We start from the raw sequence: 121,896 nt of genomic DNA, 5'->3' as shown, positions 1-121,896 counted from the left end.
AGTGGAAAACAATCTTATGGTTGGATGTCATTGTAAGGGAGGGCGGCCCCCTCGGACCTGGTACAGGAGGTACGCAAAGGAGATTTGTTACCCCCGAGGGGCAAACAGGGATGTGGGGATGGGGTTGGGGGTTGCAAACACAGACAGCAAGCAGCAGTAGCAGCAAACTGGTGCAGATTTTTAAGGAGAAAAGGTGAATCTGTGCCAGAGTGAGTTGGTCAGTCCTGATTGGACATGTTAGACAAATAATGAATTTTGATTTTTGGACCTTGCTATTTAGTCTCAGGAATGAGTGAGTCAGTGTCCAAATAAGGAAATGTACCATGGGGGCTAACTTTAGAAATGTAATCTAAGGGCTTTCAGCAAGGAAGAGGGAAAGAGATAAGGGCAAAGCCTGTCAGTGCCACATTTGCCATGCTCCAGCCGTTAGAGCCTTCTGTTCGCCGTGGCATGAGGAACTGTACCAAAGGGTCCCAGCATGGGGAAGGCTGGGGACCACTGCGCCAGGACAGTTTTGCCCTCCTGCCTCAGGCTAAGCTCAGAAAGGAAACCATGGGTAGGTTCCTGACAGCTTCTCTTGCTGCCTGCAGCCTGGCGTCCTGTCATTGTTGCTGGACGCTAATGTTTCTCCAACCTGTTTTCTGACCATCTCTGATTACTGATTCCCCTTTCAGCCCAGCCTTCAGATCAAAGCCAGAAGGCAGTGCAGAGGAAGGAACAAACCAAACAAAAAAACAGGAATCTCATGGCCCCACACTGGTGTCTCTTCAACTTTTGAGCTCCCTGTCCAGTCTGCCTGATCTCCTTTACTTCATTGCTGTGTGTTTTGCCAGATGTTTACATGCTGTAGCAAATGGGCTTCCTCTCGTTTGGTCAGAAATGAAATCTATCAATTCAATTAAGGGTTTTAAGGGTTGAGGGGATGGCCTAGCTGGCAGTGCTTGCCACACGAGCAAGAGGACCTGAATTCAATCCCTTTGCCCACATGAAAAGGTAGGAGTGGCTGTGCATGCAGGTAATCTCCGCACAGCAGAGGCAGACCTGGTGCTTGCTAGCAGCTAATCTAGCCAAACCAGGAAATCTCAGTTTTACTAAGAGATTGTTTCAAAATATAAGATGGAGAGTGAGTAACATTGAAATCTGGCCTCCACAAGCATATACACCAATACAAGTGCACAGACAGGGACAATACACACACACAGACACACACAGACACACACACACACACACATCTGGCCTCCACAAGCATATACACCAATACAAGTGCATAGACAGGGACACACACACACACACACACACATGTGCTCATAAATACATATGAATAAAAAATTTAAACAGTGTTTTAAGTTGCCTTTCTTTTATTCCAGGTTAATAACATCTCCTAATGTTATTTGTATTTCATTTTTTAATGAATTTTCTGTACAGTGTGCCCAGTTTTCTTCTTAATTATGTAAGTTCTTATAGGAGAGTAAAAAGTCCTCTTTCCTAAATACGGGTTTCAGTCTTAGCTCCCGTCTTCTGAGTTTCCCTGTGCTGGTTGAGCATTTGGCTTTGGTTTCTTCTGTGTACAGATGCTCTTCATTTCTAACTAGCCAATCTTACCACTTCACTTTCACCTCCTCCTACTGCTACACGTACAAAGCCTTTGCCTCGTGTGTGTGTGTGTGTGTGTGTCTGTTAGAGTGCTTATGTGTGCATGTGTGTGTGCATGTGTATGTCTGTGTGCGTGTGTGCATGCGTGCATGCATGTGTTATTGTGGTTGGGACATGAAGTGTGCCCTACCAGGCTCACATGTTGAAGGCCTGGTCCCCAGTGCAACAGTATTGAGGGGAAGAACTTTAGGGAAGCCACTGTGTTGTGAGATTCTGACCTACTGCATGAATGAATCCAACAGTGGATCACAATCTGGTGGCAGTATTGGGAGAGGGACAAAGGAGGAGATGGAGACTAGTTGGAGGACATAGGTCACTGGGGTCACACTATTGAAAATTCCACGGTGTCTCTGGCCCGTTCCTGTCTTCCCCATTTCCCCTGTTCTCCCCCCTCTCACACAAATTGGGATTTGGGTGGTGAATTGCCTGAGCTTTCACCATCTGGTAGTGATATTTCATTGCATTTTAATAAATAAAGCTTACCTGAATATCAGAGAGTAAAACAGCCAAGCCACCCTGGCCAGCCTTACAGACCAGGCAGTGGTGACACACACCTTTAATTCCAGTAGCCACACTAGTTTGCCAGAGAGGTGCACACCCTTAATCCCAGCCCTAGAGAGGAATATAAAATGGGAGAGACAGCTCTCAGTCTCATTCTGAGATTCCTGGAGGCAGGATCGCCATTTCGGACTGAGGTAGAGGTAAGAGCCAGTGGCTAGCTGATTTGCTTTTCTGACCTTCAGGTTGAACCCGTTTCTGTCTGTGGGTTTTTATTAGTCATGCTGCACTACCTAAAGCCAAAATCTAGGCTACACAGTGGTTTTCTTGCTGGCAGACTGAGATCAACCTACAGATGTGCGCTTTCCTGAACTTTTGTTAAGCCTTGTCCACACGCCTCCCACCTCCAGTCTCTGCAGACTGCCCTCTGCCCTCTCCTCCAGGCTCTTTACCATGGCATATCTGTCCATCAGCCTTATCTGAAATCAGCAACTGTGAGCACACCCTTCACTGCCAGCCTGCCCACTGAGACCCACGCCCTCTGCAGCTTGTGTGGCTTGAGTTTCACCTCACAATTCCAAAAGTGGTACTTGCCCTTCTGTTTCACGGTGTGCTTATCCCTTCTGGATGATTCCTGAGAAAAAAATGAAAAAAAAATTGTCTAATATCCATCCTTCTCAAGTTGCCGCTTCCAGTTCTATAAGTTCGGGGTTTTCTAGCAAAGATTGAGGCAGGAATTCTGACTCTTTAAAAGGTTTTGTACTTGGCATACCCATCGTAGTACATTTTTCCCCGAGAGTTATTTTATAATATTCTCATCGTAAAAGAATGACTCACTAAATAACCTCTGGTTGTCTTCAGCATGGCGACTCATATTCTACATGACTTCCAGCTTGCCTCAGTCCTTATAGGGAGTATTAAGCTTTTTTTTTTTTTTCTGCCTGATAAACCTCTCCACTGATGCAACAATCCAAATCAGACCAAATCAGACCAAATTAAAAGAAACCCAGGTATAATGGATGTCAGCGCTCCCTGGTGGCCCTCCGGAAAAACACACAGAGGGGTACGAAAACCGAGGGGGACCATGTGTTCTTTCTCTGGGGGGGTAGTTTAAATAGCCTATGGGAGTGGTCTTGACCCTCCCTGGGGAGGGGTCACCATTTTGGTGGGCGTTCTTGGAGGTCGAGTCTGGACTGAGGCAACTCCCAGGGGATGGGGGCTTGGAACTTTCCACCAAACATTCCAGACTTCTTGTATATATGGATGCCAGGGGGCTGAAATGATGCTTCCAACCAAACAGGGAGCCCTTGATTTCTTTCAACAACAGAAAATGTCTCTTAAAGAAATTTGCAAAATTGAGACTACCCATTCCTTGTGTGTGTCACTCATAGCTACAAATTAAACAGGTTCTTTGTTTTTCTTCCTTTTTTTCTATGTCCCAAGAAGCTGACTCAGTCGCTGAACTACAGTGGAGATTTCCTTGTCCTCTGCCTCTGGTTGGGTTTGGCTGCTGAGGCCTGGGCAGGAGGTCAGTTGGAAGGAAGCACAAGCTTAGCTGTTTGGCTCTCTCTGTGCTGAGTCACTGTAGGTTGGCGAGTTGATTTTGTCATCCTCTGAAGCCTTCCCTATGGTTGAGTGACTCTCCTGCTCCTTGGCTCTAGACCTAGCATGGGGGTGTCCCCGCGTCCCAGCCATCGCTATTGTCTTAGTCACTGTTCTATTGCTGTGAACAGACACCACGGCCGCTGTAACTCTCTTAAAAGAAAGCACCTAACTGGGGCTGGCTCACAGCTTTATAAGTTCAGTCCATTGTCATCACGGTGGGGAGCATGGTGGCCGACACATACGGTCCTAGAGAAGTAGCTGAGAGTTCTAATCTGATCTGGACTCCGTGAGAAGAGAAAGCGATACTGGGCCTGACTTGAGCATTTAGCCCACACCTAGTGACATACTTCTTCCTCTAATAAGGCCACACCTTCTAATTCTTTTAATTCTTTCAGATGGTGCCAATCTCTGGGGACTAAGCATTCAAATACATGAGCCTATGAAGGCCGTTCTTACCCAAGCCACTACAACTAGACTCAGAGTGCCAACCATCTTCTATGTTCTCCCTGCACTCTACCTATGCCTCTGGAACAGTGTCTTTAAAACTCTGCTTAAAGGGAACATACTCCTGTGTGCTCGTTCTGGGACCGGTCATATTTGCTGCCCTGAACATCCTCCGGCCTCTCCAAGTAGTTCTGTGTTTTTTACAGATTTGCCTGAGGAGCTGAACTCTTCCCAACATGACTAAGATACAACATAAAATTCCACTGGAGTATTTGTGTTTGGAAATCTTGGCATGGCATCAAGAAAACATTTTTAAAAGTGGAAATTGGTGCTGGAGCAATGGCTCAGTGATTAAGGCACCTGACGCTCTGCAGAGGCGTTTGGTTCCCAATCACACATCACGTAGCTCACAATAGCTTGTGACTCCAGCTCCAGGGAACCCAATTTCCGCCTCTGGCACACCCACACACAAACACACACACACATGCTTAAGAATCAATACTCTTTAAAGTGAGGATTTAGGAATTCGGGCTGGGACACAGTCCAGTCAATAAAGTACATGACTGTCGAGAGTGAGGAACCGGTTGATTACCACAATTCACACTGGAAAGAAAAGAAAGAACTGGGCCTGTTGTTGTGGGTTTGTAATCCCAGCACCAACGAAACAGAGAAAGGCAGATGCACACATACACATGTGTATCTGTGTACACATGAACATGAACAGGCACATAACACGCAATGTAAAAAAAAGTGTTCTAGAGAGCGAAGGACAAAAAGTCTATATAAATAGCAATGTTGGTAGAGATTTTCCATTCTGATTATACAAATTTACATTTAAAATGTAACTTCTCACGGTAACCTTTAAACCAAATCAATTATAGTCAAATATTTTGCACAATGTTTAAAATGTCTCAACAGATCAAATAGAAATAAGTGGAAAAGAAAATGACCTTTAAATTTTCATTAAGTTTTTTGTGATGTTTTGCATGTTGATGTTGAGGAATGAAAAGCATAAGCTTATATTTTCATATTTTAAAGATCTCTTCCATCTGTCTGGAAAGGAAGAATGTAAATTTCTTGCATCCTCCTGTAGTGTGGAAGGCACTCTTTGTTAGGATGGGGTTGTATCATGTAGGTGTCTCTACTGTCTGCAGTGTGGAAGGCAAAACCCACTTTGCTAGGATGGGGTTGTATCATGTTGGTGTCTCTACCGTCTGCAGTGTCGAAGGCAAAGCCCTCTTTGTTAGGATGGGGTTGTATCATGTAGGTGTCTCTAACATCTGCAGTGTGGAAGGCAAAGCCCTCTTTGTTAGGATGGGGTTGTATCATGTTGGTGTCTCTACCGTCTGCAGTGTGGAAGGCAAAGCCCTCTTTGTTAGGATGGGGTTGTGTCATGTAGGTGTCTCTACCGTCTGCAGTGTGGAAGGCAAAGCTCTCTTTGCTAGGATGGGTTGTATCATGTAGGTGTCTCTACTGTCTGGCTAAATTTGCTTCTTCAGTTCTGCTGTGTTTTGACTAAAAGCCTTTAACGTAGAGTGAAGACTGTTTCTCATCTGTGGAATAACAAGAGACACAGCTTGGTACCAGTTGCCTTTTCAATTTCTTATCTTAGCAGGGAGCAGGCTAAATGGCTCTTGGGTCTTTCTCATCTTCACTGTGTCTAACACATTGCTGGGACCGTGCCACTCAAGTGATAGAATCCGCTGGAATAGCTCACCTGAGAAGAAACACACACGGTCGATGCTAGATTTCCATTCAGTGGCTCACTTAACTAGCAGAGTCTGCTGTCAGTAGGGCTAAGAACCACACAACGTTTGAAATTTTATCCACTTGTGAGCTAGGAAGTTGGTCTGTCTCACGTTCATGGATGCTGCCCAAAAGCACGAACAGACAGCTGGGTCAGAGACTAAGAACACTGTCTCACTTTGTGATGGTGGGCCCTGCATTGCCCGCAGGGTCCCAAGAGCATCTAGGCAGCCTCTGATATTCATCCTGTTGACTGTGACATGGACAGAGGCACAGTTCCGTGCTGTCATCCTCGGCATGAATGCAAAATGGGGTTTGTGGCTTTGAAGCAGAAAAGAATTGCAGAATTAGCCAGTGGGAAGCAGAGTTGAAGTTTTATTAAAGTTAGAAAAGGCTCAAGAAATGACTGACAGGTTCTAGAGTCCTACAGAAGACAACCCTTGAGTGTGTCTGTGAAGGTTTATTTAGGGCCGATTAATTGAGGTGGGGAGACCCACCCGAATCGGGGACAGCACTATCCCAAGACTGAGGTCCTTCCCTGAATAAAAAGGAGGAATAAAGAGGATCATCATTCACATCTCCCAACTCCCACAACTCCCAACGTGCCTTCCTAACTGTGAATACAATGTGACCTGCACCTCACATTCCTGTCACCATAACTTCCCACCATGATGGACTGTACCCTTGACTGAGCTCCAAAGTTTCTTAAGTTGTTTTAATTTTTTTTAATTATATAGTTTTTATCCATAGAGCAATGTTCAGTAGCAGGAACTATGATTGGCTGAGGCTGGTGCTGGGGTTTGACAGATGGCAGTTTAAGTTATCTTTGTGGGGGGGATTTTATCCCAGGGACAGGAAAAGTAGCTGTCAGACTGTCACCTTAGGTTTTCTGTTCTGTTTTTAAACTAAAGGACATGAAGGGCAATCTGTCACCGTTTTCCTCTTGTGGTCTACCCATTCCATTCAGAGACTTTCAATTTCCTTCATTCCCTTCTGATGACCCCCCAATGAGAAGAGTTACACCACACAGTCACACAGACTGTCTGGTCTAGGGATCTGGGGCGTATACAGCCATTCTAGGAAGAGGAAGGGCATGTGCAGGGGAGAGTCCGGAGGGTGGTGAGGAAGGGAGGACCTCAAAGTGGGTGCTGGGGCCAGGGATTCTCTCCCGGGCATGTAAGCAGCAGCCTGATCATCCATACCCCTACAGAGAGCAGAGAGCCTGTGGCGAGTTACACAGCCTTTGGGCAACCTTCTCTGTGCGAAAGAGCCAGGGAGCCTGTGGTGAGCTTCTCAGAGTTTGGGCAACATTCTCACTGCAGGAGAGCAGAGAGCAGGGGGTCTTTGAGGCAAGCCATAGCCTTTGGGCAACGTTCTCATTGCAAGTGAGCAGGGAGCCTTGGCAAGCTAATGTTCGGATAACATTCTCACCGCAAGAGAGCAGGGAGCTGGAGCATGTGGTGAGCTACTCAGTCTTTGGGCAACCTTCTCACTGGAACTACCTTCCTTGCCTCCCTGAACCTCCCTGAGCATCTGAAGCACTCAGGGAACACCTGAGCTTTTTCTAACCCTGTGTTCTCGGCTTCCTCTCCCTCCCCTGCTATCAGAAGCCCCCAAACTGAAAACAACTGGTTTATATCTGAGTTGAGAAGGCCCCCACCCCGGCCCCTGCCCAGAAGAGCAGGCAGAGAATCAGGGCTGAGGGCAGCTCTGCGGTGAGAGGTCCAGCATTTTATTCTCATTGGGAGCCTGGGTGGAGTGGCACCTTCCAGTATGAAGCACACTTTATCAGTGGTAAGAGATTGACTCTCAGATGCCCCATTTTATGGGACTAAACCAGCTTGGCTGCCCCCTGCATCTACTGATTTTTATCCTTTGTGTCAACAAAAATGGCAGAACAAAAGATGAACTAAAATCAGCATCATTGGCTGGTAAGCCTGGAGTTGCTACTTGTTCCAATTACATTATACATTTAAAGTTATTAATGAGGTTACTTTTGGAACTCAAGCTCAAATTATGCTTGGTGAGAATGGTTTCTTTTCTAACATGAAACATTTAAGTAATCCTTAGCTAACCGGACTACAAAGTATTCGTTCATAACCTTCTAGTTCTCACCACAACATTCATTTTCACCAGCAAGAAAGTGGTGTGTGCTGAAACCATATTTTTTTATGTGTGTGTAAATCTTTGTTGATCGCAATTGAGGAGAAAGTTAAGGGAAAAGCTTGCTTGTGATATTTTAATACCATGCTAATAAGAAGGACTAAAATCGGAAATTTTGAATCATAAGTACTCATTTGAAAGCATATGTCACTGTGGTGTGATTTTGTAGCTGTCAAAAATCAAAGCAATTAACACATGTCGTGGGATACTCAATCTGCTCGATGGGATGTGAATGGGATATTGTGACAAACCTTACTATTCATGAAAATTGAATTGTATATTTACAAGGTAAAAGGACTTAACTCACAAGTGTCCAGTGACAATTTGATGGTTTGTGGGCGTGAGTCCCATGGAGTTATTTCTCAGCCCAGTGAGGAGGCATTCATAGGTTGTACTGCTGTACGACAGCGCCCCCAAGTGGAAAGGTGAGCACAGTGTCGCTCCAAACAGTTACTGGGGCTTTACAAAGCCCTCCTAGGTAAAGCAACTAAACAGTACATCTATGCTTGCTTTATAGAGTTTGAGAATCAGGGCAGGGTGGTTCAGCCTGGTGCCTCGGGCTGGGTTTTTCCCATTCAGATTGTCACTTGAGGCTGCAGTCGCAGAAGGCTGTGTGGTCTGATTGCACATTGGCGGAGGTCTCAGTGGCCACTGGGCGCCCATGATATAGCAGCTGCCTGCCTGCAGAGGGAGAGAGAGGAGAGAGAAGGGAGCAGCTCTGGCAGTGGTAATGCTTTTGAATCAGCTAATTCTCAGTCACCTGCTAATCCTGTTCCTACAGGCAGCCCTGTTCCTACAGAGGACGGTTATGTTATTATCATTGACACAATGACTGAACTCATGGAGGTGTCGTTGGCCTAAACAAACCTTGTGCTGAGAACTGGGCTTCAGAAATGTGTAGTAGGACAGAGTGAGATCAAGAGGAGAGGATTTACAGGAGTCTACAAGCATCTCCGGACTGCCCCTCACGGTAAGCCACCGGGTGAAGCTTCACCAACACCCAAGGCTGTCCTTTGATCTTCACACATTCCCTGTGGCCTGTGGGCGTGATGGCTAATCTTGGTCATCACTGTGGCCTACCTGAGAAGAAGGAACCTCAACTGCCCCCATCAGATTGGCTTGTGAGCTGTCTGTGGAGCATTTTCTTAATTGCTAATTGATATGGGAGTGCCTCCCATCACTAGGCAGGTGGGTGTGGGCTTTATAGAAAGCTGCCTAAGTAAACAAGAAGAACTAAACCATTAAGCAGAGTTCCTCCACAGTCTCTACTTTCGGTTCCTGCCTCAGTTTCCCTTGAGGATGTAAATTGAAATAAACTCATTTGAAAATTCCCTTTGATCATGTTATCTATTACAGTAACAAAAAACAAACTAGAACACACACATACACACACACAGAGAGAGAGAGGGAGACACACACACACACATATACATACATACACACACACATACACATACATACACACACACACACACACAGAGAGAGAGAGAGAGAGGGAGAGAGAGAGAGAGAGAGAGAGAGAGAGAGAAACTAAATGTAAGATAAAAGTGTACCCTAGCTTTTATTGTGGGAAGAATTTAATGCTCCCCCACTGCCTCGGTAACTCTCCTGTGGTGTTTCCAAACCAGCATGGAACACGGCACAGACAGAGGCATCTGGTCACTGTTGACTGAATCAGAAAATCCCTTGGAAGGGGGCGGAGTACTTTCTGCAATGACTTCAGCTTATTCCACTTGCTGCATCAGCACCCAGTGCACCAGGTTATTTTCCTTTAGACCACCAACCAACTCCCAAGTCATGACACTGAGACTTATTAGTTATGAATGCTTGGCCTAGCTTAGGCTTATTTCTGGCTAGCTCTTTTTAACTCAAGTTAACCTGTTTATCTACCTTTTACCTTGGGACTTCTCTCTCTCTCTCTCTCTCTCTCTCTCTCTCTCTCTTTCTCTCTCTCTCTCTCTCTCCCTTCCTTCCTTTCTTTTCTTTCTCTCTTTTCTTCCTTCCTCTCCCCCTTCCTTCCTCTCCCCCTTCCTCCCTTCCTTCCTTTTCTTCCTTCTTTCTGTATGTCTTACTTTCCTGCTTCCTCCAATGTCTGACTGACTTGTGGCTGCCTGGGATCTGGTTCTGTGTGCATCCCTCTCTTTCTCCCTCATTCTTTTCTCCTTCTTCTCTTGAGCCTAGATTTCTCTTCCTATTTATTTCCTCTGACCGCCAGCCCTGCCTATCTCTCTCCTGCCTAGCCATTCAGCTTTTTATTAGACCAATCAGGTGCCTTGGGCAGGCAAGGTGAAACAAATGTAACACATCTTTATAAAGTTAAAAGTAATATTTCGCAGCATAAACAAATGTAACACATTTTTACACAGTTAAAACCATGTTCTGTAACAACCCAGTCAGCAGGCACCTCTCCCTCCAGGTCTCTGCACAGGAATTCTTGCAGGCTGGCATAGTTCCCAAGTGCCAAAAAGACTCTATAAGGTTTGTTTCCCATTTTTTTTTTCAGTTTGTAGTAAAACATAAATTCACAGTCACTCAATAAAGACATGAATTCTTTTACCAGCAGCATTCTACCAAATCAGAACTTTTCCAAACTATGCTTCCCGATTCGATTGCTACATTGCAATGATAATGTCCAAGTGATGACCTTGAAGGTCTGTCCAACTCGAGAAACCTAATGAATGATTAAGAGAATGAAACGGTTCTCAATGAGATTTCATGCTTACTGAGTTGTGGATGCTAAGGTTTTTGATGGATGGTCATGGATGGTTGTCTAATTCCCCAGTCATGCAAGTAAACAGATTTGCTGTATTTTAGAGGCACAGCTATAGTGTCATCTGAGATGTAATACAAGTCCAGCCAGTTCTAGCATGGCTATGCCACCGTGTCCAGTATCAGGCACAGGGAGATGGGAATGGCTGAAGCCACCCAGAACCATCTCCGCCCTTGTAGATCGGAGAACAAATAATTATTTACAAGGCATAATCAAAAGTACAATATTTTAATAGTAGCTGAAATAACTTAGTGATTGAAATTAAGAATGGTTATAAATACATACCAAAATATTGTTCTTTAAAAAATTATTTCTATTTATTTGTACATGTGTGCTTGTGTCTATGTGCCATACAAGTGCAGGTGCCTTGGAGTAGAAGAAGGGGCGTTGCATCCACTGGAACTGGAGTTAAGGAGGTCGTAAGCAACACAATGTGGGGGCTGGGAGCTGAACTCAGGTCCTCTACAAAAGCAGCGATTATTAACCACCGAGCCATCTCTCCAGCACCGTTCTTCCCTCCATACTGTCCTTGGAATCAAGGAGCCGTGTGTTGAGCTTACCTGGACCGTAGGGCTCCTTTCGTCCTGCAGACACAATCTCATAGTCTCTCTTGCTGCTCCTGTTCCTAGCAGACATGTTGCCCTACTTAGAGAAAATTTCAAATCATCATTTACAGAGGCAGAAAATCAACTCTCACACCTGTGTTTGATAGACTGCTGTGGGACAATGGTCTGTACCCTGTCACTTGTATTTTAAATAAATGCCGATTGACCAGTAACCAGGCAGGAAGTATAGGTGGGGTGAAACCCTGTCTCAAAAAGCCAAAAATTAAAAATAAAAATAGAGTTTAAAATAAAGCCACATAAAGATGAAAAATACACAGAGAGTCTGGATACTGTATATTATTGTGTTGTTGTTAAACTGTTTGATGGCTGAGGAAGGAGCAAAAGCTGCTAAAAGACATTTGATTATAAATGCTGCTGGATTAATTCAATATATATAAAATTTAAAATTTAAGTCAAAAGATATGTTACTTTGAAGAAGAGATTTTGCTTTTGTTTCAACAGGAAATGAGAGGCTGTGGATTCATTCTGGGCTGAGAAAAAACTGGTTTGATCAAGGAAGACCCCCTGAAGAATCTCTGACAGGAACCAATGGCCCAGATGCTGAGTTCTACATCCAGAACATATTCCAAGACTGCTGGCTGAGAAGATCCAGCCTCCAAGAATACTCCAGTCAGTACATGATCATAATTCTAAATTTTCTTTAGGTCCATGCCCCCAGTCAGCCAGGAAGTAGCCTGGAAAACTATGCCCACATTCCCAAAACATGGATTATGGATGTTTGCCTTTGTTTAGAATGTTGGCTACAAGTTGTTATGGATAATGGTCAGGAGAAAAGCTAAACAAAGGAAATTCAATTCAGAATTTTTTTTTTTTAAAGAAAGTGGTGGTGGGGGGGTGCTGTGGGACAATGGTCTGTATCCTGTCACTTGTATTTTAAATAAATGCTGATTGGCCAGTAGCCAGGCAGGAAGTAGAGATGGGACAATGAGAATTCTGGGAAGAGGAAAGAGTCTGTGTACAGTCCTCACCCAGACAGAGAGGAAGCCAGACACAGAGCAAGCAAAATGTGACTGCCTTGCCAAAAAAAGGTACCAAACCACATGGCTAACACAGACAAGAATTATGGGTTAATGTAAGTTATAAGAATTAGTTAATAAGAATCCTGCGCTAATGGGCCAATCAGTTTATAATTAATGTAGAACTCTATGTTATTCTTTGGAACTTAACGGCTGCAGGACCAGGTGGGAAAGAAACCTCAGTCAACACTAGATAAAAACTAAGATCCAAAAAAGGTGGTGAGACTTTCCCTAAATCTACAGAACGAGCCTGTCACAGGGCCCTGTGACACCCGTGTTTCCCAATTCCCAAGCAGAGGCTTTTATGTAAAGTTCATTGTCACTGCAAAGCTAATGCAAAGCTCTCTACTCATCGTAGCCAGAGAAACAAAAGGAAAAATTTAAAATGCTGAGAAATGTTATTTTGATGAAGCATTCAGCTGACAAGGCTGAAGTGCCACTGGTTTTTTAAAAATAACTCATTTGGAAGGATGCTAATAGTCCTTAGCAGATCAGCACATGCCTGGAGTTGTGCACCTTGGTGGTCTCTGCATTTCAGGGCTGATGAGGAGGCTCAGTGGTTAAGAGCAATGGCTGCTCTTAACAGGACTTGGGTTTGATCCACTGCCCCTACACAGCAGCTCACAACCACATGTAACTCCAGTTCCAGGGGATCTGGTGCCCTCTCTGATCTCTGTGGAAACTGGGCATGCATTGGTGTGCAGACATACATGCAGGCAAAGCAATACTAACAAAATAAAAATACAATTTGATTAAAAAGATCTCTATATCTTAAGGAGTGGGAACACAGCCATTTAGATCTCATAGTGTTCTCTTGGCTTTACCTTCAGGAGGCGCCCGTGTGTGTAAGGGAGTGTGTGCAGCTTAGGTCACACCAAGCACAGGTCATGGGCTGGTTAGATTGCCCCTTGTCTACACCCACAGTGCAGCTGAACCACTGGGAAACTGGTCCCAACGGGCTCAGCACACATCTCTTACAGGCAGGGACATGTTCCTTGTTGGCGAGGAATGACACTTTGATAGTAAGATCTGGAATGAGGTGTGTTGTCGATGTGTTGTGTTTGCTGTACTGTTTATTCTTTTGAGGGACCCACCATCCAGCTCCCAAATAAACACACAGAGGCTCATCTTAGTTACAAATGTTCGGCCTTAGCCTGGCTTGTTTCTAGACAGCTTTTCTTAACTTAAACTACACCAACTGCCTTTTGCCTCTGGACTTTTATCTTTCTCATTTCTATATAACTTTCTTCTTTCTCCATGGCTTCCTGTGTAGCTGGGTGGCCCCTGATGTCCTCCTCTCCCTGTTCTCTTGCTCCCCTCATCCCCATTCTCCTTCTATTTATCCTCTCTGCCTGCCAGCCCTGCCTGTCCTTGCTCCTACCTTGCTATTGTCGGTTCAACGCTTTATTAGACCATTGGGTTTTTAGACAGGCAAAGAATCACAGCTTCACGGAGTTAAACAAATGCAGCATAAACAAAAGGAACACATCTTAAAACAATATTCCCCCACAATGGTGTCATTCTTGTAGATTCTCAGATCTTCCAGTGGACAGATCTGAGAAGAGCAAACAGCCTTTAGAGATGGTTTGTATAGAATGATTCCATTCAAATTTCATCGAATAATGGTTTATTTTATGTTTGCTTATTTAGGTCAGAAGACAGCCTGAGGAGATCATCTCATGTGGGTTCCCTTAATTGAACTCGGGCTTCAGGCTTGGCCCCAAGTGCCTTTACCTGCCAAGCCCTCTCACGAGTCCCAATATTTCTTTTTGGCATTTGTTTCCTCTTACACTGATAATCTGGGTTTATGATTATCTAACATTTCTTCCATTTCTGAATTACATATTTCCCTACGAGTTTAGAACTTGAATGCTGTGTTAATAATAAGCAACAGAAACACCATGACTTTCGTTGCTCCTTAGACCATCCCCTCCCGAGGTACGTAACGAGACTTCTGAAACAACGCTTGTCGGTTAACTGCCACGTTTGAGATGAAGCTAGGCTCATTCGGACCAGTTTGCTTTCCATTTTAGGATTTTATTTTTATCTTTTTAAGTTGTGAATATGTGAAATGTTTACACGGTGCCAATATTAAACACTGAGCAGAAAGGTAACCAGATTCAGAGGTGTCCCTTTCAACCCTCCCCCTTCTCATCCCACCCCCCACCCCCATCTCCACAGAGAACTGTTTTCAGTGGGAATACTTAATTCCTCCCTTTCTCCCCTAGGCCCTGCTGTGTGCTCACATCTTAAATCTAAAAACGAGTTCTGGGAACGATGTGGTTCAGACAGACATTTTCCTATATGTGTGTCCTACGGTATGGCTGGTGCCTCCCTCGTGGGGGACTCCATGTGTCTTCACCTTGCCCACACTTCTGTAAAGAGGCCTCTCAAGGTTGGGTGGGGGTGGGAGGATACACAGATGTAGCTAGAGGGGGAAAATGAGGTCACTACTGCTCCTAGGTGTGGTTGAGGAGGTTTATTGTGGGTAGGAGGGAGAGCACAGTCAGGGACATCTGGTGGGGTCCAGAGAGAACAAGGCCAGCAGACTGAACCAGGCCATGGAGGGGGGCGGTGGCTAGCAGACCAGGAGAGATCCAGGAGTGGAGCCAGACAGGATTAAAGACCAAGAGACTGCTAGCCGACAAATGTGACTTGGTGAGCTCCAGGTCAATGAGAAACCCTGTCTCAAACAAAGCGGGCAGTCTCTTAGGAATGAGACCCCGTCTGTGGAGAACACCCCCTCACTCACCATGGTTGCTCCTCTGGCTTCCACATCCATGCACACGCATGCACAACCACATGTATATGTGCACCACCCAAGTGGTGCTCCCAAACCTCTCTCGGGTACGCCTGCCTGAGTTTGACCCCAGGGGTCACAAGCACACGCTGTGTATCAGAATAGTCTGTGGGCTCTTCCCTGCCATCTTCAAAAGATGTTTACAGAGCAAAGGAAAGGGGGTGGGGAGGGCATGTCAATGAGGAGAGAGAGAGTCCGTGTAGGCACATTCATCTCGGAAAGTTGGGATTACTGATTACCTATCCGTGATTATAGCCTTGGCTACTTATTCGCTTTCTCTGATTATCCTCCCAGTGTACTCGCTGTGCACAGCTCTGGGTGATTTACAGCTGACTCTGGAACTCAGGCCCTTCCTCGGAGGTGCCAGCTAGAACTCCTAGGATGTCAGAGGTGCTGTTTTCTGCCTTGAGAACAATTCCATCATCAGCATTCAAGGTCTTCACCTGGTGTAGTTCAGAGTGTGGGATCCCATGTGTTTGCAAACAGACATAACCCACAAGCCCTGCATTTCATTCCCAGTACGCAGCAGTACATGGAACCTTTCTGGGGACACCAGCTGCCTCCTCCTGCCCCTGTCTCTGTCGGAATAGAGGCATCTCCGAAAGACACTACATCCTGACCACGAGGCTGAAATCTGAGCAGCCCCTCTCATCTAGTGTGTGCCTTCCAGTTCAGCCTGCCAGAACCTCAGTTCTACATCATCAGATCTGCTTTGTACATTGTTGAAGTTGTCCCAGTTATTGATAGAGTACGAATCCTCAATATTAAACAAGAATAAATTAAAATTAAATTCTCCTTCACTACGACTCTCCTAGATGAACAAAAACCTCGAGACTTGATCAGGAGCAGACCTGCCTTAAAAAAACAAAACACTCAAAGTCCCTGAGCCAGGATGAAGCACTCACTGTCCATCAGACTGAATCCAGATGAAGTACAGAGCAAGGCCAAGATGAATCCACTCAGACATAAGGCACAGTATAAATCTATTTTTGGCTTCTTACTCTTCCCTGATTGTGGTGGCTTAGATAAGAATGGTCCCCATAAGCTCATATATCCGAATGCATGGTCACCAGGAAGTGGCACCATTTGATACGGATTAGGAGGCGTGGACTTCTTGGAGGAAGAGTGTCACTGGGGATGGGGTTTGAAGTTTCAAAAGCCGGTGCTAGACCTAGTTTTCTCTTTTGATCTGTTGTCGAGGACCAGCCTCGAAAAAAATACTTCTTACCAAGGTAGGGGTGTCGGAATTGAAGAAATGTAAGTGAAGAATATGAAGACACATAAAAATAATAAGAAAGAAAATAAAGTATCGGGAGGGCCTTCCAGTGACTGAAATCCTGAAATTCGCCCATGTTTATTTTCCACAGCTTTTGTACCCAATGTAAACTGGGGGAGAAGGTAACAAAAGACTTTTTTTTTTTTTTAACATGATACAAAAGGATAACTCACACAGTCAACTCTGAGACATCAAATCATTAGCATTCTGTCGTCTAGGAAACTAAAGTGCTCTAAGTCCTGTAGCCGAAGACCGTCCTTCCCTAGGTGACCTCATAGCTACAAAAGAAGGGAGCAGACGTACATTTGCATATCCTGACCACCCCTCAGGATGGCACCTAGCTATCTTAACTTCAAAAGAGCCAGGCAACCACCCCCTGTTAGGAGGTGCAATTAAGCCTGTTAGTCTCCAAACTCTCTGACCTGCAGACAAGGTAGAAAGGGGCCTGCACTTCTCATCCTCCACAATCTGTGGACCAGGATGTAGCCCCTCAGCTACTGCTCTAGCACAAGTATGCCGCCACGATGAGAAATGGAATAAACCTCTGAGACTGTGAGCAAGCCCCCGATTACGCTTTTGTAGGAGTTGCCTTGGTCAAGGTGTCTCTAATAATAAAATAATGAATAAGACATTGACTTAAAAAGACAAAATTATTTTTAAAGTAGAGGTTGGAGGGATGGTTCGGGGTTTAAGAGCACTGGCTGCTTTTGCAAAGGACTCAGTTTCAGTTCCCAACACTCACAACTGTCGTGACTCCAGCTCCAGATGAGCCGATGCCGCCTTTTGGCCTCTGGAGGGCACCAGCATGCACACGGTGCAGAGACATTCATGCCAGCACTGTCAACTGAGTATCTTCCTTGTTCAACATGCTGGAAAACCAGTCTGACATTATGAGCCAAAACAAACCTACCCCTCTGTAATGATCTAAGGGGTAATTTAAAAATAGCATCACAAGTTTCTCGCTCACATAGATAAACATTATCCTGGGATGTAAACATCCCAGGAAGACTGCAAATGCCCTGCCCTGCCTAGGTGGGAGGGTGCAGAACCTGGTACAATGGGACCTGGATGAGGGTGGGAGGCACTAGAAACATTTTGAGAACCTGAATGGGTTTATGTGTGCAACGTGGGGGAAAGAGCGACTGAAAAGAAACACTTAGGAACCCAGGAAACTCACAAAGTTACTTAAAGAGAGAAATCAAAGACACCAAGCCTGGTGCCTTTGTGGGTATCAGAAGAGAGAGATGGTAAGAAACTTAAAAACAATATGCAGTAACTTGACAGGGATGGGACAAAATTGTAAAGAATCACCTTTGTAGACGTTTTAAAACAACTGATTGACAGTAAGCCTATTATCAAAAGGCTTGGGACAGGGACTAAAATGGGCTCCAGGAAACGTTCCCAGCCAAGAATTGAATCCCTGGACCATTCTTCTTAGGGTCTGAGGCTGTTCTGAGCTTCTCCCAGCAGCACTCAGGATGCAGCTTAATCCGGCTGCTGGCTTCCTGCTGGTTCGGGTTCTCCCCTTTGTTATCTGGTCGGTTGTGTGTTGGTTGTCTCAGCACTGATGTAATATGTGAGCAATTTACTGTGTCTGAAGAAGTCACCTGCCCCGCACACACTCTCATCCCGCTGTCTCCTTCCACAGCCTTACCCTCCTTTGAGGAGAAGGAATCACGAAGTGTGCCTCACACTCTTGTCTGTCCTTGATGGGCCATCAAGCACGAGTTCTTCTATTATTGTCTGTTTCCCAGTGATTGCACTTTGGGGAGGACAGTGATACTAGACATGACGGACGAGAAATCAGAGGAAATTTAGGGTGAAGTGATGATTCATGATGTCTTTCAAATGAGTTCATTCTTTGTGCCCAACCTGAGCCTACAAATAATAAATGTCCATAAAGTGACAGGCTTTAATACTGTCCACAAGAAACCTAAAACGGAGTTATTAATTTGGCATGCTGGCATGCAGGTTCCTGTGTCTTAACTTGGTTTCTATTGCTGAGATGAAACACCATGACCAGAAAGCAAAGTTGGGGAGGAAAGGGTTGTAATAAACCTAATGGCTTACACTTCAGCATTGCTGCTCATCACTGAAGGAAGTCAGGACAGGAACTTAAACAGGGTAGGGTCCTGGAGGCAGAAGATGATGCTGAGGCCAGGGAGGGGAGCTCTTACTGGTTTGCTTCTCCTGGCTTGCTCAGCTCACCTTATAGAACCCAGGACCAGCAGCCCAAGGATGGCACCACTTACCACGGGCTGGACCCTCCCCCATTGATCACTATTGATAAAATGCCTTACAGCTGGACCTTATCGAGGCATTTCCTCATCTGATGACTCTACCTTGTGTTGACACACAAAACCAACCGGTTCATCATGCAAAGTCCACAGCATCAGGAGATGACATCATACAGCATGCTTCCTCTAAGAAGAGTACTGCAGCTTGTGCACAGCCAGCACCACTCTGAAGGGAACAGGGTTTGTGTGGCACATGCAATAGAGTCGATCTTGTAAAAGATGTGTGTAAAATATCTAGGACAAGAGGTTTCTTCTGCCTGTATCATTAAATACAGAGGGGTGCAGGGTCGCACCAGGTGTAGGTTTCAGCGATGCTGAAATTCACAGGAGGAAAGCATCACTATCAGCAAGCAGGTTTGTGGATGTCTTGGCCCGCTGAGTTGCACACACGAAACCATTACAAAAGTTCTAATCTCCCTTCCAGCCATTCTATGAGAGCCTCCTGCCAGGCACTCAGTAACACCCAGGACACTCCATCCTGCACCCCTGCTTTTGTGCAGTAAGCCCCCCCAAACCCAGTGTCCTACCTGACCAGTCACTTCCTGCCTTTCTCATTGGCTCCTTGGGGGCTGAGAGGGAACTGGAAAGGGGGATAAATGGGGAAGGTGAACTGCTTTAGACAGTGTTCCTTTTAAGGAAGGTCTTGGTTAAAGAAAGGATACCCCACTTCCATGAGTCGGGAAACTTAGCAATGCCAAGATGTTAATAACTTCAAATTGATCTATAGATTGATGCACTATCTGTCGAACCCCAGTCACCTGTTTTATAGAAACTGAGAAACAGATTGAAAGACTCATATGAAAAATGGGAGAGGGGGACCTTGGAGAGGCAACCCCCTTTTTCGTTTGTTTGTTTGTTTGTTTTTCAAGACAGGGTTTCTCTGTAGCTTTGGAGCCTGTCTTGGAACTTACTCTATAGACTATATAGACTCTATAGACTCACTGGCCTCAAACTCACAGAGATTCACCTGTCTCTACCTCTTGAGTGCCGGGATTAAAAGCGTGTACCATCAACACCTGGCTCATGCGTCTCCACCACCGGGCTCGGGCTCAACTTCCTTTCTTACTGAGCCTGAATTTACATCTGTATGAGGTATAAATGCTGCTCAAACAGTTGGCAAGGATTTCCACATAAAACCTGAGGAAGCTTAAAAAAAAAAAAAAAAAGACTTTTAGACAGACAAGAACAGAGTCGAGCGCAGCTGGCTTCTTGGTAACCGTCTTTTCTCTGGTAGGCTCTCTTTACTGGCAGCAAGCAGAGGTGCGGCCCCTTTAAGAGAGACTTCCTGACTCTGTGTTGGTGGCAGAAACCTCTCAGCTCTTTTAAGAGGCTCTGCCACCAGAAAGTTAAATGGTGTTTATGGGCAGCCGGCATCAGGCTTCTTAGTGGTGGCATGGACCAAATGTTGTCCCTGCCAGTACCTTTTCCATGAAGCTAGACTCTCAAAAAATTAAGGAATGGGGTAGATCCAGCCATCAAAGCTGCAGCTTTAATCCTAGCCATATTGCTTAGTATATTAAAGAAAAAAATAGAGATATACAGAAAAGAAAGATTAAGATGAAAAAAACCTCTAATCAGTTTACAGTATGTTTAAAAATATGTGTATACTTGGGATAAAAAATAAAAATAATAGAAAAAAATCCCCTTAAAAATAAAAAAAGAAATAGAGTAGTCGGGTGTGGTGGTACACGCCTTTAATCCCAGCACTTGGGAGGCAGAGGCAGGAGAATCTCTGTGAGTTGGAGGCCAGCCTGGTCTACAGAGTGATTTTCAGGACAGCCAAAAATACACAGAGAAACCTTGTCTCAAAAAACCAAAAATTAAAAACTAAAAATAAAATAAAGTTAAAAAAAAGTCACCTAAAGATGGAAAATACACAGAGAATCTGGATATTGTATGTTATTGTGTGGTCTTTGAATTTTTTGACTGTTGAAAAAGGAGCAATAACTGCTAAAAGACATTCGATTTTAAATGCTGCTGGCTTAATCTAACATATATATTTTGAAAATGCCTTGACTTCAAAAATTTAAGTCAAAATATACGTTACTTTAGAGAAGAGGGTTTGCTTTTGTTTCCACAGGAAATGAGAGGCTGTGGATTTATTCTGGGTTAAGAAAATCAGGTTTGATCAAGGAAGACCAACTGCAAAATCTCTGATAGGAGCAGATGGCCCAGATGATCCAATATTTTCAGAGTATTTCTGTTGTGATTTCTTCTGAGTTCTGCATCCAGAGCACCTTCAAGGTTGCTGGCTGAGATGATTCAACCTCACAGAATATTCCACTCAGGATTTGACCAAAACCTTACATCTTCTTTGGGTCCTCATAAGACTACCAGCACCCCCAATCAGCAGGAAGTAGCCTAGAAAACTATACCCATATTCCCCAAAAAATGGATTATAGATGCTTATCTTTGTTTAGTGTGTTGTTTATAAGTTGTTATGGATAATAGCCAGGAAAAAAGCTAAACAAAAGACGATTAGATTCAGAGTATTATTTTGAAAAGAAAAAAGGGGAAATGCTGTGGGATAATGCTCTTGTACACTGTGAAGATCTGTCACTGATAAAACCCTGATTGGCCAGTAGCCAGGCAGGAAGTATAGGTAGGGTGACAAGACTAGAGAATTCTGGGAAGAGGAAAGGCAGAGATGTAGTCACCACTCTGATGCAGAGGAAGCAAGGTGAGAATGTCTCAATGAGAAACAGTACCAAACTACATGGCTAAACATAGACAAGAATTATGAGTTAAGTCGTAAAAGCGAGTTAATAATAAGCCTGAGCTAATAGGCCAAACAGCTTATAATTAATATAAGCCTCTGTGTGCTTCTTTGGGGCTGAATGGCTGGACTGGATGGGACAGAGACTTTTGTCTACAGGTTTGGTGATCTGATACCTGCACACAGTGTGTAATTGTTAACCCTAGGGAACAAGCCCTTCTACCCTTTTAGACATATGTTGTTCTGTGTCAGAAATTTTGTACATTTCCCTGTCACTCTGAAGATATCACAGAGGGTTTGAACTGATGTTACTCTGCTGTGCTTCAGAAAAACCAAAAGTCATTCTTCACCTCAAGGTCTTAGAACCCCTTACTGAGCCTCCTCTGCTCCTCACTGCCCTTCCAGGGGCCGGTCATCACTGTTCCATTCCATTCTTGGATTAACACTATGCACAAGTGAGCGAGATGTGGTACTTACCATTCTGGGGCTTGCTTGTTTCATGGAACCTTTTGCTCCATCTAAGTGAGTGCTGCTGACAGGATTTCATTCTTCTTCTTCAGATGAATGGTATTTCATGTGTGCATTACCACACTTCAGCTGTATGTACACTGGTAGGCATATAGGCTGACGCTGTGTATCGGCTGTGTGTTAGTGCTGTAATAAACATGTACTGCACAGATATGTTTGATAAGTGATATATTCCCACTGGTAGAACTGAATCTCATGGTAATTCTTGTAGTTTGTTTTTTGTTTAGTTTCTCTCTTTGGGGGACTGCCACCCAGCTCCCATATAAATATACCGAAACTTATTCTCTTCAACTACATTTTTTTCCTCTGGGCTTTTAATGTTTATATATATATATATATATATATATATATCTTTCCTTCTTACTCCATGGCTGGTCGTGTGTCCGTGTGGTTGACCCCTGATGTCATCCTCTCCTTCTCACTCCTTGATCTTCTTCTCTTCTCCTTCTATTTATTCTCTTTGTTTGCCAGCTTCACCTACTTTCTCTCCCACCTACCTATTGGCTGTTCAGCTCTTTACTAGACCAATCAGGTGTTTTAGGCCGGCAAAGTAACACAGCTTTATAGAGTTAAACAAATGCAACATAAAAGAATTCAACACATCTTTGCATCATTAAAAAATTCCCCACAGCATAAACAGACCTAACGCATCTTAAACTGACATTTCATAACAAATTTTATAAGCTCTTTGAGTTGTTTTTCATAATGGCTGGACTAGTTTACACTCTCATCAACAAGACAAAGATGTCCTTATCTCTGCCTCTTCACCAGGACACAACAGCCAACCATATTTCAAAAGAAAGCCAAAGGTAGATGGTTCGCAGCTCCTGGTTTCTAACTTTTAAGTAGCAAACAGTGGCCTACAGGGAGACATAGAGAGCAGGGACATAGAAGTGAGGCTCCTGAGGAATCCTGTGAGCTTGGCAGCATCTGGCTGTCAACAAGAATGCCCACACAATCTAATAAAGGAAAGTGGGCATTTCAACAAGTGATATTCAAACAATAGATATCTGTAAGCAAAAGGATGGAAATGAACCACTTTCAAACATCCTAAATACAAAATCGAAAATGAACCAAAGATTTAAATGTATCATTTGTGGTGATGAAATTGTTATTGACACAGCTTAGAAGCACCTGAAAAACTTACTCAGGCTGGTCTGTGGGTATGTCTGTGAGGCCATTGTCTTGATTGTTAATGTAAGAGGATCTGGTCCTCTGTGGGCAGCACCATTCCCTGGCCAGGTGGTCCTGGGCTGCATAGGAAGCTGCACAGAACATTCCTCTATGGCTTCCTTTTCTGTGCTCCTTTGTCTGTGAGTGCGTTTCCCGGTCAGCGACACTGCTGTGTGCAATAGCAAGCACACCTGATTTCAGGTTCCTGCCTTGACTTGCTTCAATGCTGGACTGTGACCTGGAAGTATAAGTCAAATAAGCTGCTGGATTTGCTTTGTTTTTATTGCAGCAGCAGAACAAAAGTATTCTAGGGCAGTGGTTCTCAACCTCCCAAATGCTGCAACCTTTTAATACAGCTCCTCATGTTGTGGTGACCCCCCAACCATAAAATTATTTTTGTTCCTGCTTCATAACTAATTTTATTACTGTTATGAATCATAATGTAAATATTTGTGTATTTCCAATGGTCTTAGGTGACCCCTGTGAAAAGGTCATTTGAGAATCACTGTTCTAGGGCCCAGAAAAAATATATACATATAACCTAGGGTTGGATCACCAGCAGCAGTAATACACACAAATCTAAAAATGAGGTGAAGTTGACATTTGTGTAACTCCATGGGTAATCAAAACCACTGTGTATAGTACATTATGGGGAGATTTTGTAGTTTATAAATTATAATTCCATAAAGATTAGAAGGGATTTGGGAATTTACCATAGCTCCTAGAAAGAAGGAACAGTTGAATATTTATATTATCTAGCATCAAAGGCTTTTCTAAACAAATCACTACAGAAAAAAAAGTGTTACAAAGAATATCAGTAAACCTGGTTATAAATTATGCCCATAATTTCCATATTAAAAATCATTTGAAAGGCCTGCAAAACATGTGAAAGACTGTTCAAATATTGCCTTAGCTCAGCCTTCATTGTTACAACAAAATTGGTGCGGGAGAATTATCTGTATTCTATCAAGCATGTATTTTAATAAAACGCTGATTGGCCAGGCGGGAAGTATAGGTGGGAATACCAGACAGGAAGTAGAGGTGATGTAATGAGAACAGGAGAATTCTGGGAGGCAGTAAGCTTCCTCTGCCATTCCTGCCCAGACCACCAAAGACACCATGGAGCCAGCCACCAGGTCAGACATGCTGAATCTTTCCTGGTAAGCTACCATCTCGTGGTGCTACACAGATTACTAGAAATGGGTTAATCAAGATGTGAGAGTTAGCCAGTAACTAACTCTCTAGAGATAATGGGCCAGGCAGTGTTTAAATGAATACAATTTGTGTGTTGTTATTTCTGGGGCTAAGTTAGCTGTGTGGGAGCCAGGTGGGACGAAACCACCAAAGGAGCAACATGTGAGCTGACAGCTGAAAAAGGTACCAAGCCATATGGCTAACATAGATCAGAATAATGGGTTAAAATAAGTCATAAGAACTAATAAGTAGCCTGACCTAATGGGCCAATCAGCTTTATAACTTATAGAGATCTCTGTGTGATTGATTTTCTCTGGGACTTGCTGGTTGTGGGGTAACAGATACCCCAACAAGCCCACCTTCATGCTACACAAAATGAGGCTGGACAAGTTAGGAAAGAAAGAGATTCATTTTGGTCTACAGTTCTAGAAGTGGGGAAGCCTTGTGTTAGCCTTTCTCAGCATCTAGGGAACGTAGATAGAGAGAAGGGTAATAAGTGGAAGCAACAAAAAGGCAGCAACTTTGTAACAACACGTTTCAATGAGTCGAGGAACCTGGCTACTTTGTAACAACACACCTGGAAACTAAATCTATTAGTTACTTTTCTTTCTGTTGTGATCAAGAACCTACCTAGGATTAGCTAATGGGAGGGTGGGTTTATTTTGGCGTGGAGTCTGGGGATACAGTCCATCTGAGAAGGTGAGGCACAGCTTCCAGGAGAGCTAGCCTGCCTCCAAGGTACCTTTTATATTCCCTATTGAAAATATTGGAAGCCCCTAACAGTGTCAATCTCCTTATGGATTTCAGCTACTCCCTGCATACCAGCTCTGTCCTCTGCTGTAGCCAGCTTTAGCTCCTATCCTGAATATTTTTTCCCTAACAGTTTTAACTGAGTCACAGTCCAAAAGCTACAAACATGGGACATGACTAGTGCCAGGTTTCAGCACCAGACGAATGAAAAACAAACAAACAAACAAATAAATGGAAAGGACATGATTGGTTCCTAGAGATGGTGGAGGGGGGAGGTTTATTGTAGCTAAAAGGGAGACCATAGCCAGAGGCAGAGTCATCTGGGAGAGTTCAGAGCAGACATAACCAAACCGAACTGGGTCATATGAGGAGAGGGGAGGGGGAGGGATGAGCCAGACCAAGAGGCCAGGAAGTTACAGGGTAGACAAAAGGTCCAGGTAACCAAAATGGTTGTTGGATTATATAGGAAAGGGCATCTGGGGGAAGGAAAAGTTCAGTCTAATACCTGGTGTCTTAGTTGGGGTTTCTATTGCTGTGAAGAGACATCATGACCATAGCAACTCTTATAGAGAGAACATTTAATTGAGGGGACAGTTTACAGTTTCAGGGGATTAGTCCATTATCATCATGGCAAGGAGAACGGCGGCATGCAGGCAGATGTGGTGCTGGAGGAGAAGTCAAGGGTCCTACATCTTGTAGGCAACAGGAATCAACTGAGACACTGAGTGCTATCCTGAGCATGGGATACCTCAAAGCCCGCCCCCACAATAAGACTTCCTCCAACAAGACCACACCCACTCTAACAAAGCCACACCTCCTAACAGTGCTACTCCTTATGAGATTATGGGGACCAATTCCATTCAAATTACCATACCTGGGATGGAGATGCTTTGGGCAGGTGATAGAGTATGCCATCCAGGAGGACCCTGTAACAGGTAGAGACTGAGGGATGCTGGGAGACCCTGGCAGCCATGTCTGCTTTGACATGCTAAGCAGACACTTCAGTCATTTGTCCCAGGTTTGAGACCTACTAGTCAGGTGTTAGGTTTCCATTGCCCAAGGTTGGGGGGGTCTTCATTCCACAACTGTATGCGATTATAGTGTTGGCTACTTTTTGTTCAGACAAGGTCTCACATGGTCCCGGCTGTCCTGAAACTCACTGTAGTGTAAGATGACCTTGAATTCCCTCCCCCCTCTGCCTCCACATCTTGAGGGCTAGGATGATGGATGGGCATGACCACACTGTGCCATGCTTGCAATGCTGGATAGGAATTTGTTTAGGCACCAGTATCACAGAAGACAGAAGGGAGATGAATGTGGGTGTAAGTAATTTACATGCTAAGGAAGGCTCCCATTTGAAATAATAGCATATTTCCATCACACAATTAGGAACTTTAATTCAAACCCTGATTTGTATGCTCACCAACATGCAGACTTTGGCTTCAGAATTCAAGCTGTATTTCAAAGATTGACAATCATTCAAAAGGGAGCACTGAATGTCCCTCCATTTCTCCCTCTTCTCTTAAGAGCTAAACTGTAGAGATGGCTCCAGAAAGTGGCAGGAGAAAGAACCGTGGTGTGAGTGTTAAGCAGCGTCTGTGTCTGAGAGCTGAGCCGGCTAAACCTGCATCACTGTTCTCCAAGCTGTTGAGACAGCTAAAATTATGTATATGTGACCTGATTCTTTGTAAAATTCAGTTTGCATATGTGTGCGGGCACACACACACACACACACACACACACACACACACACACACACAAATTGAATATATCTGCGGTGGTGAGAGTTGAAGGTTGTTCTGATTTTTCTTCCTGACCTCAGATTTGCCATCTCATTGCCAGTCTCCTCCCCAGCCTCCCGGTTGCTGGGATGACAGGTGTGTACCAGGACACCTGGCTTGTTTTTGTTGCTGTTGCTATTATAGATTGATTTTTAAGTACATGCATGAGTGTATATCGGTATGTGGGTATGTGCAAGGGAGTGTGTGTGCTTGTAGAGGTTAGAAAGTCAGATCCCCTGGACCTTGCAGGCAGTTGTGATCTACTGACGTGGGTGCTAGGACTTTAACACAGTCCTCTAGAAGAGTAATACATGCTCTCAATTGCAGAGCCAGCTCTCCAACCCTTTCTGCTGTTTTTTTTGAGACAGGACCTTGCTATATATCAGGCTAACCTAGCTTTGTGCCCCAGGCTGGCCTCAAACTTGCAATCCTTCTGCCTCAGCCTTCTGATTGCTGGAGTTAACATGTGTACAGTAGTTTATATATTTTATCTAAAGCAATGAGTAGTCTCTTTTCAATTGTTTTTAACAACAAAACCTGAATAATTAAAATACACTATTAAGACAGTAGAGAAGAGAAAGAAGACAGCATGTGTTTGATTTATAATTTATTATAAATTATATATTATTATAATTGTATAAATTATACAATCAATTTATAGCCCCATATATCTATCTTGTCCCATTCTTGCTGTTGTAACAAAGTATATTCACCTAAGTAACTTACAAACAACAGCGGTCAAGGAAGGAGCAGATTCATTTGCCTGCAAAAGCTGCCCTCTGCCTTCAACACGGCTCCTTCCATACTTACGTAGCAGAAGGGCAGAAAGAGTCAAGAAGTCGCCTTTTCAAAAAGATTCATTTTATGCTTTATTTACTTTATGTGTGTATGCATACAATAACACAAACACACATACATTCACACATGTGGGGTTTCATGCAGCTCTGGCTGGTCTAGAACTTCCTGTGTAGACTAGGCTGGCCTTAACTCAGAGAAACCCATGTACTTGTGCCTCCTGAGAGCTAGAATCACAGCTGCACACCACACCACCTCCCGAGAGCTAGAATCACAGGTGCACACCACACCACACCACATTCTGAGAACTAGAATCACAGCTGCACACCACACCACACCACCTCCTGAGAGCTAGAATCACAGCTGCACACCACACCACACCACCTCCTGAGAGCTAGGATCACAGGTGCACATCACCACACCACCTCCTGAGAGCTAGAATCACAGCTGCACACCACACCACATCCTGAGAGCTAGAATCACAGCTGCACACCACACCACCTCCTGAGAGCTAGAATCACAGGTGCACACCACACCACCTCCTGAGAGCTAGAATCACAGCTGCACACCACACCACACCACCTCCTGAGAGCTAGAATCACAGGTGCACACCACATCACCTCCTGAGAGCTAGAATCACAGCTGCACACCACACCACCTCCTGAGAGCTAGAATCACAGCTGCACACCACACCACACCACCTCCTGAGAGCTAGAATCACAGGTGCACACCACATCACCTCCTGAGAGCTAGAATCACAGGTGCACACCACACCACCTCCTGAGAGCTAGAATCACAGCTGCACACCACACCACCTCCTGAGAGCTAGAATCACAGCTGCACACCACCACACCACATCCCGAGAGCTAGAATCACAGGTGCACACCACACCACCTCCTGAGAGCTAGAATCACAGCTGCACACCACACCACACCACCTCCTGAGAGCTAGAATCACAGGTGCACACCACATCACCTCCTGAGAGCTAGAATCACAGGTGCACACCACACCACCTCCTGAGAGCTAGAATCACAGCTGCACACCACACCACATCCCGAGAGCTAGAATCACAGGTGCACACCACACCACCTCCCGAGAGCTAGAATCACAGGTGCACACCACACCACATCCCGAGAGCTAGAATCACAGGTGCACACCACACCACCTCCTGAGAGCTAGAATCACAGGTGCACACCACACCACCTCCTGAGAGCTAGAATCACAGGTGCACACCACACCACCTCCTGAGAGCTAGGATCACAGGTGCACACCACACCACATTCTGAGAGCTAGAATCACAGCTGCACACCACACCACATTCTGAGAGCTAGAATCACAGGTACACGCCGCACCACCTCCTGAGAGCTAGAATCACAGCTGCACACCACACCACCTCCTGAGAGCTAGAATTACAGGTGCACACCACACCACACCACACCACCTCCTGAGAGCTAGAATTACAGGTGTACACCACCACACCACATCTTTTGCCCCTTTTCCTCCCCTCCTCACAGGTCCTTGAAATAGTGCTGCTCACACTCAGGGCAGGCCTTTCCTCTTTGGTTAAACCCCTCTGAAAAGACCCTCACAGGCAGACCCAGGAAAGACCCTAGCTGACTCTAAACCCACGCAGGTGGGCAGGCACAGACAGGAAGTTCCCACACAACTCGTCCCCACACTTGTGTAGATACCAGAGGCATAGGGGAAGGTCTGGAGTGGCTGATAAGCTTCTCCAGCATGTCTTAGTTGAAGACAATATGCCACCTCAAGATTCACTCTGGTCTTGTACATTTATTTGATCTACAGAATCATACAGAACATGGGATGTTGATTGGAAACTGAGAAGGCACCTCGTTCTCCTCAGGCCAGCCTCTAATAAATAAACTCACACACTTGCAGCGCAGCAGCAAGCAATAAAGATGTAAAGCTGGGTGTGGGGACCACGCCTTTAATCCCAACGCGGCAGAGGCAGAGTCATGTGGATCTCTGTGAGCTTGAAGCCAGCCTGATCTACACAGGAAATTCCAGGCAAGTCAGGCTTACAGTGAGACCCTGTTTTGTTTTAAATTCTTCTGGGGGCTGGAGAGAGAGAGAGTTCAGTGGTTAAGAATACTTTCAGCTCTTGCAGAGGACCAGAGTTGGGTTCCCAGAACCCACATGGTAGCTCATTGCCATCCATAACTCTAGTTCCACAGGATCTGTCACCCTCTTCAAGCCTCAGCTGGCAATGCAGGCATAAAATACAAAATAAACACACATTAAAAACTTTTTAAAAAAAGATTTCGACTGTGGCTTCTGTTTTTAACACGAAGAGGTCAAAGCTGTCTCTAGACGGCAGTGAAGTGTGAGCCAGGATACCAAATCTCTGACAGCAAAAGCATCATACGACTGCCAGGGGCATAATAAATCAGAGGGTGGAGGAAACAGAACAACGTGGGGAAAAGAAGTAAGCTGCACACAGCTATAATTGCTTGGCTCCCTAGTGGGCAGATGGTAGCAGAAGCCTCATTCAAAGCTAAGCCAGGGCTGGGTGGTGGTGGCTCACATCTTTAATCCCAGCACTCAGGAGGCAGAGGTAGGTGGATCTCTGTAAATTCAAAGCCAGCCTGGACTACAGAGTGAGTTCCAGGACAACCAGAGATACACAGGGAAACCCTGTCTCGGCTCCCCACCCCCCCCCCCCAAAAAAGCTAAGCCAGACAGCTTGGGTAAAAAGATGCTGGAAGTTCTTCCCATAGCTTCTTAAACCTCAAATCTGGTTGCGGGTTTTGGTGAAGCAATGGCTCTTTAGGTGGGATGGGTCACCAGGAGGGAAGAGTTCTATTTTGCTACAACCCATGACTCATAGGGCAGTGTAGTGATGCCATCTCGAGTGGGAATCTTTTGTTTAAAACCTATTTACCCTGAAGGCTTAAGAACAGGTATAGTCACAAGTGCCAGGTGCCAGAGGTAATCTTCACACAATCTCACAGTGAGAGACAATCCCAGGAGGAGGGTGTCCCACTGAGAAATCTAAGAGTGCTGGTGGCAGCAGGCTCTGCTCAGGCAGTGGCTTGGGGCTGGTTTCCTCACTTGAGAGTAACTTTGGACTTTGATAGTGTGAGCCTAAGGTCAGCAGCTGGACTGACTCTGGAGTTGCCTGTCATGAGGCCCACGGATGCAGAGACTGAAAGCTCCCTCGTCCCAGAGGACTTTTGGTGTGCACAGCTGCGTGCCCCAGCATGGTGTTTAATGTTTATCAAGTTCAGACAGATCTCAACTCTGTGGTTGTTTCTCCTACTAGAACCAGCACCCCCCGCCCCAGCTAGAATATAGAGTTTACAAATGTGGGGATCCTGGGAGGGTGGGGGACTCTGCCCAGGCTACAGACTGCAAAGCTAAGATTGGTCAGCAATGGCCCTTGGTACTCAAAGGCGAGAAGCTACTAAAATGAAGGCAGCTTAGGAGGACATCAGCGTTCTTCCAGTCCAGGCTCAGCGGCAGCACAGACCGTAGGACAGACAAGTCTACAGCTTCAAATGAGGTTCCACACACATCCACATAACAGGGTCTAACTGTGTTATTATTTTCAAAAAAACAAATTTCATCAATTCATTATTATTATTTGTTGTTGTTGGTGGTGTTGGTGTTGGTGGTGGTGTGTGTGTGTATGTTGTATCAGAATGTGGTCATGTGCATGCCATGGCTCACATGAATGTGGAGGTCAGGGGCCAATTTTTAGGAGTCAGTTTTCTCCTTCTACCATGGGTCTCAGATCCTCAGGTGTGTGCAACAAGCACCTTTATCAGCCGGGCCATCTCATGCGCCCCCAGCTCCAGCTTTGGAGGATTAGGAAAAAGGCTTCTTCGGAACAGCGTCTTTATTTTTCCACACTGTGCTTCCCTTTCCTTCCTTCTCTCCTTCCCTTCTCCTTTCCTCCCCTCCCTCCCTCCCTCCTTCCTTCCTCTTTCTTCCTCTAACTATACTGCTAGTGGTATTTTGACCTTATCTTATTCTTTGAAGTTTTCATGTTTTTATTATTTATCTCCACTCTCACATTTACCTAAGGTTGTGTATTTCATCATTATGGGGGAATTATTTTCTTCTTTTCGGGTAATGCCTTTATAACTTGATTATCCCTTTTCTTTTTATTATATTTTTAGTAGTATTTTTTTTTACTCCATCTTATTTTTTTTTAAAGAGAGAGAGAAAGAGAGAGAAGATACTGAAGTGAGTGAGATATCAGATGAGGGATTTAAAATTTTACTTGTAAAACTATCAATGTCTTCAAAGAGGATACAAATAAGAACACAAATGAGGTAAGTAAATCAGTTCAGGACATGAAGAAGAAGGCCCACAATGTGAATAAGAAAGTCAGTAAGGACATTAAAATTTTGAAGGTGAAAAAAGTACTGATGCTTGGGATAAAAATTCAGTGAAACTTTCTAAGAAATGGGGGGAATCATCATTAGATAAACGGAAGGAAGAATACCAGGACTGAAGAACAAGGTCAAGGGAAAAACAAGCAGCAACAGCAAACACCAGCACGGCCACAATTCCAGGGACTCTGGGACATGATCGCGAATCTAAACCTAGGAATCCATGTCAAATACGTAACTGAATGATATGGTTCAAGGTCTTAAGAACACAAGAACCAGTCAAACCTCCAAACAGTAGACAGGAAGAAATAATAAAGGTATTAGCAAACTAGAGTCAAGAATAAAATAAAAGATTAAACAAAAAGCTGCTTCTTTGAAAAAAAAAAAAGAATGAAAAATTCTTAGCAAAAAGAAACCCCAAGAATGAGAAAAGAAAAAGATCCAATTGAAAAAAATTAAACATGAATAAAGAGGCATCACAATAAATTCAAATGAAATTAAAAGTCATTTGGGAATTTTTTTTAAAAAACCTGGAAAATCTAGAAAAACAGAAAAAGCCTTAGATAATCTGTCCTACTAAAATGAAGGCAAAATGATATAAAAACTTCAACAGATGTATTCCAAGCAACAAAACCATGACCGAATGATTCACTGCCACACTCTACCAAATCTTTAAAGAAGACCCAAATGCCATTCTCAGCCTGTGCCACGAAGTATAAAGTGCCACAGATGTCCACGTGGGTGCAGTCCAACCGCAGACGAGAACATGGAAAGCTGGTCTCAGGGTGAGAAAGGACTGGATGCAGGTGACGGGCGGGACTTAGGGAAGAGGACACAAAACTAATTGTTTTCCTAGTTCTAACTCTGTCATGGATTTTCTATCTTTGGTGGTGGATAAGTGCATAAACACAAATTGAATAGTGAAAGCATAAAACCCAACAAGAAGCTCTACAGCATTGGAACAGCTGTTCTAACTACACACAAGGCTATCAAGTTGAATAGGCTTCGGGTCTGGTTATTTTCAGTGTGTGATATTTTCTGTTTTCAAGTTCTTTAAAATAAAGTTTGTTAAAAATAAATACTTGAGCCGGGTGGTAGTAGCACACATCTTAGGTCCTAGCACTTGAGAGACTGAGGCAGGTGGGTCTCTGCGAGTTCGAGGCCAGCCTAGTCTACAAGAGCTAGTTCCAGGACAGGCTCCAAAGCTACAGAGAAACCCTTTCTCAAATAATAATAATAGTAATAGTAATAATAATAATAATAATAGTAATAATAATAAAATACTTGAAAAATTCTGACACCAGGAAATGCTTATTAAAATTGCATGGAGAGTCATCTTACTAGCCAAAAAAAGAAAAAAAAAACAACAACAATAATTCTGGCCAGGATTGGCTGTCGTAGCGGAGGAAATCCTTACTGAAAACTCGACTACCACATGACCAATCAGCTCCTGAGGAGTCTCAGTCAGTCCGTACGGCACAGAGACCCTTGCAATTCGGTCTTGTAATTGTTTGCCATCTGGAGATCTTTTCTAGTAAGATACCTTCTGCCCATTTTCAGTTGGATTGTTCATTTTCTTATTGTTATAGCTTAAAAGATTTTTTAAAAAAATTGAATACACATAGTTTCTCTCAAATTTTTAACATTTATTAAGTCTATGTATGTGTGTGTGTCTTAACATGTTTATGCTATGGGGCATGTGGGGAGGACAGAGGTTAACTTGAAGGAGTTGGTTTTCTTTTCCGACCAAATTGGTTTGGATATTGAATCTAGGTCCTCCAGGGCGGCAGCAATAGCCTTTGCGATCTTGCTGCCTCTTAGGAAATGCCTTTGTATCTTGGATAATAGTCCATTTTCAGACGTGTCTTTTTAAACATTCAGTCTATGGTCTGCCTTCTCCTTCTCTTGATACCATCTTTTGAAAATCAGAAATTTCTGATTTCATGGTAGAAATTAATTTTAACATAAAAACATAATTACTTTGGTTTCTTATTCCAAAGAATCCTGTAAATATTTGTATGTATATTCTCTTAACCCCTAAAGCCTGTCTTAATATAAATCAAACGCTTCTCCATCTGTCGCCAAGATTATGACCTTAAATGAGATGGGAATGAGAGACCTGACTCCAAACTCCACTGTTCAGGGACCTGGGGTGACCTTTAGGCCTCCTGACCTTCCTTTTCTAAACAGAGATCATGCAGTCCTCAGTGACAAACCACGAACCACGTCCTGCCCATCTCTCCAGGCTGCTGGGACACGTGACGGTAGAGCCTGGCCCAGTGCAGAGATCAGAGAGAACCTCAGGAGAGTTGGCCTGGGGTGGTGATGTGTGTTTTTCATTTTAAAATAGCTAACAGACAATTATCTTCATATTCCAGGTACAAGGCTGTGACGTGATGCATATACGCCATGTAATGGTTTATTTACCGCACCCATCACCGCCATCCACACTCTCCATTCAGAGGGTATCAGAGCTGAATCGAGTTTAGCTTATGGATTGGTTCATGGATTGTGATTGTTTTGTTTTGATTTGTTTTACCATATGTAAAGTCAGTGTCATATACAAGATAATCTAGACTTTTATCTTTCAAGAGTTTTAAAGTTTGCATATCCATATCTAAGTCTTTAATCCACTCTTGTGAGGGTGAAGGGTTAATACTATGTGTCACACACACACACACATGCACACATGTGCACACACATGTGAGCACACACACACACATCCAGTTATTCCCGCACCATCTTTGCTCCACTGCTTTGCTCGATGTCATTGTCTGTGACTGTGAGTTTACTTCTGAACCTCCTTCTCTTCCCTTTGGCCTGCCTATCCCTTTGCCAACACCACGCTGCCTTGTGAGTGTAGCTCTATTATCCCCCCTCAGAGGTCAGGCAGTGCCAGCTCCCCTCTTTTGTTCCTTTCCTTCAGTATTGCATTGACTCTGCTGGGTCTTTGCCTCTTCATATAAATCTTAAAACTGGTTTGCTGTTATCAGAAAATGACCAGCTGGTATTATGATTGTGATGCTATTCACTCTGTCTGTGACAGGGCTGCTCTGATGACAAGCTTGGACCTTCTTAGCCACTGGACATACACTAGCTACTCACTACTTTGGTTCTTTGACTTTTTTCACCAATATTTTATCATTTGCCTAAATAATTTATGGTTAAGGACCTAACCTTTTTTTTACAGTCAGATTTTAATGGAAATTTTACATATTTGTATTAGTAACTTTTCTCATTGCTATAATCAAAGACCTGACAAGAATCAACTTAAGAGGGAAGGTTTATTTTGGGTGACTGTTAACAGGGCACAATCCATCATAATAGGGAAGGCACAGTGACAGAAGCCGCTTGTAGTTGTGGCAGCAAGAACTGTTCACATCTTAGCTGACCAGGAGGTGGGCGTAGAGTGGGATGCTGGCCTTCATCCGGCTTTCTTTGTTCAATATGGACCCCCAACTGATGGGACAGTACCGCCCACTTCAGGATGGGTCATCTCTCTTCAGCTAATCCTCTCTCTCCAGCTAATTCTTTCTCTTCAGCTAATCCTCTCTAGAACCATCCTCCCAGACATACCCAGAGGCTGGCGATATTAAATCTAGTCAAGTTGACCGTGACAGGGGCTAAGTTGTTTTTCCAGTTTGTAGTTTTGGTAAAAAACAACCCGTCAGGGACAAATCCAACAGGGCAAAGAGAAGCCTGGTGGGCCCTCATGTATCTACTTTTCCTGGTGTGAGTGATTCACGGTTTAGTTGACAGCTGAGTGCTCGGTGCCCATTTACTGGTGCAGCGTAACTGAGGAGATGATCGAGGTAAAGCGGTGGATGACTGCTACAGCGTGGCTCAAACTTAGGCTTCCAGCTGGAGCTCAGTGCTTAGCTCTCCATGGTGAGGTTCGTAGCCACCTTGCTACCTCAAACAGAGGCGGATCCATCTGAGAATGGCTCCTGAACTGTGCTTTAGCCAAGGGGTCGGGGTAAGGGCAGGGACAGCCCTTTCCAGCCTCCACCATCCTCATGTGGGAGACCCACCATCATCACACCAGGGTACATGATATGTTAAACCAAAGGGACGTACAAACCACCCAGCTCTTGCTATCACTTCTGTGTAACTGTTGGAAAGTCACAGAAGCTTCTAGTCACTGATTTCCTTCTTATTTGATGAAAATATTAACTACCACGAATGAGGCAAAAATTAATTTCTAGAGCTGGAACCCTATCAATGAAAAAAAATGTATGTAGTCTGTAAGGTATGTGGATCACAATTTTTTTCCAAGTACTTACAGAATATTATAAAAGAAGTAGAAGTAATTATTTTTCACACGAGAGGATTAACCCCAGTGACAGCCGGTAAGCGCACTAACAGCAACTGCAGCGGTCACCAAGGATGTTTCATGTTCCCCTAACAGTCGGTCCTCCATCCCAGATCTAGATGTTGTGAGGTCGATGCTCTAAGGGATTCAAGGATTCAAACTGTGCTTTAGGGTGGTGTCCTAACTTCATTTCTGTTGCTGTGATAAGATAACCCAGGAGCTAAAGACACAACTCAGCAGCCAAGGGCACACACTGCTCTTGCAGAGGCCCAGAGCTCAGTTCCCGTGTTGGGCAGCTCACAACCACCTTTAAAGCTTCAGGGGAACTGGTGTTCTCTTCTGACATCCGCAGGAATGACTGCACACCTGCAGTCAAATGCACATGCCTACACAGATATACATGCACACATAATTAAAAGATAAAGCGTTAAAATACCTTAGCAAAAAGCAACTTATAAGGGAAGGGACTTGTTTTGGTTCACGATTCAAGTTTATACTCCATCCATCATAGCGAACAAGTCAAGGAGCTAGAACTCAAAACACCACCCATAGTCAAGAGCAGAGAGAAAAGGAAGCAGGCACGCTTAGCACTCAGCTGGCTTCCTCCTAGGACCCAGCCCCAGGGGATGGTATGGCTCACTTTCAGACTGGGTCTTCCCACAGGCCATCCTGAGCTATACGACGCCTCTCTGAGACTCTGTCATTATGTCAACTAAGGAGTTAAAAACTAACCATCACAGATGGGTTCACTACTGAGAGCTTAATTATTTTGGAAAGTCGCTTTGAAATAATTTCATGCTACTGTGCAAAATTGGTTTATGCTAAAAATGAACTTTTATAAGAAATGATAATCTAGTATAAGTGCACATGTTAATTATCACCATAATTGTCATGTTTATTCAATATACGTCCCTCCAGGCAAAGCATGCACATGTCTAAAGAAACAACGTGTAGGCTTAGGAGATTAAGGAGTTAATATCACAAAAGCAACAGCAACACATATCCTGTTTATACTTCTGAATATAAAGTTCCTGACAACAGCCGGCTCCTAGCACCTGCAGCAGCAGAAATTACATGAGATCATAGACTACGCTAAGAAAAGGGGAAGGTAGCTAAGCAACACCTTCCAGTTTCAATGAAGAAAATGTTTAAAATAAAAGTCCTAAATATAGCTACCAAATGTATATTCATCAGCACAGTTAAAGATGTCTTTATGACTGATTTGCAGCATCTAATAAAGTTGAAAAAAATCTGGCTCCGGGCACATCACACACCTCAATGTTGGAAGGTCAGAGATGTGTTCTTCCACTGGGAGCCATCCTCCTGCTTGCACACCTGCCTGGACTGCCAAGCCAGTGCTTTCCGTCAGAGGTCTCTTTTCTCCTTCAAAACCAGCTCCATAGTCTGGATGGTGGTCACGTGGGTGTGTTCCTGGGTGGTGGCCATTATGATTTGTACTTTATGCTCCAATTAAAAAGGAAACAAGGTTTTATTTGAGGCTCACTTTTGCAAATTATTTCCATAAATGTGTGCTGTAATCAAGTCTCAATGTCTTTTAAGTCTGGAAAGATGCTTATCCGCATCTTCATAGAGAGGTGGTCTGCTTGGTCCTCCATCTTTCTTGTGTGTTTTCTGTTTGCTTGTGTGCTGTTTGTTCCTCCCACCTCCTTTTGGGGTGCTGAGGATGTAACCTGGGGCCGCGGGCATGCTAAGCCAATGCTCCACAGCTGAGCTGCACCTACAGTTCCTGCCATTTGGTTTCCCTGTAAAACTTTACGTTCTTTGCCTTGGTAATTTTACATCCATATTGAGCAGGCAGTGGTTTTCAGAAATCAGGCCATGAAGGAAATTTTTAGTCAGTCCTGCTTTGAAATGATCAACAATTTCTGCGACATACATAGCTTCCGATTTGAAAGTTCTAAGGCCCAATAAGTAGTTCGTGCTATCACTGTTTAATAACTGGTGCTCCCAAAGAGACAAACAAAACAAAAACTAACAAAACCACTCTAGCCACACAAACAGTGTGAGTGGTAGACTAAACAGCTTAGGCCTGCATCTCCAAATAGCCCACAGCATCTCCAGGACCGCATCTCCACTAACGCTGGTTCTCACACAGCATAGAGCACCTCCAGCTGTGGGAGCAGACGATATTTCAGTGTGGGGTCGATGGCTGGTGACAAGCGTTCCACGTGCATCCCTGTGGAGCCGAAGCCAAATAAGCCAATTGGCGGAGTTACTTAGAACCAGGCATTTACGGCACTGACAATAGATTATTTTCTATGTCTCGGGAAATGTAATGGAGTCAAGACAACAGCCTTCACTTGTTTCCCACCACAAGTGCAGACTGAACGTAACAGCTTTTCACTAACCCACATTACACTCTGTGCTTTTGAGATGGTGAGGGGGCAGATGAGCTGGCAGCACTGACGTCAGGGGGAGCTGCAGGTATGAATGTTCTTTCGCTACCGTGTAAACATGTCACTACTAAAAATTGTTCTGTGGCATACATATCGTCTACACAGATGAGCTTTGCTCTTAAAAGGGCAAATACAGAAAAGCAATTGACGTTTTTAATGCCACCGTGTGGAGGGCACTGCTTTTTTTCTGATTTATTAGGATAGTCATTATTTCGGCATGGACTTACCAGAAATTAAAAAGTCGAAACAAAAATGAAAGATAACAGAGCTAAATATGGTAGGGAAAAAAATGTAAAAGCATTGATTTTACCGAAAATAAAAATCCAGGCTCTTCTATAGCTTCAAACAGGATATAACGCAGAGGAAAGGAAGACTCAAAGCCTTCTGTCAATCAACAGGACTTCAAAATTTCTGGGGCCAGAGGACAAGGTTAGGCTCTTGTGGGCGTCCAGGTGTGGTGACTCGGTTTCCATCTGGAGTAATTTCTGACTTAAAGAAGTCATCTGAGTTCAAGCTTGCCTGCTCTGCTTCTTCCAGTAACTGTGAGGTCTCCGAGGATCATCTGGTTATTCCATAGCAAGAGCGTTTTTGCCCAGTTGAAGGAGAATGTTTTTCTATTAAGATTTGGACTGGTGTATGCCAGCCAGAGACACTCGTCATTAGAGATTAGAAGCTGCTTAGCTGAATAAGAGAAGGCACCTGCTTGAGTTCCCTTCCGAGAACAGTGCAGGGAGATGGTCAGCTGACTGTATGGCTCCTTGTTCTGCCTTTGGCCTGAGAAATAAACTCGGGGCTGTTTAGTGTTGACCTTCAGTCTTCATTTCTCTTAATCTAAGTTTTTTTCAGTCTCACCCGCCCCCACGAACCCCCAGTTGATTTCTGCCCTAGCGGCTCCGGCAAGTCCTCTAGTCTCTTCCTCCTTCTCCCAGCCACACCATCACTACCACAGCCATCGTAGCTTGAAATCAGACAATTTTATGGCTTCCTTCTCAGGAAAATTAAACCGTGAGGCATCAGGGTTCGAGCTGAGTAAACTTGGGTACTGGGGATTGCATTTTAAATGCTCCCATCAAAGGGCTGTGAGCTAAATAAAGGCTTGATCACTAGTCTGCAGTTCTTAAAGGATGGTTGCAACTGGGAGGGGGAGCCTTATGGGGTAGAGCTTTATAGAAGTGGACTCTTGGGGAGGCGGAGCCTTGAGGAGACAAAGCCTTGGGGAGGTGGAGCTTTAGAGAAGTGGGCCCTTGCGGGAGGTGGAGCCTTAAGGAGGTGGACTGTTGAGGAGGTGGAGCCTTAGGGAGGTGGACTGTTGAGGAGGTGGAGCCTTAGGGAGGTGGAACACTGGGAGGCAGACCCTTGAGAAGGTAGACCCTTGGGGAGATGGGACCTTAGGAGGTGGACCTTTGGGACTTAAAGCCTAGCAGAAGGAGGTGTGGCTTTGTTGGAGTGGGCTTTGAGGGTGCTCAAGCTATGCCCAGTGTGGCAGGGATCACCTCCTGCTGCCTGTGGATCAAGACTAGACCTCTCAGCCCCTTCCCCAGCACCATGTCTGCCTGCGTGCTGCCATGCTTCGTTCCCACCACTGATGATAATGGACAAAACCTCTGAACCGTAAACCGGCCCCAGTTAAATGTTTTCTTGAGTTGCTGTGGTCCTGGTGTCTCTTCACAGCGATAAGAAACCCTAAGACACGTCCAAGGACTCACAGATGGCACGCCATTCAGAATGGAGCTGCAGGGTTTTGTAGCCCTGCTTGGGCTCAGGGCTACAAAAGCCAATCAAGTACAGTTTCTTCATCAGTAACAAGGTTTCTACACAAAACCCAGCATTAGACAATGAAGTGGCTTTTGCTTCACGATGTAGCAACCACACTTTACGAGAGCAGTCTTGAGGTCCACAAAGACTTCCAAGGGTGGATGCTTGCCAGCCCAACTTCTTGGTAGTGGTCCAGGAATCGGAGCCTCACTTTGGAGTTTTGTTATTGAACTCAACAACACTAGGCTATAACTGTGTGGGCAGTAGAAGCCCTGACAGTCAGGCTGGCCTAAACAGGAGAGGACCCCTACCTAGCCTGGACGTAACCTTCAAGGCAGAGATAGTCAGTTTCTGCAGACACATTACAAGCTGCTGGCAACAACCAAGAGTTTCTAGTAAACTCTTGGTTTATTAGAGTATTTTCTCACGTGGGGAGCTCAACCCCACTGTAGTAGTACTGGAAGTGTTTGGGTCACAGGCACTACCTTCCTGGATCAATTAATGCCTTCATCTCAGGAATAAGTGTAGGGTTTTGGATTTCTTATAAAAAGAGGAGTTTGGCCCCCTCCTTGCTTGCTCTCTCCTTGCCCTTCTGCTATGAGATGAAGCCGCAGCAAGACCTTCACCGTGCACACATTCTCATGGCATTCTTCACCGCCTCCAGCACCAGGAGAGATAAACTGGATTGTTACAAATGACTAAGCCGAAGTGTTTGTTTTTCTACAGCAGCAAACATGGTCTACGACGGGGAGCGATGAGAGGGTAAATTAAACGGCAGTACGATAGTGTGGGCTTCATGAAGGCCAGAGTCCTAGTAACCCAGCCCCAACAACAGAGAAAGGACCCACTAACCGCGAGTGAGCACATAGCGTGACTAGTACAATCACAAAAGCAGGTTGGCTGAAATGAAAACCGATAATTGTATCGGGTACCCGTGGAGAGGAGGACACAGAGGCACTCTGAGGATGATGTTTCCCCTTTTCCAGCTGCAGGGGGATCAGCCTCTGGAGAGCTGACCTCTTTTGCTTAGCAAAGGGTTTGTATTGTTATACAGTTCATTCCTTTAGCAGTCAATCTCCATCCACCAAAACCTCTTATCTAAGCTCCCCAAAGAGACAATGCCAAAAGCAAATTCTCAGTTAAGAGAGGGCTGGGTTTGCCAGTCCTTCCCGGAGCACGTTTTGCATAGGCTTTGAACCTTTAGGAAACTCAGATATGATTTATATATTTCAAAGGGAAGGTACAGGAGACAAAAGGTAGCCATCATAAAGGGCAGATTAAAGCCAGGTACTAACACTCCAGAATCAAACCAGTTGCATAATTCTGCAGGAACTCCTCTAGCAGGTAATAAAAAGGTTGATATTTACATTACCCATTTGTCTTTTAAAAAAAAATATGAGAGAACATTTCTGGTCAAACCTAAATTCACATACCTGCTATTTGTTAGTTCTGTGGGGATGAGGAAAGGGTCACTTATGTGTGGCTTTACCACAATACGGTTTGAAGATTCAACCAATCAGCTTACATCAGGCTACTGAGCAGCTGAGGTGTCAGTACCATCCAGGTGTGCTGTGGTGTGGCTGAACCAAGTGAGCGGACTGCATAGTTAACCCCCCCTTTTTTTTAAGGGGGTGGGTGGGTAGCGGAGGGTAACGGGAATCGAACCCAGGGACTGATGCGCAGAGGGTTCGCTGAGCCGCAGCCCTAGCGGTACACAGTTGGTCAAGAATGCAGAGTGAAGCTGCTCCATATCACTTTCCCCTGACCCTAGGGACCTGCCCCTAGCCAAGGAAAACATCCCTTATGCAACCGCGAGATGCCTCTGTTTGTTTAATCACAGTGAGAGTGTCACCGTTCTGAATTCTATTTTTGAAACACAACCTTGGGCTTGGTTGCTGGCTGCTGACTTCTATTGCCCTGCTCTGAGCTTGGCCACTGGTCTTTACCAGCTTCACACATCTGCTGATGTTCCTTGATCAAACAAACAAACAAACAAACAAAAGCAAAAATTACCCCGTGTATGAGGGACTGCATTAAGGTTTAAAAGAAAGATTAATTTTTAAAAATTATGTGTCTGTGTGCAGCTACTAGCCTGTATGTGCATTATAAGCTTTTGATCCCCTGGAACCGGAGTTACAAGCAGTTGTGGGGCTCTACACGGGTGCTGGAAAACAAACCCATTCTCCTCCACAAGGAGAGTGTGCACTCGTAACTACTGAGCCATCTCTGGCTTCCTTCCCCTTTAAACTTATTTTAAAGATAGGGCCTCACTGTGTAGCTCTGGTTGGCCTGGAACTCCCTAGGTAGATCAGGTTAGTCTTCAACATCCAACTCACAGATAAGGACCTGCCTGACTCTCAAATATGTTATGAAGGGCATGTCCCAACATGCCTGGCTCATGAGAATATTTTTATGAGCCAGCCATCGTTTCAGAATGAATTCAAGGAAGTTCTCAGCTCTCTAGAGACCATAGTGGTGATAGAGCGGATGGTGGTGCCTGTGTGTCCAATTCTAAAGTACCCACACATAGGCTCTTAGTCTTCCCATGTGTCTAGAGTCTGGGTGGGAAAAATGCAGGTTAGGGTCGAAGCAGTGCCCACTTAGACTGGGGCTGGACTGGAGGGTCCAGGGAGCAGCCCACTCCCGTGGCCACCACCGTAGCACGCCCACCTCTGCCATGTGTCGCAGACCCCCTTGGCTGCCGACTGCTCGCCTAGCGCTCCGCCCGAGACCGTCCATCCAGGAGGAATGACGCATTAATGGTCCTGACGCAGAAGAACGACCACCGAACTCGCCCGGGCGCGCCTCCCGCAGCGCTAGGTTGACCTTCCCCCTGAGCGAGCCAGCCGCCCCGAGACCGGCGAGCGGCGCATGCGTACTCTGGAGGCCGGGCAGCCGGGAAGCGAAGCGAGCCGTGGCGCGGCCGCGCCCTCGAAGCGTCCTAGCCGGTGGACGACGCATGCGCGGGCGGCGCGGTCTTAAGGGCGGCCGCGGCCCGGGGCCGCCCAGTCGGCCTGTCAGCCGGCTTCGAGGTGTGCTCCTGCGCTTGCGCGGCGGCGGTGCCGAAAGCGATGGCGGCGGAGGAGGAGGTGGACTCGGCGGACACCGGTGGAGGGTGAGGATCGCCCGGGACGGGGGGACCACGTGGTTGGGGGGCGCCCCGAGGACGAGTCACCGCTCCGGCATCCGTCGGACACGGGCGCCACCCTTCCCGGTCCGTCGGGGATGAAGGCCGCGGGGCTGTGGGGACAGCGGCGGTGGGGACGCCCGGCCCGGCGACCCCGATCGGCGACCCCGCCCGCTTCGAGCGCGCGGAGATTGAAACCCCGCGCTGTCTCCCGGCGGCCTCCCCTGGTCGCGGGGAACCGGGGGTCGCTGGGGTGGGGCGTGGGCATGTGGTCCCGAAAGCGTCGGGCTTCCGGGAACCTCACCGGGAGGTTGACAGTCAGCTGTGCGAGAGCGTGTCCCTGCGTGGCCGCCTTGCGCTCGCCCGCGTCACGCCTCCCCGGTGCACCCCTGTGACCAGGCAGGCAGGCGGTCGGGCTTTGCTAGACAAGCCGGCCCCAGCAAACTTTTAGACAGCAAACTTTGTGGGAGTTGCAGGGCAGATGCCTATCAGCCCTTACATTTGTTTTGGTTTTGGTTTTGCTTGAAACTGTGTTTGTATCCCTGACTGGCCTGGACATCTGTGTGTAGACCAGGCTAGCTTCAAATCTGCAGAGATCCTATCCTTTTGCCTCGGGTGCTCAGTGCTGGAGTCAGGTGTGAGGCACCACACCCCACTTTTTGGTAGACTCATTTTAAGTTATTCTTGTCTTTCAAATATGTCATGCCATGTGAGTAGAATAGTAATTGTTGGAAAAGTTAAACTACTGTGAAGGTTATTGCAATGATTCTCAGAAGTCTGGTTTGGTTTTTGTTGTTGTTGTTGTTGTTGTTTTTTTTTTTGTATGGACAGAACTATACATGTCTCCCATATAGATATGATGATAGTTCCACTTCAGGTATTTGGAGACGTTTGCATAGGGAAGATAGGTTATATGGTGCTATGAAAGCAAATATTTTGGAAAGATGTTAGGGAAGGAATATTTTGAGATATGAGAAACCGCATTCTCCTAGGTTTGCTCAAGTGATAACAAGTTGGGCTCACTGTTTTTGGTTTGTGGCTGAGCTTCCTAGTTACGTTGATATGAAACATGAGTGTCACGTGGTACAACTGGGACCTGGCAGCTTGTGTTCCTATCAGATCTGTCAGGACATGTTTTGGCTCTGAGACTACTAGCTTGTGGACCTTTTTGGTCTTGACGGCGTGAGGCTCAGGAATCCAGAGCACAAGAATGAGAGCAACTTTTGGCTTGGGTGATGGCTGGAGGCCATTGAGTGTAAGACCAGCCACAGTCCCTGGACAGAGGTAGCCCTCCCTGGTATATTCTTGGCAGGGCATCTGAGCAGTCCTGAGTATCTACACGGAGGTGGCCTTCTGAAGTGTAGCAAGCACGCACAGAGTAGGCTAAGTTCCTGCTGGGCGTTCCCCCAGTGCGGTCATAATAATCCTAGTACCCCGTGTGCTAGATCTGACTACTCCCATTTTCGTCTGGAACTGCCCCTGCCAAGTAGTAGAACTAACTGAAACTACGCCTTTAGGTCTCTGCGTTTAGTTTTAAGGCCTTTTCCTTATAGTTCTGCTGCTTCTCGATTGGATCAGGGCTCACGGGGTGTTTGCCTGCTGCCCCGAGTCAAGTTCCTCAAGACGGCGCTGTAATTTGGCTATGATCTGAGTGTCCTAAGAGGCTTCCCATGTTGAAGTTAACCTGATGATAGTGCATAGAGGCAAGGCTTTGGGAGGCATTAGGACGAGATCGCCCGTAGGGTGGAGTCGTGGTGACTAGATCCTTGTGGTTCATGAAAGAGGAGGTGAGATCGGCACATGTGCCAACTGTGTGTTCTCAGCTCCATGTCTTGCCGTGTGCCTGCCACCCTGGGATTTTACGAGAAGTCCTGCACTAGAACTAACCCCTCTGTTTCCTACCTCCAGACTGGGACCAAAACACCTCGTTTCTTGGTAACTTGTTAGTACAGATGGGAGATGACATTAATAAAGCAGATACAAAGCAGTTGCCTCACGTGGAGACAAGTGAACTGGGGAGCTTTCAAAATCTTGTCCTTTTCAGTCGCAATACAGTTGAAGAAGCCAAGTATAGTGAGAACAGAGTAGATTTCTGCATTTTGCTGTAATGATGTCCCAGAGAATTCAGTGCTGGTTGAGTTTAGAGGAAAGCTATCACAGAACTATGCCATTGCAGAATAGATCATAAAATAGGTGGCTTGCAGGGCCTCCTAGAGTTGTTGTGTGCTGGCAGCCCATTGCCGACTTCAGGAATGTTTGTAGCGCCAGCATCCTGAAGCCAGTCATTGTGAGAGTATTAACGCCATGAAGTCATCAAATGCTGTTAAATAAGACAGGGTTTCTCCCTTACTGCCTTGGTTGACTTGTCGGCATCCTGCTGGGTGTATGTTAAAGTCTGTGTATCGTCCTGTGCTTTGGAGATTCAAGAGTGAGCTCTTTAGCTTTCCTCCTAGAGAACTGCCAAGATCTTCCTGCTACCTCTGCTCTGTAAGCTTTGCCCATGAAACTCCGCAATGCCAGTACTTAAGTACTTAACTGACTCGGGTCTTACACACACACACCCCAGCACACACTGGCCTCAAGATCTTACACACACACACCCCAGCACACACTGGCCTCAAGACCTCATGTGAGCACTGTCCACTGAGCTACATCCTCCAGCCCTCTTGAGTACTATAGTAAAACTCTTATTAGACAGCCAACTCTCCTAACACTTTTTTTACTCTCTTAACTGAGAGTTACTTTTATTAGGGTCTATCTTTTAACTATTTTCTAAATACAGTAATTCCCTAAGCGTTTATTACCTTTTTATGTTTCATTTATGCACAGTTCTTGAACTGTCTTGTCTCTGAAGGACTGAGGCCTCACTCTCTCCTGTACTGCACTGTTTTGTTGTTTGCCAGCTGTTTGTGTCTAGTTTTTCAAGGGTGCGATGTCTGGACATAGCCTTGTTTGTGTCTCCTTCCTTTTAGTGGTGTCAAGTGCACAGTCTCCCCCCTGCTCTCCGATTTTTAAGACGGTTTCAGTCTTCTGGTTGTCTGCACTCTTAACTGACCTCTAAGTATCAAACCTGCCCCTTTATTGTCTCAGGATAACAAATCAATTATCAAGTCCCCACAGAGCCTAACAGCCTGCCTGCCCATCATTGTCCCACTACTACCCGGGAGCCACCTAGTTCAAAACCTTCACGTTCTTCCCTTGGAGTTTTGCAAGCTATTCCGTGTGGCTCCCATTCAGGTTTGGAATTTTATTTCCTTTCTCTGCACCCTTTCCATGCTTCCTAAACATGTCACCTGCTTCCTGTCATTCTTTGTGGTTTGTTTCACATCGTTTTCTGTAACCTTCTTTCTCTAAGGTCATGGTTCTTCGTGTGTTTGTGTGACGCATGCATGTGTATGTACATGTGTATGTGTTGCATGTGGAAACCAGATGAGGACATCGGGTGTCTGTCACTCTCTGCCTTATTCCTGAGAGACAGGGTCTCTCACTGAACCTGAAGCTTGGTATTTTGGCCAGTCTAGCTCATGGGGTCTGCCCCCCATGTTGGGTAATAGGCACACTAGGCGATGTTTCCTTTCATGGGTGCTAGGTCCTTTGTTTGCACAGCAGGAAATTTTATCAAACCACCAAACATCTCCGCAGCCCCCGTGGTAAGATCTTTAAAGACAAGGTCTTACTATTGTGGCCTTCAACTTTTGAGTTTTCTGCCTTTACTTCCCAAATGCCAGGACTGCAGGCATATACCCACCACACTCAGCTCTAAAGTTTCTTTGTCTCAGTTAAATACTGTTATTAATAGACTTATTTATATACTTATTTTGTCAGCTTAGAGAAAGACTTTTGTCCTACTCAAATGTTTGACAGAGTCCAAAAGGGCTTTATAAATCATAATCTTCAATAATTTCTTACTAAGCCTTTAGCTATTGTAAACTTATGCTGACATGAACACGGAGCTTACAAACCTGGAAGCTAATTATTCATATTTCAGGTGTGTGGCTTGTTTATTTTCCTAAGATATTCAGAAATTCTTGTATACGAGCAGAATAACAATTAGAATCACACACTTCAATTTTACTGGGATGTCAGAAACAGGATTCTATTTTTTGACCTTGGATGAACCAACCCAGACCTTTCTGTCCCTGCACTCCAGAATGCCAATCACAGACCAGCAAATGCAGATGTCAACTCTGTGACCAAAAAAGATTATAAAATCAGGGTGGACCACGCATTCAAAACAATGCTCAACGGCATGTTTCCGGACTCGGAGGTGTGACCCATGCTATTATAACACCTGTTCTCAAACATTGTCACTTCTTAAAATAGCCTTGACTAAGTGTTAAATTTTTAGTTAAACTTAATGATTACCTGATTGTGAGTTACAAAAAAATGTGCAAAGATAATTTTATTAAAATTGTTAACTTTGAGACCTAGGACTTTTAATTTTGTTGTCTTCACTGTCTGATGGATAAGCTTATTTTATAACTGACTTAAAGAAACATTTCTCCGACTTAAGTAGCAAGTATGAGCATTCTCATGTAATGGCTTCAAGTGTGTCCAACATGAGGGGTCTGACTCTCCTCCTGAGTGGTTGTTGATTGTGTTAGGGAGGGTAGGAAATGCTATAGGAAGGATGGGCGTGTGTGCACATGTGTGTGAGCATGTGTGCACGTGTGTGCACATATGTGTGTACTTGTGGGTATGTAAATTCTTGTTTTTACAAGAGAAGGTATTTCTGTGTAGTTTAGGCTGGTCTCAAAATCTTAATCGTTCGTTCTGCTTCAGCCTCCTGAGCGCTTGCATTATAGGTTGGAGTCGCACCACTCAGCTCTCAAAATATTCTAAGTTAACACGTGGGTCTATCAGCGGGCACGTGCTGTCGTAGATGTAACGGTCAGCGATCACATGGACAGTTTTAGTGTTGTGTATCTAAAAACGTTAAGTTCGCCACTTAGGTTGTACTCGCATGTGGCGTGTTCTCTTTCACAAGAATGGAATTTGAAAATTCTGTTTCCAAGAAAGGAGGCCTTAAGTTGTATCGCAGTTCCAATGTGGAAGTTTTAAATTCTTCTTTGAATTATTTCAGAGGAATCTGTTTATTGTCTCTAATTCGTTTATTTGTTGTGTGGTTTGTTTAAGGTAGAACTCTGTGCTTAGACCACAGAGAGCAAGAGTGAGCACTTTCCCCTCTTGGTTACACCAGCAGAGGGGTGGAGGCGATTCTAAGCCAAACTGTAACACAATGAAGCCCTCTTTACTTATGACCTAATTAGAAATGTTACGTTAAGTGGCCAGAAGAGTGTGTGGAAATTGGCCAGACATCTGTATATTTTCTTCAGAATACTTTGAAACCTCTTCCACCATTTCACAATATTTAGATTGTGCAATTCAGGTTTAGTAACACTATAGATAGTCAAATGCCTCAGAGAGCAAAACAGGAACTACCAGGAACTTAAATGTTCATTGTTAGTGATAGTTACAAAAGATTAGGTGGAAGGTTCAGGGAAAATTCAGGATACTTAAAATCAGTTTTGTTTTTTTTTTTTTTGACAAATATACTCTAATGTGTCAATGACAACCGCTTGGCTTTCCTGAGGGTTAGCATTGTAGTATGGTCCTCTCAAGCCATTCTAATTGGTTTGTTTGCTTCCACTCCAGTGGTTATAGATCTAGCTCAGGAATCTTCTATTTTCTTTTTTTAAAAAAATATTTATTTATTTATTTTTATGTATACAATATTCTGTCTGTATGTACATCTGCGTGCCAGAAGAGGTTACCAGACCTCATTACAGATGGTTGTGAGCCACCATGTGGGAGCCGGGAATTGAACTCAAGACCTTTGGAAGAGCAGGCAATGCTCTTAACCACTGAGCCATCTCTCCAGCCCTTCTATTTTCTTTTTTAAACCAGATACTCCAGGGCTTGTGCATTCTGCCTTACCAACAAGCTCAGTGCCCAGGTCATAGGGCTTTTGGAGAAAACCTATTGGCACAGGCTGGCGTGCCAAGCCTCCCTGTGCTGTCCGTGTTACCTATTGGCCCAGGCTGGCGTGCCAAGCCTCCACGTGCTGTCCGCGTTTCCTTTGGAGACTCCAGTCTTCTCAGTGAAGGGCTTCTTCCTATTGCAGTTGATTCTTCTATCTCTTCTAGAGTCAGGCTTGACCATGGCTAATATAGCTTATTGATCATTGCTTAGATAGTTCATACATTTTTATTTTACAAAGTGTGTAGACCGCTGTCTCTGTTTGCTGTTCTACGGCTGGACTGTGTACATTTTTGCCTTGAATCTGTGACCTCAGAAGAGTGACTGAGTCTAACAGCCTTAGATCCACCGTCCACATGCTGTGCCAGACAACTCAGTGGGAAGGCACAGCCTCTTTGGAGATGTGGCTAAGTTACTCTACAGACAGAAGACTAACAGAGGTAGCAAGAAAGGAACGAGGAGTCCTGAGCAGGAGAGAGGCTGACAGTCAGACCATGGCTTTCACTCTGTCGGCGGGGGCTGCAGTGTGTGAGGTACTTGATCTACAGGTGCAGTCCCCTTCGGCAAATTCTTACCAGTCATCAGATTAAAGCGTGTTAGGCTTAGGAAAATGCTATCTTCACAGTTCTATTAGGGATAAAAATATGTGGAGTTTTTTCACTTCAAATATGATATAGAACAAACTTTTGTGAAAACTGGCCTTATATTGATGAAAAGGTAGCTATGAAAACATGAGAACTGGTGCCCCTTAATTTTTCATATAACCCACTAGGCTTACAGACACTAAATTGAACTAATAATGACTGAAGCAAATACTGCATTTGTATTTTCTTTGTCCCAACGTGTGTATGTCATTTGGAGCAAGTAGATTATAGATCACATCAGGGTTTTTTTGTATTGATCTCTGATTGTCTCTGGCAAAGAACTGTACTATGATCTGAGGGATATTTGTAAGAAAAGTAATGAGATGAGATTCAGTTATAATAAGTTCCTGTTCATAATTTTATAATCAAAGAGACAAGCAGGCACAAAAGAGGGTGAGTTTCCATTTAATGGTAGTTCAAAAACAAGCAAAATCACATTACCCTCTTTTTGAAAATTAAAAAATTATTGATAAACTAAAAAACAAGTTGCTGAAGCATCTTTCCCTGATGAGTTTGCAGATACACTCAGAAGTGGACTAGCGTGAACACCTTAGGTTCACACCTCAGCAGTTGGTAAGGTACAGCACGTGTGAGGGGCGCCCGGAGTCTTCCTTTTCTGTCTTGTCAATGCACAGTGTGAGACTGGCATTTAGTGAAGGCCTTTATGTGTCTAACTATTGGCTATGAAAAGCTGGCCAGCTGGATCTGACAATATTTTTGTATTGATTCTTTCTGTTTGTGTGCGTGCACGCACGTGCGCACACACACAGAGCTACTGAACCTACTAGGAAATTTATCTAAAGACTGAGAGGAGAAGAAAGTTAACTGTAAATAAGGGGTGGACGAGCTTCTATGAGAGAGCGTAGGTGTTGGGTCCTCCTCCTCCTGTCGACGCCTGGGCTACATGCTGACTTCTATCTTGGATTTCTCCTTTGCATCAACTTTCCATTATATTTTGTTTGGAAGTTCCAGACCCTTGCCCTGCCCACGTACCTTGTTACTGTAGAGCCTGAGGTTCACTATGTGCCCGTTGCTAATCGAGAGAACCCAATCTGCTTTTGCTCATCACACACTGATTAGGCTGCTGACGTCACAGTTCTCAAGGATTTAGCACTGCTATAAAGGTCAGCTGTGAGACAGACTTAACTTTTGGTGCGTTCACCATGCAGTAGGTGATACACGTATAAACAGTCAGCCAGTGACACACCCTAGCCTCTGCAGCAGGGACCCCGCCTCTGCACCCTAGCGTCAGGAACAGTGTTTGTGGGAAAGTGAGGCGTCAGGACCAAGGGAAGAGCTGGGTAAACCGTAGAGACACGCGGTAGTAGAAGAGGCAAAACAGGAGAAAAGTTGGGAAGGAGCAGACTGGATAGGACCGGAAGAGCGGACCACCTGTGGGCAATAGCCAGTTTCTCAGGCATTTTGAAGGAGGTACTCTCCTGTGGACCGCAGGGATTTGGGGGGTCTTTCAGAATTGAACACAGTGATCTACTTCTGTTACTAGCTGTGTATCCTCTATCCTGGTGTTAACTGAATGTCAGCTTCCACACCTGTTAATTGGGCCTAACTTGGACCATACTACCCTAGATTGTGAGAGACCTAATCATTCACCAGACATTAGTTCCTGAATGCCTGTTACATATAAATTATTTTATAGGAAAAGAAATGTTGTAGGAAGAGTCTATGCGGTTTAGAAGAAGCTAGAGGCCAGATCTTCCCTTCCCGAATTAGCCTAATTCTCTCCTTACACCATTTTTTTTTTTTGTTTCTTTTAATACTGGTTTTATTCTGTTTAAGGTAAAGGGAGTCAAACCCAGGGCCTCCAGAATGCTAGACTAATGATTATTACAAACTGTGCCCTTGTGTGTGTGTGTGTGTGTGTGTGTATTGTGTCCCTGTGTGTATTGTGTCCCTGTGTGTATTGTGTCCCTGTGTGTATTGTGTCCCTGTGTGTGTGTATTGTGTCCCTGTGTGTGTGTATTGTGTCCCCGTGTGTCCCGTGTGTTCACGGTGGTGATAGTGGTAACTGGAGGCAAAGCCCCAGGAATCTTCATTGCACCTTCTGACCACCGAGCAGATTCAGCTTGTTTCCGTTTTAAATATTCTTTGACTAAATCTGTGTTCCTCTTGCCAGTGCTTTGGTTCAGGCCCCTAACTCTCCTCTAGCACTGATCCCTTTCTCAGGTCCACTTTCTTCCATCAGGACTGTCTCACTACCACTACAGAATCCTTGCCTTAGATGGCTGCTAAACTCTGTGTTGCATCAAATTACTGCTGTAAGGTTTTGGTGTGCTGCCAGGCCTGCGGTTGAGGTCCTCCTTCTTCGTGGTTGACTCCCAGCAAGGGTCAGTTGCAGCCTCCCTCCGCGGTTGCCTCAGCCCTGTCTTCCTTGTTCTCCTGGTGCCCTGTGTTCAGACAGTGCTGTCTTCTTATCTGCTGCTTATTGGCGGCAAGGCTGCTCTGTCATTATGGTGAACCAACTGCTCCAGGCAGGCTGAGCACAGGCCACCAGCCCTTTGCACTTTCTCATGACATCTGAAGCTTTTCTTTTTACTATTTTTAGTTTAATAAGAATTCTTAATAAGTTTCTTCTCACTTTAAGCTACTGTTGGGGTGAGGAGAACCTATTCACAGGTGATCTTCAGCTCTTCTACACTTGTATCCCGTTAAGAGACTGCCTTACTTTGGGAGTGGGGTCCCCCTCTTCTTCCCGCCCTCCCTTGCCCCCTTCACAATTATTGGAATTCAACTATCCTAAGAGATAAGGTGGACTTGGTTACTGCCCTGTAGGTGCCCAGCACCTATCCCACTGACTTGTGGGACTTGGAGCTTGCCCTCCCCCAGGGGTTGGGGAGGCTGGGGGTGGGGGTCCTCTGGGGCTCTGTTTTTCAGGATACTGAGGGGTGAGAAGAGCATGGCCTCACCTATTTGCGTTTTGCTTTTGGTGTTCTAGGTCAGGATGGCTAACAGGGTGGCTTCCTACCTGGTGTCCTACGTCCACATCACACCTTAAAGAAGCTGAAGAGAAAATGTTAAAATGTAAGGTTTTCCTCTCGTAAGTTACATGAACTGTTTACTAAAATAGATCTGATATATTGCGTTGTCCTGAAACTGAAGGTGAGATTCTGCAGTGTGTTAACTGCTGATGAAAGAGCCCCTTGCTCTTCTATGCCCACAAATGGCACAGTGTCTTAGGGGGCAGTGATTATCAGTTTTTTGGGTGAGATCGTGAGTGTGTGCACAGGTGCCTGCACACACACACACACACACACACACACACACACACACAGTATTAAAAAACAAAATGTTTTTAAAAGAATGGCAAATAAAACTTTAATATTAGTGTCAAAAAGTTCTAATATCCTCAGAACCCCTAGGAGACTCTCCTGATATGCCCAAACCATATACCTGAGAGCAGAGTGCTAGCGTTCCCGAGTCTGATCACTGAAACATACTCTAGACTGCAACCAAGAACTTGGCCCAGACCTGCCTGATGTGTTGCCAGCTCTCGGGCAGCTCACCTTGCTCAGCCTCCCATCCTTAACTGTGCAGTGAGAGGTGGGGTGCTCCTTCGCCTTGCTTTTGCCTAGCATTCTTTACATCCATGTTAGTGTTAGCACGGCATCCTTTGCTTCATTTAGGAGCACTGAAATTGGTCCAGACTTCTGGTACTTATTGGACAATTTTGTTCTGCTGCTAGAGTCTACAGGAGTGGGTAAGCTAGGGCTTCCTGTTGGGATTTTGTTACATCTCTGCTGCTGCCTGTGCACCGGATTTTCACCGTCTTTACCGTCAGTGAGTTCTCTTGTTTGTACACCTGGCAATTGCAGAGTAAGTGATCATAACTGGTTACATTCTTAGGAATGGGTAGTTAGCTTTGTTTTATGTGTTTTAACACAAAAATGTTAAATACATAGATAATGTTGCTCTATACAAGACTAGCAGAATTTCCATTGTGGTTTATCAAAAACTTTTGCTTTTTTGTTTGTTTGTTTTCCAAGACAGAGTTTCTCTTTGTAGTTCTGACTGTCCTGGAACTCACTTTGTAGACTGGGCTGACCTTGAATTCATAGAGATCCGCCTGCCTCTGCCTCCCAAGTGCTGGGATTAAAGGTGTGCACCACTACTACCCAGTAAATAAAAAACTCCTGCTAGGAGATTTATTAAAAATGCTAGACTCTTAACGTATACGTCTAACTGAGAATTGGTCCTGCTCTGATGTCAGACCTGAATGTAAGTGATTAAACACTGGGGTGAGCTCTCTACTTGATGTCACAAACAATTTCTATGGGAATTCTCCGGCCCATTTAAAAAAGCTGAAGAGATTTGGCTTGTTGTAAATTCTGTAAGTGAGGGCATTTTCCCCAGTTAAGGCAGGGCATCTATTAAATCTCCAACTGCATGCTGCCTTTCTCTTTGCTGCCTCCACAAATACAAAACCTAAAGTTAGTTCTTTGACAAAGGGAGGAAATATGTGGCTGTTCATATGTCTGTCTCACATGTATATAAACAGATGATGATATTCCTAGAGTGTAGCTATTTAGTTGATAATATCAGCCAACTTTAGTTTTCTCTTTGGTCAATTTGAGGGGCGTAAAGTACTTAGTTTTATGTAACTTAAACACAAGGGTTTTGATCTATAAAACTGTATTATTTTTATTTTCTGGGCAGTTGCTTGAACCCAGCTTGCCTCATGCTGAGGTGTTCTTGGCATGCGTGCCCTGTGGTCCCTCTTTTCTACTACACTTTAAGTGACCTAACTAACCAGCTGTGTGTTTAGTGCAGATATGGTGACTCCTTCCCCAAGTTTCTGGTAACTTTACATGTCTTTCAGGTCTGACTTTAGTCTCACATGCTAATCTTTCAAGTGCTCTGCAAATTCAAGCTGGCATTCTTTTGTTACTGTCTGCAAAGCTAGAGACCTTAACATAAAATAATGGATTCAGGGACCACTAAGTTCTTCTCCAGTTCTAGGCATGTAATAAATACCTTCCTATGCTAGAGTGCAGAGAGGTCAGGAGGTCATATGACTTGCTCAGAGACTTTAACCACATATACTTGAGGCTTGTCTAAGGTGAGTCTTCCCACGTAGTTTCAGACATGGTATTTAGAGCTGCTTGCTTTAATCAGGTGCACACTCTTTCAGGGCTGATACAGTGAAAGCTGATAGGTGTGACTGCTGTTCCCCATGTTGGCTCTGGGAGCACGCAGCAGCTGTGGACTGAGCAGAGCACTCTCTGTTTCTCCAGGTGTCCCTTGCACTTACAAGAAGGAGCCCGTCCGCATATCCAACGGGAACAGGATCTGGACCCTAATGTTCTCTCACGACGTTTCTGATAAGACGCCGCTTGTCCTCCTTCATGGTTTCGGAGGAGGTCTTGGACTTTGGGCCCTGAATTTTGAAGATCTAAGCACCGATAGGCCTGTCTATGCCTTTGACCTGTTGGGCTTTGGCAGAAGTAGCAGGCCTACATTTGACAGTGATGCAGAAGAAGTGGAGAATCAGTTTGTGGAATCCATTGAAGAGTGGAGATGCGCCCTCAGGTTGGACAAAATGATCTTGCTTGGACACAACCTGGGAGGATTTTTGGCTGCTGCTTACTCTCTGCAATATCCGTCAAGGTGAGCGTTCGCAGCAGAGCGGAGGGCCAGTCTCCAGCCCATCCTGCTAGTCAATGTTAGTCTTACAAGATAGACATTCTCGTAACAAACCCTGTAGATAGATGACCACAACTGAAATCAGAGTGGTAACCAATGTTGTAGCTAAAAGGATGAAATCAGTTTTCTATCACATGTACTATATGTTGTTAAGCTTGACAAAGGACATTTTATCTGCTATTCATAATTATACAAAATCTGATCTGTAAGTTCTTTTGAGACAGGGTCTCATTCTGTATATCTGATTGCCTTGGGACTCACTATATAGACTGGGGTGGCCTCCAATTCACAGAGATCGACCTGCCTCATCATCCCTAGTGTTGGAATTAAAGATGTGTGCCACAATACCTGGTCTGATTACCAAGGTGTTATTGCTTATTTTTAACAATTAAACCTTTGGCTCCAGAAGGCTTTTCCAGACCTTTTGCTGAGTTACATTTATAATGGGATGCAGGCTATATCTGTGCGACTGAGCAAATCATGTGAGCTCTGAACTTGGGTTTCCTTCATAGTGCACCTCTCATGGTTTTTGATTATATCATTCCCTAAACCTTGTCATCACAGAGCTTTTAAAGAAATTTTAGAGACCGGATCCTGCTGGGTGCTAGGCTGACCTCTGACTTACTGTGTGGTCCACGCTGACCTCAAACTTCAAACTCAAGCCTTTTTCCTGCCTGAGTCATGGGATTGTAGACTTACCCCACCATGCTCAGCCAGAACTGGTTTCCGGTCCTTGAATTAGTGGGTGTTTTGCTTTAGAGTCTTTCTACTTTTTACCCTGCTGTTCCCTGTAATGTTGGTGTTCTAGCAGAAGCCACGTTTCAGTCTGAAGAAAATGAGAGGAAAAGTTAGCTCCATTTTGAGCCTTCTTTGTACAGAAGAGAATATCAATGTTTTTGTGTTGCCAGTGGGTTCTTCCACTGGACTGTGTTTTAAATCTAGAATCAAAGTGGTTATGGACATTGAGGGTTGTGGGTAAGGCATGGGATGGTCATTTTTAGAGTGTCTGTACCCATCCATGGGCCACTCAGTTTTACAGCTGCAGGCATATAGTCTGTACAGTGTTGGGCACGTGATTCAGTATACTGTGGTTTGTCCCGCCCCAGTGCCAACTTCAGCCTTTGTTCCGAAATTCTTCATATGCTTGAAAGAAACAGTCTTGTCAACCAGAAGACCTGTTCATTAAAAAACAAAACAAAAGCCATCACTCTTCCTTTTCATAGTGGGCATTTTAAGGCCAGCCAGTATTTGAATGCATCCTGCTCATGGTAACAGAAACTTAATGATGTTTGTGAGGAATAAAGAAAGACATAGTTAAGCCAACAGCTGTTTGTGGCATCTCTGGAGCTATGACTAAAGGCTGTGGGCTGGACTGTCATCAACGCTACATCGGAACTCTCAACCCTTCCTAGCTGACTGCGGAGTAGCAGGGCTGGTGACATTTCCATTTACAGTCGTGAGTTGCTCGGAAGAAGCAGAACTTGGTGAATGCTTAGAAAAAAAAATCCATGGAGAAAATCGCAACCACTGATCCCTCCTAGAGCTGACTGCATTTCAGAGAGTGTGTTATGAATGTTTGTGCTGAGTACTGTAGGAACCAAAACCACTGAGTAGTGGTCCTAAGTGTAGTATGCCTGCATTCCTCCTCTTAGTGTCAGAAGATGGCTCTAGGACTGGACAGCCAAGACTGGATTCCTTTATTTTTTCAAGATTTATTTTATATTATTTGAGTTTGGTTTTGAGAAATATAGCCCTGGCTATCCTGAAATTAGCTGCATAAACCAAGCTGGCCTTGAACTCAGATCTGTCTGCCTCTGCTTCCTGCGTGTTGGAATCAGAGTTGTGTGCCACCATGTCTGGCTTAATTGTCTTTTTTTTCTTTAGCTCATACTTTTGACTTTATAACATTTGCTAGATGTGGGTGAATTTCAAAATAAGTGGATTTCCAGACATCCCAGTCATCATGAGGAAGTCTCATAGCAAGTGGGGTTCACATTTGATATTTCTAGATGTGGGGCTGCCTCCCGTGTCACCTCGAGTGTTTCTAACATGGGCTCTGTGTACACTGTCAACTTTGGTGGTGGTTTTGAGTCGCAGCTGCATTTTCCCTGATGCTATTATCATCCCTACCCAAAGAAAGGCTTCAAAATTCATTATACCTTTTTGGAATGTCAGCTATATGCCCAGCTGTGCTGTGCGCAGGAGGGCGTGTGACTCAGGGCTATGTGTACGGGAGTTTTATTGGAACGGCATTTTAAATACCCATACAGTGGCTCGACCCCAGGGATGAGTGCTGTGGGCAGGAGGTAGACCGTGCTCTGAGAACCGTCTGGTCTCCTGTCCAGTGATGGTCTAAAGAAATATTTTTTGAGCTGAGGTCTGAAAGAGGCATGCTGGGTGGCGGGAGACAGCTCCAGATGAGGGCCACAGCCATCTCGGTTCATCTTAATCTTTCAACTATAGCGTGATGAGTGGAGATGCTGCCAGGAATTTCACTAGTAGATTAATATGATAGGTCACAAATGGAGCTACTTGCTTCTTGAAGAGTCTTGGGCTGTCTTCCCTGAGGAAGAGTGAAGTTCGCCAGTGCTGGTAACCAAGCTATTTGCCTCTTCCTCTCAACTGTTCAGATTTCCCTTTGCGAAGAAATATCTGTGTTACCAGCATTTGCTGCACACTAAGAAAGGCTGTGATGGACGCTTAGAAGGATGGACTGTACAAACTGCAGCCCCAGCACCCGGGGGACAGAGGCCGGGAGCACAATGAGATCTTGTCTGAGAACTGGTAGAGAGCCATCCCAGGTCACAACAGCACGCTAGAACAGTCTCCACCAGTGACAGATTGTGAACAATATTATCTTGAGCGCCTGCCTTGGCTGACTGCTTCCTGACAGTGCAGACCTGGGCTGAGCAACTTCCTGGTTCCTCTCAAGAAGAAAATTTCTTGCACTTGACCTGGAGCTGAATGTGCTGAAATGTTTTCAGGTCCTCCCTTTCTCCCAGTGGTGTGGTGCGAACAGGAAATACCCCGGGCTACTTTGGGTCTGAGAATGCTCCTTTGTGTAGGCTGGAATTCTTTCTGGTTATCTTGCTTGCTCCTTTCCTTGTTTCAAGGAAGTCCTATAGATTTCCTGATGCACCTTAGTTCTGGGACTGACTGTTCTGGTTGTGTCATTCTAGCTGGGAGCTGACTGCATCTATAAAATTCAAGTGTATAGAGTCATGTGTTCATTTAGACAGAATACTGTCCCGCCCAGTATGTTAGTGCAGATGTGACCCATTGCTTTGCCCTTAAAGGTGTAAGCTGTTTATGGGCCGCAGACTCAAACTCTGCTGACCACCATTGAGAAGTGTGTCCTTTTGTTTCAGCATGGATGGGCTGTCCCCTTCTTCCCGCTCTTCCTGTTCTGTGTTTTCCTATAGTTGTTGAGGGAGGTGTCTGCTAGGATGGCTCAGGTGTGCCGTCTTCTCCCACTCATTCCTTACCCTACCTGTGAGCTGACAGCCCTGTCAGGGTGGGGCCAGTACTGTGGCTCATGTCTGTAATTTTAGCTCTCAGGAGGCAGAGAGGGAGGAGGAGCTCTACAAATCCGAGGCTGGTCCGGGCTACATAGCATCTCCAAAAGGTAATAAATAAAACAGAAATGTGAAAATCCTCCAGTTTATCCTCTGTGGGATACACTCTGCTATGACAGCTTCTCCACTGGACACTTACCATGGCAGCCACCAAGGGCGATGCTTTGTGTGGTCTGTTGTATTCAAAAGACTTACAATGAAAAACAAGGAAATTATTTTGTGAGATCTTTTACATGTAACTAAAGTGGATGCAATCTAACTACATTTCTGATGTTGGAGGCTTTAAAACTTTATTTTTAAACTTTTTTTTTTTGCTATAAGTGTTGTAAAGAATTTATGTGTGTGTGTGAGAAGGGATAATGCTCATTCTGGTTGTATTTTTCAATTCCAAATAATACATCTTATCAAAAATAAGACAAGACTTCTGACCCTCTGTAATATCACAACCAGCAGCAGTATAATCCAGGGCCATCTGGGGACCACAGCATTCCACACTTGGCTAAGATGGTACCGAGGGACAAAACAAAGCCTGCAGGCCTTACTGAGAAACTGCCACCTCTGCCACGCTGGGTCCTGAAGACAGACTTGAACAATCCGGGGTCAATTTTACTGCCTTTCAAAACCAAGCAAATAAAGATTCTTCACCCTGGTTTATATACTTTGCACAATGTACTAAGCTGACATTTTCCAGAGGATATTTTGAAAATTATATTAAACAAGGCAAGCAGAGACAAATCTCTTACCTAGAGCAAGGTGAGACTTTCCCCTCCGAGCGCAGTGGGGTGTTTGGATGAAGAGCTCCTTTCTTTGTTTAGGAAGTGTGCCAGCAGCGAGTACTGCCAGCTGCTTCCCGCCATGAGTGCTTGCTGTTTTCACTAAGGTGGCCATTCCGTCAGTCCTGCTCTCAATGCTGGCACGTCTCTCCCAGTCTCTGAATTTAAAGGACTCTGCCATTTTGTTTTCAGGAAAGAATCATTTTCCATCTTTTTCTCATACACTATTAAAAACGTAGACGTGAAAACACACTAGGTGTGCACAGCTGTCACGTGCCACATAACTCCTTCCACACCCATAGTTCCATCCCACAAATGGTCCAGGGCTATCCAGTTTGGGAGACAGTGTTTGCATTGACTGAGGGTTGGTAAATTAAAATGCACTGTTCTGCTGCTGTGGATACTTCCGGAATGAAAGCCTGAAGGGGAGGGGTCGTCCCTGTGAGCGTCCTGGAGTGGGAAATGAGGTCCAGCCTTACTCTGCACTAACAACCATCGCGTGCTGGTGTGTGCCCACTCTGCGTCTCCGCTCCCTTCCATCTGTGATGAGAGGTTAGACTGAGTTTTCTCTGTTCTCTGCGACTGTCCTCACACGTGCTGACAAGACACTAAAGCAGATTTCTATGTAGGAGATAAAACCACATGGACAGTTTTCAGTGGCTCTGCCGCTGTTTCAGGTGTGGCTGGGGAGGCTGTCAGACACTGTCATCTGCTGGGGGTTGTCTTGCTGTGGGTGACTACTGTGGGTACAGTTGAAAACTGTGTTGGGGTTGTGCTTCAGGTAGTCTTTATGAAGAGAAGAAATTGCACCTGTCATATGGTGGCAATTCACAGTTTTTCTTTTTCTTTATCAGGATAAGTTTCATAGGGCAGAATTATACCTATTAATGTTATAATGAGTCTATTTGTCTGAAATTAAATGAAAAAGTTGTCTAGTAAAGAAGTTGTTTGGGGGATAATTATAGCTTGTTTATTGTGTTGTCGTGGATGGAGTGGACAGACATGCTTCTTTTGCCACACTCAGACTCCCAGACGGGAATGTCTTTTGTGAGCCCAGGATGTATTATTGCCATGTTTGTGGGGGAAATCCTAACTTGCTTTAAAATTTAAGAATTATTGTTCCATAAGAGATTAACCATTTCGTGAGTGTAATGCTGATCTCCCATCAGTCCTGCAGCGCCCTCTCCTTTTTCTCACCCCCCTTCTCCTTTCTTTTTAGGAAGCAGTTATATATTCTACTTTAGTGTATATTTTGTTTACATATAAGCAAAGCCTTTATTTTACCATGAGCTCCTCAAATCCTTCCCATCTTAAGAGCTGACACAGTGGGTTAGCAGACAGTCCTCCCTTTAGGGGTTCAGTCCTCCCTTTTGGGGGTTCAGTCCTTCCTTTAAGGGTTCAGTCCTCCCTTTTGGGGGTTCAGTCCTTCCTTTAAGGGTTCAGTCCTCCCTTTAGGGATTTAGTCCTCCCTTTAGGGGTTCAGTCCTCCCTTTAGGGGGTTCAGCCCTCCCTTTAGGGGTTCAGTTCCCCCTTTAGGAGTTTTGTCCTCTTTTCAGGGGTTCAGTCCTCCCTTTAGGGGGTTCAGTCTACTTGAGTTTGTCCAGTTAACTCTTTACAGATAAAGGTGAGTTCACAAAATGAACTTTAACTTGTTTTTCTTTCCTCAACAGGGTTAGTCACCTCATTTTAGTAGAGCCGTGGGGTTTTCCTGAGCGACCAGACCTTGCTGATCAAGAGAGACCAATTCCAGTCTGGATCAGAGTCCTGGGAGCAGCCTTGACTCCATTTAACCCCTTGGCTGGCCTCAGGATTGCAGGACCGTTTGGTGAGTGTTCGTGTCCTGAGAAACAGCAGTGTTTACAGATGGACAGTCGAAGAGCGCCTGCTCCCCACTTAGGATGGACGGGCTGCATCCCGTTAAAGCCATTGTCAGCTCAGACTGCCCCTAACATGGAGCAGCAGCAGCAGCAGCGTGGCACGCTACAGAGCCCTTGTGTGTGGCTGGGCATGTGATCACTGTCACTTCCTGTCATCACACGGTCTGGTTCCACACCTCAGCTCAGGAAACCATCAAAATTCAAATTGTGATTTTACTGAAGACCTGTTGCTTCTCCCCTGTCCTAAGCTGAAGCGTCACAAACAGGGGACCGTCTATGTTTCCTGGTTACCTTTGCTAGTCACAGATAAATCGGGACTCTTGCTTTTCCTGATTCTCCCTTAGTATCAGGCTCAGTAATGATAAGAAGAAGCCAATCACTTTCCTTGAGAGGGAGCTTTTATATTGTAAAACATAACAAGTAATTAGCAAAGCAGAGACCGGGAAACACTGGCGATAAGGTAGGTTGGTCTCAGCACCCTAAAACCCGAGCAGATGCTGTGTGGGGTACGGGCAGGAGTGAAGCATGATTACCTCTGTGGTCATTTGAGAGGCCGTGGCTGCCGGTGAGAAGCCAGCAGTAGAGGCCGTGGAGCTGATTGGTGTCACCACACTTAGCCCTCTCCCCCACCCCCCGTCCATGTGATGAAAGGTGAAATGATTCTTTGCATGAACGTTCTGGGGACTCCTGGATATTTACTTTGAGTATTGGTGTTTAGACTCTCACCCCAACGTTTTAGCTGATAGCCACAGAAAAGTCCTTCCCTTATTGACTGAGATGATGGCCATCTGAGCCCCTCCTCTGCGCCCTTACAATTTGTGTAAGTTGGGAGTGCTTTTAGCAATAAATAACTGAATATCTGATAAATGGCTTAAACCATGAGCCCTTTTATTAATTTCCCAACACGCAGTCAGGGGTGAGTAGCTCTAGCACTTTCAAGCACCTGCGATGTTGTGCTTGTTCCCGTGCCTCTAATGATATCAGCCTGAGGCAGGGTTCCACTGTGTAGCCCAACTGGCCTGGAACCAAAAACGCAGATCAAGCCGACCTCAAATTCACAGAGATCTACCTGTCTCTGTCTCCCGAGTGGTGGGACTAAAGGTGTGCTCCACCATCCTGGCCTACATCTGTGATCTTTTAACAATCTTCCATGTGTCTGTGTGTATGTTTCGCCTGCACTATGTCTGTACACCATGTGTATACCTGATGCCCTAGGAGGCCTGAAGATGGCATCAGGTCCCCTGGAACTGGAATTGCAGATGGTTGTGCGTACCGTGTGGGTGCTGGGAACTGCTAACTGCTGAGCCATATCTATCATAGTCCCATATCTGTGTCTGGGATTCTCTCCCCTCCCCCCATTGTTATCCAGTGATCCCATGACACGGAGCCACATCCCATAGAGCAGCTCCTGGAACAGTGAAGGGGGCTCCACAGCCGCCCCTTCGCTCTCTGCCCACTGCTGGTTCTTTGGCGAGGAAAGGATAAATTTCTGCTCCTGAAACCAGTCTGCTCCAAAGCTCAGGGGAAGGCAGCCTTCCTTGGCCATTGCTCCCTAAATCAGTACTAGGAAAGGGAGAGAGACATGGGAAGGTAGATAAGGATGGAGTGACCGCTGCCTGGCTACTAGATTCTGTCCCCTTCTTTCCAGTCGTAAGGGAGTCATAAGAGGCCACAGGGTTGAGCTGGTGAGCACATCACACTTGTCACACTGCTCCAGAGCTCACTCAGGGTCACACTTGTCCAGCGCTCACTCAGAGTCACACTTGTCCAGCGCTCACTCAGGGTCACACTTGTCACACTTGTCCAGCGCTCACTCAGGGTCACACTTGTCCAGTGCTCACTCGGAGTCACACTTGTCACACTTGTCCAGTGCTCACTCAGGGTCACACTTGTCCAGCGTTCACTCGGTCACATTGTCACACTTGTCCAGCGCTCACTCAGGGTCACACTTGTCCAGCACTCACTCAGGGTCACATTGTCACACTTGTCCAGCGTTCACTCAGGGTCACACTTGTCACACTGGTCCAGCGCTCACTCAGGGTCACATTGTCACACTTGTCCAGCACTCACTCAGGGTCACATTGTCACACTTGTCCAGCGCTCACTCAGGGTCACACTTGTCACACTTGTTCAGCGCTCACTCAGGGTCACATTGTCACACTTGTCCAGCGCTCACTCAGGGTCACATTGTCACACTTGTCCAGCACTCACTCAGGGTCACATTGTCACACTTGTCCAGCGCTCACTCAGGGTCACACTTGTCCAGCGCTCATTCAGGGTCACATTGTCACACTTGTCCAGCGCTCACTCAGGGTCACACTTGTCCAGCGCTCACTCAGGGTCACATTGTCACACTTGTCCAGCGCTCACTCAGGGTCACACTTGTCCAGCGCTCACTCAGGGTCACACTTGTCACACTTGTCCAGCGCTCACTCAGGGTCACACTTGTCCAGCGCTCATTCAGGGTCACATTGTCACACTTGTCCAGCGCTCACTCAGGGTCACACTTGTCCAGCGCTCACTCAGGGTCACATTGTCACACTTGTCCAGCGCTCACTCAGGGTCACACTTGTCCAGGGCTCATTCAGGTGCGATTATTCTCCCTCGAGTCCTCAGTCTCTCTAGAAAAACGTCTTTCTGGATATCTGGCCATCCTTTGGTAAGCTCCTTGGGTTCTCCTGAAATGTTAGGAGATTGCAGGGCATCACAGGCATGAAATATCAATTATGGGGAGAGGAAAGTGGGAAAAGAAATTAGAAGGCTATCTTAGTGAATTTCCACATCACCAACTAAATACTTGACCAAAACAGAGGGCAGAGGATTTACATTAATCCGCATCATGGTGGAGGCTGTTTCCAGCCTTCGGACCAGGAAGCTTCCAGCTGCTCAGCCCGGCCCCCTCAGTGCTCTGTCCCCTCCCAGAACACTGCCACCAGAGCCTGTACGGAATGTTCAGGGTTCAAACCACAGCAGCAGTGAAGGATTAGGGAAGACTTGGAGGCACGGAGTGAAGAGCCAGTTCTGTCTTCTGCTCCTGCCTGTGCTTGGGCGTGGCCGAGGTGACACAGAGGAGGGGAGAAGAGCCAGCAAAGAATAACGAGCTAGAATAACGAGCAGCTAGTGACCCAGTAGAGAAACAGCCAGTGCTGGAACCTACAACAGACACTTATGCCGATGAGAGGCCTCTGCTCTACCTTCTGTTCTCCTGAAGGCCTTGTGCCGTCAGCACAACCAGGATCCGGGAGTTCTGAACAGAAGTTCTGAGTTTATCTTATCATAGAGGAAGAAAATTATATACCCTAGTTTGCTTGTTTAGACTCTAACATAGTCTTACTATGTTATTGTGGAGGGAAAGAATACAAGCCAATAATGTGATATTACATGTTGGCTACTCTGCTCAGTGGCCTCACTTAAAATGCATTCTGCAGAAAGAAGTCCTAGGAGTCCAGCGTATCTGGAGCTCCTACAGCGCAGCTGCGGTCAGCGTGGGCCCTTCAGGTCTTACTCTCCTTGTTCTCGGGGACCTAGCATCTTCCAGGATGAATGCTTTGTTCCAACCTAAGATACATATTTAAGAACATGAGTCGATGGGTGTACATAGCTCTTACAATATAAACAAACACATTTTTATGCTGTGAGTAAGTTAATAACGTAGTAGATATGTGTTTCTATTTTTTGTCAAATAGGGTTAAGTCTAGTGCAGCGCTTAAGACCTGATTTCAAGCGGAAGTACGCGTCCATGTTTGAGGACGACACCGTGACCGAGTACATCTATCACTGTAACGTGCAGACCCCAAGGTAAGGCTCAGACTCTGACTGTTCCCTCATCTTTATTCCTCCCTTGAAAATTCTATACAGCCTATTTGATCATAGTTACCTCCCCCACGCTTCTCTCAGCTTTGTGTCCTCTTTTTTTTTTTTTTTTAAACCCATCAAATATTGCTCATAGATTCTTGGGTGAGTGACCTTCTGCTAGAGGGTGGCTGACCTACGGGGAACGCACCTCAAAGAAAATGGGTCTTCCTCTCCCAGCAGCTGTCAGTTGCCAATAGCTCCTAAGTCAGAGGTAGAACTCCCTCCTCCCGCTCCAAGATGGGATTTTTGTGTTGTTTGAGCTTGTGCAGGTCTTGTAAATGTGGTCACAGCTGCCGTCAGTTCCTGTGTGTGTATGTGTATGTGTGTGTGTACGGTCACAATTGCCGTCAGTTCCTGTGTGTGTGCGGTCACAATTGCCGTCAGTTCCTGTGTGTGTATGTGTATGTGTGTGTGTGCTGTCACAGCTGCCATCAGTTCCTGTGTGTGCGGTCACAACTGCTGTCAGTTCCTGTGTGTGTATGTGTATGTGTGTGTGTGCAGTCACAACTGCTGTCAGCTCCTATGTGTGTGCTGTCACAACTGCCGTCAGTTCCTGTATGTGTATGTGTGTGTGTGCGGTCACAATTGCCGTCAGTTCCTGTGTGTGTATGTGTATGTGTGTGTGTGTGCTGTCACAACTGCCGTCAGTTCCTGTGTGTGTATGTGTATGTGTGTGTGTGCGGTCACAATTGCCGTCAGTTCCTGTGTGTGCGGTCACAACTGCTGTCAGCTCCTATGTGCAGCTCCCCTGCTGTGTCTAGAAAATTGTAATTCTAAACTTACTGTTTGTGCTTCAAAGTTTTGTTTATATAAATATGTGTTTGTTGGTAATTAAATATATTTTAAAAGATATATTTCTGCTACATAATTCTCTGTCTATTCATAAAGTGGCCATAGTATAAACATTGTGTATTTTGATGGGCATTGTAAATAAAATACACTTCCTTCCCCTCAAAGAGTGTGGCCAATCCTAGGATAGCTCAGGTTTAGGAATCTCAAAGAAGAGGTCTAGGTTGACAGACAAAAGAATTTACTTCAAGCTTATTTCCCAAACTGAACGTGAAGGCTCCATACACAGGAGGTGCCCAATTTAACAAAGGCAGTGGCCTGCAGAGGTCAGAGGCCGTGGCCTGCAGAGGTCAGAGGCAGTGGCCTGCAGAGGTCAGAGGCAGTGGCCTGCAGAGGTGCCTCTAGAGTCTTGCAGGCTTGTGTAGGTGACAAAGACTGGGCAGCACTTTTTGGTTCACTTGGCAGTTCCCACGCCCCTTATTGGGCATGTCCTAATGTCTGCACATCCATGTGAGCAGCCTAGCTTCACTGGGTGAGGACTGAGGAAGGGTGAGTGGGGCAGCCTTCTGCTTAACATTAGGACTAGATGGGGAGACAATACTCAGACAAGTGCAGAGCAGTCAGAAAAAGCAAGGGGAACAAACACGTGGTTTTCTAAAATAGGGTTTTTGAGCATCAGGTGCAAGCTAGCAGAAGAAAGCAAACTCTGAAGATGCGGGAGACTGGGAGGAGCCTCCAGAGGGGCTTCCAGTTCTGTGGGTTGTGGTATGTCAGCAGTGTGGTCCCTGCTGGGCTTGGGGCCTGGAGTTCAGGGACATTTTGGCTTCACAGCCTGGGATACAAGCAAACACAGGCTCCCGAGCTCAGGTGAAGGCTCTGGCCTGACTCAGCAGTTCTGGGCTGCATCTGTGACCAAAGCTGGAGACAATGCTAGTCTGCGTAGGCCAGGGCAGGGCGCTGAAAGGCAGGGCCGCATTAGGCAGACCTGGGGCCAGGCCAGGATGCCCACACAGCCCGCCCCCCATGGAACCCTTTGGTGGGCGGGCTGCAGCAGTGTGGGTTAAAGCAGTTAGATTCTTGGCCAGTGGGCAGTTTTGTGACTGGCTGACTGGTCCTGTATGTCTCTGTTGTCTCGGACTTGCTCAGCAGTCCAAGGGCTTCTCCAGAGCATCCATTACTCCAGCTTCAGCTTCTTATTTTGAATTAGCTACATCATACTGCAGCTTCGTTTATCTAATAGCAGTAATGTAGGATGTCCCCTTACATTATCTAGTAAATTGTTTAAAAGTTTAAGTAAGCATTTCTCTTAAATGCTGGGAGGCTGAGTGTGAGTGTTTCAACTGGTGGGATTGTAGTGTGGACTCATTCCCAAGGTCATGCAGTGTGCTTCTCTCTCCACAGTGGTGAGACCGCTTTCAAAAACATGACAATTCCTTATGGGTGGGCGAAACGGCCAATGCTTCAGCGGATAGGAGACCTGCATCCTGACATTCCAGTTTCTGTGATCTTTGGCGCCCGATCCTGCATAGATGGCAACTCTGGTACCAGCATCCAGTCACTGCGTCCGAAGTCCTATGTGAAGACAATAGTGAGTATGGAGCCATTGTTTCCCATTCACAGTGAAGTGACTGATTAGCTCCCCTGAGTTCCCCTCTGGACCAGATGTCACAGGGATGTGGGTGGCTCTGAGCCAGGCACACTTTTATGTCCCATAGTGAATCACCTTTCTGAGGACCTTCCCAGACTCTGTGGAGACACTGAATGACTGGTTCCGTGTCATCCGCTGAGTGTCTTTGTGTTAGCACTTGTGTGGTGGAGTTACTAAGACTCAGGAGATTTTCCTGTTTATCCCAAAGCCTCCAGATGGAAATCCTCAGTAGTCCGCGGAGGAGTCTCCCTTATCTTTTTAAGACTCAGGCTCTTGTTTCTGAGCACTGTTGCTTACCCACCACTGTGTCTCCCTCCCTGGTCACGCCTCTGCCTCTCTCCCTCCCCAGGCTATCCTGGGGGCCGGCCATTACGTGTACGCAGATCAGCCGGAAGAGTTCAACCAGAAAGTCAGGGAGATCTGCCGCTTGGTAGACTGAGCCCCGGGGCTGGGGAGCCCCGGAGCTGGGGGAGCCCTGGAGCTGGGGGAGCCCCTGTGACTGACGCCCCTCGAGCAAACCCTGCACCCACGGGAGAGCAGAAGTACGACTCAACCAGGCCGTCCCTCGGTGGACTCTGCACTGTTGTCTTATGGAATCACTTCCACATTTCAGCCAATGAGTGCCTTCTAGAAGGACGGCTTTCCTTTCTCCTACACAAAATGGAAGTACACAAAGTCTTCCAATTTAATCGTAGCCTTAAATAAAGGTTATTTGTCCTTCTGATGTACTGAAAAATTGTGGTTTTTCAGCTGAGACTTTTCTCATTTTTAACCTAACTTTGCTAATTAGGTGCTTATCATATTGCAGTCTATATGCCAATTTAGGTGACTTCTGGTTTGTTACATTAAATACTGTGATGTGCACTTTATCTTGTTTGCATGTATTTACCGTCTCTAAGAACTGGCATCGTTAATCCAAGTGTTTTTAAGTAAAAACTTTTCGATTTAGAATACTTCAGTTTTGAAATGGAGTTTAGAATATTTCATTTTGAAATGGAATAAAAGGATAAGTTTTGATTAAAAACATGGGGGTCGATTGCTAGCGTTAACTTCTGTTTTCCTATTGGATGCTTCAGGCTGCAAAGCTGTGGCCAGCATGTTCGTGTGCTCCATGGTGACACAGGCTGCGGCAGCACAGTTCCTTGGGACCTTCCGTGTGTGATCTAGGTCCAGGGCTCTATGAAAACATTACATACACACTCAGTGATTCGAGTCCTGAGACACTTGACCCCAAAGTCTGTCCCCTTTCCTCCCACACATGCTGGTCTTTTCCAGGACCCAGGATACAGCGGATGGACAGGGTTCCTCAGTTACAGGGATATCAGGGCTGATGTCCCAGTAAACCAAGGCGTACTGTGTTTTCATGAACAGCTTACTTAGACGGTGCTTAAACTGAATTACAATTTTACCACTAACATCTAAAATAGGTGGTGCTGTTATGTCTCCTGGCACCAGAAATGAGCTAGAACTTGTGTTTATTTTTTATTGACTATTATGTTAATCTAATTTATATACTTGAATCAAGATTATAAAAATCTGTAATGTTGTTTGAACTGTTTGGCAGAAATCACCGTTGAATTTATAACTTTCTCACAGTTTTAAAGCGACAGAAGCCATGAAAAAGCTCCGCGTGGTCGCTGGACACTAGGGAAGCCCCGAGTGCAGAGAACACAGGATTGTCACCAGCCCTGTTTGTCCAGCAGAAACTCAGGTCCCAAACTAAGGACCGGACAAGCACAAATCACAGCTTGGTAATTTGGGCTATTGCATTTTTAGTAGCTAATTAGAAAAGTTTTTGGAAAATATAAGATTATATCACAGTTAATTAACCACCAGAAAGATTAACTGTTCCATTGTCAACGCTCGTATGTAGAGGAGAATTATACCAGAGCAGGAGAAGCAGCTCCCTCTTTTCCTGATGGTGAAAGGAACTAGTTAGTACAAGAAGCCAACATGAGACCAGAAGGTTTACTCTCCACCTTGAGAGTGAAAATAGCCTTTCCTTTGTAGTTCGAGTTTTGGATGGCCAAATTCAACCTCAAGGGTGGTATAAGATCAGGGCAGTACGTTTGTCTGACGCTCCCCAGTCTCAGTCTCTGCTAGCTGACAGAGAAAGTTTCTACACGAGACACAGGTCCACCCAAACGTCAAGGGAAGCTGACCTTCCCACTGGCTGCTTTGCTTTATTGGAAACATGTCATGATGCTTCTCAAAAGCTAAACTTCTCTTTGTAAATGTAATTTTGTAAAGATTGAAGTAGAGACATTTATAATAACGGAGAGTTCTTGAGAATTCAGTGGTTGCTAATGTTTTTCTTATGAAAGGCCTCTTAACTCTATTTGATCTTTGCTGAGTTATTTGTACCTTTGCCTTATTTTACAGAATAAACTGACAATGCGAGCACCTGTGGGGAGCTGTGTGTTTTCCTGACTCTTTGGCGTGGGCCCATCTGTTGGAATGGTTACGATAGTGTCCCATCAACACTGTGGTTCTGAGGACTGGCTGCTCTGTGCCGTGCCGGTTTTGTGGCCACCATACCCAGCTTCACCCATGTCCACCCATGTCCATGCAGGTCCTTGAAATAAGTTCCTGCTCCCTTCATTGTAGAGGTCACTACACAACGTAGAACTCTGTCTTTGATTAAACAGCCATGCCAGGTCCCAGCCGCGCACTTGCAGCAAGTACAGGAGATAAGAGCCCCAGAGGGGAGCAGTGGAGAAGGGAGGGGACAGCTGCACACAGCGAGCCCACATCTCTCTGATGGGGACACACTTAGAGCGGCACAAGTGTGGGCAGTCACGTGGAAATTACAACAGCCTGTTCCTCTTGTGCACGGGGATAAAGTCGGGATGAATCAATGACCCAACTGGAAGAGTAATAGCTTCTGAGCACTGTAAAATTCAAAGCCTGGAACCAAACGCGGGCAGTTCAGCCATAACACAACCATCGTATTAATTTCCCCATTGCTGAGACAAAGTGGGAGGGAAGCTGTTGGGAGAAGAAGAAATGATCTCATCTTGGCTTTGTAGTGGGCAAGGCATGTCAGAATTCAGGGTGGTGGGGCGGCAGGCTGCTTGTTCTTATCTCACTGGCCAATCAGGAAGCTCAGGCAGGGCTTGAGCTGGCTCTCATCCCGAAGCCTTGGTCCTCCATCTTCCACTACGGCCAAAAGCTTGCGTGACCTTCTATACCAGCTGAGGACCAAGCCATATCTACATCAGTTACAGCCCCCACTTGGGGGCCAGGCCCACATCTACATCGGTAACAGCCATGCATGGGACTGTTACACAATCTTATGAATGAGGTTGATGTATAAGTGGCTATACAGAAAATTCTAAAACATCAAACTTTGAAAGCCAGGAAAAAATGCAGACTATCCCATGTATATGTATGCAGGCACATATTTTTGTGTGCCTGCATACAGAATAGTGTGTGTCTGAAGTTTCTTAAAGTTATGCTCAACACACATATGCTCATAGATATGTAGAGACAGTTTTTGGGAGAGGAATGTGTACTTAAGTTTGTTAACAGCGGTTAGCTTTGAAGAGGGACGCTTCTGTTTATATAGATATATAAACTTTGGAGCCTTGTACATCCGTTATGTTTTAATAAAAGCCACACGAAATACAGGGAAGAAATCTTGGTTGCTATAAATTACCTAAGAAAGCAACTACAGGATTTTACTGGCTGTGCTGATTTCTGTGTGGCCGTGCAGATCCACATTTGGGCCAAGGGTCGGATTCAATGTGTGGAAGGCTGTATGCCAGTTATTAACACTTGAGCTGTGAAGTCATAACTTGGAAGCGCAAAAAACTTTGTGGTTTTGAAACAGGATCTTGCTGTGTCACCCAGGCTAGCCTCAAACTCATGATTACTCTGCCTCCCAAACGTCGGAACTGCAAGCATGTGCTCACCTGACCCACTTTCCTGTTTATTTGTTGGAAAGTTCCTGGCACTGGGACGCGTGTTTATTTATTCAGCAGGGGCTGTGGTTCACTTTAAGTGAGTAGAGTGTTTCCCTAACGAGGGCTTGATCTCCGGCACTGATGGCACCTGCCAGTAATCCCGCATGCCACGTGGGAGCCGGTGGAAGGACGGTCAGAAATTCGGGGTTGTTCTTAGCTGTAGAGTAAGTCTGAGATCAGCCAAGGCTGTGAGACTGCGTCTCAGAAAATAAAAAGCCTCATTTCTCTACTCATTCCATGTTTGCTATCATCTCTCTCATGCTTTTTTTCCCCTAAAAATTATCCTTAAAAGTTTTTTAAAATGTTATATTAATTCAGAACTGGTTGAATTTATTTGCCCGGTTACAGGCAATGGTCTGGCTTTATGGTCACTTTGAATTTTAAATTTGAGAGCTAAGCTAATTAAGAACTTCCTTATTGATTTTTTTCTAAGTGATTTAGGCAAGTTTTATTACAACACATTTTTAATCCTTAAAGACTCGTGCATTCACTCAGGGCTTAAAGTGTTTCCATGAAGCCAGACAGTGGTGGCACACGCCTTTAATCCCAGCACTTGAGAGGCAGAGGTAGGTGGATCTCTGTGAGTTCAGGGCCAACCTGGTCTACAATGAGAGTTCCTGGAAAGCCAGGGCTACACAGAGAAACCCTGTGTCAAAAAACAAAAAACGACAACAAAAAATGTTTCCATGGAGTGCCTGTTAATTGAAGGTTTAGAATAAATCAGGCCTTCCTTTTCTCTTTCTTTATACTGCATTCAGTTAAGAAGGAAGAGTCCCTTGGCTCCCATTGTCTGATCCTGGACTTTGTGGAGATGGGTGTGAAAAGCCAACGGAGAGGCCTGTTTTCTTCCATGGTAGAGTTAAGAAGGCATTAGTCACGGCAGGGTGGGGATTGTGCTCTACACAGACCACCGCGATTTACAGCTTATCTTGAGCTTGTTTGCCAGTTTAGACATCACAGCAACAAAAACAACTGGGTGTAGAGTCTAGGATGCCAGACGCGGTCGGCCCCCAGTGATGATAAGTCTCTGTTTTCCCTGAGGCAATACCTGGTTGGTTGCAGGAAGGGACGCAAGTGGAGATTACCCAGGCACCACCCAGGAACAGACCATCCAAAGGAAATGCCTAAGCATTCCAATCGTGGTAGATAGGATCACCTGCCAGCACACATCCGCCAGGACACCTCTAGACAAATGTCAGCAAATCAGGGGTCCTGAACCATAGAAATCCCTCACCCCCAACTTTACTACTATAAAAACCCAACCCTAACTGGGCTTGGGGTCTCCGATCATTCCGTTGGACACACAGAGAGTCCGAGTTTGCAAACTTGTGTAGAATAAAGGCTCTTTGCTTTTACACATGGGACTCGTTCTCCTTATTGGTTTTTGGAGGACTTCACAGACACCAATGACTAAAGGAATTTCCCTCCCTGGTACTAACCTGCTTAACGTGTTCCTGCTGACTATAAAATCCCAGCAGATCTTCCACAGATACCTGTTCACATGATGGTGCTGGGTTTTTGTTGTTGTTTTGGTGGGGTCGGGGGCACTGAGGCTAGGGCACGTGGAGAGTGAAGAAGAGAAGCAAGGACAACATGAAGGGCTGCATTCCGATGAGATAACCAGTAGGGAGGTGGGGGAGCGAGGGGACTGGACGTGGACAACACGACCATCTGCCCTCTGTGGAGCCCCTCCCATTTCACAGTGTTTCAGTGGCAGCTGATACCAGAGTCTCTCATTCTCATTCATAAGCCTGCCTCAGCGGAAGTCTGAGCACCACATGGGACTATGCCTACCTTCAGAGCAACCTAAGTGCAAACTCGGGCACCTAAGAGCCCTCACGGCTGTCTGGTACAGACACAGTGTCAAGGGCTAGCTACTTATAAAAGAGTTTTCACTCTGAAGGTAGTGGACAAGGCCTGCATTTTCACAGGCCCCTCCCCCAGGTCATGGGACATGGGCATGCTCAAATGTCTCTCCGTTCATTTGATCAAACTCAAAAACTACGGGTGCTGAGACAGCATGCTCATCCTTAGCCCAGTACCCCACAGAGACAGGCAGAAATCACACTGAGACTCTGGGACATCCCTCTTCCTCTCCTCTCATGATGCCCCCTTCATTTTACAAGGGTCATGAGATGCCCTTTGGCTCTCGAAGTCAGAGGGTTGCTGTTTTATTTCCCAGAGAGTAGGTTTCCTCCTCACTTTCTGGAGCAGTGGATAAAAGACATAAAATTTCCCGTTTCTAGTCCAAGTGTTGGCCCTTTCCCAAAGCTCCTTGCTTGTCCTTTCCTTCTCCAGCCCTCACTTCCTGACCCTGTTATAGGTGAGTGGTTTGGCCCCAGTAGGCTCTCACTTCACCGTATTGGAGGATGAACTTCTGAGCCACCCTTCCCTTGTGTTCCAGAAGACCTGGCTTAGACAACTCACGATGCTGAAGAACAGACAGGCTTGCACCATTTCTGCCCTCCCCTCTGCCAGCCTGCTAGGACACATCTGGCAAGTTCTGGCTACTCCAATTGTGCTCTGGGTTTGGAATTAAGAACTAGCCACACAGGGGGAGCAGCGTAGTTTTATCGCTGCTTTAGAGAACGGGCTTCTGTCTAAGGGTGGCTCGCAGTCCACATTCTGTCTGGAAGCCATCATTTCTGCTTCATTCATACATTTGGGCCTGTTGGCTCCACTAGTTGGGAGCCTCCAGAGGCTGTGGCATACCATTGAACTTTTGCCTCTGGGGTTCTGCTCACCTTAGCATGGTGCTTCTGAGGTCAGAGCTACTGTTATCTGATAGTCCTTATGCTGTGGATTGAGCTATGCAAATCAAAGCAAATGGTTAAGATTTTGGGAAGTGCCAAATTCTTGTCAACTGGGGAAATTCGGAAGCTTTTGGACAACTTTGGATCACAAAGCACCTCAATGTGCTGTTTGACTCAAAAGCCCAGAGGGTCAACTAGAATCGATGTACAAGCCAGGAAATCAGCAATGTTGACAGATGAATGTTTTTCAAACTTCTGCATTGCTGATGGAAACAAAATTAAGACATAAAATTAAAGGGACGTGGAAATTGGATAAAGGTCACTCACCCCAGAATCTGGAAGGTGGTCTACATTTCCAATTGAACCAGAATTTCTACACAGCAACAAATCAAGACTGGCAGAGACCTCAGAATTGTGTTAAGCCAACGGGTCATGTTTGGTTGAGACTGGAACAGATGTAACCTTTGAGTTTATCAGGATCAATAGCCTCTCTGCCCCTACCCCTGAACAGCGTGCCTCACAGAACATTTACAGGAGAAAGTTCTTTGAGAGAAATAGTAAGCCAGCTCACATATTTTTATTTACTATTTAAACTTTGCTTAGTCTTTGAACGGGTTGTAAACTATGCACCCTCTGAGCCCTGTGCCTTTATAAGACACAAATCTCACGGATGCTGCCTTCCCCCCTGCTCTGCTGGATGAACTGTCTCATTTTATTCTGCTTTGTGAGCCCAGATCTGCTTCACACTGAGTCCTCCCGAAATTCTTTTCTGTAGTAAAACCAGGCTCCAAGTTAGGTATGAGCAGCTGTCTCCAAGCAGGAGAGTCCTCAGGCTACCGGTAGCTGCCATTCTACCTGCCCCCCGACACCCTCCCTTCATGCCCAAGAGGTGTTGCTCATAAAAAGACTCCTCCACACTTGAACCTGACACTCATGAGACGACAGCGACGCGGGCCTGGAGCCAGGTGTCCTTGGGTGAAATGGGCCCTGTAATCTGGGAGTCAACATCACTTGACCTACTGACTGCTAACCGCCGCGTTACTGCCTTCTGACTTACGTCCCAGAATCCAGTCATCAAGTCAGCTGGGTGTCACAGGCAGAGCAGTTCTGGCTGTCAGGTATACCTGGGAACCCAGGAAGGAAGAACCAAGGACTTCACAGGGCTCAGTGTGGGCTCAGCATCTCTCTAGTAAAAACCTGTTCTTCACCATGGGCCAGGAGACCCTCCCCCAGCTGGTGAGGACCTGTGTTCCCCTTGCATTTCTGGACCGCTTTCTAATCTGCTTGGTGGGTTAGAATTCCTTTGCTAAGTACAGGAGCTCCTTTATTGCGAAACAGGGGAGAACAAGCTGGTTGCTTTTCAGAGGTGAGCTGTTCAAACATGCAGGGCAAGTGTCGCCATGGGGTACTGGCTGGGTATACACAACAGCAGTGACCAGAATTCAGACTGGAGTGTGAAGAATGATCAGATCGTCTCAGGCAATGGGGGACCATGGCATCCTGACAGTGAAGATGGACTGTACCAGGCTTTTTTCTTTTGGGCCACCAACCAGCTCCCAAATCATGGCATGCAGATATAATACTAGTTATGAATGTTCGGCCCGGCTTAGGCTTATTTCTGGCTAGCTCTTTTAACTTAAGTTAACCTGTTCCTACCTACCCTTTGCCCTGGGGATTTTTGCTTTCTTTCTATGTATCATACTTTCACTACTTCTGTGTCTCTGGCCACTACCTGGCTGACAGCTGCCTGACTTCTTGCCCCAGGTGTGTCCCTCCCTCTCTTCCTTCATTCCTCCTCTCTCTCTTGAACCTAGATTTCTCCTCTTCTCTCTGCCCGCCAGCCCCACCCATCCTCTGTGTGGATAAAGTAAGACAGGGACCAGGGACATTCACAAAGGGAAATGAAGCCCACAACATACAACCAAAAGTCTCCTCACCCCCTTTATAGTTCTTTTTTGTGTGGTGTTGCAAGGGATTACAGATAACAGGGTCAGGTTGGCATGCTGTGAGTGACATGGGATGGACATGACAAAGGCAGATCGCTTCATTATTCGACCAAGTTTTGATCAAGATCTTACAAAGCCGCCAGTGCCCTGGCAAGGTGGGCAGTTGTATTCAGAATGATTAAAAAGCTGCTCTGCATTCAAAACGGTAACAACAGCACAGCCAGGGCTGTGGTCCATGCCGCAGACTTCACTTAAGAACACGCGTAAGGTGTGGATGCCTTCCTGCAGGGTCACTGCCTGTTTATAAGCAAGCATCTGTCCCTAATTCCCTTGTGCGCTTCCTGTTAAACTCAGCTACAAGACAAACAAAACAAAACACGGCATTTGCTGGAGGCAGATGCTGATGGAGAGGGGTGGGGGGCAAGGAGCCAGCTCCTGCTGCTGGTGGCTGTTGCTTGACCTCCACCCACCTTCCCCGAAGTGGGGCTCTCGGAGTATTCTGAAGGGAAGTCTTGCCTGGAAATGAAACGTGAAAGACAAGATCAAGGAAACCTTCTCCCCGACAGAGACAAGAGGTAAGAAGCAACTGAGAAGGCTTCTAAACGTAAACAGGAATTAACCTAGTCTGTCTTTACTAAGATGGCTTTCAAGCCTAAGATGAAGGCAGGTTGGTTCGTCAACAAAAGACATGAATACTAGGTGAAATCACCTGATGTGAGCGAGAAGGAACCCGCTTAGGAGTTTATGAGAGGGGGGCGTGTACAGGCCCGGGGAATCGGTGGAGGAAGATGGCGAGACTGGCTTTTAAAACCTGCCTAGCGCATGCGCACAGGGGATTGACGTGGCTTAGCCGAGTCACAGTGGATCTAACCACGCGAGCGTGCATGTGGGTCACGCAGGGCCCTTTAACATTCAGGCACTTCTGCCTGAGGGCTTATCTGCACAGCATGGCCCTAGAACCCGGAAGTGCAGCCTTATTTGTGGCTGAATAATTACCCTAGGCTGCCTGGTTTTCACTTTGCCTGATAGACTTTGCAAATAGAGAGGCCGAACACTTTCTTATCTAAGTGGGGAATAGCAAACTATCCATTTTTAAAACAGATTACTTGAGATGCAAACAGATTACTTGAGATGCTCTCAAGGTGTAAGCTGTAATAGTGGAGGAGGGTCAAATAGACATCACCCAGGGAGACTACAACCCAGTATGGGATCCTTGGCCACAGCTGATGGAATGACCCAAGAATTTCCAGAGAGAGGCCATACACTTCCAGTAGTCAGGATGGGAGCCCGAAGGTTCATCTTTAAAGCAGGGATCATCTAAAAGGTCTGAAGTTCTTTTTAAGGATGATGTTTTGACCTTACAACCCCACACTGCGTTTTCTGTATGTTATAGTTAGAATCTGAACTGTCCACCACAGATTCATGTCTTGAAAGTGTGGTCTCCAGGGGGTGGGGCTACTTGGGGGATGCTGTGAAACCATGGAGAGGAGGGTGGGACCTAGCTGGCGGAAGTGGGTCACAGCGGTAGCCAGGACTTGAATCAGTCTCTGCTTCCTGGTCACCATGTCAGCAGTCTGTCCCATACTCATGCTGGCATGGGCGAAGTGTTTAGCCCTAGGACTCGGACTCAGAGACAGAGGCAGACAGAGCTCTGTGAGTTCAAGGTCACCCTGGGCTATGCGAGATTGAATCTGCCTTAAAAGAGAAACGGAGCTCCTGTAATGGTGGCCCCAGCACTTGTAATCACACTCCTTTAATCCCAGCACTTGGGAGGTGGAGATGGGAGCAACATGGCTGGGCAGAGAGAGGAGTATAAGGCGGAAGAGACAGGAGCTCAGTGGAGTGTGGCAAGTGGAGTCTTCAGGAATCGTGAAGACAGAATCTCGCCCACTTTCGGTCTGAGGTAGAGGTAAGAGCCAGTGGCTGGCCGCTTTTATTTTCTGATCTTCAGGTCGAACCCCAATATCTGTCCCTGGGATTTTATTATTCATGCTATACCTCTGTGGTGGGTTGAAGTCGCCAAAATAATACTTTCCTCCCATAGACCGTCTACATGGGTGTTTGCTCACAGAAAATGCAAAATAATTAGTATGTAAGAGGGGAACAAAGAACGGCGTTCTTGGACATACAAAGCCCAGCGTGGCATGTGAGGTGCTGGATCCCAGGGCAAAATGAAGATGTGAGACCCCAGGTCAAGACAGCCACCATAGAGCACGGTAGTGTGGAACCCTCCTGAAAATGATTCAGTTGTCCAGGCCTAAACAGGTCGCATGGCTGGGAAGCTGACCCCAAACCAAGAGCACTCCACACCCGTAAAGTTCCTGTGTAAAAAGCATTGTATCACAGTTCATTTCTGGCTGTGCGAATGGCACCCCTGCCTCCTTATTGTGAAAGTCTTCAGACTATCATGACAAAAAAAAAAAAAGAAAGAAAGAAAGAAAAGAAAAGAAAAAAAGAAAAAAGAAAAGAAAAGAAAAGACTTACAGTCTCGAATGTTCTATCTGGGGATGGTTGACTCTGGGGCCCAGAAAGGACCCTGCTCTGTGGTGGGGTGACATCGTAGACAAGCCTCTGAAAAGGAAGTGGGAGGACTGCTCCCTTCTTGGACAGTCAGGCTCCTGTGGCCATCAGAAGGGCACAGGGTTTGGTGATGTCCAGTTTCCCAGAAGGGGAGGGAGGTGGGCCCACTACCTGGTGATTTGACTCCATGACACTTAGCCACCTTATCTCATAGGACTCAGCCACGTTGGCATTACATCACAAGCCCTCATGGGGCAAAGACGGAGAAACGGCCTGTCTAAGAAAAGACCTGGCAAAGGACAGGTCTTACTTCCTTGGAACTCTGTTACTGGGTCCCCTGAGCTGTTGGAGGTGTAATTCCTTGATAAAATCAATTACCTTTGGCCACTGCTTCACCACCAGCTGCTTCCACAAATCAAGGGCTGAACAAAGTGTAGGTGAGAGCTGACCGTGTGTGCTATTAACATTAGATAAGACCGAAAACTCACTTACCAGATGTGTTCCAAACTATTGGCAGAGACCACCCACAGACAGCCTGCTCTGGTCAGGGGATCTTGGTCAGCAAAGACTGGACAAACAGACTAGGAGATGGGAAGGGACAGGCCAGGGAGAGCTCCCGGAGGTGCCAAGCAGAGACAGAAAAGGCATTTCTGGGGCTGGAGAGACGGTTTGGTAAAGCGCTTGCCAGACACCTATGAGGCCCTGAGTTCACCCCTGCACCCACATAGCCAGGCTCTGAGAGTGGAGTCAGAGACGCTCGCCTGTCTCAAGCTTGTTAGCCAACTAGCCTAGCTTACTTAGTGAGCTTTGCATTCAGTGAGAGACTCTGTCTCAAAATAATGAGATGGCCAGGAGCTGGAGTGATGGCTCAGAGGCTCAGAGCACTCACTGTTCTTGTAGAACACTCAGGCTTAGTTTCCAGCATGCACATGATGGCTCACACCATCTGTAACTCCAGTTCTACGGGATCCCATGCCCTCTTCTGGCCTCTCCGGGGCACCTGCATGCATATGGTGCACAGACATACACGTGGGCAAGTTATACACATAAATCTTTTTTAAAAAAAAATAGGGCAGGGAACAACATGGGAAATACCTAATATCAACCTGATATCTATGTGCAACCCACATTTTTACATGTGTACAAACAGGCGCGCGCGCACACACACACACACACACATACACACACACATACACACAGACACATACACACACACACACACACACACACACACAAAGAAACTTTTTTGGAATAGAAAAAATTGCTTTGCAAGGATCTAGCCTGCTGTTCTGGGAGGTGCCAGTCTCAGTTCCAGGGAGAAATAGCAGCTTCTCTTCCTGCCTTCCAGCTCCCTGTCTTGGTTGTAGATAGAGCTGAGGATCCCAATGCTCATCAGGAAATAACAATAGAGATAAACTCTTGTTTCTTGTTTTTCAGGAGTGGGCAATGAGAGAGAAAGTTGTATAGAAACATCCAGAAAAAGCCTTTCTGTGATCCCCAAGGTTGTCTTAGGAGGCCTGCTCTGGGAGACCAAGAGATGCCCAGAGTACAGGTTCCATGGAGTAGCCCCAAACTCATGAATTAGTCTCCTGGTTTCAGAACATTCCCTGGTGGAGCAGATGTACAGCCTGAGCCTTGGGATCCACCAGAGGCTTCTACTGTCCTGGAACGGAGCTGCTGAGTCTGCCCCAAGCTGCATCAGGCCCCTGCCTTGCTCTGCTATGGCTGAGAGGAGGAGGAGAAGGAGTTCAGGAATAAAGTCCATGACCCCGCTATGCAATGTTAATGCCTTCTCCAGCCACATAGGGACCCAAGGTGGGGGTAACCATAACCCAGTGAGAGTGGTAGACTAGTGGGTAAAGATGGCCGATGGCAAACCCGCAGCCCGAGTTTAATCCCTGGGGTCTGCGTGATTGGAGGAGAGAGCTGACCCCCACAGGTTGCCCTCTGACTTCCACCTGTGACCTGTGGCACCCACGCCCACAAACACCACCAATCGCTAAATGAAAGTTTAATACAAAGTTTTAAAAGTTGTCTTGCATCTCTTTTCTTTCATATTAGGGGAAATCAGATTCGCCATCTCAGACAATCCTGGAACTCACCGTGTCTCACAAGCTGGCCTTGAACCCTTCATCCTCCTGCCTCTACCTCTTCTATGTTAGGATCGAAAAGTTTGCCACCCATGCCACCTCGACCTGCCTGCTCTACTGCCTGGGTTTCTCTTCTCTCTGTCTCCCCCCCCCCCTTTCTCTCTCTGTCTCTCTCTCTTTGTCTCTTTGTTGACAGAAATATGACACACTGTGCCATGCCTCGCTCAAAGTCTGTTTCTGTCTTCATGCTTCAAATTCCATCCACAAAGCCACTGTGGGGGGAGAGGAGGGGGAGGGAGAGAACATCCAAGCAGAACAGTAGGAAAATGAGCTGAAATGAGAAGTGAATCCTGCAGCTGTCTCAGGAGCATGCAAGCCTAGAATATTCTAGAATATTCTAATGTTCCACCCTGAAGACAAAACTATACAGATACTCGAAGTGGGAGCACATTTTAGGCTACAATAGGATTACATCTTGAAGTCATTCAGATGGAGCGTTTAACAAACATTAAAGCTCCAGGACTAATCAGTGTTTGGTAAAATCCTCAGGTAAACCTACCTGGGCCCAGAGCTTTTGTTTTTGAGAACTTTTAACTACAAATCCAACCTCCTTGATGATTGGTAGTCCTGTAACCATTAAGTAATCTGAATGCAGAACTTTTTTAACATAAGTTTTTATTGATTCTTTGGGAATTTCACGTTATGCACCCCAATCCCACCCATTTACCAGTCCTTCCATATCCCCCCTCCACCCTTGTAACCCCCCCCCCAAAAGAAAGTAAGAAAAACATAAAAACAAACAAACAACAGAAATATCTCACTGACCCAACTGGGCCCAACCTGCCCTTCTATCGGCCAGAGACTTCTCTCTCTCCTGTCTCAGCAGCCTCATCTGCAGCTCCGCTGTGCAGGTACCGTTCTGCTCCTCTGTCTTGCCTGCCTCTCCATCCCATACTCACTTGTTGCAGTGGCACTGCAATCTGCAGGGTGCTGTGCAGTCTACCCCTTTGCCTGGACAGCTTTACTTGCAAATGTTCATCATAACGAATCGTTGGTCTGGTTCAAGGCCTCTGGCTTCTCTCAGATATCCTGCTGTTGTCCCGAGTCATGGAAGTCCTGCAGGTATGGACCTGCAGAATGGCCCCTCCAGGTAGCTCATAGGTGGGGCAGCTGTTGGGGTCGGCCAGCTCAAAGCCATGAATCTGAGTCTAGGTGGCAGCCAAGCTGGTCAGCCCGCACCACCAGGGCCAGGTCTCCCGCACTGCCCAGGTGATGGGTGGGGCTAGCTCAGCACAGCCCTCAGATATCACCATGACTTCAGATCATAGACATCCCATGGTCTTTGGTGGCAGCATGGGTCTTGGACATCAACACAGACTCTGGCTGCAGTAGAGTCATGTACCAAGACATGAGCCAGGACATCACTGTGTTCAGATCGTAGCTTAGGCCTTTCACATCAGGCTGTTGGTCACCACCATTGCATCTCCAGTTCCACCTCTCTCCACAGCAAACAAACCAGTCTGTTTATCTCTGTCTCCCTTCCCTCTACCTCCATTCACTTTGTTCATGGTAGTGGCACTCGACCTCCCATATTGTAAGACAGTGGGCAGGCTTCTTGAATGCAGATTTTTTTAAAAAAAACTTTCTAAAAATAAATTCCTTTTAAAATTTTCTATCTGATATATAAAAGCTGGAAATCATCATTTATAGACAGAAGTTTCTGTCCCGCCTGGTCCCATAGCCCTTCAGTCCCAAATAAACACACAGAGGCTTACATTAATTGTAAACTGTTTGGTCTATTAGCTCAGGCTTATTATTAACTAGCTCTTACAACTTAAGTTAATCCATAATTCTTGTTTATGTTTAGCCACGTGGCTTGGTACCTTTTCTCAGTGAGGTATTCTCATCCTGCTTCCTTTGCATCTGCCTTCCTCTTCCCAGAATTCTCCTAGTCTGGTTGCCCTGCCTATACTTCCTATCTGGCTACTGGCCAATCAGCATTAAACCAATATGAGTGACAAATCTTTACAGTGTATAAGAATATTATCCCACAAGTTTAGGGCCAGGCAGGACAAAAACTTCCATCTACAAACTTCTTACTCTCAAAGAAAAAAAAATGAAAAGAATTAAAAAAAAAAACCAGTAGCTTTGCTTGACGTCAATGGAGAACTGAGGTCATAGGGCACACAGCAACCCCAAAATCTAGACAGGAAAGTAAAACCAAAGACTCACTGGAGTAGGTGATTCTTCTGTCTATGTGTTACTTTCATTGGTCAAATAAAGAGACTGCCTTGGCCTTTGATAGGACAGCAGCTTAGATAGGTGGAGTAGACAGAACAGAATGCTGGGAGAAAGAAGCAGAGTCAGGCAGACGCCATGAAGCTCCGGCCCAAGACGGACGTAGGTTAGAATCTTCCCGGTAAGCCACAACCCCATGGTGATACACATATTACTAGATATGGGTTAATCAAGATGTGAGAGTTAGCTAGTAAGAGGCTGGAGATAATGGTCTAGGCAGTGTTTAAATGAATAGAGTTTCTGTGTAATGATTTTGGGTAAAGGGTGATGGGACGTAGCCCGCTGCTCCTTTTACTACAACTCACCCTCAGGGACTGAGCACACAGCTCGGGAGGGCGGGGGTTAGTCTGGTATGCATTTTGCCCTGAGTTTGGTCCCCAGACTGCCACATAGATAAAGTGCAGGTTGAATAATAGCCTCTAAGTCAAAGGAGCTGTAGCGAAATGGATGAGTTGCTCAGCTTTGGAATGATGGATTTTGAGATCTCTTTCACACAGGCCCTCAGGAGGCAGTTGATCTAAAGCTGAGGGAGAGGATGTTCTGGATATCAAGACTTGGGCAGTGGTCTGGAAGTGCAGATCAGCGGGGTTCAACCGCCAGCACCACCAAAATAAAAACAGATCTGATAGGAAAAGCGTGACAGTTGCAAGCCAGGCAGCAGAGTTGTTGACAGTGAGGGAAGTAAAGGATCCAGACCCAGGCTAGAGTCCTGGGAAGCATGCACAGCTGACAGCCAGTTTTGCAAATGTTGAAAGCAACCCTGGTAGAATTGAACCATTCCTCCCTGAGATCAGAGAAGAGGGAACTCTCAGACATAGGGTTTGAGAGTGGAGGCGCTTAGCATGATTCGAAGGTGAAATGTCTCATCTGCACACGTGTTTGGGCCTTTGGTCCACAGCTGGTGGCACTGTTTGGGAAGGTTGTGGAGCCTTTAGGAGCCTGGCCCCACTTCCCATTCCTCTTTGCTTCTGGAGTATGGATGGAATGTGACCAGCCGGCTTCCTGCTCCTCCACCATGCCTTCCCTGCCTGTGATGGTATCCTTCCAGGCACAATGGACAATATCCCTCTAAAACTGTAAGTCTGAATAGCCCTTTCTCCCTTAAGTTGCTCTTGGGTGCTCTGCCAATCACGGAGACTGGAAAGAAATCCAAGCACTTGCTGTGGGTAGACAGCTTTGACACACACCAGAACGTAACCTTTGCAACACTCAGCGTATCATTAAAGAATATTACTGCCGGGATATATTTTTAAAAGCCATTTGAGAAGAAAAATATCGATGAAGAGCTGTGTGTTTGTCTGGATTTGCAGATGCATTTCAGAAAAAGCAGACTACAATACTCATGTGCACCTTTCTGCACTTTCTATTCTTTACCAGAAGCTTTGGTGTATGTTTTTATACTATTCTTTATTATTTGGCTCATTTCAAAGGAAAAGATTGATAAACTACTGTCCACTCACCAAAAACTTCATAAAGCAAAGAGGCAAAGGTGTTTGTCTAAGATGTAGCAGCAGACAGGATCTGGAGAGACGGTGCTGTGGTTAAGAGCACTTGCTTCTCTTGCAGAGGATGCAGGCTCAATTCCCAGCACCCACGTGTGCACACGTGTGGAGCACTTAAATCTGCTCTCACACATATAAACACTATAAATAAGTAAATAAATAATTGGAAGATGTAAGAGATGAAAGGATGCCTAGCAACTTACCACCATGGGCAGGGTTTTACACCAACGTTCACGGTGAGTATGGGGACAAACTATCACTTAAAACAGCTGGGAAGGATGCTCAGATCACCAAGAGAGACAGAAGAAACCAGTGAGTTCTCAAAAATCTCACCCAGCAGAGCCATGTGCAGACACCACGGTGGCCACTCAACTCTTCCACCCCTTTTGGAAAGCAATTTAGCAACTGGTATCGAGAAACTCCAAAACATGAGCCTGTGCCCTTTCACCCAGGAACTTGGATTCTAAGAAGCTGCTGGAGAAAACAGACATATTGGGGTCAGAGGTTCACACAGACATGTTTGTCTCTGTGCCCCAATGATAAAGAAGAACATGCTAAATCTTGGTAAGTTAGGGTTGCCGAAGGAATTCACGCAACATGAAAATGAATGCTAAGGAGCCATTGAAACTACACTTAGACTTTTTAATTATGTTGTAAAATATTCGTGGTGTCAAGGGATGCTAATGTGCATAAATCACACACTTTCACTTATATTTTTAAAAAGAAATACACAAACTATTGGGAGACGGGATGTGGGTAGTGGCTGGTGCCCTGACTGGAAAATGCAGATTTATCTTTTTTTTTTAACAGCTTAAACTTCAATAGCAAACACACTCATTTTGTATTATTGACTCTTAAAAAACCATCTTTCATGAGCTTAAAAACCCTTTGTGACTACAAAATTAAATCAACTCTGAAAAGTTAATTAACTTGAACAATGTGTTGAAATAATTAAATTGATAAGGAAAGTCATTGAATTTTTTAACACTGCTAAGACTGCTGTGAGTGTGGAAGTTCTGTATACAGAGAAAATTATTAATTTTAATGAGAGAAAGAGGGGATGGACAATTAGCCCAAGTAGAACCAGTGTGAGTGTGGGGGTTGGGGAGAGAAAGGAGAGGGGGAGGAAGAGGAACTGGCTGAGACAGAGACAAAGAAAAACAGAGATAGATTTTTTCTTTTCTTTTTTTTTTGTTTTGTTTTTTGTTTTTTTGTTTTTTTGTTTTTCAAGACAGAGTTTCTCTGTGTTGCAGTTCTGACAGTTCTAGAACTCACTTTATAGACCAGGCTGGCCTCAAACTCATTGAGATCTGCCTGCCTCTGCCTCCTAAGTGCTGGGATTAAAGGCATGCACCACCACCACCCTGCCAGAATTTTTTTCTTTTTAAAGATTTATTTATTTTCATTTTATGAGTGTTTGTCTGCCTGTATGAATGTGCACGATGTCTGTATAATGAGTGCCTGCAGAGGTCAGAAGAGGAGATCAGATCTGCTAAAACTGGAGGCATGGGTGGTTGTGAGCGAACCATGTGGGTTCTGGGAACCAAACTTGGATCATCTATAAGAGCAGCCAGTGCTCTTAACAGCTGATCTATCTCTCCAACCCCAGACAAGGGTCAGGGGATCTTCAGGAGATGGTAATCCCACAGTCAGTATCACTACTACTACCTGAATAGACAAGTGTTCATACCAAAGCCCTCCTTCCTGGCTGCTCCCCCAATACTGCAGAGAGGCCTGCTGAGCCTGGGGTTTCCACTGGAGCTTTGTATTCAGATCTTGGAGCACTCTGGGGCTCACAACTCCTTTGTAAGTGCCCCAAATCTTTTACCAAAACACACATTGGGGACTAGCTTTTGGGCTGTTCCCTCAAGGGGCGAGAGGGAGGCTAGGCTTATGGTTCTGGTGTTGTTGAAGAAATCAGATAACCTTGGCTCTGTACTTGGGACTCAGAGATTGTCAGGATCTTGCCAGCTCCCAGGAATTGTTCTGCCTCATCCTTATGGCTACCTCTACCCTCAGGTCTGGGGAAGAGTAGTCTCTGAGAACTATCCCTCCCTGTGATCTACAGAATTTCTCCTGTGACAGGCAAAGTTGCCTCTTAAAGTGATAAGGGTTGGTCACATCCTGGGGAGGCTGGAGCTAGTGCATGAAGACCCAAGCACAGAGGAAGCCAGCCCTACACAGGAGCCCTGAAAAAGTCCAGACTATTTAGAAAGTCTGGAATATAGAAAGTCTATATAGAAAGGGTTCTGAGTAAATAATTATCCTTTGCCTCAGTTTCCCTAACTGTCGAAAGAAATGATGACCCTGGCTACTTCTCTGTCTCCTTTTAGGGCTACAGAGATGTGAATTAGGGAGAATGCCTGCATGTTGTGGGATATTTGCTTGCACTGTGAAACTCCCAGACTGTGCTAATAAAATTAGCCTTGAATCAGGGCACAGAGCCAGCAACTAGTTGATAAGAATTAGCCATAGGGAGTTCAGAGGACCTGGAAAGATGGGTAGAGAGATGCACAGGAAGGAGTAGGAAGGGACTTAGGGAGTCACAGGCCTTTTTGGTTTGGGATAGATGGGGAGAAACTCTCTTGCTAGGTCTTCAGCCAAAACGGTCATCTGGTCACTTCTTAGCTTCTCAGATCTAACAGGTTATCACCCCAACATCTGACTCCCAGGTTGTTAATGGTAAATAGAACTACTTAGATAACAACACCACCTGTGAATATGCCTTGAGCACATCACACAGGGCAGGCTTTGGAGGTTTAGAAAGTGTGGTATGTTTCCCCTAGAGCAAATTTCTCTGACTCCAAAGTGCCTATGGTTCTACCAAAAAGTGCAATTCTGTGAAAAAGATGTATTCAAGAGGTGCATTCATGCACGTGTGTGTGTGTGTGTGTGTGTGTGTGTGTGTGTGTGTGTGTAGATTTTTATCAGTGAGGCATTCTCATTTTGCTTCTTCTGTGTCTGACTTCCTTTGTCAATTGCAGACTGACTTTTTCCTCTTCCCAGAATTCTCCTGTTCTCGTCTCCCACCTGAATACTTCCTGCATGGATACTGGTCAATCAGTGTTTTATTAAAATAATACAAGTGACAAGATACAAGACCATTGTCCCACAGTATCCCCCCTTTTTTCAAAACAAGAACTCTGAATCTAATCTCCTTTGTTTAGCTTTCTTCCTGACTATTATCTATAACAACTTGTAACCAATATTATAAACAAAAAAAAACCCATCCATAATTCATTTTGGGGGGAAAATAGGCATAGTTTCCCAGACTACTTCCTGACTATTGGGGGGCACTGATAATCTTACGGGGACCTAAAGAAAATTTAGAATTATGGTCAAGTCCTGACTGGAGTATTCTGTGAGGCTTGATCATCACCAGCCAACAGTCTTGGAACTATTCTGGATTTAGAACTCAGACATCTGGGCCATCTGCTCCTATCAGGTATTTCTCAGGGAGGGTCTTACTTGATCAAACCTGATATTTCTTAGCCCAGAATGAATCCACAGCCTCTCATTCTCATTCCACAGCCTGTGGAAACAGAAGCAAAACATCTTCTCCAAAGTAACATAACTTTTGACTTAAATTTTGAAGTCAAGGAATTTTCAAACTATATATGTTGGATGAATCCAGCAGCATTTATAATCAAATGTCTTTTAGCAACTTTTGCTACTTCCTCAGCCATCAGACAATTTAAAAACAATGCAGTTGCCAGGCCTCCTTAGCCTTATTCCCCAGGGAAAGGTAAGTACACTATCTATGTGTTCCACACCCCACGACGCAGGACAATCAGACACGATAGGGAGTCACATCAAAACAGGAACTCAGTTTATTACCGTGAGCATCAGCTTACATAGGTTAAGTGACATCATGTGATGTGGTGGTACCTCCAGCCAGTGAGAGAGAGCCAAGCCCTCCCTGTGGCTGGAGGGGCATTTACTTAGATTTTGCTGTCTCATTCTCAGTATCTTTGAGACTATCCTTCAAACTTGAGCCAGGCTTTTCTGTGTTCCACAGGCCCTAAGGTATAAGTCCTGAGATAATTTTGGCCCAACAAAATTACATACAGTATCAATAACATATAGTATCCAGACTCTATGTGTACTTTCCATCTTTATGTGGCTTTATTTTAAGTTCTATTTCTTTTATTTTAATTTTTATTCTTAATTTTTGGTTTTTTGAGACTAGGTTTCTCTGTATATCTTTGGCTGTCCTGGAACTCACTCTGTAGACCAGGCTGTCCTTCAATTTATAGAGATCCACCTGCCTCTGCTCCCAAGTGTTGGGATTAAAGGTATGTGCCACCACACCTTGAACTCATAGAGATCTGCCTGCCTCTGCCTCCCAAATGTTGGGATTAACGGTGTATGCTACCACACCCAACTATTCTCCTTTTTTAAGGACTTTCTCCTTTTTTTCTTTTCTCTCCCAAGCCTACATATATTTTTAAACACATTGTCAACCATTCAGAGATTATCTTCATCTGAATCTATTTTTATTGTATGTCTCTCTTTTTCTGACCACATGAGCCCTTAATTTGCTAATCAATATAGCTAGGGTTAGAGCTGTGGCTTTGGCAGCTGGATTCACCCCATTCCTTAGCTTTCTGGGAGTCTAGCCTCATGGCAGAGGTACCAGCCAGAGCCATGTTTAATGCCACAACTCTATGGAAATTTAAGGCCTGTGCCACCACCACCAAGAAGCATGCTGTCAGCTATTCATAAACACCATTTAAATGTTTTGTGGCAGGGCCTCTTAAAAGAGCTGTAAGGTTTTTACAGCTAAAGCTGAGTCAGGAAGCCTCTCTTAAGTGAGACACACTTGCCTCTAGCAAACAGAGCCTATCTGAGAAAATGTTACCAAGAAACCATGCTTAACTCTGCTCTTTTTTGTCTAGAATTATTTCCCAAGCTCTCCCAGGTTTTATGTAGATGCAGTTGCCCCACATTGGGTGCCATTTGTAGATTTTTATCAGTGAGACATTCTCATCTTGCTTCTTATGTGTCTGATTTCCTCTGTCAACTGCAGACTGACTCTTTTCTTTTCCCAGAATTCTCCTGTTCTCATCACCCCACCTCTACTTCCTGCCTGGTTGCCCCACCTACACTTCCTGCCTGGCTACTAGCCAATCAGTGTTTTATTAGAACAATAGAAGTGACAGAATACAAGGCCACAGCATTTGTGTGCTCATGCCTGGGAATAACTAATGGGGAGAGACGGAACCTAACCAGTAAGGGAGAAATGACTGTCCAGGACGGAGGATGGCTGACTGCCTGTACTACCATCTGTGGTCTGGGAGTCAGAAGGAAGAGAAGGACCAAGGAGACTTGGCAGTGGAGACCAGGCTAGATGCTGGGAAGAACACAAGTCATAGTGAGATGTGAAGTTAAGAGAGGTGAGCACTTTGTTTACCCTTCTAGATGGCTAGAGACATAGTGAAGGGTGTCTCTCTATTAGCCACTGTCTCCTTCTCTGTCCATTTCCTCTTTCTCTTACACATCAAGTTAATGACAAACCTGATTTCTGAGCTGACATAGGGATGAAGGCAGAGGATGGAGCATTCCATCTGCAGACTCAGGATTCCCAAGAAATGAGAAGCATCTGGCTGAATCTGGAATACACAGAATCTTTAAACTGAGGAGATGAGTGTGTGTAAGGAACCCAGATTGGTGCTCCAGGGTAGGAGTGGGTTGAACAAAGTTCCTTGGGTCTGAATAACTCAGAATTAACTCTGATACTGGAGGGAGATCTCTTGGAAACTGAAACTCAGTCAGCGATTGGAGATGTCACCTCTTGTCAGATCCGTGTTATCTCTGGAAAGCTCCAGCTTCCAGGCTAACAAGCACAAACCCGCCCAAGCTCAGAGAAGGAGAACTTACCCAAATGAAACAAGGACTGTTTCAAACCCTTATCCTCATTAGCTAGGTTTGTCATCCCCCAACCCTGGATCCCTGGTCCTCCTCATCTACAACCCAGGACAAACTCAAGTCCTCGCCCACAGACTCTCTCCAGCTGTGTGTGGGGGTGTGCAGTGGAGAAGCTGGTCTGGGGAGGTTGGAGGCTGGGGAAGAGTGGGGTGGGGCCATTGCAGTGTTCAGCCTTGCAGGGGAACATAGAACAGTGTGCTGCTTCCTGTCTCCAAGAGACCGCACATTAATTAGCAAGCTATTTTGCCTTACCTATTCTGGGCTGAATTCCCCCAAAATAGTAGGAGAGGAAGAGAGCTCCCCAGCCCTCCTCCCACCCTGGCCTGCACCCCCAGGCAGTTTCTGCAGCTGTAAGAGCCTTGGCAGTTCTTTACCCTCTGCTCAGGGTGAGAGGGAAGATCTGGAGGGAGGGGCTGAGGAAGGTGTTAATCCACACACATCAAAGATGGGCGCTTCCATCCTGCTGCAGAAAAGAGAACAACGGACTCACACAGCTTTAGTCTGATCAGTTAACTTACATCCTTCGCAGAGAGGTTTGAAAAGAAGAAGAAAAATTACCAGACTAAAAAAAGCCTCCCCAATGGCTTCTACAATTCAAAGGACCTTCTCCACCATAGTGCCTGACTTAAGGGGGCCACACACTGATTTTGGCTGGACTTAAGGAGGGGTCCTGAAACCCCTGGTGGGCAGCCACCAGGTCTCACAGTCAGACCACGATTGGGTCTGAGTTCCTGAGCCCTGGCAGGGGTGGGAGTTGGGGGTTGAGGAGCAGAAGAGGTCAGTACAAGGTCAGAACTCCTGTCTATCCTTAAATTGTTATTGCTGGAGTGCAGGGACTCAACCTCTGGAGGATACAGACGCAGCGTATGTTTGAATACGAACGTGAACCCCCTGCCTACCAGGGCAAGTTCTCTGGTGTGACTCCCTTACCTACAAGGGCAAGCCCTCTGGTGTGACTCCTCTGTCTACAAAGATGAACCCTTTGGTGTGACTCCCCTGTGTACAAGGGCAAGCCCTCTGGTGTGACTCCCTGCCTACAAGAGTGCCTCTTTCTGGATGCTCTATGCTCAGAGACCAGCTGCTTGTTTTGAAGATGTGGACACTGCTCAAATATTTTTGGGCTGGGTGAAGTGACATACATCTGCCCAGCACCTGAGAGGCAGAGGTAGCTGTATCTCTGTGAGTTCAAAGCCAGCCAGGACTCCTCAGTGAGACCCTGTCTTCAAACAACTATTTTCGGCACTTTTCTCCTTGTTTTCCTTCAGAGCCCACCAAGCTCATGGAATGCGCACAGCAGGATCATTTGTTTAGCAAGCATGTACTATCTGCCACACATTCTGCTAAAGGCTTGAGCAGCATTAACTACTTAATGTTCACAGTAGTATGTGAGCCAGGCACCATTATCACCATTTAAACATTCTGGCACAGTGAGAACCTGTTTTAAAAACTAAAGTATTTGTAGCATGTAGCACTGTCTTAGTAAACATCCCGAGCCATATGAAGACAATGGAATCACAGGTCTTGCCCATCCATCTTTGCTGCCAAGGCCTGACTCCCCAGGGATGTTCATGGACTCCTCTGGGTCTGTCCTACTGCTGGATACTCACAAAGGTTCTCCCTGTGGGGCCAGCACTGACATTGTGTGAGATCACCCTATGCCCTCTGGCTTACACTGCTTTATCTGCCCTGCCCCTCCCAGAGGGAAGCTGGTTTGGATTTGCCCCTTCCGTGTACGTTCTGCTGTTGTTAAGGTGCTGCCAAGACCCGGGTGCAGCGTGAGAGGGTAACAGCTTGCTTGGCTGAAGCTGCAAGAACAGAGGAGACAAAGATACCACAGGGGCCTATAAGAACCTTCATTTGGCGATGGATGGAGATAGAGACAGAGACCCACACTGAAGCACTGGACTGAGCTCCCAAGGCCCAGAAGAAGAGCAGAAGGAAGGAGAACATGAGCAAGAAAGTCAGGACCACGAGGGATGTGTCCACCCACTGAGATGGTAGGACTGATCTAATGGGAGCTCACCAAGGCCAGCTGGACTGGGAGTGATGGAGCATGTGATCCAGCTGGACCCTCTGAATGTGACTGTCAATGAGGGCTGACTGAGAAGCCAAGGACAATGGCACTGGGTTTTGATTCTACTGCTTGGACTGGCTTTGTGGGAGCCTGGTTTGTTTGGATGCTCACCTTTATAGACCTGGATGGAGCGGGGAGGACCTTGGACTTCCCATGGGGCAGGGAACCCTGACTGTTCTCAGGACTAGAGAGGAAGGGGGAGGTGGGGAGGGGAAGGCAAAAGGGAGGCGGGGAGGAGGTGGAAATTTTTAATAAAGAAAGAAAAAAAGAAAAAAAGATACCACAGGGGGACGGCGGAGTCAGAGAGACGGCTGGGGAGATGGAGTGATCATGTGCTCCAACCTGGGAGCCTCTCACTGGTGTGGTGAGCTGGGAGCGTTTGCAGGTTGGCGGCGTTGACCCTTTGAGGTCTTGACAGACAGAAGAGGTTTTGAAAGTTTTCTGGTGAAAAGATAAATAAATGTGACACCTGGCGGGAAATATGGAGGGCCAGAGTCCCTAGGTTTGCTGACTTGTCTCAGCCACTTCTAATGAAGCCACCTCACCCACTGAACAATAGGCCAGTCGGTATTGATTTCTCAAGACTGGGCCAAGGACACAGGGAGAGAGAGGCCTGTGTGAAGGGAAGGCAGGATCAGGCGAGCCTGCAGAGCGGGGAGGGAGCTTGCTGGCTCCCTGAGCCGCCTCCCCAGGCCTTGGAAGCTCCCCGCCTTGGTGCCTGAGCACCCCACACCCCACACCTTCCCTGCTGGCAGCTCTAGGACACAGGTGAGCCAAGTCAGGACACATCACTCCACCTGTGACTCAGACGCTGCCACCTGAGCAGAGTCCAGCAAAGTCCCGCCCTGACATCCTGAGCAATCTGGTATCATTCCACTGTATGGTGTAATGCAGTCTTGTGTGTGTGTGTGTGTGCGCATGTGTCTGTGTGTAGTTATGTACTGTATGTGTGTTTGGATGGTGTGTAGGGAGCGTTATGTGGTATGTGAGTGTGTGGGGTGTGTATGTGGTTCATGGTGTGTGGGTCATGACACCAGCTTTCTTTTAAAGCCCGTAAGAGCCTCCTGTTGTCCACAAATGCAGAGTTCATGATGACTGCACAAATCATAAAACCCGCCCCCCCCCATGTGTAACATCTGGGCCAGAGATCACTGGAAACATGAGGGGTGTGGGCCCAGAACCGCAGGACTGCCCGAGTTCAGAGAGGAGGAAAACATAGGGGCCTCTGCCTACACCACAGAGCAGTAGCACGCACTGAAGGTGCTGGGCCTCCGCCTCCCCACTGGGGCTCTTTCAGAGACACCTCTGCCTTTTATGCAAATTCTCAGGGTTCTGGGTGGTTTCCAAAAGGAGCCAGGCACTGGGATGTGAGTCTGTTGTTCCAGCACTTGAGAGAGGGAGGATCAGGAGTACTAGGCTGTCCTGGGCTGTTTAGTGAGTTCAAGGTCAACTTGGGCTGCGCAAGCTGCATCCCTCCCCCAACACACACAGAGGCACACACTACAGAAAGGGAGGAATGAGTTGGCCTGAGAGATGCCACAGGAAGCCCAAAATGTGAGCCAGGCTTCCCATCCCGCTTGGAAGGCCTTTTGACCTCCGCAAGGTTCAATTTCTTTATCCGCAAAATAAGGGTAACAGCACCTACCCTGGGCCCCTTCTGTGGATTAAGGGGTCAGGTCTCTACCACACAGGAGCTGCTGTTGTTTTTGCGTTAACATTTGCTGCCTGCTTACAGCTTGTTAGATACTGTGTGCAGTTGTGAATGCACCGTTATCACCTACAACCAGGAAACTGAGGGTCAGCGCCCTCTGGGACCTTGGCTTTCCTCAGAGTTCAAGGGTGGAGCGAAAGAGACAACCATGTCAGGACACCAGAGCAAAGTGTGACTCACAGTGACCAATGAAGGCCTGTGTGGATCCACGACCATTTAAATTTTCATCTTCACTCTGCAGCTAATCTGTCCACATGACAAGTCTTCAGAGCCTGGCCTCTGCACGCCCTCCTCGAATATTCAATGATGTTTGGAGACCATACATTTTTATTTATGTAACCTCTCAAGGGTTTCCCCAGTCTCTGGCTTATCTTTTCACTTTTACATGGTTTTTAATTTTGTAAATGTTTTAAGTTCTGGTATCAGATTAGTGAGTCTTTAAGATGTGTGCTTTATGCGTTTTTTATCATTATTAAAGATATTGTGTATTGTATGGTTATTTTATAATATATCTGAATGAATTTACAATTTGGGATTCCCTACCCCTGACATGATGGGATTTGAATTCCAGGGCTTTGCAAGTCAGATAGGCACTCTGTTCCTGAGTGACACCCCTGCCCTACTTTGCAAGGTTTAGTTGACATCTTTCCCACCCTGGAGTCCTTTGCTCCTGCCAATTACCCTTTCTGATCGGCTCTGAGCTCCCTCGTAGCAGGCCTGGCAGAATGAAGATATTCTAAAGACACTATCAGACTATGGAAACCATTACCCCAAAGAAAGGAGAATTTCTCCAGGAATTTCCTACTGGGAGAAGGACACTGTGGCAGCCAGAGAGGGAGCTTGTCTCCTGGAAAGACGAGTTCTCACATCCCCCGGCCACCTGACAGGGAAGCCCAGACAGTGAAGAGACAGAGCGGTGGCAGGACCCCGTGTTGACCAGGACTTCTCTGACGTGCATCTCTTGGCCTTCAGTTTAAACTTTGATCCCACTTCAGGATCCTGAAGATGAACTTTGAGGTTGACTAGGTCTTTCCCCTCTTCTCAGTGTGGCCATATTGAATACGTCTCCTTTCCCGCTATTAAAAATTACACTCTTTTCATCAGCTTATCGAGGGCAGGTGACCAGACCCGACTGGGGACACAGGTTGTGATTCCCTCAGGTTCTACAACCCCTCCCACTCCACCGCCCACAGCTCTTTCAAATCTGTTTGCTCTACATCCTTACACACGCTCTGCCTTGTGTCTGTTTTTACTTTACATAATGGGATTTTTCTGTAAATCTCATTCTGGCCCCAGCTCCTGTTTTTCCCACTCTGCCTCTTGCGCCATGGACTCTGTTTTATTCCCCGGTGCCGTGTATTATTCAAACAGCAGTAATCTCAGCTTCCAAATCCACCTTCCAGGGGAGCACACCAAGGGAGCTTCCCCGGATAAAAACACAGCGTGAACCCTTGGTGCTTCGTGAGCATTGTGTGGGCAGACTGAGACTTTGATTGTGGCTTAATGCCTCCAGGAAGTTTTCCAGAGGATTGACTCCAGTTTACACCCCACAACAGTGCACTACCCCACCCCATGTTTCTCCTTGTGTCCTCCTGTGGAATCCTGTAGTTCCCACCGACTGGCTGGTCTCTTCAATGCACTGCCTCATGACCCCTTTCTACTTGTCTCCTGTTGAAAATGGAACTGGCTGCTTAGGGAGACTTTGCACACTTGAGAGCGGACACAGTCATCCTTATCCTTAGATTCCTATAGCACAGAGGTCTTATCAAAGGGAGCTAGTATTTTTCTTTGTGGCCCTCACTAAGGCAAGCCAATGCCTATGTGTACACATGTGCACACACACACACACGCAGTCTAAGTGTTAGCTGCACACATGCTGCATGCCAATGCTGTGGTGAATATTTGTCTTAGTTTGGTTCCCCTGAAGCTGGTCCTGACATAGGATATTGGCATGAGCAGTTTATTTGTCAGTGAAGGTGGCATGTTAGGGTCATGGGGAAATGACCTGTGGAATGGGGGCCAAGCTAATAAATGACATACAATCAATCAAGTAAGTTAACCATGCTAGGTACACGAACCTTATTCCTATAACCCTGCAGGGAATTCTGGGAGTCACTGTGGTGCTGGAGATACATTTTCTGGGAAGCAAGGGAGTAGGGAGGGTTAAATGCCTAGCACTTCCTGTTTATGCCAAGGCAGAGAAAGTTCTCCAGGAGAGCAATGTGGTTGCAGGCAATCTCCAGCACCCCAGACTTCAGGCAGGCTCTGAAATGGTGGGGTGGAAGAGGCCACTGGGGGAGGGGGGAAACGGTGTATGCTTAATAGCTTTATGCATATCATCCTAAACACAGGAGTCAAATGAAACAAAACTCTCACAAGAAGGTGGAAAGTGATGACATCATACTCATCAATGGGGCTGGATCTGGAGGCTCCTAGGAGACACACCCTGGGCATGGACATTTCCAGAAAGGTTTCTCTGAGGAGGGACCCTCCCTGGATACGAATGACACCACTATATGGGCTGGGTCCCAGACTGAACAAAAAGAGAAAGAAGAGTAAGGAGGCCAAACGCCAGCATTCCTTACTCTCTGCTTGCTGGTCCTGCCCAGATGTGAGGTCCCAGCACAGGCTTCTGGTGCTATGAATCTTGGGTAGTTTTTCATCAACCTGACTTAAGCTAGAGCTATCTGAGAAGAGCCTCAGTTGAGAAAATGCCTACATCAAAATGCCCGTGGGCAAGCCTGTGAGACAGTTTCTTGTTTGATTAGCAATTCATATAGAAGGGCCCAGCTCACTATGGTGAGCCGCCAGGGGGGCTGTGTTTCTTGCTGGTAGACAAAAGCAGGCTGAGCAAGTCGTGGAGAGCAAGCCAGTAAGCAGCGTTCCTCCGCGGCTGCTGCTTCAGTTCCTGCCTTGGTTTCTGACTGTGGCTCTGGGGTGTGTAAGACCAAAACATCCTTTGCTTTCCAAGTTGCTTTTGGTCATGGTGTTTACGACAGCAATAGAAACTAAGACGCAGGTGTTTGTCATAGTGATAAATTGTAACCACTTAGGCCACCAGCTAAAAGGAGTTCTTTCCCTTAGGGTTCTTTTGTCCGGTATTGGTCACAGAGGTGAGAAACTTAATGAACCATATGGCTACACCCATTTTGAAGGGCCAGCAGGGCTAGTTGAGTAAAGTAAACTGCCATGTCAGTGGTCAAGCCGGGATTAAAAATAAAATGTGCACGGCCAAGCTCGAACTGCCTAGGCGAACATCAACAGCACAGCCCAGGTATAAATGTTGCTCTGAGATCTGCCTATCTTTTTAATTAAAAATATTTTTTAAAGATTTTATTTTATTTTTTTAAAGATTTATTTATTTGTTTATTTATGTATACAGTGTTCTGCCTGCATATATGCTTTCTTTTTGTATTTGTGCCTGTGTTCTGAGTGTCCTGTGTGCCCCGTGTGCCCCGCGTGCCCCGCGTGCCTGCTCCTGTGTGTGCTGCTATCCTCTGAAACCAGAAGAGGTTTGCCAGCTTCCCAGGAGCTGGAGTTGTCGGGCAGCTGTGAGTCACCTGACCTGGGTGCTGAGAACCAGATTCAGACTATCGCAAAGAGCAGAAACACTCCTAACCTCTGAGCCGTCTTTGCAAACCAGATAGCTGCATTTTTTTTAAAATCAAAGATCTGATAGAAGCACAGCTTGAACACCCCAAATCTGAAAATCCAAAAAGACTCTAAACTTTCTGAGCACTAATGTGGTGTGGAAAATTCCACCCCTGTTCTCAAGAGCAAGGTCTGAATCAAAAGGCCAACACACTCAGCATGTAAAACAAAACTGTATTTAGGCTCCACACACATATTTATCTGAACACAAATAAGCAGAAGGATCCGAGTGTCATCCCTGCAGTGTTGGGCTGGGACAAACAGCTCAGCTGTTAAGAGCACTGGCTGCTCTTCCAAAGGACCTGTTTTTGATTCCCAGAGACCAGATGGCCGCTCCTAACCTTCCATAACTTCAGTTCCTGGAGATCTGATGCCCTCCTCTGGCCTCTATGGGTACTGCATGCACATGGTTTACTTAGGTAAGTAAAGGAAAGGAAAACACATTTTAAAAAAATTCAGGGACCTGGTAGATAGCTCAGCAGCAAAGAACACTGACTGCTCTTCCAGAAGACTGGGGTTCAATTCCCAGAACCCACATGGCAGCTCACAACCATCTGTAACTCCATCCAACACTCTCTGCTGACTTCCACCTGGCACAAAGCGCATGTGTGATACACAGACATACTTCCAGGAAAACATTAATACAGAAAGAAATTACAAATAAATTATATCAATACATATTGGCTTAAAACAAAAATTAATATTTCCCATAGTGTGTGAGGGTCAGGAATCCCATGGTTTAATCACACAGTTGTCTAGTCCATTTTCAGGTTCATATGTAAGTTCTTTCCTTGTGGTTGTTGATGAAACTGTTGTGTGGTTGGCTGCAGTGGGCTGTGTGACCATGTATAGGTGACAGAAAAAATAGAATTCCACACACATGTCGTGGAAAGGAAATCTGAGGGCACTCATGGTTCATATCCACTGGGTCTCTTGGTGTAATATTTTACTATAGTTTTATAAGATACTGTAATTAAGGAGACTCTGTGTGCATACACACACAGAAACACTGACAACTATCTCAAAATTAAAAGTTAGGATTGAAGCATGACTTCTCACAACGGCTTTATTTATAATTACTTTATTAAAACCACCCCTGGGCGCATAAAACATAAGCCTGGATAAGAAAGCCCGATACGCTCGCACAGAGGATCAGTTAAGAATGTGAGCAGCGAGAGAGACCAGCTACACGCACTATGAACAAATCTCATGTGAGTGATGCTGGGTGAAAGTCAGGCGTGAGCGTGTACTCCTGAAACACCAAGCAGGAAAAAGCAGGCCCAGCGGTGGTTGTAAGATGGCAGAGTGGTGGCGGCAGGTGCCCAGGCACTTTGGGGGCCTGATTAGGTCCCCCTTAGTCTTGCTTAGAGGGGAGTGTCCTGGACAGGAAGTGTATCAAGTACCCTGTGATGGTCTGAACACTTTTGTGCACAGGTACTCAATAAAAGCTTTGTGCATATGTGTTCATGTGTGCACTACTGAGTACATATTTATGTGTGGTCAACATTGAAGGTTTCCACCTATTTATTTTATATTGATGTCTGTGTGTATATGTGCCTTATGTGTGCAGTGCCTTCAGAGGCCAGAAGAGGGTTATTAGATCCCCAGAGTCTGAGCTCCAGGATGTTGTGTGTGCTGATGGTTGCTGGGAGCCAAACTCTCTCTCTCTCCTTCTCTCCCTCTCTCTCTCCTTCTCTCCCTCTCTCTCTCCTTCTCTCCCTCTCTCTCTCCTTCTCTCCCCCCTCTCTCTCCTTCTCTCCCTCTCTCTCTCCTTCTCTCCCTCTCTCTCTCCTTCCCCCCTCTCTTTCCCCCTCTCTCTCTTTCCCCCTCTCTCTCTTTCCCCCTCTCTCTCTTTCCCCCTCTCTCTCTTTCCCCCTCTCTCTCCCTCCCTCCCTCCCTCTCTCCCTCCCTCTCTCCCTCTCTCTTCCTCTCTCTCCCTCTCTCTCTCCCTCTCTCTCTTTCCCTCTGTCTCTCTCTTTCCCTCTCTCTCTTTCCCTCTGTCTCTCTCTTTCCCTCTCTCTCTTTCCCTCTCTCTCTCCTTCTCCCTCTCCCTCCCTCTCCCTCTCTCTCCCTCCCTCTCTCTCCCTCCCTCCCTCTCCCTCTCTCTTCCTCTCCCTTCTCCCACTCTCTTCCTCTCCCTTCTCCCTCTCTCTCCCTCTCTCTTTCTCTCTCCTTTCTTTCTCTTTCTTTCTTTCATTCTCTTTCTTTCTTTCTTCCTTCTTAATCTTTTGAAACTTTTTTTTACTCTTGTATTTTTGTAGGTGTAGGGAGGTGCTTACAGAGCACAGCCTAGAAGCGTGTTCTATCCCATGAGACAGGGCATGCCAGGATGTGTCTGAGGCTGTGAGCCCTCATGGCAAGGATGTATGGAGCCCTCCTCAGCTGTCTCCTCCCTGTCTCTCCATCCCCAGGTGTGTATGACTATTCATGTCTGGGGTAAGAGGGCAAAGATAATCTCCATGTTTGCCACCTTCCACCTTCCTTTTGGGTAGAAATGCCTTCACCTTTTGCTGTGGTTGAAGTGTGGAATGTTTCTCACAGGCTCGTGTGTTTGGACACTTTATCTCCAGATATGATTCTATGTGTATGAGTGTTTTGTCTGTGTGTATGTATGTACACCTTGTGCATGCCTGGTGCTCATGAAGACCAGAAGAGGGTGTCAGATTTCTGAAGCTGGAGTTAGAGACAGTTGTGAGCCATTCTGTGGGTGCTGGGAACTGAATCCTGGTCCTCTGGAAGAGCATCGAGTGCATTGGGGGCCATCTCTCCAGCCCCTAGCTGCCAATTTCTATGATGAACTCGCTTACTCTCTACCATCTAGGTGGGGAATGATACAATTTTTTTCGCATAAAAGGCTGCATAGTAACCATTGTAGACTTTGTGGGTCTGTATTACAGCTCTGTAGCTTTGCAGGGGCAGCACAGACAGGAAGGAGTGAAAAATGTGAGCCAATAAAACTTTATTTATAAAAACAGACAACCAGCTGGATTTGTCCCTGTGTCCTATCGCCTGCCCCTATTCTGCACATTAATCTCTAGCTTTGAGCAATTCAAAAAAGTCTCTGAGCCCACCTAGCTTTCTCTACTTGTCAACAACATTATTTCTGAACAGGACCCTTCATTTCAACGAAGTACAATTCATCTGATTTTCATCTGGGCTGTGATTTTCAGGTTTTTAGATTGTGATGGTCCTCTTCTCCTTCTCTCCGCATCGCTTCTTTCTGATTAGCTCTTATTTCCATTGGCATTTGTGCTGTGAGGTCTTAGATCTTTGCACTTGTGTGTGATGTGAGGTGCAGCTTGCTTCTTTTCCCCGTAGTGAGCAATTTTTCTCATCCCGGCAGCCAAACAACCTTTCCTCCTAGGTCTGCAGTGAATGGAACCTTTAATTCTAGAAAAAGAGTCTGTTGGAAGGTTCACCTCAGCACCCCATGCTGCTGGGGGACTTCCTGTCCACCTGTGCTGGGCATGTCCGGTTCCTCTCACCTCCGCTGCATCATAGCCTTGCCTCCACAGCCACTCCTCACAAACAAGCGGCTCGAACCCCCTTGCTTACTGCTTTATACAACTGCAGGTTTTGCTACTTTGCTTCCCTGCTTTTTCTTTGCCTTTCTCTCTCTCTACAGAGCATGAGCTCCATGGCTAACTGGGAAATGATCATCCAAGCTCCATTACTTGCTGGCGCCTGGCACACAGCTCTTTGGGGAAGGCTGGGGATGTAGCACGGCTGGTAGTGGCTCTGAAGGCCTGGGTTCCACCCCCAGAGCTGCACAAACCTGGGTGTTCGGTGCACACCTGTAATCCTGGTGTTAGAGAGGGAAGGGGATACAGGACTGAAAGTGCAAGGTCATTCTTGGCTACATGAGTTCAAGACCAGCCCAACATGCAAGAGACATATCTTTAAAAAAAAAAAAATCCTAGAAAAATAGAACCAGGTGTGTTTGCTGCATCTGCGTTTATTCAGGTTGTGCTATTGCAACCTGTAGTTGAATCTGAGAGTCCTTGTTAACTCCCAAAAATATCTGATTGAATTTCATGTGGAAGCAAGTGCCACAGATTAAATATATGTTGTGCTAAGAAGTTTCCCAATTTACCACAGCCTGAGCACTGCCAGGAAAGCATTCTGCATGTTAATTACGACGGCCGGGGTTTCTTAGTCTTCTTTTTCTCCCATTAACTTTCTAATGCATGCATGGGGGGGGGGTCAGGGAGCCCCAGAGAAGCTGTAGGGAGCAGTGTCACTAGGGGTGGGTTGTGGAGTCCCAGGGAGCCCTGCCGAGAGGCAGGGGCCATGTCCACTGGCCGCAGGCTCAGGAGGAATGTACTGAGGGAGGAAGCTCTGACTTCTGACTTCACTAGGAGTTGTGCCCTTTTGGCTGAGACTGAAGTTTCACTTAGGAACAGTTAAGCAAGAGGCAGGGGTGAGGAGAGATCAAATCCCGAAACACAAGTGCACAAGATGAGCTGGAATACGGAGGATGTGGAAAAATCTGACCTTGCTCCCCATTTGAACATCAGACAAGCCAAAGGGGTGTGGTAAGACCGTGGGGGTGCCACCAAAGCCACTTTGGCTGCAGGTAAGATACTAGTACCCCAACCCTCACACACAATGGGCCCAGACTCAGAGGGAGTTAAGTGATGTGAAGGAAGCCTGGTTCTTTAGACTCTGCTTGAAGTCCTGGCTCAGAACCTTCTTTGGCAGGTCACTCCCCTGAGAATCCATTTCCCCATCTGTCAAATGAACCCAGGGTCACTGCTTGGTGTAGAGGCTGTGGGTGCCACCCATACGTGGGTGTGTCACTTGCTGCTATGAGGTAAGAATCTAGGGATGAAACTCTGGGCACTGCCCCCTCACCTTCGTTCCCCCAGCTTTTGTCTCGGCTCATGGCTGTTGTCTTGGAGTGCAGGGAAGGCATTGGCAACAGTATTTCCAAACATTTGCACAATTTTAAATGACATGCACATACATACTTACACACACACACACACACGGTTCCAGAATCACACTGCTGTTTGTCTGGAGCTCCCTGACACATTGCTTATGAATTAGATTAGGCAGGATCACACAGTTGTGCGACCGAGTAGCACCCAAAGCAGCAAGCAGATGTCTGCCTAACCCCTGCAATCCCCCTCCCTGCTTTGATGCTCTACCTGGGCCAGGATTATTGATGTGCCTTTCCCAGCTGTGACCAGTAGGGGGAGACCTCCTCTTGTGTCCATTTCCACAATACTGACAGGGCTCCCTGGCTCCCCAGCTCCCCAGCCTGTCAGATCTCCCAAATACTAGCTAAGGTCCATGCTTCCTTCTTCTCCTTTCATTGACCAAGTCCTAGAGACCTGAAAGAAGTCATCGTGACCAAGAGCAGGGCAAGGTCTCCTTCTCGGTTGGGGAACAGGGGTCCTGGCGTCCTTGGCCAGGTGTTAGCTTTTGACTTTCATTTCTGGTTACATACATATGGCAAGGCAGGCCCCAAAGATGCTTAGACATGTCCATGCTTAGACATAGATCAAAATGGGTTAAGAGGCTCTCGGTCATGAGACACAGTCGTCAAAGAGGAGATATGTCCAGAAGGTATGCCACCTTCCAGAGATGACCCAAAGCCTGAAAATGTAATATTCTCTGAGGAGGTGACATGCCAGAAATGGGAGACATGTGCTGAGGTAGGTAACATGTCCCACAGAATTCTCCTGGCTCACTAAGGTAACAGGCTCCAGAATCCGATAACACACCTCACAGAGGCATCATGCTCCACACAGCTGACTTGTCAATCGAGGCTCAGTCCTACCCAGCGCCCACTTTCAGCTCACTGAATTAGCTCCAACACCTTGCAGAAAGCAGCCTGACTGTTGGGTCCCACCATCCTGGGGGTCCTCAGAAAGGAGCCTCTTGAGACTCTGTCCTTCTGCCCATGGGAGATGACCGCTTCCTCAAATCCAGTAGATAATGACAAGATTCAGTGAGAGAAAGCATCATTTATGATTTATGAATAATGAACTAATTTAATCCCGGGTTTCTCTTGTGCCTCCCATTTAGTAATTTGTTCCATTTCTTAATGGCATGAGTTGTTCATCAGGCTGTGACAGAGGAGTTGCCGTGAGTCAGCACACCAGGGACTGGAGGGTGGCCTGTGTATCAGGACCGGGATAAGTGTGAGCTCCGCCTCCCACGCCTTCCCACTGGGGCATCGCCAGGTTGACGCAGCTCCCGTCTCTGAATCCAGGTAGAAGAAAAGGAGCAGGCTTGGGTGGCTGTTTGTGGGGAGCAGGGTGTGCTCTCTGGAGCTGTTTGTGGGGAGCAGGGTGTGCTCTCTGGAGCTGTGTTTGTGGGGAGCAGGGTGTGCTCTCTGGAGCTGTCCCTCCTGCTGGTGCTGGGGAAAGATGGACACGGCTGGGTCTGGCATCCTCAGCCAGTCTTCCTTCAGGCTGCTTGAGCCCAAATCCTGGATTCTATGCTCTGTCACCGTGGCTCTGGATGTTATCACGTCATCACGCAGAGCTGGAGAAGATGTCCCCAGCAAAGGGCCTCTGGCCTCTGTCTTCACCTTCCTGCCTGCTCTCTTGAACACACAGGAGTCAGAAGGCTTAGAGAAGAAAACCTCCTTAATGAAGAGGAAAAGAGAGTGGTCTGTGACGAGACAAGGGGAGGGAGGCGCCCTGGGAAGCCGAGAACAAGGAACCCAGATAGGCCCTCGAAGGCCAAGGGTACTTTCCTGTTGTGTCTGCTCCAAGGCTCCATGGTGAGCCAGCAGGGCATGGCAGGGGCAAGCAGACCACAGCCCAACCCGCGGAGCCCAGGGCTTCAGATCAGCTAGATGGGAGAAGGGGTAGGACTCACTCACAGATCTAGTGTTTATGACAGAGCTGGCACAGTCAGCAACCTCTTGCGGGCGTTTATCAGGTGATGCGAAGGCCACCGGGCCCACTTTGTCAGGAGAGCAACTTGGGATGAGGGTAATTGCCTAAGTGGCCCAGCTGGTGTGGAATGGAATCTGTCTTCTTGCAGACTCCTCTCTGAACGCTGTCACACTGCCTTTGCCAGCCCCAGTTCTGACGGGTGTGGGTGGACGAGGCTGACTGTTTCCTAGCGATGGCTGTCCTCTCTTGACACTTGGTGGTGTAGAGATTGCTATCGAGGCGTCAGCCCTCTCACTCTCGCAGCGCTGAGGCAGAGGCAGACCCGAACGAGGGGTGCGGTGTGCAGACGGACGGGGAGAGAAAATCAAACTTAACTTCTTAATTCTTTTCAGTGCTTAAGATGGACCCTATGGCTCTGTATATTCCAGCAAGTGCTCCACTATTTAGCCACACCCCAGCTTCAAAATGAGTGTGTTAAAGCAAAATATCTGAGCTGGAGAGATGACCCCTGCAGAGGACCAAATTTGGTTTCCTGTACCCATGTTGGGCAGCGCACAACTGCCTACAATTCCAGCTCCTGGAAATCCAACTTCTGATCTCCTCAGGCACTGTGCTCCCATGTACAAATGCACACGTATGCACATAATGAAAACCAAAAATGAAACCTTTAAAGTGTAATGTACAGGCAGAAAAATGTTCCTGTTGTAAGTACACAGTTCCCTGGCTATTCATAAGGTTCACTGCCTGAAGCTCATTTACTAAAGGGAAACTGGGATTTAGGTGATGTGGCCTCCCCAGGTCTACTCATGACCAAGCAGCAGGGATTGCATTCCAGTCCATAACTCTTAACATCTACATTGGGAGGGATCCCTCCTTTTCACGTGTGTGTGTGTGATCTGCAATGTGTGTGAGCATGTTCTTCCACTTGTGTGGGTGTATGTGCACATGTGTGGGTGTGCACGTGAGCCCGAGGCGGTGTCAGAAGACGTTCTTATTTGCTCTCTCTCCTTATTCCTTGAGGTAGGGTCTCGGTCAACCCCAGGGCTTGCTGACATAGCTATCTGGACAGCCAACCTGCTCTGGGGACCCCTTGCCCTCACCTTTAGGGGCTAGAACTACAGGGTGGCTAGCGCATCTAACCAGCATTTACACGAGCTCTGGAGATACAGATCCCGGTTCTCACGATTGTGCAAACGTTTCAGGCACTGAACTGTGAGACGGGTTTCATACTTAAGGCTTTGGCTTCTTTTGAGAACCATAAGCTTCATGGAGGACAGGGCACTTCTGTTTGATTAATCCCATTACCACAAGTTGCTACAGGAGAGGGATACTGGGTCACTTAACTCACTTTTGTATTGAGACTTTCTTTGGGGGATGAGAGTTTCTTCTGCAGAGTATTGTAAACAGAATTTGTGTTAAAGCAACACTGGATAAGGCCCGGGGATGTGGTTCAGTTGGGAGAGCTGCAAACTTGCGCCCTGGGTTCCCCCTTCTGTACGGCGTAAGCTGGCTACAGTGGCTCACACCCGTGATCCCAGCACTTGGGGGACGGGTGGAGAAGGATGCGGAGTTCAAGGCCAGCCTTGATGACTGCAGAGACCTTATCCCCCAAACAAAAACAAAACAAAAAAATAGTGGTAGAATAGACTGCAGGGTAGGCAGATTTAGAAAGACTCGAGGAAGGTGCCCAGGAGGCACACTCCTTCTTCCTGCAGCCTTGAATTAAGCAGCCATTTAGATCCACCCTTTGTAGAAGGCACAAAGCCATCCTAAGAGCCGCTTGATCCTCAATTACAAATCTTTTTGATTTTTACATTTTTTTAAACTGTGAAGTGGCCTTTATAATCTACATGCTAAAAGGAGAAAGCAAGCCTGCTAGTTAGGCAAAGAAAGAGGGGGTGCTTCCCATCTGTGGTCAGCGCAGAGATCCTGCTCCTGGGATGTTCTCTCTAGGGAGCAGAGGCGGGGGACCGTTCCTTAATGCCGAGAGACCAGCTTATTTGGACGATCTCAGGGCCCCTGGGTGAAGGCAGGGTGAGGGGTGCATGGAACCCCTTCCAGTTCCATGGGAGCTTAATTTAGGACAACTTGAAAGCCTCCCACCCGGATCATCTCTCCCCTTCAAAGACAAGCCCAAGGACTTTCCCGACAGTCTTTGGAGCAGGCGTAGCAAACACCCAATCGATGAACCGATATCTGCCACTGAGAGGCTGTGTCTCCAGCTGGGGTTGCTGGGGAGGCAGAGCCTAGGGAGGAGGCTGGTCTGGCAGGCGGGGGCTGGGGAGATACACCCTGAGCATGGGAGAATTGGACCCACAGCCCTATTCACAGCCAGGCTAGACCACAACCCATCACCAGAGTGGTCTTGCAGCTTGGTCAAGGTAGCAGGGGGTTGGGACACTGTTCTCTGGTCCAATCAGGCTAAGAGGGAGATTGCTCTGCCAGAAAAGCCTGAAAGTCCCCCTGCCTCTGCTGCTGGCCTGCAGAGATCAGGGCCTGGCAGCGAGGAGGGTGTGCAGAGAAAGGCTGCCTCTTGCAGCATTTTGCTTTGGGCTGGAACTTTCTGGCAAGATTTCAGAAACAGATTTATTCATCAGTTAACTCTGTCCTGCATGCCATTCCCCAAAGGCCATATCCACCATCCAATCAGGTAGTCGGCTCACACATCTCCCCACACTAAACTATAAAGCACCCACTTTAGGCACCTAGAGAGAGAGTGGGTGGACTTGGAGCAGGGACAATTGGCTAAATGATCTTGTGAGTTTGAGGAAACCTCTGAACTCCGGACATTTTCACAGGCAAGCCCCAACTTCTAGCAGGTCAGCATCTTTGGTCAACATTCCCTGCTGTGATGGCCTGTACCCTCAGACTGTAAGCCAAAATAAGCCCTTTCTGCCTTAAGTTGCATTTGTATTTGTCCCAGGCCTGGGCCAAGTGTCTGGAGAGGCTGTGTAAGATGTGGTCAGGACTTTCCCAAGTATCTGGGGTGGTGCATGAGTCTTAGCAATTCTGAGGATCAGCTGGGCAGGGGCAGTGATCTGTCAAAGCCCCCACTAAGAGCGACTGATTAGTCATACCACTCTGTTTCTTTTGCCTGTGCTGCTGCCCAGGACTTTTTAAGATATTTCTCCTCCCCGAAGAGACAAGGAACCCGCCCCTGAGATAAATATCCTCCTATCAAGTTTCAGTAACATTTTACAGTGTATTTTTTCTCTGCTTCTCCCGCAGGGAACTTTGGCCCAGGAAGTCCAGGGTCCAAATGCCTAGTGAATTATAACAGATGTCACACAGCAAGCCGCACAGATCATTGAGGGCGAAAATGTCCTCCACAGATGCTACAGAAAGATCGCTTGATATTACCATCCTCTCTCCCTTCCCCTTTAAAAAAGTGTTAATTTCCATTTACATGTATGTATGTATGTGCGTGTTTAGGATGAGCGGAGATGGTTTTCAGTGGAAGGTCTCAACAAAGGCTGCAGTAATTGTGGTTCTTCGTGTTAGACCCCTGAAGCCTCTTTTCCTTTACAATGAGATGGTGTCTAACACTGTGCTAAGTAAACTGACCCACAGAGCCCGCATGAAGGATAGACTTTCACCCCTCAAACCTCACCTGCTTTTCAATAAGATTGCAGTATTTGCATGTATGTTGTTCAATAAGATTGCAGTGTGACTTGCATGTATGTACACAGGTTGGTGACGGGAAAAGTTTAAATGGAGCCTAACTTCTTTTGGCTCGTGAGTCCAGCTGGCTCCCAATCACCCATCATATTCTGGCCAGCAGGAGACGAGACCTGCACGGGTCTTTGGGTCAGGTCACCTAATGAGGAATGACAGCTTTCCTTCTGACTTCCTCCTGGCAGAGATAGCCTATGTAGGAAGCCATCTTTGAGGTGAGAGTCAGGGCCACACCCCAGGATGGCAGAGAAATCCGACAGAAGGAGCCAAGGCTTTGCTGGGCACACTGCTCTAAGTTTGGGTTCCAAGTTTGTGGTGGAGCATTCCCCAAGTCCTCCTGAGGCCCTCCTTCCATTGCACTCCCCTCCTGGGATCCCCTCCCCTTTCTTGTGGTTGGAACACTGACGGCAAGCATCGTCAGCCATAGTGCAGCCATAGTGAGAACAAGCCAAGGCACGTGGGGTCGAGGGCAGAGCAGCCCTGTACTCTCTGTTAACCTGGCATGGGATCCAGGACGAGACCCACAGACATGCTGATCTGTGTATTCTCACAACCCCACCCCAGCCTCGGTCCCCACGGCAATGCTCACGTGCCCAGCCCATAAATATCTTATTCTGTGTTCCTGCCAGCCCCCACTAATAGGGCTGATGCTTCCGGAGGAGCGGCCCAAGGCTGCATTAGTCGCAGATGTCGGATTGATTTAAAACAAAGAGCCTGACCACCAAGCTCTCTCCATGGTTTCTCTTCCGGCCACTTTGCTTACAGGGTTATCTCTGAAATGCAATTAAGGCATTTAAAAGTACATTTTCAGGAAGATGCAGAATTGATGAGCAGAGCTGGTCCTGTGGGTACCTCCGGATCATTCCAGTCCAAGGGAAGGGAGCTGGTCCTGCCCTGAGTGTTCACATCTATGAGAAGTTTTGGGTCTTCTTCAAGGTGGGGCGCTGCTCCAGGTGGGAGGGTCTGCCTGTTGGTGGGCAGCTCTCCTCCCTGGGCCTAGATCCCTCTGAGGGGTCTCTGGGAGGAGACAGAAAGGCAGAGTCGGGTGTTCTCGATCCCCAGCTTCCCACTCCCTCGTTGCAGAGCCCAGCACCGAACATGGGGGTTCCTGTTCAGACTCAGCAATGCCACTGTTGGTTCCAGAAGGAGCCTTCTGCTAGATGCCCAGTGAGGCTGTTTGGCAGCAGCTGCTATCCTGATGGCACCATGGATTACCATGCTGGACCCAGGGCCACACTTCTCAGGCTCCCATGGCCCTGGTTTCTTCTGCAATGTTCCCAAGCTCTGAGGGTCCTTCCACATCGGCAGAGTGATCCATGTTTGTGGGGGAAAGAGGATGGGGCAGCAGGAGGAGCCGCAACTGGGCACTCACAGTGCCCACATGAGCATCACACAGACACTTAGGAAAATAAAAGACAGGCAGCTCCAAACCCCAGCAGTGGGAGCAAGGCTTATTCTGGGGGCCAAGGAAGACAAGCGGGCCCAGAAGGGGTCAAGAACCAGGGCATGGGGCTTGTTAGTACTGCCACAACTCATGGGGAAAGAGGCAGGACAATATTGTGTTTGTGAGAATTTCCTTTAAGAAAAGGGCTGCACAAGTGAGGGACAGTCTGAGATGGTGAATGTAAGGGCAGGAGAATTCCCAAGACTGGGTACCAGTAATGACAGAGCCTCGCCCGGGTCTCCTTACACTGGCTGACGATGGTAAGTTCAGGCCCCTGTGTCCTCAGCCTTCTCTGTGTCGCACAATTTGTGTGTGTGTTGAACACCGTTTAAGAATGGCAGGCCCTAAGGGACATCACGTAGTCAGCCCATGTAGGAACAGGTCTCTTACTGCTCCACGATGGACCCAAAGTCATTGGCGAAAGGTGCGTCCTGGCACGCTAACCCGGCAGGGCTTGAAAGGATGGTCAGAAGTCAGCAGTGGAAAGAGAGACTTGTGTGGACAAAGGAGCAAAGGAAGGCGTGAGAAACGGGAGGTCATCATGGGGACCCATAGATATTTGGTTTGTGAGGCACGAGGGGAAATGAGTTAGGAGATTAGGTGGGAGGTAGATGGTATAGCTCCAGGTTCTACTGAGAAGCTTAGTACGTGGCATTGGTGAGTCACAGAAGATTCTAGGTCCAGAGAGGCCAGATGGAAACTTCTGGAAGGTCACCCTGGCTGAGAATGGGAAAGGATGGAGATGCTTACACAATGCTTTTACCTTCTTTGGCACCTATGGTCTCTACGTACCGTGCAGTTTTGACATTAGAGGGTGGTGACAAGTTGCTCAGTGCCTACCTGGTGCCCACTGCCTCAAACACAATCTCTACCCTCACTCTTCTGTCCCTCTGGAAACTTCAGGATGGCTATTGTCTTCCTTGGAATGCACCGGAAAAAGTAAGGAAGACAGGACTCTGGGAAGTCGTATGGGGACAGCTGAGACCCACCCTGCTTGAGAATCTGAAGCCTGAGGTGCTCACCCTCCAACTCTCAGCCTCCTGGGTCTGACCGTCGCCCCAGGCAGCAGCCCCTGCTGATCCAAATCACAACACAGACAACTAAGTTCCCTGAGTGCTAGGCAGTTCCTGGGGAACGTAAAGTCGGGCAGGCCCTGGAGGGCCGTGAGTCCTCACCATCCATGCTCCTCTTCCTGCATCCTTCACAGTCACGTCTGTCCACGTGAGACCTGTGGTTACCATCCCCGTCCCTCCCTCCCACTGGCATCTCAAGCCTGTTCTCTGGTCTGGAATATTCCTCTGGGCCCTAAATTGTCAGTTACAGTGGACCATCCTCAATGCTCAACACACTGACCCTTCCACACCACGGAACACGACTGTCCACCGCCACCTTCTCCACTCATTCTTTTGGAGTGTGTGACCTCCCTCCTACTTCACTGGGGATGTGTTTTCTGACAATTTAGGGGCCTTTGGCCTGTCCTGTATGGCTCCAAAGGACACACGGGGCCACTCAGGACCTCCATTCCTTTCCACAGAGGACTGCAGGTTTGCCTTCACTGCTAAAGAGAGGACTCAAGGGCTTCGTGTGGCTTGAATCTTCCCTGCTACCTGTTAGACGTTGTTCCCTGGGAAGACTGAAGGGTACCCATGGTTCTCCCTTCACCCAAACAGCACATCTGGACCTTTGTCTTATTCAGGTCCCACAAGTGCAAGTGTCAGAGATGGCCCTGGCACCTTCCTCTTACCTTCTCCCTAAGACCGTGGCACCGTCCAACCCATCCCTGACACTGGACGACTTTACCTCTTACATCTTCCCGTGGCGGCCCCCGACTATGTCTCTGTCACCCACACGGGTCTAAGCTGCCTTTATACTCTCAGATGCGGTTGCCACCTCTAGGCTTGTGTCCTGTCCGGCTCCTTTCCAGCTTCTCAGTCACACTTTTCACTGTGTGTGTGTGTGTGTGTGTGTGTGTGTGTGTGTGTGTGACACACTGACAGAATTACAAACTGTTCTACCTCTGCTTGTCACTCTTACTTTCTTCTTACTCCCATCCTGACATAGGCTGGGAGGCCTTGACGGGCCAGCCTCCACCTGCCTGCAGCCTCCTCCCACAGGGCTCCCCTCCCCTTCCCCGTGATCCCCCCGCCCCCGCTGGGTCTGCATGCAGCAGTCACGGCTGCCCCCTCACTCATGCTGGGTCCTCTGTCTGGAATTGTTTTTTCTTCCTCTTTTCCCTCGTGAGCTCTGACTTCACTCTTTGATGACTGCTTCCTGAAGGTCTCACTTCCAGAGACGAATGCTCAGGATGTCATAAACGCAATTTTAGTTCTGATTCATGCTGATTCCTGCCACGAACGGTGAGTAAGGGTGACGTCTGTTTGGATGACCACTGGATCCTTGCTATTCCATATGGTATCTGGTTACTACAGATGCTAAATCAATGTTCACCTCATGAATGACTCCATGGAGGCATAATCCAATCCTGTGACATCTGGGTTTGGGTCACTGTGCCCACCAGAAAGATGGTTCTTAAAGGAAGGGGGGACACAGACATCAGCATCTCTGCAAAGATTCCCAATTTATTCACGGAAAATCAAAATTTAAAGTCATTTGATTGACGGCAATTCCACAGTTGGGACAACATACTACCGTGGGTTCACACCCTGGCTTTGGCACTGAGTCTTCCCCTGCTGTGTTTCTCAAACTCTAAGGGGCAGGGAGGCACTAGGAGCAACTTGCTTACAGGGTGGGAGGAGACACTGGGGAAGTGTGCTGAACATAGCCAGTACAATCCCGCAGGGCATCAGTGGCTCCTTCGGGATGACAGGAGAGAGAAGTTGGGCATCTAGGGTGCTGGATGGAAGCCGAGAGGCGCCCAATTCATCCCTACTTGAAGTCCACTGTGAGGAAGTCATTTGTCGGAGTGCCCTGCTTTAGATTCCTATTCTCTTGACTATGCCTCAAGCAAGCTGGGTGAAGATATGGATAGTTTCATCTCAAGCTTGTAAGGATTGCAAGGAGAAGCTTTTAGAATAAGGCTATTTCATTTCCAGAGGGTTTGGTTGTTTTTCCCCCTAACTGTACAACCAAGCTTTCGGTAGCATGATTCATGACCATGCATTTACAGCTGAAGGTCTAGATCTGTTTTTAGAAATTATTATCAGGCATTAAACAAAAACAGGCCTTATTAATAATTCACCAGAAAAAGATATGGCACAAGATCCCACAATAATCATCTTTAATGCCGGAATAAGCAGTCCGTTTTTAAAAATTCCTTCACCCCAGCTCTGTGATCTGTAACCCAGAATCAAGCTGAACTGAGAAGGGATATTTATCATCTGACCCTGGGTTGGCTCCATTTCTAGAGTCCCCCAAAATTCAGGATAAATTCTTGGTGTGAGCATTTAGAAGCTCGCATTAGACGTGTAAATATTTGGAGGTGAAATGGAGCACAAGGGTTAAGCTCAGCCTCTGCCTTCCAGACCGCATCTTAGTTCCAGCCTCATGGCTTCAGAAACCCATGGATGGATCTGACTCCATTGGCACCACAGCCCACACCTGGTGGGCAACACCCCAGATGTCGCCTGCAGACAGTTCCGACTTCCTGGGTTTCCTCCAGGGTTTCTCAAGCCTGAAGCTGATTTGGGAGGTAGCAGGAAGTGCTCCTGTCTCTTTGGTACCTCCATCAAGAGGGGAAGGGAGAGGTTAGACAGAGCCTCCAGCTCTCTTTCCTCTCTATCAGGGCAATGCTCTATGCTCAACACATCTCCCCAGCATCTCTGCCCCCTACAGCACATCGGCCATTGATGTATCCTTTGCCACATTCCTCTCTTCCTTTTCTTGCTTCTTCATAGGCAAACCAACTGTACCCAAGCCCTTGTCTCTGGGCCTTTGGGAACAGTGGGGTAGGGCCAAGGAAAGAGGAGATCAATGAGAATGTGCCAAGGAGCCAGCAGGTTCCTGGGACATGCCTAGGGTCTTCTGGGGACCCAAAGCTACACTGGCTCTTCCTAGGAATTCCTTTCCAGCAGGAGAGAAAGGCTGGAGTCTTTATTCACCAGCTTTTGTCTTTAACTGACTGGAGGTTGACTCCATGGCCTTGAGTCCTTCCCCTGCCATTCCCATCCATTTCTCTGACCCAACTGCCGTGTCAGAGAAAGTTCCTAAGCGTGTACAAAGACACATTGCTAGAGTCAAGAGGTGTTAGCATGTTGGAAATATCTCCTGTGGAGGCTAAGAATTCAGGCGGCCCAACATGAGGACATGGACCACTCAGTGTGGCAGAAGAGGTGGAGAGGCAAGGCATGGCAAGCAGGGTGAAGATGAAGTATGGCTAGCAGTCTCCACCCATGCATAAGGACATTTTAGGCCATGTCCTCTGCAGGGGAAGCTCTGGGTATAGTTGGATCTTGAGTACCAGTCCTGAGAGCAAACTAAGCTCCCTGGCTATAGAACATGAGCCTGGAGATTGACGCAGCTAGCAGAATGCAGGGTAGGGACACAGGTGGCTTCATTAACTGGTACCTCCCTGTGTGTGGACTGCAGACCTGGTCTCTTTGTTGTTCTTCCTCCTTGAGATGTCTTTCAGACTACAGCATACTCTCCTGCCTCAGCCCCAGTTCTAACTTCATTTCTGTTGCTATGATAAAACACCATTACCAAAAACAATATAGGGCAGAAAGGGTTTATAATTTCAGGTTATAGTCTGCTGCTGAGGGGAAGTTGAGACAGGAACTCCAGCAACTGGTCACACATCCACAGTCAAAGCAGAAAAAAGAACCACGCTGCCTGCTTGTCCAGAACTCACCTTTTCCTATTCTTAAATATAGCCCAGGACCAGTCCATGAAATGCTATCACCCACATTGAGGGTGAGCCTTTCCATCTCAGCTGATGAGACAATCAGGGATGCACATGATCACAGGTAAACTTGGTCTAGATAATTCCTCAGTTGAGACTATTGGGCGATTCCAGGTTGTGATAAGTTGACAAAGGTAACTGTCACAGCTTCCCGATGCTCTCTGAATGGACTGTGGCTGTCCAGATCTTTGATGCTCAGGGCACTGTAAGGCCGCTCCCACAGTTAATCTCTTTCTGAACTGACATTTCCAAAACTCCTCAAACCTGACAATTCAGAGAAAGGCTACCAGCTGAAGAAGTGAGTTAGCTTGGTGACCTGACTGCCTCGCTGTCTTGGGAGGGAGAAGTGTAGTTGGTTTTTTGGGGTCCCTGCTATCCAGCTCCCAAATAAATACATGGAGACTTATTCTTATTTGTGAATGCCCATCCTTGGCTTGGCTTGTTTGTAGCCAAGGTTTTTTAACTTAAATTATCTCAATTTTTTTTTAGCTTCATTTTACCTCTGGGATTTTTACCTTTCTTTATTCTATATATCTTTCTTTCCTTCTTACTCTGTGGCTGGCTTCGTGACTGTGTGGCTGCGTGGCTGCGTGGCTGCGTGGCTGCGTGGCTTCCCCCTGACATCTTCCTCTCCTCCTTTTCTCGTTCCTTGCTCCCTTCCCTAGATTTCTTCTATTTATTCTCTCTGGCCATCAGCCCTACCTATTTTTCTCCACTGCATAATTATGGGCCGTTCAGCTCTTTATTAGACCAATCAGGTGTTTTAGGCATGCAAAGTAACACAGCTCCACAGAGTTAAACAAATGCAACACAAAGAATGAAACACATCTTTGCACCACTATACAAATATACCACAGCATAAATGAATGAAACACATCTTAAACTAATATTCTACAACAGGGCAGCATTTGTAGAGAAGCTTATACATCAAAAGATAGAATCTTTTGCCAACAAATGTTACAGTGAAACACATAGACACAAAAAGTCCCTTTGTATGGGTATGTGTGTTTATATGTATACGGGTAAACATACAAGTGTGCAGGTACAGGAGCTGTCTACCTTGGCAATGTTTTTATTTGTTTTGTTTTTCAAGAAAGGGTTTCTCTGTGTAACAACTCTGACTGTCCTGGAACTTGCTCTGTAGACCAGGCTGGTCTCAAACTCGCAGAGATCTGCCAGCCTCTGTCTCCCAAGTGCTGGGATTAAAGGCATGCACCACCCCTGCCCAGCACCTTGATGTTTTTGGAGGCAGGCTCTTTCGCTGGGACGTGGAGGCTCACTGATTAGGCTAAGCTGACTGGCCAGCCCCAGGACTACCTGTCTCCACTCCCCAGTGTTATTACAAGCACACCCCACAACACATGGCTTTTCACATGAGCTCTAAGGGTCAAACTCAGGATCTCATGCTGGTACTGTAAGCACTTCACCAAGGGAGTTGTCCCCCAGCCCCCAAGGGTCTTTTCAAAAGAAATGCAACTTACCATAATATGAATTGGGAATGACTATGAACTTTGAAATGAAGAGACTTAGTATTAAAGCTCAACGGTAGTCCCATGCCATGAAACTCACTTAATATTGGGGTACACTTGGGCAACTTGCTTAGCCTCTCTATGCTTCGGTTTTCTCCTTTGCAGAATGAAATAAAAGACTACACTCATATGGTGAGCATCAAACAAATTAATACCATCAGAGGTCTTTGAACTAGTCCTGGGATACAGCCAAGCCTGACAAATGTCAGCCAGTCACTATCTCTCTCTCTCAGTCTCTCTCTCTCTCTCTCTCTCTCTCTCTCTCTCTCGTCTTTCTAATGATTGGGAATGGAACATCTCTCCGACTTCAGGCTGTATCACAACAAAGGTAAGTGAAATGACAATCTAACTGGTGGGATCTGGTCCTGGGGGGTCTGGGACTGAGGATGATGCAATCATGGACCGTGCTTCTGGGCCTCTTATTTCCTTGGGTCTGGATTGCTAACACATACAGCTTTGTATACATCATCCTCATGGGCACAACGGGAAAGTACCCAACTTCTCGTTTCCCTGTTACCTGAGAGACTTCCCAGGAGATGGTCTCACAGTCCTACCAGTGCTTAGATATGGATTCAGTGAGACATTCCTCCAAAAACCTGACCTCTTGAGATGGACTCGAGGGGAAAAGAGGCTCGATTTAGGACTTTCTTGGTGTTGACTCTCAAATACCTTACTATTCATATATGATGACGCGTGTAAGATTCTCTTCAGACTGTGATAGTGTTTTTATCAGCTTGACAGAGTTTGGAATCACCTGAGATTCACGCCCCTGGCTCACCTGTGAAGGATTATTTAGATTTTTTAGATCTGCTCATACCTGTGAGGGATTTTCTTGACTAGGGTAGTCGCTGTGGGAAGGCCCACTCTAAAGGAGAGAACCCTGGGTTGGAGTTCTGGGCTGCATGAAGAGGGACAGTAGCTGCTTCCTGGCTGCAGAAGCAAGGTGATCAGCTGCTTGGAGGTCCCACTGCCAGAACGGCACAGCCATGATGGGGCCTCCAGGGCTCAGACTTTGAGAACCAAGTTTTCTTGATTCCCTGTTAGAAGAAAAAAGGAGAAAAAGAAAAGAAAAAGAGAAGAAAAGAAGGCCTCATCAGAAACATACCTGCTACTTTGATTGTGTACTTTCAGCTTCCAGACTGTGAAGAAATAAGTGACTTTTTCAGGACACCTGGTCTGTGGTAGTCTTCTATAGCATCTGGAGTACTCAGCCAACAGGTGTGTTGATATTCCCCTGATAGAATTCCTCAACCTCTGTTGCAGGGGGGCCACTTGTTGGTTCCCGGCCACCCGGCTAGCTTAGACCCAAAATAATCACATAGAAACTGTATTAATTAATTCACTGTTTGACCCATTAGCTCTGGCTTCTTATTGTCTAACTCTTACATTATTTAACCCATTTCTATTTATCTGTATGTTGCCATGTGGCTGTGGCTTATTAGCTTAAGTTCCGACCAGCATCTGTCTCTGGCGGCTCCACGGCATCTCTCTGACTCTGCCCTTCTTTCTCCCAGCATTCAGTTTAGTTTCCCCTACCTACCTAAGTTCTACCCTATCAGGCCAAAGCAGTTTCTTTATTCATTAACCAATAAAAGCAACACACAGACAGAAGGACCTCACACCACAAACCTCCCCTTGCCCTCCCTCAGGGCAGTACTCCCCTGTCCTTTGAAGTCAGCACAGCCATCTGATTTGATTTGGTCTGTGACACATGATCAGAAGGGACATTTGAGGACTGTGGGCCCAAAGCTGAGTTACTCATCAGGAATGGGATTGGTGCCCAGAAGATTCATCTCCTATTTCTGGGAAGCCACTCATTCCAATTCCAGATCTTCATAGCACAATGGCTTCACCGTGCATAAAGAAGAGTGTGTAGTACCCTAGAAGGATGAGAAAATGAAATCTAGAAAGGATGCTCTTGCCTCATTTGGTGGTAAAATATACCACAAGCCTCCCATTGTCAAAGCAGTGTGGCAGTAGGAAAGGAAGAGCGAGTCAGAAAAGGAACCGAGAAATACATCCCAGTACACAGGGTTTAGTAGACAGGACCGTGGTAGTGAGATGAATTGAGAAAATGATAAAGTGACATCATTTGTTATCAATTAGGAAGGAAATAAGGTTGGACCCTACATTACAGAAAATAAATTTCTGATATATTAAAGATTTCAATATGAAAGTAAAATGATAAGCCTTCCACAACACAATACCCGCGCACGAGAAGACCCACGTTGATGAGACCCTCTGTCCTCCCATCCCGGTGGGCATCCCCAGAGGCGGTTGGTGGGTGGGACCAACGAGGAACTGGTTTCCTGATATCCTGTTCAGTGGGAACAAAAGGCAGAGCCCCAAGTCTCCTGTCAGCAGAGAACCTGATACAGCCCCCCCACCTTTACCACCCCCTAAAAGAGGCCACATACTCAACTACCCCATGGGGTGTACTGTTGGGATGGAAGATGAACTGCTTCCCCATCCTCCACCCAGCACAGGCAGGAAGTCCGCTCCTCCAGATATACTGAGTCCCCCAAACCCAGGTAATATCCATCCCATGCAGAAGTATGTGACTTAGGGAGGTGGGGTCAGAAGCCTTCCGGTACTCTCCTCCTCCCTCTCTGGCGTCAGTGAGATGGATGGAGGGTGGGGCTGTCACACTCCACTGGTGTCCTGAGGTAGAACAAGTAGAGTAGCAGAACTAGCCAGTGCGCCTACTGGTGTCTACTGGACCCAGCAGGGTGCTAGATTTGCACTCCCACTGGAGGCAAAGTGGCAGGGCAAACCAGCACCCACTTTTACCATAACACGCAGGCCAAGAGGGAAGCTGCACCAACCTTCCGGCACGGAGGAAGTGACACACTCCCTCTGCTTTCATTGAGAACAAAGTGCTTGGTAGCTGTTAAGCCATATGTGGGGATGGTTTGTAAAAGTGAGAGGAGACGGGGCCCAGAATCCCGCAATAAAGATGTATGAACAGTCAAAATGCAACTGAAAGCTATCGCCCCAAGAACTGAGAGGCCACAACTTGCATGAGAAAAAGTAAAATCATTTAAATACCCACACCGACCGAGATGAATTAGTTGTTGGGATTATTGTGGCAAGGCATTTAAAGCAGCCATCGTGAGAACGCACCAACTTCAGACAGATTGTCATGAAATTTAAAAGCAGAAAATCTCAGCAAAGAAATAGAAGCTATAACAAAACCCAGTGATTCATAAAACCCCAAAATACAATGTATGAAACAAAAGCTAAAACTATCAGATTCTAGGAGAAAAGTTAAGTGATCATAATAGCACTTTGGTTTGATGAGACGGAAAGTCAAGGGACGAAAGGGTTTCTATTGGGTTTGTGCGTCATCTGCAGATGACACTGTACTTAATAGTGGCAGATCCAGCAAGCTCATTCTTCCTGAGAGGAAAAGTACCAGGAGATGTCTGTTCTGACCACTTATGCTGACCACTTTGACATGGTACTGGAGGTGCTAGCTAGGAAAATTAGGCAAGAAAAATGATCATAAAAGGAAAACGTTGAAATTATCACTATTTGCAGATACAAACTAATGTATAGAAAACCCCAATAAAAATAAATTATTTAGACTAATAAATGAGCCCATGTGGTTGTGAGTGAAACATGGAACCAAAATACGAAAAAGAAAATAGAAATCAAATGTTTTCCATCAGCCAGCCACAAACTTAGCCAAAGTGATTGAAGGCATTTGCATTGGCCCAAGCAATAGGGAAGTCATTTGTTTTAAGGAATAAATGTTTTCAGCAGAAGAGACTTTAAAGGCCAACTTTGCAGACTTATTACAGAATGACCAGTAGCCCTCTGAACAGGCACGGCTTGGAGAACTTCCCTTCCCTACTCCTCACCAGCCCTGGCTGTTGTCTCTGTCTTTAATGCTGAGTGGGAAGGGAGTGTCTCACTGGGTTCCATCCGTGTAAACCTAGTGACTCCCTAAGTCTCAGAAGAATGTCCCCGGTGGCAGGTGTCAGGAGCTGGGGTCAAGTGTCAGGATTTTATTTACCCTCCTCACGTGGTCAGCAGGTTTCAGTTCTCAGATACGAAAATCAAGTCTAACTCGATGGTGGACTTCGAGTGATCTTTAGACCTGAGTTCTGTTAGAGGAATGAGAGGCAGGGCTTGGTAGTGATAATCTAAATTCCCATTATCAACACCTTTCTACCAGTGGAACCCATTTGCCACTGTGCATTTTACACACACACACACACACACACAGAGGGCGGGGGGCACAGAGAGAGACTTCACAAGACATTCTCTTAGGCCGCTAGGAATTCTTAAAAGTATCAATTAATCCTCAAAGTAACCAACCATCCACACGGTTGGATGAGGCTCCATCTAGATCAGATGATGAGAACGTCTTGTATATGCATTTGCTTTTATTACAAGTGTACAGGTGTTTTGCCTGCACGTATGTCTGTGCACCATGTGTGTGCAGGGCACAAAGAAACTAGAAGAGCCAGAGAGTCTTGGGTCCTCTGGAACTAG

At 46.4% G+C, this 121,896-nt stretch overlaps 2 protein-coding genes across 6 annotated transcripts; one reads left to right on the top strand and one right to left on the bottom strand.

The window, feature by feature from the left end:
- Window positions 1-8,097: 8,097 nt before the first annotated feature.
- On the bottom strand, window positions 8,098-43,634 carry LOC146894540 (uncharacterized). Its single transcript, XM_085689971.2, has 3 exons — window positions 43,344-43,634; window positions 11,440-11,521; window positions 8,098-8,790 (listed from the first exon to the last, which is right to left on the bottom strand). Exons 1-3 carry the CDS (start codon window positions 43,632-43,634, stop codon window positions 8,693-8,695), a joined length of 471 nt encoding a protein of 156 aa, XP_085546097.2. The 3' UTR covers window positions 8,098-8,692.
- Window positions 43,635-43,640: 6 nt separating this feature from the next.
- Window positions 43,641-71,001, top strand: Abhd5 (abhydrolase domain containing 5, lysophosphatidic acid acyltransferase). 5 transcript variants are annotated; one of them, XM_085689090.2, is made up of 7 exons: window positions 43,641-43,788; window positions 53,377-53,462; window positions 55,673-56,045; window positions 62,100-62,254; window positions 65,993-66,104; window positions 68,352-68,538; window positions 70,195-71,001. In XM_085689090.2, the coding sequence occupies exons 1-7, from the start codon at window positions 43,745-43,747 to the stop codon at window positions 70,198-70,200; spliced, it is 963 nt and encodes a 320-aa protein (XP_085545216.1). In that variant the 5' UTR covers window positions 43,641-43,744; the 3' UTR covers window positions 70,201-71,001. The 5 variants fall into 5 exon arrangements, with proteins under 5 accessions (XP_085545216.1, XP_085545215.1, XP_085545214.1 ...); XM_085689089.2 differs by having other exon boundaries at window positions 68,982-71,001; XM_085689088.2 differs by having other exon boundaries at window positions 43,642-43,788; window positions 68,948-71,001.
- Window positions 71,002-121,896: the final 50,895 nt, after the last annotated feature.

Source organism: Myodes glareolus, chromosome 4 (assembly GCF_982192425.1).
Source record: "Myodes glareolus chromosome 4, mMyoGla1.1, whole genome shotgun sequence".
NCBI lineage: Eukaryota > Metazoa > Chordata > Mammalia > Rodentia > Cricetidae > Myodes > Myodes glareolus.
This window is presented reverse-complemented; position numbering and strand designations above follow the sequence as displayed.

Bases quoted from the DNA above. Each gene is read 5' to 3' on its own strand.
- LOC146894540 (XM_085689971.2), bottom strand. From the start codon at position 43,634: ATGCGTCGTCCACCGGCTAGGACGCTTCGAGGGCGCGGCCGCGCCACG. The intron at 11,522-43,343 runs GTGGGCGTGCTA...TTCTCTAAGTAG, and splicing joins GTCTGCGACACATGGCAGAG to GGCAACATGTCTGCTAGGAA. The intron at 8,791-11,439 runs GTAAGCTCAACA...CTCCCTCTGCAG, and splicing joins AAAGGAGCCCTACGGTCCAG to GCAGGCAGCTGCTATATCAT.
- Abhd5 (XM_085689088.2), top strand. From the start codon at position 43,745: ATGGCGGCGGAGGAGGAGGTGGACTCGGCGGACACCGGTGGAGG. The intron at 43,789-53,376 runs GTGAGGATCGCC...TTGGTGTTCTAG, and splicing joins TCGGCGGACACCGGTGGAGG to GTCAGGATGGCTAACAGGGT. The intron at 53,463-55,672 runs GTAAGGTTTTCC...CTGTTTCTCCAG, and splicing joins TGAAGAGAAAATGTTAAAAT to GTGTCCCTTGCACTTACAAG.